At 39.2% G+C, this 144,179-nt stretch overlaps 4 protein-coding genes across 16 annotated transcripts; 3 read left to right on the top strand and 1 right to left on the bottom strand.

The window, feature by feature from the left end:
* The first annotated feature begins 1,877 nt into the window (after window positions 1–1,877).
* On the top strand, window positions 1,878–32,448 carry rapgef4a (Rap guanine nucleotide exchange factor 4a). Of its 9 annotated transcripts, none has more exons than XM_079464518.1 (30): window positions 1,878–2,022; window positions 2,100–2,188; window positions 3,039–3,185; window positions 16,918–16,990; window positions 18,226–18,527; window positions 19,122–19,172; window positions 19,248–19,354; window positions 21,851–21,972; window positions 22,192–22,363; window positions 22,617–22,701; window positions 23,488–23,548; window positions 23,729–23,805; window positions 24,240–24,386; window positions 25,116–25,213; window positions 25,307–25,392; window positions 26,066–26,144; window positions 26,510–26,660; window positions 26,766–26,854; window positions 26,936–26,966; window positions 27,046–27,124; window positions 27,530–27,676; window positions 27,955–28,052; window positions 28,128–28,253; window positions 28,393–28,571; window positions 29,719–29,809; window positions 29,912–29,962; window positions 30,148–30,235; window positions 30,773–30,837; window positions 30,909–30,963; window positions 31,437–32,448. In XM_079464518.1, exons 5-30 carry the CDS (start codon window positions 18,465–18,467, stop codon window positions 31,565–31,567), a joined length of 2,529 nt encoding a protein of 842 aa, XP_079320644.1. In that variant the 5' UTR covers window positions 1,878–2,022; window positions 2,100–2,188; window positions 3,039–3,185; window positions 16,918–16,990; window positions 18,226–18,464; the 3' UTR covers window positions 31,568–32,448. The 9 variants fall into 9 exon arrangements, with proteins under 9 accessions (XP_079320644.1, XP_079320641.1, XP_079320643.1 ...); XM_079464515.1 differs by having other exon boundaries at window positions 1,884–2,022; window positions 18,463–18,527; XM_079464517.1 differs by lacking the exon at window positions 19,122–19,172 and having other exon boundaries at window positions 1,884–2,022; window positions 18,463–18,527.
* Window positions 32,449–32,587: 139 nt separating this feature from the next.
* map3k20a (mitogen-activated protein kinase kinase kinase 20a) lies at window positions 32,588–53,932 on the top strand. The gene is made up of 20 exons (XM_079464759.1): window positions 32,588–32,743; window positions 34,339–34,529; window positions 37,196–37,283; window positions 39,294–39,395; window positions 40,411–40,476; window positions 40,890–40,918; window positions 41,015–41,152; window positions 41,296–41,382; window positions 41,465–41,539; window positions 43,122–43,228; window positions 44,477–44,612; window positions 46,267–46,311; window positions 46,417–46,444; window positions 47,135–47,268; window positions 48,440–48,502; window positions 48,606–48,701; window positions 51,516–51,632; window positions 51,824–51,898; window positions 52,548–52,698; window positions 52,799–53,932. The coding sequence occupies exons 2-20, from the start codon at window positions 34,371–34,373 to the stop codon at window positions 53,464–53,466; spliced, it is 2,364 nt and encodes a 787-aa protein (XP_079320885.1). The 5' UTR covers window positions 32,588–32,743; window positions 34,339–34,370; the 3' UTR covers window positions 53,467–53,932.
* Window positions 53,933–54,026: 94 nt separating this feature from the next.
* cdca7a (cell division cycle associated 7a) lies at window positions 54,027–57,502 on the top strand. The gene is made up of 10 exons (XM_079463626.1): window positions 54,027–54,389; window positions 54,881–55,012; window positions 55,128–55,253; window positions 55,325–55,534; window positions 55,630–55,707; window positions 55,786–55,971; window positions 56,055–56,189; window positions 56,300–56,449; window positions 56,586–56,722; window positions 56,884–57,502. Exons 1-10 carry the CDS (start codon window positions 54,183–54,185, stop codon window positions 56,912–56,914), a joined length of 1,392 nt encoding a protein of 463 aa, XP_079319752.1. The 5' UTR covers window positions 54,027–54,182; the 3' UTR covers window positions 56,915–57,502.
* A 37,532-nt stretch (window positions 57,503–95,034) lies between these two features.
* On the bottom strand, window positions 95,035–102,100 carry sp3a (sp3a transcription factor). 5 transcript variants are annotated; one of them, XM_079463584.1, is made up of 8 exons: window positions 101,976–102,100; window positions 101,616–101,689; window positions 101,371–101,478; window positions 99,353–100,327; window positions 98,861–99,065; window positions 98,349–98,538; window positions 97,768–97,964; window positions 95,035–97,647 (listed from the first exon to the last, which is right to left on the bottom strand). In XM_079463584.1, the coding sequence occupies exons 2-8, from the start codon at window positions 101,658–101,660 to the stop codon at window positions 97,328–97,330; spliced, it is 2,040 nt and encodes a 679-aa protein (XP_079319710.1). In that variant the 5' UTR covers window positions 101,661–101,689; window positions 101,976–102,100; the 3' UTR covers window positions 95,035–97,327. The 5 variants fall into 5 exon arrangements, with proteins under 5 accessions (XP_079319710.1, XP_079319713.1, XP_079319712.1 ...); XM_079463587.1 differs by having other exon boundaries at window positions 98,349–98,439; window positions 101,976–102,094; XM_079463586.1 differs by having other exon boundaries at window positions 98,349–98,439; window positions 101,616–102,098.
* Window positions 102,101–144,179: the final 42,079 nt, after the last annotated feature.

A 144,179-nucleotide genomic window follows, 5' to 3' on the forward strand; every position in this document is an offset into this window, starting at 1 on the left:
CTGGACACTGCTCATGATATATAGCCTAAAACCAAGAAATCTATAACATTACCAAGCAGTTAGCTAACTTTATATTCTTTTTATCTAACTTGGCAGAGATTTTGGTCTTAATGTGTTTACGACACACTCTAATGGGCTCTGACCTGCTCTTCCCTGCAATGAATGGCTCTGTCGATCAATATTTACACATCTAAAACAGATGGCCGTAGGTCTCTTTTAAAGAGTAAATGTCCCAGCACTGATTTCTCTCCGTTCCCTGCATCTTTATCTCCTTCTGTCACCTGACGTTGTTTTCACAGAGGCATGTTGACGCTCAACAGCAAATGTCCAGATGTCCCGAATCGAGCCGTATTTGATTTTCAGTGCTAAACTCAACAATATGTATTGATCACTGTTTGAAATTGAGTCATATAAGGTCATGAAAACTACTATAAAGACTAATAGTTGAGTGATTAGTTAAATGCAAAATATACATTTGACATATTGACATATACGTTACGTAGTAAGTCTTTAATCTCCACTTTAGGGTCATTTCATTTTGAGGTCAAACTGTTTGCACAGTAAATGGATTTTTGGTCTCTGTTAAACACACTTGCTCACATGATGTTATAGTTTGCACAGGTGTGTCTGACTTCTAGTGGGCATGTGTCACTGGATAAAGCAAGATGCATTTAAAACAAACATTTGAAATAGAGAAACAGAACCTACCTAAAAACAGTAAAGTATTCTTTGCTTAGCCTCTTCATAGCAAGAAAAAACTGTTTAACATGATGTGTGCTAACGCTCAATATGACGCTTAAACGATAATTGACATTCAAATAGAATACCAAAATACTTAAAAAGCAACACATACAAGTTTTGTGCCTCGGAAGGATGAACATCAGGCCCAGGCTAATTATGCCTCATCATTGTCGGGCTGTTTGTCTTTAGCCGTATCACTTTTGCTCAGTCACTCTCTGTGAAGTCTTGTGTTAGTGTAACTACTGCAACCCTGAGCAATCTTCCTTGTTTTCTGGTCTGCTGATAAAGTTTTTACATTACAGCTGGTTTGCCTGTTGTGGTACTAGTTTCTGGTATTGGACCCCTTGTATCTCCTTGCATGTCATAGAAGCTTTAAACATGATTATTTCGTTATATCTGTATTTAAAACCAGTTTAAGTTCATACAAACAAAACAATATAATATAATGTCAGAAAATTTTGAAGAGCTTGTGAAGCTGATAAAGCACAACAGTAAATCATCTACATATTTGATACCTAGCATTAAGAATCTTTCCCAGATATATAAGGAAAATGGGCCCTAACACTGACCCCTGAGGAATAGCAGTTAATGGAGCTTTTCTCTTGGGTTCATTTGTGGTGACTTAAACTTACCGTGCAGGACCACAGATTTGAGAACAACTGCTCTTAAGGGTGAATCTGAACTTCTGCTTTCTGTCCCTTATCAGATTCGCTTAATCGGACTATGTGTTATAATCCCACTATTTCAGCACAGTTGAATTGCCCAATAGGACATTTCCCACGCCTTACACATGACAGGGAGAGCAGTCAAGAATATATATAGAGGAAAGGAGGTCTGAGGTTTCATTGGGTTCGTCAGATAGGCATCCTCTGTGTTTGCGGGATATATGATTATAAAAATACATAGCACATTTAAGTCTAGCTTTTTCTGGTTTGGAATGTCCACTTTTCATCTTCCAATGTTTTTCTGAAATATTTAAACAAGTCCCATTCTCTATTTTTACCTATTAAATATCCTGTTTAACTTGAAAAGTAAACTAGACCAAACATAACGGTAAAGTAGAATCGTTTGTGAATTCCGCTTCATATTGACTCGACTGTTTTAATTCGTCTGTGTTTTGTATGTGTTGAATGTGAAGACCAGAGGAACGATCGGGGGAAGATGTGGACATTATTTTGGCCCGTCTGAAAAGCGTGAAGGCCTTTGAAAAGTTCCACCCTGCTCTATTTCAGCAGATTTGTCTGTGTGGCTACTACGAATGTCTGGAGAAAGGCATTACGCGTGAGTCTAACACAAATAGTGATACAACAAAAACATAAAGATAATATGATTTTATTTTACACTGCTTCTTCTGTTAGTGTACAGGCAGGGTGATATTGGCACCAACTGGTATGCTGTCCTGTCTGGGTCTCTGGACGTCAAAGTGTCTGAGACAGCAAACCATCAGGTACATTATTATACTAAATACTAGGGCTGTGCGATATAAAAAAAATGTGATAGCATGCTAAATCGGGCCACATCCAATATACAATACGATATTTTGTTTTCTATCTGCATCAACCTAAAACTTATACTAAAACTTATACAGACTATAGACCACTTCCCAAGATGTGAACACTGGTCCAGAAGAAGTTTCAGTTTTATTATTATTATTATTTTGAATCTCACATACTGTATATCTTTTAAACTTTAAGATATTCGTTTTGACATTTTGATACAGTTAGAAATGTTCTGTTAGTTGCACTTTGTCATTTTTTTCAACCGGTGTATCCTGTTAAAATCTGAAACAGGAAGTTCTATTGGAGCTGCTAGTTTACGTCATCCAAAGTGGTCTATAGTAACTTTTTGAATAAATTTGTTTTTGTTATTGCAATAATACAATTTCGATATATTACGCAGCTCTACTTCATGGCTAGTGTCTTACCACAGCATGGTCCAGCTCATTTGCACTTGTCCAGATGCATGCTGGTTGCGGTTTGAAGCAGAAATATGTATTTCCTCATGACTCCTGTCCATAACGAAACATGTATGAAACATCTCTATTGAGTGCAGATGCTTATTATAGAAAACTAGAACAAGATCTATAAATCTCTGAGGAGTGAAGAAGCAGTCCTCTCTCTCTTTCCCTGCATGTGTGTGTGTGTTGAGTGAAATTGCTTCGGTTATAAGAGGTCTAAAGTGGAAGTTCAGTGGTCTCTCTTCAGAAACATCTCAGATGGTTTGTTTCTACAAATGACCTCTACCCCTCCCCTCCTTTGTGTCTCATCACCTCTGAAATAGTTTTCCTTTTCCGTCAGGATGCTGTCACCATCTGTACGCTGGGCATCGGCACAGCTTTTGGGGAGTCCATACTGGACAACACTCCACGGCACGCTACCATTGTCACCCGAGAGTTCAGTGAACTACTGCGGATTGAGCAGAGGGACTTCAGGAGCCTGTGGGAGGTATGCACAAACACAAACTCCCACACTATCAGAACAAGAATTTGTGACACGATAATACTGTACATTTCTGCTGTGCTGAGTCAAGCATTCAATGTTTCACGCTATTGCATGAACTTTTAAAATAGTCATTCATTTCGGGGTGAACTATCCCTTTAAACCTTTTTATGATATTATTTTGGCATTTCCGTAGATTTGGAAGATTTGGTCTTTCCATATTATTTTGAGTTTCTCTGCTCCCTTGTCTTCTTTCTGAGTTTCTCCATATGTGGTCATTTACAACATCCTCTCTAAAGGAATATTTGAATATTTAATAACAGAATACTTCAATTTGAAAGTTGATCGGGTGACTGGCAACACTTCAATAGTGAGACAAAAAAAACGTCAGTCTGTGTTTACACGTGTATTTTAATATTATGTGTAATATATCATTTCCACAGGCAAAGTAGAACTATGAAAATATTGGAGATGGATTTTATCCGCTTTATCACATTTGTCCAGGAGGAGGCAGTGAGGTTCCATTCACGTATCTTAAATGTTGCTATTGGTGTTTTAGCACAGGGGTCTTCAACGTTTTTCGGGGCAAGGACCCCTTAGATGAGAGATGGATGAAGCAGGGACCCCCTTATACTATCATGTTAAGGAAAATTCATTTCTGTACCCAAGCTTTACATTTTTAACAAAAGGTTGCCTGTTGGTAAGCAGTAATTAGTGGACCCCTTACAGTTCCACTGCGGACCCCCGGTTGAAGACCCATGTTTTAGCATATCGCAGAGAATGACTGTTCTGATTTGGTGCTATTTTTAGTAATACTGAAATATAAATTCTCATAGTAATGTGCCATTATTATAGTTGTTCCTATTCCTATTGTTGGTAATTTTCAAGCCAATTTCATATGGTTCATACGTTATTGCTTTACTCTATACTCATGTTTCTTATGATATGTGCTTTATGAGGTCGTGCTTGAATGTGATGGTGAATAGAGCTGCACATATGTTAATACGTGCACAGTGTGAGTTTATTAGGCTTTTGTTGTGTCGTTTTGTTTTTTCCGGCCGTGGGCGCTAAGAAACACTGAGCATGATGGGAAACTTTTACTGGAGCAGGTCAAGCCATATCAATGTAGTCTGTGTGTGTGTGTGTGTGTGCGCGGGTGCGTGGGGAATCTGAGAGAGTCTGTGTACCAGCAGAAGTTCTCAGGTGTATCTGATATGACTGAGATGATGTCACTCTTATCTCATCATTAATGTTGTGTCTGGTTGTCTGTATTTATGCTCGTCTGCTAAAAATCTATTCGTGGCAGTTATATAACATATTTACATTTCAATAATATACATTGTGTTATGCAAGTTAATTTAAAGGTCCAGTAAATGAAATCTAGCGGCATCTAGGTTGTGTATTGCAACCAACGGCGGATGACACGGAACAAAGATTTCGTCACGTTCTCGCTTCTTTGCCGAAGGAGATAACGTTATACAAATTTTATAAAATTTTGCATATTAACTAATATTTTTTGTTATATAAACTCAAAAAGATGATAAGGCAGTCAGGTTACTTACTTTTTAAAGTTGAAACAACAAATCAATCTTTACATTGTACACCTCTGAAAACAAACAGTATCTAAATTATATTGCATTTTTGTCAACAGATCTGCCAAAAAATTACACATTGGACCTTAAAGAAAAATTCTTAACCAAGTTTATCAATAACTATTTAGTTTCAAACTATAGTAAATGAATGAACTGTTCACTGGCTGTCAGTCCGACTGAACTGTGCTGATGGGTTATGGGGATTTCACTGAATTTAGTTCATTAAACCACCGAGAAGATTTTTCCGTCATAAATTAATTTCTCATGAACATTTACACCCCCAGAGCCTTTACACAAGATAAATGCTTTTGTGTGGCTGTATATTGGGTCTGTAAAATTGTTTATATTCACATGTCCGCTGGGAGCGAGAGGTGTGTCTGTTTATGCACTTCTTGGATATTTGTAGTGTAATGTTGGTTCATTGGGTGGAATGCCCACAGAGCTGACTAACAGGAAAAGAGAGAGACACTGTGTGTTCAGGGGGTTTTGGGATGGGCAGGTTCCCATGAACATGGTCCCATCCCACCCACATCAGCTTACACACAACAATAACAACACGCACACACACATGAGATGTCAAATTATAAAAGTGTTACGGCTAGGATCAGAAACACTATAATTCATCTGCTGTTCTTGCTGTACTGTATGTTCTAAGAAAGAACTAAACAATTTATTAGCTAAATAGACATACGTCAAAGTATCAGGTTGACTATTGATTATTTAGATTATTTCTTTTGTGAACTGACTGCAATCAAATATTTTTGATGATATGCTGTTCCAAAAACAAAATTCATACATTAGTACCTCATTGCAGTATTGGTATTAAAGCCTTTTTAGAAACAACAACAACGTACAATATATTTGCCATGTTACAAAGCTTTTGTCTCTGATGGCAAGTATTTGAGTTAAAGATTCTGAAGAGAGGAAAATTGAGTCAAGTATTTGTTCATCACCCAGCATCAAATGTCCCAGCTGTTATATAAATCATGTAGCGCACGATGAAGAAGATAGAAGATAGAAGATAGACGTTACAGAACACAAAAAGTGACAACATCTAGGGAGGAATGTTTGCAGGACACTATCTCAGTCCGGTATCTCGAAACGGTTGTACAGACTACTGAAAAAACTGGCTGATACGAAATATCATCTAATTTATGCCGTTTATGTATAATTATCATTAATGAATCATATAATGATGGTATAAGTAACACAGTGTGTTCCTGTTCTGGCTGAACATTGGCGTTTGAGGGAAACTGGATGTGAGATAAAAGCGAGCTTTGGCAAAAACCAGCAGCACCTGTAACTCATTTCTATTTCAAAGCCTGCAGCCGTGTGCTGGATAATTGTGATGTTTGTTTGAAGCCGTGTGTCTCTGTGTCTTTACAGAAGGACAGCTGGCCTTTAATCTGACACATACACACAGAGCTCCTTGCTCTCAATGACACTCACTGAACAAACTCTACGTCTCATTGACGCTTCAGTATTTCTGTTTTATTTGGATGTGTTGCTTCTATATTTGTAGTTGACGAATTTATACTCTTTGAGCATGGGGGGTTCAGCTGCGGCTTTATAAGGATGTCAAAAAAACGAAATTGCCATGATTCTGTCCTTCTTGTCATGAGTCTTCTTGTTCTGTGGACAGTCGTGACAGTACCATGTCTTTTGTGCTTGTTGTGTTGTGTGTGGAGACACGTGGCCCTTGTTGTGACTTTGCGCCGCGTTATGAGTCTCTTAGCCCCGCCTTGATTCCCGTAATCTCGCCCTTAGTGTTTGATTCCTGTCATCTGCCCGACACCTCCCCTATATAATCATCCCTTCGTGACTTGCGGGTTCGTTGTTGTTCATCCCCAGTCCGTGTTTTGGATTACCAGTGAGATACTGTATACCTTGTTTCCAGTCTTGCCTTGACGTTATTTTGTGGACTTATTATTTTGTTACCTGGACATACGTTTGTTTTATGTTGTGTTTAAGTTGCTGTTTACTCCATCGAACTCAACAAACATGAACCTAGCTGCCAAGAGTCGGCTGACCATTAGTGGCGGTCGACCTGTGAGACGATCCAGACGTGCAAGGGTCCGTTTCCCCCTCCAGAGCGTTCAGGCCCTTGAAGAGTATGCCCGGGCTTCTGCGACGAGGAGGGGTCTCTGGGCTCCTCTTGAACGCCTTCTTCATCGCGGGTCTCAAGGACCCTCCCCCTCTGGTGAAGCGGGAGAGGTGGACCCGTGGGTCATTCCAGGGCCTGGTAGATGACTTCGGCCAGACCAGGAGGGAGGACTTCAGGGCCCCTTCGACCCTCCGTTCCCGAGGGCCGCGTTCTTTCTCTGACCGAAACATCAGGACCGGTCATCAGTCAGCGGGGGAAGCTCACCAGGCGGGTGTCCGTGGAGCATGTCGACCTCACACCTGCTTTTCCTGAGCCTGCAGTGCTTTCTACCACCACCATGGACGCAGGTGGGAACGCTACACCGGCGACCCACTCAAGGAGGAAGAAGCGGAGGAGGGGGTCGCTGACACCACGTCAGACATCCAGTCCGGTCCAGAGCCTCTTTTCCCTACCTTACGGTCTGCGAGTGGGTTCTCTGTCTGGAAATTCCGGACACTAAATGATCCTTGCGGGACACTTCAGCTGAATAACATTATTTTCAATGATAACGCTGATTTCCTTACGCTGCCCTCCTTTTTTTAGAAACATTGTAAACTCTAAAATGAAGAAAGGTAAACATCCATTTGCAACTGCCAATGTCATGTGTACATCATGATGTCAGGCTGAAAATAGTAAATTTACCAATTCATTCATCTTGTAATGGAATCACATAGAGTGGCTAGAGCTTGAGTACCTCCAAAAATTGCTGAGCAACTTCATGTTTCAATTGAAATTTTGAATTTTTACTTTTGAAATTGAATAGTTTTAATATACCAAATACTTTATATTACATGCATTAAAGTTCATACAATATATTAATTTATTAAATTAATTTGCATTTAATATATTTGCTGTATTGTGTTTTTTTTTTGTTGATATCTGAAAATCTATAGATGTAATACACATAAAATACAAATATTTGTTAGGGATGTAACAATATTATCAATTTCATGGTGTCGCAATAGCAAAACTGTCTCAATATTATCAATTTCATGGTGTCGCAATAGCAAAACTGTCTCCATATTATCAATTTCACGGTGTCGCAATAGCAAAACTGTCTCAATATTATCAATTTCATGGTGTCGCAATAGCAAAACTGTCTCAATATTATCAATTTCATGGTGTCGCAATAGCAAAACTGTCTCAATATTATCAATTTCACGGTGTCGCAATAGCAAAACTGTCTCAATATTATCGATATCATGGTGTCGCAATAGCAAAACTGTCTCAATATTATCAATTTCACGGTGTCGCAATAGCAAAACTGTCTCAATATTATCAACTTTACGGTGTCGCAATAGCAAAACTGTCTCAATATTATCAACTTTACGGTGTCGCAATAGCAAAACTGTCTCAATATTATCAACTTTACGGTGTCGCAATAGCAAAACTGTCTCAATATTATCAATTTCATGGTGTCGCAATAGCAAAACTGTCTCAATATTATCAATTTCATGGTGTCGCAATAGCAAAACTGTCTCAATATTATCATGGTCACATGACTGTATGAAATGATAGGTCTCCGGGCTATAACATAGAGAATGTTAAACAATAAAATGAATATAACCTCTGTCAAGGTCCAGCTGGTGCAGTTTTTTATTATATAAGAGGGAGTTTTTTGATCCCTCTCATACTATACCTATGATTAGAGGATAAAGAAAAGAGGACGGATACGACATGGTTAATTTGTTCAATAATCGTTTATTAAACACTTATGGCATTTTTTCCAAGTCTTCATTTGTCTTTTCAAATATAACAATAAATGAAGAGTTTGGTTCCAAAAGGAGATAACTCTGTTTCTACATTTTACTAACGCAATAAAACACAATAAAAACATGTTAACATGATTTTAAAAAACAACAATATTATCTCATTTTGTAACCAAACTCTTCAAATATAGTACCGCAAGGCAGTACACCGAGGTATTATGATGAGATTCTTACACTGTTAACTTACATCCCTAATATTTGTATCTAGTGGCTTATTTATATAAGATTCCCCTTAGACAGTGAAAACAAGATCTGATCTAAAGAATATGTTTATGAAAGTCCGTGTCTCATATATCATCAGTATATGCACTTGTGTCTTTTCCATTTGTGAATCAGTATGCACATTTTAAAAGAATACAAAAAATACGAAGAGAGAAGTCGTGGTAGACAAAAACATGTATTAATGTGAAACTGAACGTGCAGGTTCAAATTCTAAACGATTACCGAAGTTCTGTGAGACGAAAAGAAAAATGTTTGGACATTTTGTGTACTAAATGTGTGTTTGAGTGTGTGTGTGTATGTGCAGTCAGTAGTCATAGACCATGATAATTGGAGTACTCAAATCGCCTAGCAACCATTTCACTCTAAAAGGAAGGGGGGGTCAGCTACCCATTCAACACACACACACACACACACACACAGAGAGAGCGAGCAAGAGAGAGAGAGACAGACAGACAGTCTAGTCCTGACTGCTTCAGTGTCTTACACTAATGTGGAGGTCATCACTATAGGTAAGTGTCTGAACGCTCACTCTATCATCCGTTTTTCTTTTGACCTTTTCTCCGCACGATGCTGTTCTGGCTCTTTTTTAAGTGTGCTTCATTCTTCTGCTCTTTCTATCCCCTGTGAGATTCGTTGTCAGGATGCACGCACAACTTTTCGTGGGACTGTGTGTGTGTGCATTACTGATGTTCATTTCTGATATAATAGGTCTTCACTTAGATTCGAATGAAGTGAGAGAGAATACAGTGGACGCTGCTCGTGGCTTTGAGAGTTATGTAATCTGTGTGAATAATTCAGTGATGTAAAGTGCAGTGGTCACTTTTCTTTAAAGAGATACAGTTCTTTGTGTCATTTAAAGGGAATTCGTCTATCAATTTGTTTCACATAAAATGTAAAGAACTATTATGAGCTGTCTGGCAAGCCTCAAAATATGTTTTGTCACAAATGTGATTGTCACCATTTTTTGATAATAAATGTGATATATACTGCACTTTGATGATTGCAATAACTGATTTAGTTATAATGAATGAAGTTATGCATACTATTGTACATGGCATTACAGTGCAGACCTTTATTGCACATTGAAATATTCAATGAAATGTTGAACTCCTTTTTTTTCTTGTGTTTTTGGCCGTAATATATTTGTCCATACTATTTTAATGTCCACATTATGTAGCGGCACCATCAGACAGCATTTATGCTTTATTATAGAGGTTTACGCTCGATTGGTTTTGCGAACTCCAGGCAGATTTCTCCGGGCTGTTCAGGTTACACGGAATAATAATGATAACCAGATTCTCTCTCTCTCTAGTTTTGAAGTTGTGTCATCTCTGTTCATGAAAGCTCCCATCCCATTCACGGCAGGTATGTTTTTGCAGGCGTGGGCTACACGTATCACTTTGAATCTTGCTCGAACCAACAGCTTTATCTTGATCTCATCTGACACGACATAGCAGCTGCTGTGCAGTTTGGCTCCAGACTCACTTTCACGTTCGTTTTGAGTAACTACATCTTCTGTTGCGTCTTTCCCTCATTTCCTCAGAAGCTCCTTCAAAGTGAGCACCAGCCACTCTTTGAGGTGTCTGTGTGGTTTGATGTGGCTTTCATGTCCCGATAATTGAACACTGGCTAACTGGATCATCCGAATACATACTTTCAGATTCACAACCGGAATAATGATCTCTTGACTGTAGGGTTCATCCAGATCGTTGTGTAAATATTTTAATGATTCACGTGTTACTGTAGAGTCTAGATAATTGTAAGACGGTAAAAATATGTATTTTAAATATAAAGTAATTTATATCACATAAAAGTACATTTATAATTAATACTCATTTTATTTATTTGGCCTATTACAAGGTACCATGTTTTTCTCCATCTAATATCTTTATTGATTTACAGTTTAAAGAAGAAAGATCTAGACGTTATATTAGACAGCATCCTGTCATTTGGAAAACACATCTCAAATGTCACAAAAACAGCCTTTTCCACCTTAGAAATGTTGCTGATGTTCCACCTATGTGTTGCTGACGCAGAGAAGCTTATTCATGCATTTGTGACCTCAAGACTTGACTACTGTAATGCGCTACTTAGTGGTTGTGCTACATCATCAATAAACAAACTACAGTTAGTTCAGAACGCAGCTGCCAGAGATCTAACCAGGACCAGAAAATACCATGACATAACCCCAATGTTATCAACCCTTCACTGGATACACATTAAGTATCGTATTGACTTTAAAGTTCTTTTAATCACTTATAAAGCCTTAAAGGGTTTAGCCCCTACCTACCTAACAGAGCTTCTATCGAAACCCATCACGCTCTCTAAGATCTCAAAACTCAGGACTTTTGATAAAACCTGGAATAACTAAATCCACCAAAGGAGGTCGAGCTTTCTCATACGTAGCACCTAAACTCTGGAATATCCTTCACGACACTATTCGAGGATCAGACACACTCTGCCAATTTAAATCTATTAAAGACGCATCTTTTCAGCCAAGCATTCACTTGATGCAAATATACTAAATAAAGCACCGGGAGACTGCATTTATTACATTTTATTTACTAGAATAATTTTACTTGTTACATTAACACCACGTAGTGTGTTTAACCTTTTTTGTGTTTTTCGTTCTATTTTTCCCTGTAAAGCCGCTTTGGAACAATGCACATTGTGAAAAGTGCAATATAAATAAAATGGAATTGAATGTGTATTAATATTCAGACTTCACTGATGATGAAAACGTTCCTTTATCTTTCAAGTAAAAAACTCGAATAATCTCTAAGCAGGATGCGGTTGTCATGGCGATGGGACACTTTTATTGGTTCTGTATGCTGGTTTGGCATGTCTTTGGTCAGTTTAAAGACCTCCAGTTGACGCAAACATCTCCGCGATGACTTATTTCGGTGAAGAATGATTTCATTTCCTGTTAATATAGTCCATCTCTGTTTTAATTCAGATGTAATCTGTTATATCTCTGTAAAAGCGTGATGCTTGGAAAGTCCGTTTTAATGAATAGTTTCAAACATGCAATTTCATTATACTTTTATGTGATGAGTTAGTTGGAGTCTTTCTCAGCCGAAGAACATTGAACAGACCGACTCTATAAAATTACCTGACAGAGGTCATAGTGTCTGACAAAGAATCTCACGAGATGTCTTTAAAGTTTGTAGTTTATGCACCACATTTGACAGAATTAGGAATGACTAATCTCACCTTCTTTTGGTTGGTCATCTTCCCTAAAGTGACCCAATCGATTGTGCCAATGATACTGATGTGAAGATGTTCAAACAAACAGAGCAACGTTACGATAGCACCACAAATCCCAAACACTTTAGTGTCATGACATCTTTATCGATTTATCGGTGACTTTATCGATTTTTTAAGGAGTAGTAACCTTTCTGTCATCATGTACACACCCTCTTGTCATTTCAAACCTGCATGACTTGCTTTCTTCCGCGGAACAGAAGATATTTTGAAAAATGTTGGTAACAGAACAGCACAGCACCCCATTCACATCCCATCCATTGTATGGACACACTGCAGCTGAATGGGGGGTTAGCAACATTCTTCAAAATATCTTCTTTCGTGTTGAAAATCGTACAGGCTTGAAATGACAAGAGGATGATAAATGATGACAGAATTATCATTTTGAAGGTGAACTACTCCTTTAATAGATAATGATATTGAAACACATTCTCTCTCTCTCTTTCTTTGAACTCATTGAGTTGAAAACACTAATTCAATGATTCATATGTGAACAAACTCGACAGAAAATGTGCCGTATTACGTTTCTAATGGTTGTTTATTAAGATTGTTAAATTAATAATACGAAAAATCCTTTTTGTGATCTTTCAACAAGATTATTTTTGTTTCACTGGCTGTTCGGTTAAAATTATGGTTCTTCCAGAGCAGAATAATAAATATCCACACGTACTGTATACTGAAGCCAGTGAACTGATCCGTCTTTTCTAATCTGGTGATAATCTTCGCTGTTTTTGGTCTCCAGTAGCTTGTGTAATTTGTAGAGGAGGGTTATATAAGAGTTTTCTTGAGATATTCACACACCCTGAGCATGCATGCTTCATTACTCACTTCGGCTTGAATGAACATCTACTGTATCTCTAGTCTACACTGCACATGTGTGAAGATCTGTATGTGACTGCATTTGTCTCGTTATATTTTTAAGTAAATGTCCATTAGCAGATTCAAGATGTTTATATGAACCCCTGTCTCAATGTGCGTGTATCTTGTTGTGTATTTGTATATCAGTCTGACTAGGCGCCTCTATCATGTCTCCCCCCATCACAGCTCTCCACTACGGCTTCAGGGGGTTGTGGGTAATTTGTCATGTTGTGTTGCTCTTTGTGCACAATTTAGGCCATTAATGCCAATAATTATAAGGAATATAGATATATAAAATTTGGCCATTAGCACACATGCACAAATAAATGGAGAAAATGTACTGATGATCCAGACTGTTTTAAACACATTACTCCCAAATTTTGCATCACCATGGAAACCAATTGTAAGAGCAGATTGTCTGTGTTCAGCTAACAGACATCCACTTGTGAATTTTAGTCTTAATATTGTACTTGTATATTTCATCACCAGGTACGGTGATGAAAATGTAATAATTTAAGTGTTTATTGAATAATTGAGTCATGGATGTGTTGTGTTTGTAAGGATTTTTCGTTCCGTGTCACATCATCAGTCTGACTGCTCAAAGGTTTTCTACATTTCTTCTATGGTGGTTTCACTAGAGAAAAACGCATGACTCTTGAGTTTGACGTATCATGTCAGTCTAATAGTCACTAACAGTTATTCTTTATATTACTTTTGTTCCACGTTGTAATCAGTATATTCAACAATACACTCAAAACTATGGATGTTTCAACTGGTATTACTTCAAAATCCCCCAAAATCAAGCTTCATTTAGTTAGTCTATCATTTTAACGAAATGTTTTCTTGTCATTTTATCAAACAGCTTTTTCAAGTCTTATTTTAGTTTTGTAATAAATAAATGAATATGATGGCACAATTATATTTAAGCACTTTCGGGCGAAAGACTTTATGAGATTATGAGAATACCTTCAGTCAGGTAAACCCAAAATGTTTGACATCGTTTAATGCACACTTTGTGATCGTTGCATTACATAACAAAATATGACATGATTGTTTGTATTTAATGCACTGACAACATCAACTTATTTTTATCTGCACAGGATGTCTGTGAAATATGTTTACTCACTTTCTGGCATATCAATTCTTACCTATCGATAGACGCACTGACATATTAGGTTAGGTTGTTGTGATTTATGTGAGCATCATTCAGAGATAATGACCGCTTCTCTCCGAGAGAGACCCGTAGTCCCTACAGAGCAACATCTCACATCTGCACCAGAGAAAAACTGTGTTCACCGTCTCAAGTGTCCTGCTTAATGGATCTGTGTGACACTAGTCACTGAGCTTTACTTAATGGCACCAAAACATTCAGACAAATTGATTTAACCCTTTTCAAAGACTTAATGATTTTGAATCCAAATTCTGTAGCTTCTTGACTTTATAAGGAGCTTTAGATATTTCCCTGAGGAAAATGTTATTGCTCTTCTACAGCTCAGGAGATTTGAGCGAGTTCTCAGAGTTATTATAGTATTAGTTGATTAATATTTAAATGAGCTGAAATTTTGAGATTTGTAATGTTAATTTCAGATACATTATTAGCAATTGCGTTTTATGGTTTCGTCATTTTTAAGATTTTGTATTGGTTCATATTTTATGTTTCTATTTAATATTAATTATTTTTATTGGTAGGTTTGGTTATTATTATAATTTTAGAACTTATTTCAGTTTATTCCAAAAATCTTTATCTCATGTCTTCTTAAAATGTCTATCTCATATCTTCTTTGATAAGAAATCAAACAGAAACACATAAGATAAATGGTTAAATCTTTGCAGAGAATAGATCAGAAAATGAAGAATTCTGGATTGTAATAATCTGGATTTGGCTCAGTTTGATGAGAAGTGTTCATATTGAGACAAAATAATAATGACTTGGTTTGAACATTGAGATCTCATCTGAAACTCAATCGGAGACATTCGTGAGATTTCTTGGTCTTTCATCGGGAGAAATATCTGAGACGCAGGAGACCGTTTCTGTTGTCTCCATTGATGTCAAGGAGAGATATTTTAATATATGAATGATATCTCGTGTGATTTTTCTTTCTGACCGATTGGTGTGTGAGGCTGTCATATTGTTTTCTGTTCTGTATCAGGTTAGATGGGTCAGAGCAGAACTCAATTGTATTATTGAAAGTGGTCTTTAGGGAGGTACCAATCAGTTTAGGTCTGTTATGGACTCTTAAACAGATTACCTGACCTCCATGGACAAACAGGACTTTCTGCTTTTCCATTCAATGCTAAATGGACTCTAATCTCTCTGGTGTCTTGTGTTCAAAACAACTCAAAGTGCACAAGAGCTCTTCTCCATCAGTAACCCACATAAGTGCCTCAATAGCACTTCTGTCTGTTTGCCTGTCTGTCTACAGTATATTTGTATTTATTGTACTAATCTAAAATACTCTCTTTGCGTAAGTGTCGGCCCCTTGTAGGTGTTTAAAATGAAAGTAAACCTATATAAGATGTGCTGTTTGATCTGTAGTTCGGAAATATTGGTTTAATCCATCATAATCTTCTCTGATCCAGAGTCAGACCTGATTAAAGAGATTACAGACATTTCTCCATACGGCTTTCCTGAGCTGCATCTCAAAAGGTGGTTGCTAGGGTGCACTGAATGGTTGCTAGGTGGTGCTTGTTTTGGTCAAAAGAACTGACCCCACTCTCTCATATTCTGGTCTTCATCCCTCGATGATTGTTGCGTCTGTTTTATCATCTGACGGTGAAGTGATGCACATTTCTCTCAAGGTTTCATTCACACCTGTAACACAAATATTCAGCATGTAAGTTACGGGTTCCTTCACAATCAGATGATGGGCACCTGTAGTCACAGACTCTGTTATTATGTTAATATGATGTGTGTATGGTTTTGTCCGTCTAATAATGGAAAGGCACATGCTGTCACTTCTGTTACGGATCACTGGCTTTTACAAAACATTGAGTAGATGTGTGTGTGTTCACGTGTGCGTGCATCCATGAATCATATATGACCAACTCTTTGAACTGAGATGTCCTTAACGCATCACAAAACAAACATTTTAACCCATTTTACCTCCATATTGTGACATATTTCTAGAGAGCAGTCGTAGCACTCACTGTTAACCCGAATGTTCAAAGTAAGCTGCATTTTAAGTGTAGCGTGCAAATAGGGGGCGACAGGGACACATTTTTCTAGGCACGTTGGTGCCGGATCGAGATGGAAATTTTAAGGGAGAAAGAGACTCAGGTTTAGACCGAAAGAAAAAACCTTGTTGAATGATGAATGTTCATTTATCTTTGATATTTAGAAGAGTTTGTTGTATTTTTGACGTTTGGGGTTCAGAAGAGTGGTGCATATGCATATGAGGGTTGCCAGAGCAGTTGTGTGTGTTAATTCACTCTCTCTGAAGGCTGTTTGTTAATTGTTGATGCAGGTGAAATGTTTTGGATGTTACCTTACTAAATATTAAAAATGAAAATGAATTAACATGCATGAGCAAAAAACTCAAAACATGATAGTGCTGCCTATTTAAAATAGGGAACATCATAACTCAAAAGACTTGATTTTATCCATCAGGATCGAATTCTTGATTTCTTCTATCAGGATCGTAAAAAGTGCGTCTGGAGGAGAGGGACGTCAAAAAATAGGGCTTGATGATGTCAACTGCAAATAAAAGTGGTTTCAGAGGATTGATAAATGTAAAAAATGTGCTCTGACAGATCACACGTTGTAAAATGAGCAGCATGTATTTATGATTCTACCTCATGTTGACTTTATACTGATTAGAGATTATTATCAATGTGTTTCATTAGGCTGTTTATTTATATATATGATGGCTTTGGTGCCGTTTTTTTTTCAGAAGTATCGTCACTGTATGGCTGGTCTATTGGTCCCTCCCTATGGTGTTATGGACAGCTGCCCGAACGCTGATAGTAAGTAAAAACTCTGAATTCTGTCATCATTTACACAACCGCATGTCATTCTAAACCGTGTGAATTTCCTTTTTCTATGAAACAAGAAGAAAATATTTTAAATATAGACGTTTCAAAGAAAACGTTATTGCGCATGCACGCCATTGTGGCCCACACTTAACTTCCGATACACATCCGCGAGTCCTTGTTGATTATTTCTGATAACAAGCAAACGAAATAACAAGTAAATGACATTAACAAGCTAGAAGTTTGTCTAGCCAGTATTATTTTGGGTTAGTAGAAGAACCGTAACTTGGCTAAACTTAAATGCGACAAAGTTACACGACCCATTCAACAAATTGTTTATTTAATAAAATTATTATACAATCAATTTGTTCAATATGATTTATTATTAATATAAATAAAATGTAAATATACAATTAGCGACTAGCCTGACCAATCATCAAACACAGACCGGAAGTAACTTCGGGCCGTGCGTGTGAGGAGAGCTTCACATTTTCTCCGTCAACATATACTATATATATATATATATATATACTTTACCTAATAAAACAATTTCTTTAAATAGATTTTATAATTTATCAGTCTGTATAAATTAAAACGTTTGTTCCGTAATGTTGTTTCTGTAAAGCTTCTTAATTGGCTACAATGCAAAATGTGTAAAGCCAAAACTTGAATTGGATTTAAAAGTCCAAAGTGAACATTTAGTTAATATATGCAAATGAATGAAATGCAAATAAATGATATATAAACACTATGTGTTGTCTACCCGTTCCCATCGATCTGCGTATAAATACACGCTGTTGCAATATCGTGTAATACGTACCCCAAAGTTCCAATGTTTGCGCCACCTCAGTGGAGGGCGGCCATTTTGAAACGTACATGAAGAGGAAACACTGAAATAATTAAAATAATGCTGTCATATTTAGGGTTTAGGTTAGTGTGCAGATTAATAAAACATATTGCGAATAAATAGGTGTATTGTATGCTCGCAAAATGGAACTTTGGCGTACTTATATACGATATTGCTGCACCGCGAGTTATTTACACGCAATTGGTTCACGCAAAGAATCTCACTTTATTATTGCATTCCTTGGCAAACAGTGTTTAGAAATCTTTATTGATGTTTTCTCTTGGCAAAGGAGAAGATATAAAGAAACATCTTGTTTGCTGAAGCATTTAATGCGCCTGAAGCTGTTGCACTGTACAGAGGATGAAGTGTTGTTTTATTTAAGGTAAGACTGCAGGGCTGAGGTCTAAATGGTTTGTTGTTTCTGATGGAGAAAGCTTTTCATGTGTGGATGATGACCCGGCCTGGCCCCCTGTCGCCCCTCAGGACCCATTACTGAAGATTACACATTACACGCATCTCCATGAAATCTTTAACATTGATCATGCAGAGTATTTTGATTAAAAGATTAGTTTTCATTTCAGACAGCTTTTAAGAATATGATCTTTATGTGTTTTAACAGGAATGCCTGACAAGGAGAACCTGAGCAACAGCTCTCTTGGATCATCATTCAAACACTTAAAAACGGTTTGTGTTTATTCTTATCCTTTCTCCTATTTGCGTCAGTTGTGATTCTACATCCTTCCTTCCAACCATCTCCCCACCATAACCCATCTAAACATAAACTAGTGACTCTGCTGTCCTCTTCCCATTGTCCAGTTCTGTTCCAGTGACCTCACGGGTCATTTCCTGTTCACCACTGTCAACAACCTGTCAACCCTGTTTGTCATATTTACCATCTTTTTTTCACGCTTTGTGTAACGCTGTTGTGAGTGTTTGCGGGTTTGTGTAACAGCCGCAGAATCGGTCTTCCAGAATGTTCAGTTTGTTATGTTATAAACTTTGCTTACAAATGCTCCAAAGCTCAACAGACTTTAATGTGCTTATATTGATTTACATTGAGAGTCTGTTGTTGTTCTATTTGAAAAGGTAAACAGTTTTAATGTCTACGTTTTTCTCTATGTTTATCAATATTTATTATGTTGTTAACATTTTAAAAACGGATTAAAGACGGTATACGGTCTGTACGTTCTGTTGCCCCACGTGGATCTACTCCCATTCCTTCATTTTCTTTCCATTCCCTATTTCTTTTTTTGAACGTGTTTGTGTTTTGTTTTCCAGACCTCATTTATTCAAAATCCAACCAATCTTCCCCCCAAATCCATTACACAGGTATAACAGCCATCAGCCTGACAGCTAACTGGCTGATGGCGTGTATTGAGCGGTTTGTCTCTGTTTGTCTCTCAGGTGCCATCAGAAAAGATTCTGCGGGCAGGTAAAGTGTTAAGAAACACCATTCTGACCCGAGCGCCTCACATGATCAGAGACAGAAAATACCACCTGAAGTCATACAGGTAAGTGTCTAAAGACGTCTCAATGTTTACTTTAATGCCAATTTAACATTTGTGTAATTAGTTATATTTTTATATGACGTCATTTATGGTACTTTGTATAGTAAATATTGAATATTTTACTTAAAAACAGTAAATGCATGTAATGCATATAAATGTTTTTATATTGCTATTGTGCTGTATTTATACAGCCACGGAAACAATTAACGGGCCACTTCAACCAAAAATGGAAATTGTGTCATAATTTACTCACCCTCAGGTTGTTCTAAACCGGTATACATTTCTTTGTTCTGCTTAACACAAAGGAAGATATTTGGAAGAATTTTAATAACAAAACAGATCTCATCCCCTATTGACTCCCATAGTATTTACTTTCCCTACTGCGGCAGACAATGGGGGATGAGATCTTTTTGGTTACTGACATTCTTCCAAATATCTTCTTTTGTGATCATCAGAACAAAGAAATGTATATTATTTATTACATCAAGGTGGTCTTTCTGCTGGGCCTTAGGCCTGTCGCACCTCCCACGGTGCCTGTGGTGGACTGTGCACGGTAGGGGCGTCCTCTTCCCCGAGGCAGACCTAAGCCTGTCCGCATACCGCATGGTTTTGCTGCCGCATTTTCAGCTGGGGACCACCGCTCATTGTCGTTTCGCCCCTTAACCCAGAACGTCTCCTGGTGGCGGGGCAGTGAACAGGGACGTCTCTCTGACACCCCCAAAACCCAGTTAGATGTTACTCCCCAAGCCTTGTCTCATCGTTTAAGCCTTGCTTTCTCAGCTTCCACAGTGAGCTCTTTGGTGGATCGGCTCAGTGTAGTCCCAGGTTCTTGAGCAGGCATGATGTTGATCTGTTCAACCCATTGGTGGAGATTTTTTGGACTGGGGAGGGTGTCGTATGTTGCCCTTATGAGGAAACTGACCCTGTGGCAGTTTCCTGAACTAAACCCAGCTGATTGCTCGGCTCGCGACATGCTCCCAAGTTGTCACTACCCCTGCTGGCCCTGTGCCACAGACATCACTCTGAGCTCCTCATGCTCAATCCTGGTGACCACTGCAACCTCTCCTTCCTGCTTGGCTTGGACCATAGGATGGGTGGTCCGCTGCATCCGAGGCCTGCCCGCCCTGTTTGGACCATACCCACCACTTGTTGATGCTGTAGTCTTCCCATCACCTTCTGCACCTCCTCCTAAACTCTCCATTTCCTTCCAGCATCAACTCTGGCATTTGCATCAACCACTTTCCGTTCTGAGGACTTTCTTAATTCCATCACCAGCCTTACCTTCTCCTGCCTGTAGCCCAAGGTGATGGATTTTAGGGGTAGCTGAAGTGAGTTCAATCCATACAGGCCTGCAACTAAGAAGCACCGTGGTAGGCCATTTGCGTATGAAGGAGTTGACTTTTGCCTCCATCCGGCCTACTGCTGATAAGTTGACTCCGCACAGCTTCAGAGGCCACATCATTCTTGGATACAACGTGAAGGAATAACACCACACTTTGTACTGTCCAGGTACAATAGCAGGCTTGCGTCAATCATGGACAGACCTTCTGACAGCTACCGAAGGATGATTTTCCCCATATCCTTGTCTGAGAGGCCAGCTGTGTAAAGACTTCCCAGGCTTCGGATGGGCTGATCCACGATTCAGGGGATGTCTTCCCCACTGATGGTGAAGGTGACTCTCTCATTTCTCTCCCCCTTTCGCAATGAGAGGCTCTTTGACTTCTGCCGCTTGAACTTCATCCTGGCCCAGGTGATCAGCCCATCCAGCTTCTTAACTAGTATGGATGTGCATGGGGCTGTTAGTAGCAGGCAGGTGATGCCGTCCATATAGGGGCGGGAGCCTCTGACCTGCAGGCAGCCGGACCCCACCCACCATCTGCCTTGTCCCTATCAGGATGATGTCAAACGCTGCCACGAAGAGGCAGGTTTTGAACAATCTGAGAGTATTTTAATGATGACAGAATTTTCTCTTTCTTTTCACTTGAAGAGACCATTCCAAATGTTCAATAAACATAATATAATCACATACAAATCATTTTTAACTTTTACTAAATACATGTACAAATATGACTGTTGTGTTGCTTAAAAGGCAATATGACTTCAAATAAATCAGAGCATCAATTTTCATTTTCTTCAAAAAAATGCAAACAGAAACAATATTTTTATTTACAATTGGTAAGAAACATTTTTACATTGTAGTTCACCGAATGAAACAAAAATGATAATTTTACCTAAACACATACCCATAAATAGTACTTCCGCGGCTATAAAATATGTACATATAAGCAGTATATACTGTATATATATATATATGTACCCCACTGTATATATTAAGTATACAGTATACATTTTATTTATACATGTATATATATATATATACTTCTTACAGCCAATACTGTAGTTGTATTTTTTGTATTTGTATTTAGTTTTGACTGGTTTAGCGCTCGATGCGATGTGTTGTTTTACCTGTAACATGTTTTCTGCACGCGTGTGTGGCAGGCAGTGCTGCATGGGAACGGAGCTTGTTGATTGGCTGATGCAGTACACTTCCTGTGTGCACTCTCGTGTTCAGGCTGTAGGCATGTGGCAGGTGCTGCTGGAGGAGGGAGTTTTAATCCACGGTGAGAATGTGCCGTACATGTGTAACCACCCGTTATGACCTGTTGTGTAACCGTTCACCCAAAAAGCAAAAATCTGTCATCATTTATTTACACTCACCTGTATAACGTTTTTGAACACAAAAGAAGATATTTTGAAGACCACTTGTTTACCAAACAATTTCGGACCCCATTTTTTTTCATTTGATATTTTTTATTAGTTGACCTGTTTGTGTTCTTTAGTGGATCAGGAGCTGAGTTTCCAAGATAAATATATTTTCTATCGCTTCCTGGAGGACGCCCCTCTTCCCAACGAAGATGAAAAGAAAGAGAGTGACGACGAGCTGCAGGACACCCTCCTCCTCCTCTCTCAGATCGGACCTGATGCTCATCTGCGAATGATCCTGCAGAAACAGTACGTTCTTGCTTTAAAATTTCAGTCATTATACGTCTCCACGAGGGCTGAGAGTTATAAAGCGATCTGATCCAGATCTCTGTTTGGCTGCTTTCCTCTGAACCTTCCCACAATTCTCTCTGAGGGGCGATTAGGCTCTTTTATGCCCTGAAGGAGAGATGCCCTTTTGGAAGTTCTGCAAGTCTGACTTGCACCAGGCGGAACTTTTTAAAATGTCAGAATAAGAGTCATGACATCATTGTCTTCACCGCAGGCCTGGACAGAGGACATCAGATGACTTGGAGATCATTTATGAGGAGCTACTGCATATTAAGGCCTTATCACATCTCTCCACCACTGTGAGTCCACACACATCTGTATTGTTTTATTACTCCAGTGTGGAACATAAAAGATGTTTTTTAGAAAGTATGTTTTGCACTTTTTCATACAATAGTTGAAATTTCTCCTTAGAAAAAATCTTGGGAGGATGATTTTTCATGCATGAATAGCAAACTTGTATTTAATATGTGCATCATAATGTAAGACATTTTTGAAAAAGCTTTTTAGGTACACTTTTAACATGCGAACACGAAAATCACATTATTATTTTTTACCATCGACAGTACACACATTGATTCATTTTGGTATTATAACTTGTACGGAGAAATGAGAAGGTATTGGCATAAAACTGATCTTAAAACAACAGTTTAACACAAAATCATCGTCCGAAACTTCATAAGTGCACATTTGATGGTTTTTGTCTTTTATGACTAATAGTGTCCTCACCAACCGAGTTCTAGACGTAGTCACCCATCATCGCTTCATCCCACCGTCCCTGTGCTACAGAGCTTTCTAGACAATTGGAAAATAATATTTTTAAAATATGTGAATTATTCACGATATAAAATCAACATTTACCTGAGCTAAATATACACTAAAACATGGATGCTACAAGAAAATAAATACTACCACAATAATAAGCACCACAGAATTGTACAAGAACTATAAAAACAAATTATTGTTGTTTTATTTAAAAGCACTATGTTATCTCAAATATCTCAGTTATCTCATATAAAGGTGAAATACACTCAATTGTTGTGGTAATAATACAATGTAGATTCTGTTATTTTCTCTTTTCTCTTTAGGTGAAGAGGGAATTGGCCGGGGTTTTAATATTTGAGTCTCATGCGAAAGCAGGCACGGTGTGTAAGTTACAGACCTTTTCACCTCACAAATGAAACCCTACGAGACATGCTAAACGGATTTACACCGAGTTTCAATGTGATAATCCCAGAATATGTGGGTGATGTGCTGTACGTCTGATGTCTCTGTGGATTATAATCCGACTTGTTTTGTCTTCATCATTGATTTATTTTCTTCCTATAGTGTTTAATCAGGGGGAGGAAGGGACGTCTTGGTACATCATCCTGAAGGGCTCTGTTAATGTGGTCATCTATGGGAAGGTCAGACTTATTCTCCGATAATGCTTCACATTAAACACACCAGTTTAACTTTTGTTAATAATGTGACAATGCAAATCAGATAATCCCACTTTTATGAATCATGCAGTAACTGTGGCTTCCATTACACCACACAGACCTTTTCAGACAAAAGTCTTTTTTTTAGTAATAATTTATTTAAAGCAATACATTATTATTACGCTTTGAATTGTCCTAATAATATTACTTTTCATAATACCAAAATATGACACTTTTTGGGCACAGATTTTTCCTAATTTAGATTTTAGGACAGTTACACACTTGTCGATTTCGACATTTTTTCTGCCCCCTTAGGACAAGTGGTATTTATATGTTGCCAGTATGAATTGCGTTTATTCTTTTCAACACATTTGTAGATCCACACATCAATAAGATGGAGGTGTTGTGTGTCTTTGCAGGGTGTAGTATGCACACTTCATGAGGGAGATGACTTTGGCAAGCTGGCTCTGGTGAATGACGCACCTCGGGCCGCCTCCATTGTCCTGAGAGAAGACAACTGCCACTTCCTCAGGGTGGACAAAGAAGACTTCAACAGGATCCTCAGGGTCAGGGGTCATTATTCACAATGTGTGCATCAAGAATTTTTCTTCTGTAAACATCCTTCAAAGAACTTTATTATACAATTTGGTGTCGTTAATGTACAATCAGCATCATTTTCAATAATAATGATGGTGATTATCATTATCATCTTATTGTTTTCTTTTTTGGTATCTGCTTTTGTGTGTGTGTGTGTGTGTGTGTGTGTGTGTCTAATCCTCCACTATCACTGGCACATCCGCTGTTAACCGAACAGCGTTGGCACCCATTCACTTCTATTGTATGGACACAAAACCAATGCAAGCAAATGGGTGCCAGTTAACAACATTCTTCAAAATATCTTCTTTTGTAAAAAGAAAGTCATACAGGAATTAAATGACAAGAGGCTGAGAGTGTACTAAAATATGCTACTAATATACGTATATGAATGTTACAAGGAGTGTATTGTTAATTTTATTCATTTGAGTTGGGATAAAAAGACAAAGACCTCCTGTAGTATAAATAAGTGTGAGTCTCCATCTACTGGCGGTGATGCTAAAATACACCGATACATTACAATAATGAAAAATTGCAGAAAACACATTTCGCTTAAAAATATGAAATAAATACGCGCAGTACACAGACATATATTGTGTAAACCTTTGTTCTGGATGCGATTAATTGTTTGACAGCCCTAAATGTATTATTTATAATTAGCATTAGCCATACAATATATATATATATATGCTTGTGTTCAGGATGTGGAGGCAAACACGGTTCGTCTGAAGGAACATGAAGAGGATGTGTTAGTTCTGGAGAAGAGTAACAGCAGAGGTTCCAGTTCTTCTCCTCTCAAGTACATTTCTCTTCTTCTGTCAGTTTTAACATGTGCCAGTATATCAATCATTGGGAGATGTGAAAGTTTATCATCCCATCATCTCTTCTACAGGTACACTGTGATGTCAGGGACTCCGGAGAAGATTCTGGAACATCTTCTGGAGACAATGAAACTTGATTCTCAATTCACAGAATCAGGTTTAGAATCATGAATCTTTTTACCGACCTTCAAACCCTCAAAAAATTGTATTTAATAACTTTAAGATATCTTCTTTATTCACAACAAATAAATGTTTACAGGCTTGAAACCACTTTAGGGTGAGTAAATAATGAGAGATTTGCCTCTTTTTGTGTAAACTATTTCCTTAAGTCGTTCATAATCAGACTTATCAACACACATTTCAGCGTCATCTCACAAACTGCACGTATACCTGTGACTTTTTCCGTCAATATCTCCAGATTTAGATACAAAAATACACAGGGGCCGCAGAATTGTAAGAAAAATAACTCTATTGACCTTCAATAAACCCTATAATATAAATTCTCACAACAAGCAGTGTTGACAAAACAAAGTTCTTGCGTTTTCTTGCATCCCATACTGCCTACAGACGACACAACAAACGTGACTGCGCATGCGCACTTTTGTGACCCCACCATAACTTCCGGTGCACATTCACAAGCGCCTGTCGATTATTTCTGATAACATTCAAAAGAAACCGAGAAGAACCGTTACTTGGTTAAACTTCTCAAGTCAAGTCAGCTTTATTCATATAGAGCTGTACAAGAAAACTTTGACTATAAGAAAAACATATAAGGTTATGCAATTAAAACGTATTCATTAATCTGTCTTTCTCTCTCCGTCTCTCTCTAGATCCCGCTATGGATGACTTTTTACTTATGCACTGTGTCTTTGTCCCAAACAGTCATCTGTGTCCTCTCCTCATGGCCCAATATCCTTTAAAATGCATTCGCAGAGAGTTGTTCTTCATCTTTTCACCACGGCACGGCTATTTTTGCTTTCGGTCACATGTCTTGAGCCGTAAGGCGTAACATGTAACTATGACTGTGTCTTAAATCTCTTCCCTATACCGCTGGCTCCGTTACTTTCCTAAGATGAGTTCACTTGAGAGAGTGAATGCAGAGCAATGAGTGCACAAGGCGAAGATGTGGGAATTCATTCTGCGTGAGGTTGGGTACAGAGCAGCTAGATTTGTCGAGCGTATATCTGACGTGCGCTAGTTATTGCAGTGCACCATGGGATTGAATGAGTGCACTTGGCAAGTTTTGATTTCTAAAGTCCTTAGCACCGGTGCACCTATCACGCTCAGGCGTCTCAGGGCAGTGAACAGGAGAGGATGGATTACTCTCTCAATAACAAACGCAGAGTCATACATCTGGTGTTACAGTGGGCTGCTATTAACACAGACCACCTGCCAGAGGAGGACACCTCCTTTAACTTCCTCCAGGTCAGCACCTTCTCCTCACACACGCTTTTGGATTCAATTTCTTCAATTAAGATTATTTAGTCCAAACCAGAGTCCTGTGTAGATGGGTCTGTTCTGCTGTGACAGGATTTCTACGAGACGGTGTGTGAAGACTCCACACTCATTCCAGCTCTGAAGGATCATCTGCTTGGACTAGAGAAGATCGTGAAGCAAACGTGAGACCACAGTTTTTAAAACAAGACTACAGATACGTTTGACTTATTTCAACTCTATATTTTTATTGACTTTCTTTACAGTTCAGATGATGACAGAACCTCTCGGAAAAAGGTGAAAATTTCACACAAATCATATTGAACGTTACAGTGTTTGTATTCATTTTTGATGCACTAATTCCTGATGGTTTCAGCACAAAGTCCTGCTGCGTCAGTTCAGCACGGGGGACGACAGACTGCAGAAGCGTCAGCCAATCAGGAGCACCGATGAGAGTGAGTCAATACCTGCTGCCCAGTTTAACACCCATTGATTGAATAGCCGATATCATTTCTATTTTTTCACGAATCGTTCATTTACACACGTCACACAAAGGAAAGAAAAGTGCTATAGATGTTGCTTATACGGTTCCTTATGGGCCTATTCTGTTTCAGAACAAATTTAACAATATTATTAATGTATATAATTATAATTTGATATATATATAATTTCTTACCTTAAATTTATTCTGAAGTCAGTAATAACAAAAAAATTGTAAATTAGTATAATCACTAATTAAAGTATTTTGGTAATAATAATAACAAATTAATAAATGTAATAAAATGTATGATCTTTATTTTAATAATCAGCGGTTTCTGTTGTTTTAAATGTTTGTTGTTGTTTAAATATTATCATTGCAGTTCTCTTTAAGGTGTTCTGCAGTGATCACACCTACACCACCATACGAGTGCCTGTCGCCGCGTCTGTCAGAGAGGTCATCGCCGCGGTTACGGATAAATTGGGGTCAGGCGAGGAACTTCTGCTCATCCAGCTTAGCTCGGCCGGAGGTGAAAACACACACACACACACACACACCCCACACGTTTTGCACGTTTAAGCCACACTAATAATGCAAAGGATCACAAAAATTTGCATTTACAATAGTTAAACAAATTCAGAGATGTAGGAAACTTTCCATTTTCTCTCCACTTCAGCTCATATACGTATTTTATGTCTAGGAAAATAAATTTAGATAATAAAGAGTTCTCCTTATGGTCTTATGGTGTAGAACTGTTCGTACAATATGTCACGCTGAGTAATATCTGCGTGTGTTCGTGTTTCTCAGATAAAGAGGTTCTGAAGTCATCTGATGTGTCCATCTTCTCCTCACTGAGCATTAACGGTCGTCTGTTCGTCTGCACGAGAGATCATCTGGACTCTTTGGTTTGTGAGAGAGACTCTTAAAACACACATCAGCTGCTCGAGCAAACACTGAGTGTTCACATGTTTATGTTGTAGACTCCTCTGCCGGAGCAGGAGGGTCCGTCTGCAGGGTCCATGTCCACGTTTGAGCTCATGAGCTCTAAAGATCTGGCTCATCACATGACGCTGTATGACTGGGAACTTTTCAACTGTGTACATGAGGTACATGCACTCAGTCTGTTCAGTGTTTCTATTGCCTCTGCGGTGGTTATGATTATTTGGAAAGGATGAATCAATAATAATAAGGTACCAGTTTGTACCACTATAGGCACTGTACATCAATGCCTTGTTTTTCTTTCAGCATGAGTTGATCTATCACACGTTCGGGCGGCAGCATTTTAAGAAGACCACAGCGAATCTGGATCTGTTCCTGCGGAGGTTCAATGAGGTCCAGCTCTGGGTGGTCACAGAGGTTTGTTTGTGTCCCACACTTAGCAAACGTGTCCAGCTTCTCAAGAAGTTCATCAAGATCGCAGCACAGTGAGTCTTGGTTTCTGTCATACTGTAACGTGAATGCCTGTGATGTGGCAGCGTTAGAAGGAAACTGCTGAAAAATGAAAATTCTGCCATGATTACTCAACCTCAAGTCATTCGACAACACTAGGACATCCGTTCATTTTAGGAACACCCGATCGTTCTGAAGAGGTTCGGGAGATATTCGACTCCCGCCCATAGACATGTAACAGATATGCACTTTTGAAGTTTAATTCATGGCATAATTTCTATTTTATTCGTTGTGGTTTCCCTTTAATAGTATCATAAGTAACTCTTTCTAATTTATGACACAATGCTTTATCCGGTATATGCTTTTGTTATAAGGTAGGGGGCGCTGTTGCGCATCTTCTGAAAGAGTGCAGCATCTACAGATCCAAACACAAATACATATCTGTTTCGAATCTGATCTGGATTACAACTTACAATATTTTTGTTAATTTGTATTTGAAGTGTATGAAACCCACTTAAATTCATATTTAATTTAATATAAAAATAGACAAAAATATATGTTTTTAAGCAGAGGCTATGTTCTTTTTTGATATATTAAATGTTTGCATATTCATTTAATATAAATATTTAAAAAAAATGTATTCAGCAGCTGGTAGGGAAAGAGTTAATGGTGTTTAAAGTGTGGTGAAATATTATTATTTATATGTAAATGTGTGTTGCAGAGAATGTGGTTATCATTTAAGTTAAAGGAAGATTTAAAAGAAAAACAGGCCTATTACTTCTCTCGTGTTGTTTCAAAGTTGCACGATTGTGTTTCTTCTGTGTAACACAAAAGAAGTGTAGCAGAATGTTCATGTTTCTCTGTTTCTAAAAATGGAAGAAGCGAACAGCATTATGATGAAAAAATAAAACACGGTAAAACACTACAGTACACGTCAGTTTCATTAAAGATGACTGTACGACTACTGTATGAGATACAACAGAGCACATTCTGCTAAGCATTTTTCTTTTCATGAAGCAAGAATGTCATATGGGTTTGAAACACGACTTGCTAAGTGAGGAAATAATGACAGATATGTTGGGTGAACTCTTCTTTTAAGTAAGTGTAGTACACAATACTGGATTCTCAAGCGCTTTTTTAAATGCTGTGATAATCTAAGAAGTGTTTTTTATCTTTTGAAAGTTGCAAAGAGTTTAAGAACTTGAACTCATTCTTCGCCATTATCATGGGTCTGGCAAATCCAGCCGTCTGTCGACTAAATCAGACGTGGGAGGTAAGAGCACATTCGATGCACTGAACCTTGTACTGACACGAAACATGAATCCAAGAAAATCAGTCAAACCCAGCAATTGAAATTCAGTTTTCTCTTTTACAGAAACTGCCGAGCAAGTTTAAGAAGTTTTATGGAGAGTTTGAAAACATGATGGTAAAAATATTTGTTCAATGTTCAAACACTTTCTCATAATCGCTCCTCATATGCAGAAACTTGAGCATCCCAAACCAGCCTGATGTGACATCACCAGTTTCTTCATTCTAGTCCAGATAACCTATACAGTAACTGGGTTATGTTCTTCAGAACGATATCAGATATACTGTCTTCTCTCCTTTTAGGATCCTTCCAGAAATCACAGAGCGTATCGACTTACAATGGCCAAGCTAGAACCTCCCATCATCCCTTTCATGCCTTTGCTGATTAAAGGTGAGCTTTACACTACACTCGCGAACGCTCTTGAAATACTTGGGCTCACCTACTTATAAATAAAGAAATAATAATTCATTTCTGTGGCCAAGACTGACAGTGTTTAACAACTGTCCAGAGTAAAACTACAGTATAAACCTGGGGCGGATTCACAAAACATTCATAAGAAGAAAAAGATTTTTAACTGAGCCATATTTGTTCTTAAACTGTCATTTAAGAAAGAAGTTAGGGATGTTTTGTACTCCCGTAAAAATCCTTAAAGCTACAGTTTGGTTTATAAACCATAATTCATTTTATTCTTACGAAAAACAATAAAGATGTCCTTAAGAAAGTGTTTGAGAACTTAAGAAGGAACATTTTTATGAGCTTCCTACAGTATCATTTATCTTAAGATATTATATTTATATTTTGTCTTTAGTTTTGTCAATCCGGCCCCTGAATCCTTATCATTGACTATAATTGATGAGTAAATAATGTTCAAATGTTTATTTAAAAGAAAGCACATTTGAACATTAAGTTTGACATTTCTTCTTTCAGATATGACATTCACACACGACGGTAACAAAACATTCACTGACCGACTGGTCAACTTTGAGAAAATGGTGAGTTTTCCTGTTTTACCGTCTGTGAGATTGAAATAATACGTAAGACATGTTCAAATTGTGTTTTTCAGAGAATGATCGCGAACACGGTGAGAATCGTGAGATGCTGCAGAAGTCAGCCGTTCAGTAAGTCACTTAGAAACAGAGGTGGACAGAACTTAGTTTTATAATACTTTGTATTACAAATATGTAAAACACGTGTCCAAATGTATTTATGAAGTGTAGTGGAATAGACATTATGATGCTTGAAAAATACTTAAAGTGACAGTTCACCCAAAAAGTCTGTCATCATTTAATGACTCTCTTGTCATTTTAAACCCGTATGACTTCCGTCCTTCAGCAGAACACAAAAGAAGATATTGTGACGAAAGTTGGTAACCGAAAAGCATTCACTCCTATTGTATGGACAAAAAACCAATGGAAGTAAATGGCTGCCAGGTACCAACATTCTTCAAAATATCTTCTTTTGTGCCCAGAAGAAGAAGTGATTTTAATTTGGGGTGAACCATGACTTTACCTCTGAAATATACTGAACTCACTGAATGTGTATCACTCATTCACATAATCTCAATACATTTCTCTCCGTCCGGTCCGAATAGATCAAGAAGCACCTCAGGTAGCAGGTAAAAACCATCAGGACGTGTGGAGCTACGTGCGCCATATAAGTGTGATTGACAACCAGCGAACCCTATCACAGCTCTCCCACCGCCTTGAGCCGCGCCGGACCTGAGCCGCATCACTACGGAACTGCCATTTCAGTGCTGCTTTACCTCTGCCAGCGAATAAGCTATAGATGCATTTCAACATCCCTGCAGCATACTGTATGCACAGTAAAGTCAAACGTGCATTGAAAGTGTGGCTTTATTTCAGTGTACGGCTTCATTTCCTTCCGTATATGATGTTCTTCTTTCACCTTGCTTCCAGGGTAAAGATGCTCTCTCTTATTCCCCAGTAGCCTATTATTTCATAATCTTTTGTGATCCACGCGGTTCTTCGAATGTTAACAAGCTAGAGTCTGACATTTTTCATTCTAAAGAAGCACGTGAGCAGGACATGTTGATCTGAGTTTTGAAATGGTTTTATTTCTTATATTGAGTTGTGAATACGTTTGTTCTGGATGTACATTTTGGCAGGATATTTATATCATCTTTGGCATGAAGTTAATACATATCAAAATGAATTCAAAAGAGCACATTTCTTCGTGAACTTTATACCTCTGTGTTGTGTAAATAAACCTGTTTCAAGATGCATGTTCACCGAGTCCAAACCTATTTTAATTGAAAATGAATACGTTATAGTATAGGCCTACCATAGAACTACAATTCAACATTTGTTTAATGTGCCAGTGAATCTCTGCCATCATCATTGTTTTTTCCTTATATTGCTTTTTATCATTTTACATTCTGTGTCAGTCTGTTATTTTATTACCGAAATGATACATTGTAATTATTATAGGAGCTTTATAATTGTACGCATTATACTACAAACACATTTTTGTATATCTAACTAATGATATTGCATTGTTTTTCGAATACTAGAACCGAAATAACAACACTCCAACCCTAACAAAAAACCTTACTGAGTTTTACAAATAAAATGATTTATTTACTATACTTTTAACAGATTAAAACGAATGCTTACACATCGAGAGCGATGATGCACTTCGGCGCTTGTCCGCCTCGAGTCGCTGTTTCTCTGTGTTTCAGCAGCTGCGCGCGCTCGTTCTCTCTTTCTCTTTCTCTCTCTCTCTCTTTTCGACAGCTGTAATCAGGAAGTTGTGATTGAGTAACACGTGAATTCTGCGCTCACTGAATCTGAAGTTTGGTCTCACGATCACCGCAAGATCTTTTATAAGAACTCTACATATTCCCGACGACGAGACTGACAGAAGAGCGGAGGACAGCGGGTATGTTACACTGTAATAACGTTATAATAACACTTGATAGTGTTGCGCGGAGGTCCGATGTTGGGATCTGTTTGGACCTGTTCAGAGATCGGCTGGAATACACGTCAAGACTTTTCAAATATGAGCAGATGTATTTTTTTAACGAGACATCTTACACGTGCAGACTTGAAGGTTTCAGATCTGCAGACTGAAAATCTATGAAACAGAGGTCAAATTGTGAATACCTGTGTTTTTGATCAATCGTCATGTATGTGCATAATGTATCAACCTATAGTGAATCAACAGTTATGTAATCATGTATCATGTGCTCATACACTATATTGATACATTTCACTCATAACATAAGGTTACATTGTCTATGCAGTTGCATTTGAAGAGTTACATTTGCAAAAACACAGTTGTTGTATTTAACTAATATAATATGTATTAAAAATATGAATGCATTATAACAGAGAGAGCCCTTAGGGCAGCAAAAGAATAGATGGATGAAAAGAGCTCTCATAAATATAAGTGACGGGTTTATTTTCAAAAGCCGATACTCACATGAACCAAGCAGATGACATGATAACAGTTGGATTCAAAAGATGGACGCGCCGTCTGTGTTTGGTTGTAATATAACAACTTAATTTAGATTTCATTTATATTCATATTACAGAGTTATTGATTCTCTTTGGATGGGGCCGCAGAAACCGTCTTACAACGTGATAAACATAAACAGTAAACAAAATAGCATAATACGCAACGCAGCCTACTTTCTATAAACTGTTGCTCGACTGGGAGGCCGTAGGCCATGAGTTTCCAGTGAATGCAGTGAACGATTAAATGAAATAAAGCATGTTTTAAATCCATAAAATGTCAAATGTGATCACAGAAAACTTGCCTGTGAGACCACACTGCTAAGTTGTTGCTAGGGCATTAAAGTGTGGTTGCTAGGGTGTTCAGGATGGTTGCTATGGCCCTTCTCCAGTAGGTTGCTTAAGACTCTGATATTGTGGTTCCTGAAATGGCCAGGGTTAAGTATTTGAGATTCAGCTTCTGGGCTGAAATTTGATGAAGTTTAACACTGAGGGGTTGTTGCACATGTGTAGTAGGCTCATAGTGATGCTTGCCTTAACAAACACATACATTCTTTAGATGACTGCATTCGCATAAGGGCATTTAGTTTCTGGCACCCGTATATCTACAGGTGAAGTGTGTGTGGTTTCATGTGGTCTGGTGAGAGGTTTAAGTCATTTCCTGTACCACACAAAAACATTCTCCAGAAATATATCTGTTCAATATATACCGTCACATGCTTTTATTTCAGTATGATCAAAGCTGGCCAAAAGCAGCCTCATGTATTACTAATAATCGGTTTGAATAAACATACAGTATATGAATAAACTCCCAAAAAGAGCTTTGTGGGAGGGTTATAAATGGACAGAATATGTCATTAGCCTGATATATAAAACAATAAAAGCGTATGAACTGTCCTTACTGAAGTACCCTCGTGCATGTGTGTGTGTGTGTGTTCTGTAAGTGAGTGTCTCAAACTCATCTCATGAGCTCATCGGGACCTCATATCGCGTCTCTCCTCTTGTTTCTTCCTTCTCCAGGAGAGAAGAGTGTTTCAAAGGGCCATTATGCCATGGCATCTCTGGGTGCCTCCTTTGTGCAAATCAAATTCGATGACATCCTCTTCTACGAGAACTGCGGCGGAGGGAGTTTCGGGAGCGTGTATCGCGCCTGCTGGCTCTCGCAGGACAAAGAGGTGGCGGTGAAAAAGCTCCTGAAGATTGAGAAAGAGGTGAGTGGGAGTCATACACGGGCTTTAATTGTCAGTGTGATAATCATTTTAATTGCTTTTCTATGTGTGTCGGACCGCCGTGATTACACCCCCCGGCTCACTATCACTGTGTCTTTTGTGAACAGAAATGTATAGACTGTGTCTTTAAGAGAAAATTGTCACACAATTAAGTCATATTAGTTTCAGCTGAGTGCAGTGTTTGTCTTAGGGGTGAAGTGTATTTACTTTAAAGCACTGGATTCATTGTTGTCTTTGTTCTTCACATTTTAGTGTGTAATAGCTTTGGTAGCATCTGCGTGTGTACCGTTTGCTTTGGATTTACATGCTGTGTGGGTAAAAGTCCTTTGAAACGCTACCGTTGTTGTGGAAAGTTGTTCTTGTAGTTTCAAAGAATTGCTCAGACGAAGAGGGTCCAGGTGTCAAAAAGTGAACTTTATTTGCGCATGCCAAACAAAGTGAGATCTTCCCAAAGCATCTAAAATGACAGTGTTTTCAGGCCCATAGTTATAGTAGAATTTCTGACAGGGGGGCTTCTTTTGAACCAATCAAACACCTTACTGTTATCTTTTCATTACATGACATGACTTTCCACCAATAGATTTCCAGCAGTCAAGTGTGTTTTTACTTGTGGTTAGCCAATCGTCGATTCCTTTTTTTTAAGAACATAATGCCCATTGTATACATCTTAAAATGCAACTCATGCTTAAAATTGTATACATATGATGTCCCTGCGGCTATAAAGTAATAAACAGTCATTTAAAATATCCTGCCGAAGAAATGGATTTCCAACAGGACAAGACACCCAATATCTCATGTGCCCATATTTGGACACTTTTCCGGGGTCTTCCGATTAACTCTTATTAACGATGAACTCACTACTTGTGATAAGGCTTCCTTGCTGCATGCGATAAGTTAGATTTAATTAAATTTGTCCACAAAAGTGTGTGTGGTGTATGTGCAGGTGTTCAAGTTTTCAAAAAGTGTTGATCATGCGTTTTTAGACAACCCTGAATTTTTAAAATGCTGTGCTCTGCCGTGCTCTTAAACCATAAGTGTGAGTATATAATTAGTGAGAATAAAACAGTGTTGTGCTCTTAAATCATAAGTGTAAATATATATGTTTGATAAATGTAAATAAATGATACTTGATTATGGCTTAGTATATTGATCATAGCCCTTAAATCGTTGCATAATCAACTGCATAGTCTTAGTCATTCTTCTTTGGATAAATGTGGTTTCTGATTATATTACTAATACTCCCACATATTCTAATGTTCCTCTGAATACTTCTTAATACTAAAAACAGGTAGATTATTACTGTGGTATATAATACTGCACTTTGCATGTGAAAGCATCATCAAATCATCTCAAAACAACCCAGAAATTACACAATACCGTTTGAAAGATCGATGAACTTCTCAATTTCGTAAAATCACATCAAATCTACATTTACGTCATTTAGCGGGATGCAAAGGTTTGAGACCAAATATAAAGTTTTCGCTTAAACCTGAAATACGTCATGTTTCGGTTGAAAACAAACAAAAATCTATTATTGAGCATGAAGTACAAAATCTGTCTGAAAGCTGGGTAAGCCTAAATTAATCGTTTCCTAATTTGAGCCTCGAAGTCGGATTTTGTGGGAAAGATAAAGATTTGTGCAAACTTGTGGCTGTTATGGTTGTGGACAGAACCCAAGCGCAGGCAGACATGTGTCAAACAACAAGACTTTATTTCAAAACAAAGACCCTCGATGGGGAAAACATGAACACAAACAAGACTGAAAACTAAAACTTCCCACAAGGGGGACAAAACAAACAAGGTCTTAAGAATAACAAACTAAGTCCACAAACTTGAGTCCAGGGAACAGGAACACGGGTAATCCAGACAGACGAAGGGTAAATGTGCAAAGTGTGCAAAATGCAAAATGAACCGACAAGAGACAGAGGGAAACTGGGGCTTGATAAAGGGAAACACTAACAAGGACTGATGACACAGGGAGAGTGGCGGCAGGTGACATGGATGAAACACTAAGGGAAAGATGGATCAGGGCTGGAGACAAGACTAACACTAATGGACCGCTAACCGGGGAAACAAGGGGGCGGGACTAAAGGACGTGACACCGGAGAGAGAGCATGGCTTCTCAAACCAAAACAATGCTCTTTCTCCACACAAAACACATGGGACTGTCATGATCCTGCCACAAGACTCGAAAACCAAGACAAGGAGAGGCAGGATCATGACAGTGGCGTCCACGCCATCAGGAATGCACACATTGATGTACTAAAATTAACGCATTTAAGCTCCACTTTCTACCTTCATTTAAAGGAGAAGTTCACTTTAAAATGTTAACTTTTATGATTATTCACTCAATCACATGTCAAACAAGCCGTCCTTGTGTTTATTTCTTCTGTCAAAATCAAATTGAGGTTTATGAGGAAAGCTTTCCAGGGTTCTTCTCTATGTAATGGACGTCAACGGGGCGCTGTTTGTTAAGGTCCCAATTCCATCGCCGCTTCAAAAGGCTCTGCACCAGACGATGAATAAGAGGGTTGTCTAGCGAAACGATTAGTCATTTTCTAAGAAAACTAAAAAATGATATACTTTGACATTAACATAAATACACGGCTACTGCTTTTTATATGTGGTTTTGTCGTCTGTATTTCCAGGCAGAGATTTTGAGTGTTCTCAGTCATAGAAACATTATCCAGTTTTATGGAGCAATTCTGGAAGCACCAAACTATGGGATAGTTACAGGTCAGTGTCCAGCATGACTCTCTCTACACGTTAAAACATGTTTTAATAAATAAATTAACATTTATTCATAATCACCATTGATCTGATGATACCAGAATTTTTGCTGCCGGTTAGTAAGTTAGTTGATAATGTACAGTGCTTAACAAATGTATTAGACCACCTGTGTTTATAAACAGAAAACAGAATCTTAAGATTTTAAGGGTTTAAGATTTGATGGACATTTATAAGGCAAAACACGAACTTAAACAACGAAATAGTCTTTATTCACTTACATAGACCACTTTGCAAGATGTAAACACAGCAAAACAGCAGCACTTCCGGTTTTATTTTTAAACTTCTGAACACGTATGTTCAATGTTAAAAAACGAAAACAGGAAATTTTTTATTGGACCAGCGTTGTTTATGTCTTCCGAAGTGGTCTATATCAACCATAAAACGTCTTTTTGTAATCTTACATGGAAAATGAATGGATTATATTTTAGCGTTAAATATTGTGACATACCATTATGTTTTAAAACTGTCATAGGCTTTAAATCTTTTAGCTTTCATCTACATAATTTTTACAGTTACTTCTATTTAAGTTTAAATTAATTTAAATAATTTTGTGTCAATTTTATTGTTATATTGTTTTCCTATAGTAGTCATGTAACAATAAACAAGCGTCTAAATCCATCCAAAAGGTCAAATGTTGTTGTTTTCAGAACTAACGGCAGGCAAACTTGTGATTGTTTCATCCCGTATCACAGCAAGACTGTGTGATATCACATTATATCTGCAGGCTGATGTAATGTTGAATTTTCACACACGTTCTTCAGAAATCTGCGCACTTTGGTTTTGTCTGTTGTTTATATAAGCGCTGGATCTGCTGTGAATGACTCAGGGATTGTAAAAATGGATAACGTGTTTAAACTGTGTCTCTATTGATGAAAAGTAAATGTAATAAAGGCCAGGTAAAGGTGACAGATGTGTCGAGATGAGTTTTGTCATTTAGGATATTAATTTCCTCCGCGAGTGTAATTGAACCTTGAAACCCCACCTGATAATCTGACCATTACATGATGTGTGCTCATGCGAAACCCACAGTCGAATTTATGATTATTAACACACTTTTGTACAGTCCACCGTGAAGAGTCCACATGTCATTAGGGTCTTATATGACACGTCTTAAGATAAAATGACTCTTATTGGAATTGAATAACGCGTTCTGTATGAATGGCCCCTCTTGTCATTTCAAACCTTTTTTCTGCAGTACACAAATGGAGATATTTTGAAGAATGTAGGTAACCGAACAACAGCAGTACCCATTGACTTCTATTACGGACACAAAACCAATTGAAGTCAATGGGGACTGCTGTTGTTCGGTTACTAGCGTTCATCAAATGATCTTCTTTTGTGTTCTTTAGAAGAAAGAAAGCCATGCAGGTGAGAGTAAATTATGACAGAATATTCACTTTTGGTTGGACTATCACTTTAAAATACAACACTGATAAGGTCACATAACTAAGCTAGAACAGCGAGGTGTTCTAGATAACTCCTAGAATAACTAAATCCACCAAAGGGGCTCGAGCTTTCTCATACGTAGAGTCTGGAACAGCCTTCCCGACGCTATTCGGCACTTTTAGGCATCATTGGCTGATTCTTGAATTGCGTCACTTCCAGTTTGCTGGGAGTGCTTGGTTTGAGCGGGAGCTCTTTCAAACTTAATACATCGTTTGTTCTTGTTATATCTTAAAGATTTGTGTTTTAAATTATTATTCACCGAGGGTGAAACTTATCCTTAAGTATATCCCATACAAAAATCGTTGTTAAACACACCGCTAAACTATTTTATGATGCACATTATGAAAAGTGCTATATAAATCCAATTGAATTGAATTGAATAAATTTAAGGTGGGGAACAGAAAGGGAAAGACTTTCGCAAATAAAAGAATATAAATAAAAGTCTTTAAACAAGAAGTCAACATTTACCGTTCTTTATTTTGTTTGAATGTATAATGTGTTTTATTGTAGAGTATGCCAGTGGCGGATGTTTGTTCGACTATCTGTCTAGTTCTGAGAGTGAACATATCAGCATGAAACAGATTATGACCTGGGCCATGGACATCGCTAAAGGTTATACGCACACTCACACTCTCATATACTGTACACATACCTGAAAAAGACCAAAATCTTCAAATGAAACAAAACACAGAGAAGCACTACCAATACTTGCTGTCACTGTGTGGGGGAACCTGTGAGAAATGCAGAAAGGTATATGACAGGGAATGACAGGGAATGATAAAGTTGATTTACAGTGAGCAAACTCCATCCACAGGAATGACATCAGCAGCACATAATCACATAAAGTTCATTCACTTCAAAAGTGTGCTTTAGTCAACTCGCAGCTCAGATACTCAACATTGTTTTCCTGAGAAAACTAAGGACACGTGTATCGATTTTCTTCGAATCAGACTGCAGTGTCTCAGTTACTGCGCCGCAGGACGGGAAAACTAGATCTGCAACGGGCTGAAACTAGCAAAACCTTGCGCCACATTGCAGCGGTTGTACGATAGGGCCCATAGTATCGATTTGAATTCATTTGAACTAATTTAACTTATTTGTTGGTTTGCTAACTTGAAGGTCAAGCAACAGAATGCACTGGTTAAAGTCGTAAAGATCTGTAGTTAAGTAGTCGGTGTGAAAATGACGGGGCTGTCTGACTTGTACAACTGGCAGGTGCTTAAGAAAGCGAATAACATTATATCTGTTAGCTCTCATCCTCCATAAAGCATCTTCTTCTTCTGGATCTTTGTATAGAGTTTATATAGCCAAGACTAATCGATTCAAAATCTCAGTTGTACCTTGTGCTATACGCTTGATCAACGCAAATAGAAAAAGGTCGTTTTCTCATATGCGTTTTATATTTATTCTTTGTGAATTGACTGTGTGTATTTGGTGTGCGTTCACTCTATGCTGCAGAACAAATTGGGGACAATAAATGTGAAAAGACTAAGATACACAAGGTGTCTGTGAAGCTAAAATGAAGTTTGACCAAGAATATTCCTTTAAACACCATTCAACACGCATTTTCTTTTGATTCATCACAGGTGTGTGACTGCATGCTGCTTTGTCTTTGATCTTTTCATAGGAATGCATTATCTGCATGAGGAAGCTCCGGTCAAAGTCATTCACAGAGACCTCAAGTCCCGGAACGGTTCGTAACTTAATTCATCAATTTACTATGTTGTTTATTTTTTAGTCAGGGATGACAATTTCATGATTTCTCAAGCGCTTATGATGGGTTACTATCTGTGCGTGGAGTGCAAAAAATTTTTTTGTCATCCGCTGCTCATCATTTTAATATTTGGAAAGCTATTCATTGTCATATGGAATTGTGAACGCATTTGTGTCACACATGGATTTGGCTTCTTATTTATGGTTCATAATTGTGGAGGAGATATCTCTAATGTAATATGTTCCAAGACGTCCATATTCGGCATCTGTGCATGTCTATGGTACCAGTAATGATGCTTTTCGCACATCTAGTGTTTTTTTTAACTCGGCTCTCTAACAGGTGACCCAGCATGAATGCTTTATCAGCTTAAAACATCTTGTCTTTTTTCACAGTCGTCCTGACGATAGATAAAATACCCAAGGTACGCATCTCTCTATGTTCTCCGATTTCTCTTGAATTTGTTCAACGAAATGTTTGTAAAATCTTCCCGTCTGCTGATTATGTTGTTTTCCATCAGATTTGTGATTTTGGGGCGTCGAGATTTCATTCCCACACCACCCACATGTCTCTGGTGGGGACATTTCCTTGGATGGCACCTGAAGTCATCCAGAGCCTTCCTGTTTCTGAGACCTGTGACACATACTCGTATGGAGTGGTGAGCGATGATCGTTGTCTTGTCCATTGTGTGGCCTGTGGCTTTTGCAAGTCTCTTTAAATAGTCGTTTTTATAAATGTATACTTTCAGTCAATAAATTCACAGATCTGGTTGATGTTAAACTTGAAGTGGTGTTCTTTCAGGTCCTGTGGGAGATGCTGACACGTGAAATTCCCTTCAAAGGTCTGGAGGGGCTGCAGGTGGCGTGGCTGGTGGTTGAGAAGAACGAGGTGAAGCTTCTCATTGGCCATTAAACTCATTCATTACATCAGGAGTTTTATTTGTGTGATGTTAGACGTGTTTGTTTTGCAGAGGTTGACGATTCCCAGTAGCTGTCCTGCCAGTTTTGCCTGTCTGATGAGAAGCTGCTGGGCGACTGAACCAAAAGTAAGAAAGAAAGAAGAGAAATTCCCAATTCAAAACAATGGTCGTCCCTTGTCACCCTTGTATTTGTCGCACATCAGTGACTTAATATCTGCTCCTCCGCACTACCCTAAGTTTCCGCTGGTAGAAACTAAGGCAACACTCAAATGCGGAAGTGGCTATACAGCATCTGTTGTTCTGTTATTATGGATCACGATTACTCTTTGGCAAGTAAAGGAAACCCAAAAAAGCTTAAACGTAGTTTACTTTTTAAACGACGACGGTATGACTGTTTTAAAAGCGTAAAACTGTGTAGCATTATGCTACCAAATCAATCGATAAAGTCCAATATCATTCGCGGGCCAATGTAGCTTTACATTCCACGTTTCTTGCCAGCTAATGAATTACGACGACATAAAATACTATGAATTCATTACATCATCCGTGAACATGACGGGCGATCTCCATACGCCTCTGGATGGTGAAAACGTCCCATAATTCCACTCTCCTACATAACGTCATATAGCTTCGCCTTCTGTTGTCGTTTCCAAAGAGCACCATCTAGCGGTCCAAATGTACATATTGTGGCTTTCATAACTGATGATAGATGAGCAACACTTTTACAGCATCAGTCGTGTTATTATACTATGAGATCATGTGAATGCTGTAAAAGCACGAATAAGAGATGGGTCAGGACTGTAATAACCGTTTTATCAATGTCTCTCCTCCCTTGACATTTGTAATTCTCCCAGTCAAAGTTCATTTAGTCTGTTTAATGTCAGGGCTTGAGTTTCATTCCATCAAGTGGCACGTCTATTGAATAGGTTCCTGCTCATTCTAGTGCGCTTCATAAATTCATAAATGGCTTTGACATCCATCCGTCACTCACAGAGCATTTATTAGAGAGGGCTAACCAGAAATCCTGGCCAGCCAATCCTTACCCTCTTGACCACTACGTGATGCTATAACCGTATATTTTCTTGTTTTATTATAATTGTTCTACACACAATTTTAATTTCATTATCAAGATAATTTCATTATCATTGTCAGCTAGCATATAGCATGTCAACAGGAGTGTGTCAGAACAACTAACAGACATAAACAATTATTAAAAATACATTTATTTAGTTTAGTTCTCTAATAGTTTTATTTAAAGGGATAGTCCACCCAAAAATGAAAATTCTGTCATGAATTACTCGACTCAAGTAGTTCCAAACCTGTGGAAATTGGGGTGCCATTGACTACCGTAATATGAAACGATATTGTATCATTTTTTGTACCATTGAACACACAAGACCAACATTGAACCACTTTGACCAACATTTGAATTTTTCCTACTATGATAGTCAATAGGGCTGCCAAACAATTAATCGTTTAACAGCCTAGTGGCCAACGATGTCATGTCAGCTGCCAACATTCTTCCAAATACTTACTCCGTGTTCAACCAAACAAAGACATTTATACAGGTTTGGAACAACTTGGGGGTGAGCAAACGATGACATATTTTTCATTTTGGGGTGGAGTTTCCTTTTCAACACTGTACATAATATTGTAAATGTAAAACAATGCACAAGTTTCTGATGTTGATTGTGAACATGTGTTGAAGGACAGACCGCTGTTCAAACACATCCTGTCCACACTGGAGACCATGCGGAGCGACACACACTTACCTGAGGAGTGCAATACTTTCCTGCACAATAAAGCAGAGTGGAGGTACGTGTTGTGTGTGTTTTGTTTGGTTTTCCTTAAGTGACCCTTTAAGAACATTTAACAGTCCGTTGCTCTACGCATAGACAATGCAAATTGTTTGTAGCCTAGTGAATAGAAAATACACATACAAACAATAAGTCTCCATCATGATGTAACTCAAAGCCTCTTTCAATTGAACTTAAATTCAAGTGGAAATCTCAAAATATTTTGTGACAAGATAAACAAAATAAAACAAAGGTGTTGATAAGACGTCATTTCTTTTCTACGCACTCAATCCACACTCAGTGGCGCAGTATTGAGAATGTGTCCCTTCACACACATTGGGTGGTCCAGAAAGTTCTGACTGTTTGATGCTATATTAGGCCCGTCTGGAGGTGGGCCAGGAAACAGGAACAGACGCCTCCTTTCCCACCCGTCCCACAACTGAACACAGAAATACAGAGAGAAAGAACGAATGAAAGAAAACTCAAATGAAGACTGTGAAAACTGCGATTGAAAGAGACAAGCAGGGAAATCAATTTCATAGATAAATTGGCAACGGGGCGGGGCTAAACGAAAGGGAGTGCCAGATTAAGTGGGAGGTTCAAACGGAGCTCATGGATTCCATTTTACCGAACAACCATTTAGAAACGTGTTTGAAGGGAAGTTGAGTGAAGGAGGATGTTCAGCTCCCTCTGCTGGTTCAAGTGATACTTCACCCAAAAATGAAAATTCTGTCATTTCCTCTGTACTGAATCTTTATCAATGTCTTTGTTCTGATGAACACAGATTTTGCCCCCCATTGACTCCCATTGGGGGGAAAATACAATGGTGGTCAAAAGTGCAGCAGAACTGTTTGCTTTCCTACATTCTTCAAAATATCTTCTTTTGTGTTCAACAGAAAAAAAAATATTTAAGTAATTTCTCCTACTATGGGAGTCAATGGGGGGCAAAATGTGTCTGGTTACAAGCATTCTTCCAAATATCTTTCTCTGTGTTCATCAAATCATGACAGAATTTTCATTTTTGGGTGAAGCATCCCTTTCAGTCAGCTATCACAGAGTATCAGGTTTGACTGCTCTCTCTTGTAATAATAAAACACCACTAGCTGGTTCCGCACTAACTGGTACAAACCAGCTTTATTCAATTGTCAAAAATAGATCAAACGTAAAGCGAGACAAATCAGCCACTTTGAACCATTAAGTAGTTATTGAAATGCAAAAGTTTGTTTTGTTGAAGGAATTTTCTCTTTGAATATGTGTTTGTGTGCAGGTGTGAGATTGAGGCGACTCTGGAGCGTCTGAAGCGTTTGGAGAGAGACCTGAGCACCAAAGAACAAGAGCTGAAGGAGAGAGAGAGACGGCTGAAGATGTGGGAGAGAAAACTGATCGAGCAATCCAGAACACCAGTGAGTTTCTCTAAAGCCGTGACTGTACATGACTTTAGTGTCTTATTCAAAAATGATTCTTGTATTAGCGTAGGCTCACCCGTAACCTGCAGCTCACCTGTGCGTCCTCATTCTTTAAACTCTCATTTCTATCATTTATTTTGGTATATAAACGTCATTAATTGTCCTTTTTGGGTGTTGTTTTCTTTCTCTCTGGTCTCTTTGCGCTTCATCTTTCTCTCATTCCTCTCGGTCCTTTCTTCCTCCGGCGGCAGCATAAGATTTGGACGATACAGTTGTAAGAGTCCTTTTATGAGGAATTGAGTTTTGAGATCGCCGGCTCTGCTGATGGACAGATGATGGGGGGTTTGGAACCGCTGGCCGTGATGAAGGGTTTTGGTGAGATGTTTTCTCATCTGTTTTGGTCGGCATACACGTCGATGTGAGGGCAAAACAAAAGTCCTGCTTACCTAGAGAGGGCCGCAAGATCGCCATAACGACAGGCATGGCCGGATACGACTGGTCTGACGATAGTGGTTAGGAACACAATGTGGGACCGACAAAGAATGCAAAGAATGGCCTTTTCTCCGATTTTCTTTGCGGTGTAATTCCTCCAGTAACACGCGTTGTGTCCCAGCGCTCTTAATACGTACAGCAGTTTATAAAGTGTTTACAATACGTGCTTATTTAAAATGGTATTTTCTAGAAGGAGCTGTTTTTCTTTGCGAGAGAGACATGTAGAGTTTAAGTGAGTCGTGTGTTGTTCGCTGTCGAGGTTAGAGCAGTCACTTTCCTTGATTCTCTATAAAGGATGTATTAGGTGAGCGGGACTGACGCCCACCAGGTCCTTATGGATGTTATTTATGGCAAATGAAGTGGATGTATAGCCACATGCTGAGGAGAGCGAGAGAGAACAGTGTGTCAGCGTGGCAAGGACAGCGCGCACTTACCAACAACTGACATTTCACTGACATTAAGATTGGCCAATTTGAGCTGTGTGAACAGTGAGGAGCTCACGCCCGGCAAAAGAGAGAGAGAACGAGAAACAGAGCGAGATAAAGTATTTGAATATTTCTTCCAGTCGAACGGAAATGTACATCATGTTCATCTTTAGCTCTTCTATAGCACAATTTTTGAAATGTCTGTTCTGAGCCAAAAAATGTTATTGTATTTTTGTTGTGAGCTTTACTTATTTATCCTACACGTTTTGGGGAATTTGGTCAAATTAGCATGACTTACATTTAGAGTTCAAAACATGTTTAACAAGTTTAATATAAATGTATTTGATTTATTAGGAATTACAAATGTTACTACATTTATTAATGTTGACCCTGTTATTATCTGCCTTTATCAATAATGTAAAAGAGAAACAAAATAGCTGAAATAAATTGATATTCATTTTATTTTAAATACTTGAAACAGATTATTATTCATACAGGCTTGTGGAAAAGGTCCATTTTGGCCAAAAAGTTATGTGTCAGGGGAGAATTGGCCATCCCTGCTGAGTATAGTGTCTCACAAGGCTTTTTTCTGCATTCATACATCATTGGCATGCTTACTGGGAGACTGCTGACATTAGCATACATTGAATATGTACCACAGGTAAATTTGCTATCAACATGATGCCACTGGCTGGTATTTTCAAATGCATATGTTTCTATCTTCTGTCTGACAGCTTCTTCCAAACCTGGAAATCCACTCCTGGACAGAAGAACATGTGGTGGGTAATATTCTTTCAACAGAATTATATCTGTAAATGATATTATCTGCACATTTTCTCAGATGTTCAGATTTGTATATTAACTGTCATGTTTTGCATTCACAGCATTTCTGGATGCAGCAGATCTTTGAAGGTGTGATTTCATTGTCATGAAGTTGTCATCCACCGCAGTTGAGTGTATTTAATGCAGTGGTTCTCGAACGTTTTCGTGTAGGGTGCATCGCTTTGCGCCCCCCCCCAAATAAAGACTTCTTTAATCTTAACCTTAGAGTTTTTATTAAACAAAATACATATACAGTTATACAATGCTGTACCATCAATTATTTTGGTTGGTGGGCTTGTGTTTCCTAAAATGGGGTCCCCCTTGATCCATCTTGGGCCCCCCCCGTTTGAGAACCACTGATTTAATGAATCCAAAGGAAATTCCCGCAAATCAGGACAAAGACAAATATAATCCATGAATCCAGCTGCATGACATCAAAACACACTGTAGCATGGAACAACCACGTACATACAAACACGGAAACCTTACATTTGTTCTTTTAGTGAGTATTATTTTGGGAGGAAAACACCTGTAAAGACCCCTGTAGAGGCACATATCTGTATGTACAGAAATTGTTGGGTCATGTTGGATTAAGGGAGACTAAGCGACGGTGCGTTATAAACAAAATGCTTCAATAATCATGAAACAAGGTTGTGGAGTGTGAGTTAATGGAGAAGTTTAGAGGGATGGTTAGCTAAAAATATAACTAGCCCAGTATAAAAACAATAGAAGTAAATGGAAAGTTCCCATCAAGACAGACAGATGTGTGTGTTTGTGCAGGTGATAGAGAAATGCAGCAGTACGCCGATGTCTTCAAGCAGAACCACATCACAGGACAGAGGCTGCTGCTGCTATCTGAGAATGACATGAAAGACCTGGGGGTCATGTCCAAAGGACACATCATACACCTCAAGGTAACCGTGACACAAGTCAATCGAGGGAATAGAGTCTGTATTCTAGAGCATCATGCTGAGGTATCTGTCGGGACGTCACGAAGCATCGCAGTCGTAGATTATGAATCACTACAACACACGAATCGTGCCAGAATCTGTCTGATTCATTACAGCATGCCTCCCAAGTTTTTGACAACATTCCCACTCACAAAAACTCAGATTTTATTTTATTTTAGAGCCTGATATTAACTTGAAAAACTTTTATTCATTATAAAAATGGGCAAATAATAAGAGATATCTCAGTGTTTTTTTTTTGTATTTCAGTGCTCATTTTGTCTCAGTAATCTTGAGGCCCTTGGAAGTAAGCTCGGGCCCCCGGTTGAGAACCACTGTTCCAAATCCGTCCACATATTTGTGCATATCAAATTGAAATGCGATCTTATTTAGCCAGTTTGACCGGCAAATAAATCACATGAAATCAGATTTTGACAAATTCGTTTTATAAAGGCTCCATGAAATGTAGCGGCCCTCCACCACTTCCGCTCCCTTTTTTGACTGAGGACTAAGACGTCTGACATTCTACAGCACTGAATAGATTTGACTCGTGCTTAAACACCCAATTACCTTAAAATACACTAAATATCCTTATTGGATGTTATTCTAGAGAACAAGGAGAAAATAGATAACGTCTCGTCTCCAGCTTCATATGCCACTACTAAGGAAACCATTTGATTTGCGTCCGTTTTGGTTTCAAACAGTGAATTTTCCGAGATGTGAGATTAAGTTGATGGTTAAATGAAAACATAATTAAGAACTCCATTAAGTCCAAGTCCTGAACTATGAAAGAGAAAACACAGAGAAATAAAGCGTTCCTCCGGGAAACAAAGGGACCTGCCATGGCACACGTGAACCTGTGAGGTATTAGCGTGTGTGCTCAATCGAGAGCGTGATTTATTGAACGAATCACGCTGGATGTATATGACATATCCCTGAGCATGAATTATACGTTCATAAGTGATACACAATGGCATTAATTGTTGTTTTGCTGCTGAAGGTCCATTAACGGCTAATAATTACAGTACGTTAAATTCACACACAGCTGGCCATTGGCTGATTGTCACTGGCACTGCATAACCCCCGCGTAAATCCATCTTGTAATGTTTTAAACATCGTGTCAAATCTTTCTTTTCAGACCGAAATTGAGAAACTAACGCAAGACTACTTGAGCCTGTTCCACTTTCCTCCATTGATCAAGGTTTGATCTGTTTCACTTGTTACAATGATGTGCTACTAGGTTGCTCTTTGGTTTCATCCAGAATGCCACTTTACATCTGAATGATCCCTTTGTTCACTCTAAGGACGGTTCGGCCTTTGTGGAAGAGGAGGAAAGCAAGAAAACCGTAAACCTGGAGCTGGTGTTTGGATATCACTGGAAAGCCGGCACAGGACACACAGTAAATAACAGCACTGGCTCTTTTACTCTTGAGCATCCACAGAAGGGCTGTCATACAATAACGGCATTATCACAATATCAATGAAATTGTGAAAAAAGAAAAGCTATTAGTCTATAAATCATCTACAAATTTTCGCCTATAAATGCGACTGTAAATAGGTGTATAGGGAGACAGAAAGAGAAAGTTTGTAACCATTGTAGCTCTATAGGGAAAAATGTTTAACTATGTATAAGTGTCAACCAATTGTGTCATTGATATTATCTTGTGTGTAGTATAACCGCGATATCAATCATCATCACTAATAGTAATATCACCGTTATTGTTCATTCCTAGGATTCATTTGGAAATCCTTTTGTTGCTTGCCAACAAGAATCATAGTAGCACAATAACTGAATCAACAGTCGCGGTTGCTAAGGTGTTTTGACTGTTTTTGTCATTCTTCTGGGTGGTTGCTAGGGTTTTCTGAAGGATTGATATGCGCTTTCTCAGTGGGTTGTTGTTTTTTCCACTTGTTTATCGTTGTTCGTTGTTTGTTTAAAGGGATAGTTCACCCCAAAATGAAGATTCTGTCGTCATTTGCTCACCTCTTGGCAAACCCGTATGACTTTCTTTCTTCCGCAGAACACAAAATAAGAATGTTGGCAACCGAACCATGGCGGTACCTACTGACATGAATGGGTTTTCGTGTCCATACGTGAGAAATGAATTTTAAAGAACAACTTTCTTTAAAATATCTTCTTTTTTCTTCTGTGGAGGAAAGAATGTCATTCAGGTTTTGGGGGGAATAAGTGCCGACAACATTTTCATTTTTGGGGGAACTATCCCTTTAAAATTAAATCCCATTGAATTTGAACATTGAGGGGATTTAATGTAAGCTCTTAGATGTGTTTTTTTAAACGCTGTTATCAGTTGTGTTCTGCTCATCATTTTCTTCTTTCATTCTTTCTTTTGTTGGTAATGTGACGTCTTGTCATAACTGATGTTTTTTAATGTCACTCTTGAAGCGCTCCTCAGTTTAAAGTAAAGATGCCTGTTAAAGTCCCATCGCTAAACGCATTCTCGTAGCTTCTTGTTTTCATTCCTTTTCTTTAAGATAAATATTTTTATTTCATCTGGAGCGGCGCGTCGCATCCACCCCCACTTGCCGGCGAGCCTTTGTTCGGACCCCTGACACGGGAGAGCGACTGGCTGCGTTTGAATTTAATCAAAAATTTCGCCAGAAGTCATTTTCTTTTTAAAAGGCAAATGTTATTTAATCTTTCAGCTGTTCATTGTCCCATCATAAATAGTCCCATTTCAAGGCGTGTGGTGGGGCCGCTAATTGCCTCCTATTTCTCCTGACATGTGGTGGTTTGGTGGGGAAGACGCTCAGCGGGGAGAAGGAAACAGGAGTCTGAGAAAATGAGAGCTAATTATTTTCCCCTGCCTGGTGTCAGCCTCCGTGTCAGCCTTGTTTTTACAAACTGCAAGGTTTTTTGCACTAAATAAAACAAACCCGCTCTGCTCGTGGCTTTTTCCCTCGCTCGCTCTCTCGTTCTGGCGGTGTCGCAGTACCAGCTGCACTTCTCAAAGCCTAAATGAGGCCCTGCGATTGTGCTTCGCCCATCTGACAGCACCGAGTGTTTCGGTTAATGAGGATATCAGGGCTTAGTCGCCGGAGAGGTGCTGAATTATGCATGAGGTGTCATTAGACGCTTACCGTGCTGGCCGCCATTACCGCGCATTGTTTTCCTCTGCCGTTATTAGGGCAGGGCTAACGTTTGGCAAATGTTCGGCCAGCGTTCGGCCAAAGTTTTACGCTCGCGTAGACGTCCAAACACACACACACACACTGAATCTAGGATCACTCGAACCTCATGCCCTTGAGTTCTCTTGAGACGCCTTGTAAGTGTTCGCAGAATGAACCGCGTGCACCGTGTGGCCGCGTGCTGTAAACGGCTACCTTTGACCTCGGCGGCAGGCTGGCAGATTGGACAGATCATTACCGCTCTGCCCGGCATGCACGGTTCTAGCGTGCCCTCTCTGCGAGGGGCCTCATCTCCATTGCTAATGTGAATGGATGTTAAGGTCTGTGGCTCTTGTTATGCCTGGGAAACGAACACGCTCGGATCTCTGCACTCTGATCTCTCGTCGCTTTTTTGTTTTTTGACTTAGAAACACGTGTGTGTGTGTGTGGGCGCACGTCAATGAATGCTCCCTGTGTCGTTCAATGACTAATTCCCACACTTTCACCAGGATATGTTTGCTTTCACATGACACACCTCAGTGTCTCACAGCGATAGAACAGAGCAAAGATCAACGCTGTAAATAACGTAACAAATGCTATTATTGCTGATCATACGTAGGGTTAAAGATTGGAGCTCTTTGAACTTGCGCTACTGAGCCAATTTTGAGCAGTACCCCAACACGCCTTAGCAACTACCCAAAATGTCCTAGCAACACCCTAACAACTACACAGAACACCCTAGCAACAGCATCAGTAGCAACACACTAAAACAGTAAAACGCATTAGCATCTGCATTGCTGGGTATTGAACGTTTTGATTGATTGATTTATTGATCAATAGTTTGATCCTAAAATTGTTTGCTAAAAGACCATAAAATACAAATCAAATTGTATGATATAAATACCCATTGGTAACCTCTAGGGTGTGCTGTTGAGTAGTTTTACTCTCACACAACCATACGGGTCTATACTGTATGTAGATGTCTGTTCAAAGCGTGTATCATGCGTATGCTCACTTTAGTGACACTTTATCCTCATTCTGTCTGGTAATGTCTCGTGTATATCACTGTGTCTCTCTGACCGCTGCAGGACTGTAAATGGAAAATGTACATGGAGCGTGATGGTGATGAAGTGGCGATTGCTTATATCAAAGACGTGACCTTTAATGCCAACAGACCAGATGTAGAGGTATTAAAAATGACCAAGGTGAGAGATGCCATTCATCAGCGGAAATAATGCATCCATTATGTGTATATACTGTATATCCGGTCTGTTTTGAAGAATACAGGAGATATACAAGCATAGGTTTTTTCTATGGTTATATATCTGACACAATATATAAGATACATGATGCTTGTATGCCTCAGATCGACGAGCTTTACTGTTTTACTCTCCAGCCTCCGTTCGTGATGGATAAATGGATAGTTGGAATATCTGGAACACAAAGCGTTGAGTGCATAGTAAACTATGAGGTATGTATAGTAACAGATGACCGACTTTGATTTTGACATTGTAAATTCGCTAGATGCACAAGATGGCGCCGATGAGGTTTTGGGACGGCAGACTAATGTCCGGTCGTATAATACTGTATGTGAAAAGGAGGTTTTTTGGTCGACAAATATGGGTGTTTTTTAGATAAAAATAAGAATGTAATATATCAGCTCTTTACATTGCTGAGCACTTCGTTAAGCCAAAACAACTCGATAGTGTTATACTGGAAATCAGTCTGCCGACCCCGGTGTCGCAAAAGCTCATCTGCACCATCTTATGCAATTAGCCCATTTGTCGGAACGTTGGCCAACTGGTGAAGCTGATGCAAACTTGAAATTTAGCGGCATCTAGCGGCATCAACGGCTCACTCCACCGTTCGTCCCTCCCTTTCGAAGCACTACAGCGAATGACCTTGCAGTAAGAAGTCATCATGTTTTCGCTTCTTTGTTGAATGAGATAACGTATTTACGAAACGCGCTCTGTAGAGCAGTGGTAAAATGTGCCAAATAGAGTATTGGGGAAAAATATATTTTCTATCGTATTTAATAATCACGCAAAGAGTGACAGATGTGCTGCTAATATGGCATCAGTATGAGAGATGAATGCGTTCTCTTCATCTGTTTCTTCCAGAGTGAGGTGAGATCTCCTAAGTTCACGAGACATGTTCACACACTGCAGTGGAGTCCAGACAGCGGAAGGGACGTCATCAAACCTGTAGAGCTCCTCATCGATACAGCACCAAACATCAGAGAAGCGCACAACCGAAGCAGGTCCAACTCAGGTAAAACTACATCAACTGATTAACAGAGTGATGTATTAAAAGGAATTCTTTATTTAACTAAAAAACTAAACTTACTACTGTTTGCCACTCTACCCATCAGGTGTTGATGCCAGATGGGTTAACAGTCTGAGGATGAAGCAGATGAGAGAGCAGGCGGTCCAGAGCCCCACGAGCCGCCCTGAAAACATGAGCCTACCTCAGTTCCTATCTGTGCTGGGGAACCAATCTTCTTACGCCGCTGCCGTGAGGAGATCGCCCAATCGCAGCCCTCTCTCTCCGTGGCCAGACTCCCGGAGTTCTTCTCCGACCCTCTCTGTCAAACTCTCCACCATCCATCTGGGGTCAAAGGGCAGCAGCCCATCCAGCACAACATCTGAGAGCGCCTCAGATCGGGAGCGACCCGCTAGCGCTCGAGCCAAACACAGCTACAGCAGGAACACATACCAAGACCACACGCTAAAGATCACCGGAGGCGAAGGAGGTGCCAGGAGGTTTTCTGCGGGAGCTAATCACACGACTCAGAAAGGATTCAGAGGCTTCCAACATGGCGGGCGACCGCGAAACCACCAACGCCCAATACCTGGGATGTCACTTGTGACTGAAGTGGTGAAGAAGAAAGGGACTGAGGAGGGTGGGGCTAGTGATGGGGAATGGATCACAGTAGAAAGAAAGAAAACGAATAAACAGGACTATAAACATCAAGAAGTAAGGCCGGCCAGAGGTCGCCCGCGGAGAGGAGGGAGGGGAGGTGGGCGGGGCCGAAGTTGAGGGTTTGTCAGTAGGTTTGGGTCGTTGGGAGTTTTAATATGTGGTTGTTGGGATTAAAGTTGACAAAGACCTTTAGACTGGTCATAATCGAGGCACTTAACTCTGGTTGTTTTAACTGCCAGTTTACCATAATCATAACTTACATTGGCATGGCATATCAGTAGCTATATACCTTGATTTTCATCGCCATAAATAAAAGTTATTATTTTCTTATATTTGAATATTTTCTTCAAGGGCTTTTTAGTCATTTTTCTATTTTCACTAACAAATCATGAATTTTCTTTTGCATTTATCTTTTTTTAATAGGGTAATAGTGATGAAATACCTTTACCATTGTATGTCTCACTGCAAAAAAAGATATTTTATTATTTGAAATTATTTATTTTATAAAATGTATATTTATTGTTACATTGGATATGTTTCACGTCTATCTGTAATACATAAATAATAATAAAACGTTTGATGTAAAATAACCCATTTCCTGTTTCTTCAAAAGACCACAGAAAGATTTCGCGCGAAAGATGCTCTCTTTATTGAAATGAGATCTGAGATTTGGCGCCACAGCTAAAGATCCTGGAAGCGCAGTTGACGTCAAAAGAAATGACAGTGAAAGATTCATCATTATTAAAATATCTTCAGGCGTATAAACGAATGATATTTAAAGCATGATCTAACGAACGACACGCTTCCTGAATCTTAAACGTGTTTGTTTTGAGATGCTTGATGTGCTTTACACATCTTTCAGGACTCGACTGTGGCGGGGAAGTGAGCCACGCCTCTTCCTAAAATTACGCGCGAACTTCCACACTAAACTAAGCGGCGCGGGACAGAGAGACTCATTCACGATCAGGAGAGTTGGACGCTTTTATTTAAACATTTCTACATCGTTCAATCGTCGTATTTACTCCACGATGCGCGCAAAGGTAATATCGTGATAACACGTTGTGTTTTAGTGAATGAATGTCCACGCGGTGTGAGGGGCTTATTTTTAAAAGTGAAAAGGTTGCAAACGCCCAACTGCTGCTGTTCTGTGATGTTTTATTTCTGGGGTCGTGTATTGTTTATATTTCAGAGCATGTTTTTGTGTTGTTTTCAAAGTCACCGGTGGTTCAAAGGTTGTATATCCGATGTGGGGGGTAATTGAGTCCCCCAATGCATTGTAAAGTTTGCTCAATTGTTTGTCCGTTGAGAAAGCTGTTCAAATGTTTACATCACTTGCCTTAAAGCGTTTTATAATGTCCCTTAGGAGCGTTTGCACGCATGTCTGTATCTAGAATATAAATATTAACAAATTACTCACTTTTTCATAATGTCACTATTTTCAAGATTCACATTTTAAACTGATCTCCACCACAAGATTGGATCAGATTTTTGGATGATTTCTAAAGTGTCTGTGTTGTTCTGTGTTGTACAGAGGCAGCAGGCGTCCCCCCCCTCCACCAGAATGAATCTGCGCAGTTACAGGAGCACAGCTGCGGTTCCCATGGAAACCTCTTCCTCAGATGACAGCTGTGACAGTTTTGGTTCCGATGGTTTTGGGAGCTCAGTATGTCATCAACTTGATCATTTGTGCTGAAATAGACATCCCTCACTACCTCCTTAAAACCAAACTTTTACTTTGCAGCCGTTTGTATTTGACGTTTTGTCCTTTTATTTAATAGAAGAGACCAGTAAGACAAGTGAGAACCCCGGCTCAGTGCAATAAAGGGTTTGAGCTTCCTGTGGCAGAGGAGGAAGATGCCTACAACGGGTTTGAGAACGATCTGAATGAAGACATGACGGACATGGTGTGTGACCGCACTGACCATTTCATGAATGCACCAAGAGGCAAACCCTTCATGGCATCTTTTTGTTTCAGAACATGGAGTCTGACACCGAGACCTGTTCACCTCCCAGGAAAACTCGCCGATCGTTCACGCTTAAAGTAGCTATGAAGTTTCCGCCGAAACGGGCCAGTCCGACAAAGCCTGCGGCACCTGAACCCAAACCTAAAAGTGAGACCAGAGACCCCGAGGGTGATAACTTCTTGATGAAGAGAGCTCTGAACATTAAAGAAAACAAGGCCGTGGTGAGGCTACATGCATACATCACGTATTATTTTAGTTGTTGTTGTTTAGAAGTGAATCATTACTGTACCCATTTTAAATCTGTGTTTCTGTTTAGCTTGCTAAGCTCATGGCCGAGCTAGATAAAGTTCCCGGCCTCTTTCCTAAAAGATCATCTTTGTCTCAGGGCAGCACGGTGAGGCTTGAGGGCGTTTTTTTCCTTTCTATTCTGTGTTTATTTTTCAGATTGTAATGGTTTATTTTCTCGGCACAGCCTCGTGTTCCACGCCGCTCGATGCAGCCTGGTTCTGCTCGGAGGAATCCGGAGCGGACGTCTCGCCCTCACACGCGCTCGCGTTCTCTTGTAGATGGACCGCCCTCCCCTACTCCGGAGGATGAGCTCGATGACAAGTACAGCCTCGTCCGAAAGGACAGAAATGAAGATGATACTGAAGAAGAGGTGAGAAATTAGCATTTTAACATGAGTAGATCAATTTGTTGTATTTGGCTCTGTATTGATCATCTCTCGGTGTGTGTGTGCAGAGGGAACCACGTAGGCGCAGTTATAACAGCACTCTTACGATTCCTCATGTTGTGAGGCCTGTGGAGGACATCACTCAGGCTGAACTGGACAACATATGCGTCAATGTCAGAGAGAAGACTTACAACCGTGCCACTGTAAGTGTCCTTCAGATCCCTCGCATGTGTCAGACTAATCCAGATGTTTATCCAATAAAATGCCTTCTGTTTGATTATCACTGATGGACACATGCGTGTTTTTCCATCAGGGTTCCACCTGCCATCAGTGTCGACAGAAAACAACAGACACGAAGACAAACTGCCGTAACCCGGACTGTGTGGGTGTTCGCGGCCAGTTCTGCGGGCCTTGTCTCAAGAACCGCTATGGAGAAGAGGTCCACGATGCACTCCTGAACCCGGTTAGTTGTGTTCACCACTAATACACTTTGCGTAAGATGTTAAATCATAATTCTCACATCTCTTCATAAACCATAAGCTTGAACCTTATATTGCATATATGATTTGGTTTGTAACTGGGATGTTGTTTTTTCTCAGGAGTGGCTCTGCCCCCCATGCAGGGGTATCTGTAACTGCAGCTTCTGCCGGGCCAGAGAGGGGCGCTGTGCTACAGGTGTGCTCGTGTACCTGGCCAAGTACCACGGCTATGACAACGTCCATGCTTATCTGAAAAGGTCATTATTCTTCGTTGTATTGTTAGCTTTGTTCGACCTCGTATGTAGAAGTCATTTTAAGTTTAAGGCTCATGCATAAACTCAACGTCTCACAAAGCTGCCAATTGACTTTTTAGGCCTGATCCGTAAATTAAATCCTAACCTTTAACCTCTTTCCACAGTTTGAAGAAAGAATTGGAGGAGGCTGAATAAAACTGTGACCTGCTTTAGATGAATTCAAGTCGACTGTTCCTGACTTCAACCTTTTAGCATGATTTATAGCATCCTTAAATCTACTGCACATTTCAAGACTTGCGTAGGCCGTTGTCTACATGAAAGGCTTTTTCCATTTGCATTGTTTTAAATGTATAATGTTTTGTTTCTAAAGGGAGAGGTTTTATCTCTGTACTGTATTGATGGTTTTTAATTGTTGGCTGCAATACTTTAGCGTTAATGGAATCTGTAGATTCTTGCGTTTTGAGCTTTGGCGCTGTTTTAACTGCGTTGTTTACTGATGTAATACTCGAATAAACATTGTGACTTTTTTAAAGTTCTGTTTCTGTTGTTCTTGTGGCAAGTAAGGACAAAAAAATAATTCCTCAGTTTTATTGTTAAAGAAAGCAGGTAATACTTTTAACGTAACGCAAAGGTCATTATCAAAGTTGTCCTGGTTTCTTTTTGCTTTTAATTGTTTCTTGCTTTTTCATTGAATTGAGTAAAAGTCATACCTCCTTGATATTTGTAATTTAATGCACCAGGTGCATAAAAGTGCATTACTTAAACTGCATGCTCAAAACAACTAATGTATTTGTGTTTTGGCTGGTAATTTAAAGGGATAGTACACCCAAAAATGAAAATGCTCCCCCTCCGGTTGTCTGTCTTCTGCTAGTGAAGTGGTCGGCTCTTTTCAATAATCACGTGACTCGCCAGGTGTCTTAGCCTTCACCATCATTTGATTGTTGAAAACATCATAATACTTATACAGTATGAATATTTCACGTTGTCCACGAAACGAATCAACGGCAATCAACATTTCTATGGTACCCAAAGTGCTGCGAGAGCAGAGCTCCGTGTGCTTTCCAAACGTTGGTGTAAGACATTCGCCGATCGGTCTTCAGCATTTCAAGAAGTCAAACATATCAGTCACAAGACATATGCAGTATTTTGGTGGTATCTACATTGGGAACGTGCATTTTTTTGAAGTTTAATGGAATGGAGGCCTAGTTTAATCCCACAAGTTGTTTATAAGTAATATATGTAGTAAGAAATCATTTTTGGAGCCCTAGACGTATGCACGGTTTCGTTTGTTTCATTGTTTTTAGAGTTGGACATGTTATCTTGAAGGAAAATAACAATTGATCCCAGCTGGGACCATAAGTGAGACTGTGGTCTGTGGACATATATCAATTTAGGCTATTGAAGTCATTGAAATAAATATACTGTATATAATAGTAGTTTCTGCAATGGCTCTTTTGCAAAAATGTATCAACAAAAACTAGGAAAATGGCTCCTGAACCCTGTGCTAGAGGAACACAAAGAGAGATATTTGGAAGAAATGCTGAAACGATGGCAGAATTTTCATTTCATATCCCTTTAATAAACATGTTGTGTCAGAACATGCTCTTACATTTGCCTCACGACGGCCCCTTACAAAAGTGAATCCACCTCAACATCTATTTCAGGAGAAATTCAATCTAGCCGTGATTGATCATGCCCTTAGCTCTTGCCCCTCTGTGCCCCTGTGGGTTAGGAGGGCATATGGGGGGGGGGGGGGGGGGGTGGATTAGGGGGTCTATTACCCCGCAGAGGAGAGAGAAAGCGCTGTGATATACTGCAGACTGTTCGTATCTCTCATTAGAGAGCCAACACTAATGGTGTGGAAATAATTAGCAGACTCTAATGGGGAATGTTATACCTGTGAATCATTTTTCCCCGTTAAAGCTCATTCACTCATTCTCCTGTTTGTCTCTCGTCTCTTTAAGATCACCACAGACTCGACCATTTTTACACCGAGCACCTTGGCATTTTCAAACTACACGTGGATTCTGTTACATGTTTGCGGTCACGGCCGTTCAAAACCAAACTATTGTGAATAAAAGTAAATGTTATGGCGGGGACGAAGCTAAAAAAGATCTAGTTTGATGTTTATATCAAGTCAGCTTTATTTATATTGCGCTTTTTACAATTTTCATTGTTACAAAGCAGCTGTACAAGAAAACATATCGACTATAAGCAAAACACATATAAGGTTATGCAAGTCAAGAACAAAAAAGGATTAAACACAGATTCAGAACCACACAAAACACTCACAGACACGCACAGGGGCCATCACATAGAACAGCACACCCAAGATAAGGAGAGAGAAACACAGGTCAAATACACACTAAAGCTTAGCATCAAATAAACTCACTTATTTTCTGAATGTCATCATTTTTTATTATATATATATGTACTGCCCCATTCACCTAATTCTCATCTACGGTTGTTTTGTCTGCTGTCTTTGTCAACTGCCTTTATTGTTGTTTGTTTATAGTAAAGCGTCCTTGGGCGCTATATAAATGTATTATTATTATTATAAATTCCTATATGTGGTGTTAATTAAATAAAACTTTAAAATTCTAGCAGGCAAGACAGTAGCAAACGGTGGCGAGATACATCACATTTTTATGAGGCCCATGTGGCTCCTGTAGCTGTTTGTGTAATTGCATTATTTTATTTTCAAGGTCTTTACGTGTTACTTCTTGAATCCAACAACTCATGGGATCCATTTATTTTCCCACAAAATGTCAGTATTTTATACTTATTTGAGTCCATTTGGTCGGCTTTGGGAACTTAATATTTGAATGTTTTAAAACATTGCTGTAAAAAAACGAAATAAAGATGAAACATTTGCCGGATAACTTCACGTGTAGGACTCTCGTGACTTCGTCATCCATTTTTTTCATTTCCGAATGCGAATCTTTTCGAATCCGCGGGAAACAAACGCTTCAGAAGTATTTATTTGCATAATAAAGATGCACTCGAAAATACTGGTATTAAATACCAATGATCATCCACTTTAGGGTGATGAATATTTAGGGAAATAATTGTTTACGACGCTCGAGCGTCGAGCTGATCTGGTAATCAGGCGGCGAAATACAATATTTATTCATTAGAGCGAACTTAATGAGGCCTCGCGGCGCTAATTATGAAACGCAGCGTAGCGCTAAATGAGCGCGCGACAGACGTGCGTGCGTGCGTGCGTGCGTGCGGGCGCGTTACCTGTTTCCTGCGTGCGCTGCTTGGGTCAGCGTGCACGTGGCCCCGTAAACACTGCAGTGCTGCAGCGCTCGCGCTTGTGTGCGATGAAGAATATGAAGTGCTTATGTTCACATCTTTCAAAAGGCCATGTTTTATCTAGCAAATTAACATTTCCTACTATTTCTGCTGTAGATATAATTAAAGGGTCTATAGCTACAAACTGTGAATTATGTATATAAATACAGACAAACTCTTCCCAAAAATGCTAAACTACATTTCTCTCTGTAACATGTAGGCTTACATAAAGAGATCACGTGACAACATACATGAAATGTTTATTCTTAGAAATATCATGGTAGTGGCCTTTGCCTTTTTAAACTCCAGCTGTTTATTGATAAGGTCATAGTTCACCGGACGTGTGTCAGATGTTGGTGAGAGATTTATGAAGTCCAGCTCAAGAGCAGTTTGTGTCAGAGATGTTATCATCACGGAGAGACGACAGGCTGAAGCGGTGACTCCATCTCACAGGAAATTGCTAACTCACCCTAACAAAAGAATGCACAAGTGCACTCACAGTGCAGTCCTGAAAGCACACTAGATAAGACGACTATAAATAGGGAATATAAGAAGGGGGTTGGAAGGAGTTCTCGCACAAATGATTTTAACCATAACACACGAACCAGAATGTAAAACGAGGGGCCATCTCTATTAATAACATTTCTTTATTTTTTATTTAATTACAATAATATTTATTTATCTGCACTTTTTTAAAGCAGAAGGCTTAATAGCAATAACCTTCTCCATCCACAAATGAAATATGTTTCACGTCATTATCTTACTAATGTTGTGCCTTTTGAGCCATATATAGTGTTAAACCCTCAAAAGAAGGGATGTATATAAAGACATTTTCCCTCCAGATTTATGGGCTTTATTAATGATGAGTAAAGGGGTCATACCCACAGTCACTGCTCGGTTCTTTACCTGTGGAAGGGCAGTGCGATGCAGGATTTGTCCTGAAGGGGGAGCTCACATACAACACACCTTTTAACCTGCAGCATGAGCACCTGTCACAGAGAGAGCTGGACCCCCCATTTATTATAAGTAGTTTTGGAAAAGCTTCCTTAGTGTTGTTTTAAACAATAATACCATCGATCACAAACCGATCTTTGAGGAAATTATATTTAGGCTTTGACAACTTTTCGGTCAGAGACAGCTTTTATTCATTAGGATGGAAACACAACACCTCCACATGCACTCAGAACATTTGCAAAACCAAGTGATTGTTTCTATCCAAACAGTTTGTGCTTGTAGTGTAGTTTATGGATCATTTATTTCTTGAAGTTTACTTTTACTCAATCAATAACATTGATCTGTTTGACTTATTTTTTAGGATCATTTGACGTTTGTGGTTTAACTTTATGAGCTTTATATCTCAAAACATTTCCTTTAAATGACAAGGAATGAAGGGATTTCTATTATAATTCCAATCAGATTTGATCATAAAGTAAAAAACAGCCGTATTATCCACTGAACTGAGATCTATTTTGAGATGCAGCTCTTGTAAACTAGGACTATTGTGACATTCAACAGAGCTTTGCCAAGTCTCATAAGAGAGTAAACTGGAGAACTAATGTATGTGTGATACTGTAAATATACAAAACTCCAAGTTCTAATCTCCATGATGTTAATGAACAGCTGTGTTTGAGACGTTCGTGTCTTCAGCGTTTGGCAGTGTGGATTTGTGGGTAATAATACGCGAGAAAGGTGCTGCTGGTCATAATGTGTGCAGTAAGAGAGCGAGCGAGCGAGCGAGCGAGTGGAATGGACTAGTTTTATTGAGCTCATCCGTTATGAGTGCAGTAGAGAGAGAGTCTCTCAGCTGTGATGTGGAGGCACTCGTAAGCTTCATTAGTTTTTACCTCATTAATCTGCTCTCTCATAACCTGTAACACACAATTCACCCCACTTCACTACACTACACTACACTACGCTACACAGCCTGACAGAGAGAGCATCAGTCATATAAAAATATATTGTTTGATAAGGACAACAAGTCAACTTTTAATTCATCTAGTCACTGGATTGTTATGGGTGTTTAATAAGATATTGCTCACATGAAATCATTTTTAATGAATAAAACGTTTTTTTTTTATGAATAAAATCGCCAGTGTTAAAAAAGGTCAAATGATATATACACTGTGAGTGTTAATTTATTTGTTCATTCGTTCACTTAAGAAATGTATTTACTTATTTACCTTCCCAGAAAGACAGGCTTGTACTCATGGAAACAGGTTTCTGTTTTTAAGAGGAACCATTCTTTACAAAATACTCACATTACAATATAAAATAATTACTATATACATTTTAAATGTACATGTATGCACTTGGCAGACGCTTTTATCCACAGTGACTTGTACAGTGCATTTAATATCTTCATGTCTTTATCAGTATGTGTGTGCACTTGACTTTAGATTCAGATTCAGTAAACAGTGCTTGAGAGCTCATGTATATGGAGATCAGACATTCACTGATCCTAATGTTAATAAAAAAAGCCTAAATATTATTGTTATTGTAGTTATAGTATATTATAGTTATTTTTGTGTTCTTTTTCATTTTAAACCATTCTTGATTTTGATATTGTTAAGTCCCAGGAATTGTTCAGTAAGCAAATCTATAAGACCACATGTACATACTACAAACAATGTTTTACAAACAATAAAAAATAATTCGTTCAGACATTGTCAAATGTAAATAGTGTATCTTCATATTAAATGTGCTATGTTTGTTTATCCTGGGATGCTTGTCCTTTAAAACAGAGCTCTTGAAACAGGACTATCGGTTTAATACCAAACTATAGATATCAGTCTGTCATTCAAATGCTTGTAGTTTGTTGTCCACATTGCTGAGAATCATTCTGTTGTATAAGAACCACATCTGTTGTACACACACCTGCTTCCTCCTCCAAGACGTTTTGTCTCGATGTGACATGATGCGATGTTCACTGCATCCTCCGCTATACACCTGCGACACGTAACATCATAATGCTAACATGTGACATCACGAAGAATCTGTGTACTTAAATATCTCAAGATTTACAGGAATAAAAGTGTGTGCATTAAAAGACCTTACAGATGACTTGACATAGATGTGGAGGCAGTAACGTTAAAAACAAACATCATGTTCCCCGTTTGCTTGTTTTTTAAAGTGTGTCGACTTTTTAACCTCGTGATTCACGTGTGAATGTAATGATCTGCATTGTGTCTCTGTGCTGAAACCTTTAGGTAGGAACAATCATTACTTTGAAACAAGAAACAAGAACAATATGCACTTTGTGGTCATATCTTAAAACATAAAATGTACAACAGTTTAAAGGTGTTTTTATCATTTGAAAATAATGACCCAAGAAGGTTTTTAAAACACACATTATCCTTTAACTGTGTCTGTTATTCCGCGTGATGGGTCTGAACTCATCTGATTTCAGAACTGAATCTGGCTATGAAACGAGGCCACAGCGTGTTGTCTAAATGCCTGAACCGTATTCTCCCAAAATCCCCAAAGTAATGTATTGTTTAAAAACCCCTAATATATCCCAGAGCTAAAATAATTTAAATAATACATAAAAAATTGTCACAGGAAAAAAATGTAATTGCAAAATATGAAATTACACCCTGGAGCTTGATTCTTTAAGCAAACATGCTCTGGCTGGTTAGGTTCTGTCACAGAGGAGCAGACTGTTACACACATTAATTTCTCAGCTCTCAGAGGCAAGAAAACAATTAGGTGTCTGCAAATGCATTTCACCAGCAGCCACTTGACACAGTTTTGGACTCGTCGTGGGGCGACAGGCAGACGACAGAAGGGCAAAAGACAAAGTCATTACACACAGAAATCGAGGAACAAGCTCACGACTGTAAAACATTTCAATTAGGAGTGATACGAGATCGCTGGGTATAACAGTCTGAGACGGTGATTCTCACAGGTAAAATAATCACAGGTGTGTTTTAAACGTGGACAGCAGAAAACAACGCATTTGCGTACGGTGAAAATTACAGCGAACAATATGATCGTCCATTGTTGTCATAACGATAAAAATGACTTATAAATTAGTTTCAAGAAGGAATAAAAATGTCTCAGATCTCTTTGTTGTTGTTGACATCAAATACCGTACTGTTATTCAAATGCTTCATTGTTTTTCACAATGTTCAAGTCGGACAATCAGACAGATGCAGAAATGCTTGACATGTGACCGAGACATGCCCTTATTATGCTTTGAATGATTTGCCAGCCACCAAGAGAAGATATTTTACTTAAATATAGCTTTTTCAAAGAGATATCTTTTGTGTTTCATTTAATGCAGCCTCTCAGGTTTCTACTTAAATAAGTGAGACAATTGGAGTACGGAGGTGTGAAATAAATGTAGATCATGAAGGTAAGATACGAAGCGTTTGTGTCAATTTGATGAGAAATGTTTGAGATCATATGTGATCTTAAGTAGCAGGGCAATATCTGTGGCAGAAGTCAACAAAACATACACTGTAAAACCTTGCTGTAGTTTTGTAGCGCGTTTGCAAGTAACTTACTGTACATTTATTTTCTACATAATACCTTCCTATTAGTACTGTTTTCGATTTGAGTTCAACTTTACTTACATCAAAATGAACACACTTTGATTCAAAATGAACAAGTATAGACTGGTCTCATTACGGGTCTTAGCAACACTGCAAAAAAGAAGTTCTTCCTAAGCATTTTTGTTTAGTTTTCTAGTAAAGATATATTTTATACCTTCTTAAATCACGATATATATACATAAGATGTGTTTTTTTTTCTTGTTTTATGAAAGAAAATATAAGAACTAGTTAAGTTAATGTTTAAAACAAAATTGTAAATTAAATCTACAGTAAGTAACTTGCAAACTGGCAAAGTTTTACAATGTATGGGTCAAAATCATTCATTTTCAAAAATCGTTAGGATATTAAGTAAGGATCTAGAAGATTTCTTTCATGAAGATATTTTGTCAATTTCCTACCATAAACAAACCATTATTTGCACCATCAGAATCCAGATATCATCCGATCCTAACAAACCATACATCAAAGGAAAGCTTTATTTATTCAGCTTTCAGATGATGTATAAATCTCAATTTCAAAAAAAAATGTACCCCCAAGATTGACAAAATGGTGGTCCAGGGTCACATATTGAGATCTTCAATAACATTGACTTTTGTTGAGATCTCTTCTGAAACTCTTGCATTTGTGAGATTTTCTTTCATATAAAACCCAGCAGACTTAAGCAAATGTTTTCATTAGCTTGAAGTGGAGCAATTGTATTGTTTTTCCACACAGTGATTATTAATATTAGAGATACACCGACATATCGGCCAATAATCGGTATCGGTCGATGATCGGGGCCAATATATCCTGTCAATCAAAAGAGGACAGGAAAATACAATGAATTTGTGTTCTATAGAAAATGTTAAGAAACACCAGTCTGATGATCAATATTAATAGTCATTATACGAATCGTCATAATCTGCGGAGATCACTCTGAATAATCGGTTATCGGTATCGGTGGAAAAACGTTGTCTGTGCATCTCTAGTTAATATATTTCAATATTTGGTTTTAAAGACATTAGTTTTGTAGATGAAACACATCGAACGCTATGAGTGTATAAGGTTTTATTGTTGTCTTTGTAGCTGTCAGGTCAAACTGCGCGCGTGTGGCAGCAGGTCTTAGGTTACCACCTTCCTCACCTGAAGATCTCATTCAGCTCTCCGCACCCTTCAAAAGAAGGTAAGGTTAGTAGTGTTGTTGCATCTCAATGATCAAACAGAGCGATATCGTGTGTGTGTGTGGTGACAAGGGCAGTGAATAGAGATATTCTTTAATTGTGGCAGGCCTTACTGCCCCTGCCTGTCAATCACAGCGCTTTGAATTGCCCAAAATTTGTTCCGTTCCCTCAGTTAAATGATGTATCCAATTAAAAACGTTACAATTCATGATCTTCAGCGAAGGTTAAATGAAGGCGCTCTCTGCTGTCACCGAGGGTGATTAAACGCTGCCTACATTAGCCACAGTCGGCACAAAAAAATCACATTTGGGTCTAAAGCTCGAATCTTTATTCATTATCGAACTCGCTCACGGTATAAACGCGTCACACTTTTCTCCGTAATCACCAAGTTCAGGGATCTGCCCACTGTTGCTCACTAAAAAGGATTTCAGCTCTTAAATTGCAGTACTTTATGACACACACACGAGAAGAAGTGTGGACACCGGCATGAGCGTTCAAAGGTCTCTCTCAGGGAACGTAACGCAGGGTTTGTGTATAAGGTCTGTCTCAGATACACATAAGAAAGCTTTGAATTAGTCTGAAAGGATAAACACCAACATTTGATGAAGTGCTGTGGTAAACATTTGCAGGTTTCAGCTTTGGAATTAAAGTATTAAACAATAAATGAGTTCTTGTACATAAAGTGACCATATTTAGTTTCACGTGGTACCTGTAGTCCTTTCATAAATAAAGTTTGGCTTTGTGTTTAAACTAAACTTGGTCAAAATCCAAAACATAAAAGTTGGCTGATATTACCTGGACCAAACCAAATAACTATTCGAACTAAAAAGTAGTGAATGTTTAAAGACAACTACTATCAAATAAGAAAATAATGTATACAGTTACAGCCCAGAAGACACTTTGTGTTGTTCAGATGTTCGTTTATAGCGCAAGGATTTCATGCAGTTTTCAATTGCGTTTTATTCAAGTTTCACCTTATTGAAGTCTCTTAGGAGAAAAGACAGAAGGATCGACTCAATTTAGTTTCGGTTCATATTGAGATCTTGAGTAATATTGACTACAAATCTTAGATCAGTTTGAGACATTGTTGACATCACGTTTGAAACTCTAATCGAGACTTTTGTGAGTCTTTCCTCGTGAAATGTCTAAGATGCGGGAAACTTAAGGGATAGTTCACCCAAAAATGAAAATTCTGTCATTATTTACTCCCTCAAGTTGTTTCAAACCTGTATACGTTTCTTACTTCTTCTGAACACAAAAGAAGATATTTTGAAGAATGCGATAAAACCAAACAATTCTGGGGCACTATTGACTTTCATAGTATAGTATTTCTTCTACTGTGGTAGTGAATGGTGCCACCAAACTTTTTGTTTTTTAACATTCTTCAAAATTTGTTTCCCTGGGTTGAACAGAACAAAGACATCTATACAGGGTGAGTAAGTAATGACAGAAAAGTTTCCATTTGTCTCCGTTTAATCTCGTTGTCATCAAACAGTTGAGATATTAAAGAGAGCTGCGATTTGTCTTTCCTACGTGAGTTTTCAATCCATTCCTGATGCATAAAATCAAGGACTGGCCTTCATGTCATCGTGGTGAATATTCTGATGCGTTCAGAAATGTAACCGCGGTATTGTGTGATTAGGGATACTTTCTCAGAGAAGGCTCTATACACGTCTTTAAGATGCATTTAAAATCCATTATCACGCTCAGCATATTGATTAAACGTATTGTAGGCAAGAAATCTCAAGAACAGCCTTCTCCTCTCTCACCTTCTCCAGAAATAAAGGCATGATTAGCTTAATTTCAACAACCCACACAATCTCGAGACTCTGGCCCTCTAAAGACACGTGAATTACCTGTCAAAGACTCTGAGAGTTTCACAAAAGTACAAAACATTCAGTGGACTAGAAAATGACAAAAATGAGGCATAGCACGCTGTGACATGCATTAATTTTCTGCGGTAAGATAGATTGGCGAGGGGCTGTTTATGCGCACGTGTGTGGTGGGTAAGTTTTGTGGTGAAGGGTGATAAATGTGGCGGATGTCGGCAGGACAGCAGTGAATTATGACCTCACGATAAAACACAAATCAGCCGTTTCACAGCCCCCACACATACACATTCTCTTGCCTCTAAACTTTTCAATATTTGACTTTCCATGAATTTCCATTTGAGGACTATATTTTTGAGGCCCGTGCATCTGTTTTCATTTAAAATAACATTTTGTGATAATGATAAAATATTATAGCGATACAAATTCATCGTTTAATCACCCTCTAGTCATTTCAAACCTCAATGACTTTCTTTCTTCCTTCTAACAAACACAAAGATATTTTGAAGAATGTTGTTAACTGACCCCATTCACTTGCATTGGTTTTGTGTCCAAACAACAGAAGTGAATGGGGTCCAGTGCTGTACGTTTACTAACTTTCTGCAAATATCTTCTTTTGTGTTCTGCGGAAAAGGCTGAGTGACGTTTTTTTTGGGGGGGGGAAATGAAAGAAATCACTTCAAGAAAAAAGAAAAAAATGAAAGCTATTACTTTAGGTGAGGCATATTGGTTGACGGAATATTCAACGTAGAAATTAACAGGATGAATTAAATACAGAATATCCTTCACATATACTGTATACTCATATATTCTTCATCGCATAAGACGATTTTAATATCTCGATGACATCAGAGCAAATGGAGTTTTTCCAGAAATCTCATCTGTCTCAGATATTTCGCCTAGAAGAGAGACAGAAATCTCACTCCATTCAGAAGAGATTGTCAAGTCTGCAATAAAAAAGTCAATATTATTGAAGATCTCAATATGAACTCAAACATTTCTTATCAAATTGACCCAAATACAGATTATTCGTTTTACACCGCCATACATTTCTCTTTTGATTTCATTTCTCTTAAGCAACTTTAGGAGAAACATCTGAGAAGTCCATCAAATCTCATGAGCTCTCCAGGGACACATGACTGATGCCAAAATACAGTTAAAAGAAAGAATAAATCCGTTTCATGGAGAAGATGGATTTTGGGCAGAAGAAATGCACACATTCGAACCCCTACTTCTCCAAAAGAGTCTCCAACATGATGTGTTAAAGCCGCTTTTCACCACTTTACGGGCTGCCAAAGTGTGGCTCAAGGGTGCAACATTTATAAATAACATTTTGGATAACAGGAACGCGACTCTGATGGCAGAGCTAAACAGCGAGTGTTTACCCAGAGAGCATCACCCGGAGGAGCAGAGCTCAGCAGAAGCAGCAGTGGGTCTCATTTAAACAAGTCTGAGACGGCAAGCAAATAAATAAAGCCTAGAGCTCTCTCGCCCTTTAATGTATTCAATTAAAGCAGCAGTCCCTCTGGAGACACACACACACTGCTGCGGGGAATATCACAACCATTTGAATCCTCTGAATACACCGAATCTCAAAACGCTCATTGGAAATTCTCTCAACAGGTTTTATCCTAATTATCCCTCCCCGAAGGTCACACACAGAGGGAAAAGTATCACATTCAGACGCCTTCCATGAAACTTCTCCGCAAGTTGTAAGAAAGATGTTTACGAAGGCATTGCCCGAGGTCTCCTGGAGCTTTAATTCCTTTGGTGAGACGGAAGGCAGGTAAAGTGTATAATAGAACAGGTAGACTATACAATAGTTCCCGAGCATGGAGAGAAAAAACTTAATTATACAGCGCGATGTGACATCGCTTCAAATGTCACCGAACTACAACTTTGCTCAAGGATGATATGAAAGATAAATGACAAACGTATAAACTTCACCGCTACGTGTCTGGCCTCCCGATGTCACGGTCTCGCAAATGAAGGGAATGAAATAATACAAATCTTCCAGTGATAAGCGTCAGGTGAACTCAGACATGAGGCGGCTGGAGCAATTATGAGGAATATGTCGGTGACAGAATTAATCTGGTGTCCCTTTGTACTTCTGGCTAATTTTCCATGCAGCCCCATTGTGTTTCAAAACCCCACTGAATTTGTATCTATTAAAATGAATCTCTTATTACGGTGGCTACATGCCTCTCCTCTGCCCTCACTCTTTTTTTTCCATAACAAATCAACTTAATCAAGCTCATTAACTGTCATTATTAGACATTTATTGTTATCTTTCCGTGAGCTCTCTTGACAGGCGCTTCCCTCCCACACACGTCCCAGTAACACTGCTGGCACCGCTGGGTCCCGACACACTCACTCACGCACACATACACACGCATACACACGCACAAACACTCTCAATTCTTGTGTTCATTTTCTTCTACAGAAACACACACACACACGCACGCACGCACGCACACACACACACACACACACACACACACACACACACAGAACTACCTTGCAGTATAGCTGTATGATTAGTAGGATGTGTGATTCTGTACTGCAGGATGAATTTAAAATCAAATCCACAACACGGACATAATGTAGGTAAAATATACACTATTTCATTACTGGGGAGATCTGACTCCTCTGTTGTCTTTTAAACAAATATCAGCATTGTGTCAACATATACAGTATATATATATATATATATATATATATATATGTAGGCATATAGCTCATATAATTTGATGTCAGAAGAGTTTTTGAGTTCATTTTCAGATACACTGTAAAAAAATCAGTCACAGATTTTTCATGAATAATGTCAAAATATTTTTGGGTAATTTTACCAAATTGAGCTGATTTATTATCAGATTTTACACGTAGGTTTGGAATACGTAGGAAAAACGTCCAGTTACAGAAAGAGGGAAACATGTCATTTTACAGGAGAATTTTTTTATTTTATTGAATATTTACAGGATTTTCTTTTTGACGCCAGCTGGAATTGAGACTCTTGAGATTTATAGGCTCAGTGTCATTGAAACGAAGTCTTTTATTTTGTCACCCTTGTGTGGTTGGGAACCTTTATGACTTTTTTTAAATGAGGCCACTTTTTTACTATTTTAAAACCTATGAAAACTGAGGCTTTGTGTTGCACCAAAGTGATTCAGGTTTGGATAAGGAAATAACAAAATCGTCATGTTTGGGTGAACCATTATTTATTATTAATCATAATTTAAAGTCATAGTTTGCACGATTGGATAGAAATCTTTCTGATCTCTAGATTTGTTTAGATTAGTGAATTAAAGTAAATCAGACACACGTTTATGAAACCTTTACGGTATGTCTTGTTGGACAGATGACAGATTTCATCCTCAAACACACTTATTAGTCTTTTTATTCGACTCATTTCTACTGTTATTAGCTATTCATATGTATGATGACACCACCTAGGCTACATTTCACCAAACCAAGACCCTTGAGATACATGCCAGATAATCTGAATAGTAATTTTGAGTATTGGTGATGCTTTAATAAACATAAATAAAAGGTTATTATGATCTTTATTCTCTTGATGCATTTATCAGAAGTGAAATGACCCCATTCCACATGTTTCTCTTTCAGAAGAGATCTCATCAGAGCCTCAAAGATTTCCCAGGAACAGTTCTCATCAAATTATTTTCAGACTTTAAATGGGTTTAATGAAGCATTTTTAGATTTGGAGAAAAGCAGAGCCAATTCTAACTTCCTATTTCAATTATGACCATGTAACGTAAAATAACGAAGAGATTCGCTGTTCGCTATAAATTTTTCTCTCTCATTTGTTTGCCTTGCATTTAGCTTTAAAAACATAATCGCATTACAATCTGCACGGAAGCGTTATGCGGTAGATATTCTTAAAAAACCCTTACGGATTGAGGTTGATAAATATGCAAATGAGGCAGATATTTGTTCTCTGTTATAAGGCAGACGAATAAAAAATCAGAACGATAGAGAGTTTTCAACTAAAACGCACAACAACAGACACGTTTAACCCCAAAGCACGCACACACATAAATCCAGCATTAATCTGCACCTTACTCGCAACAGACAGACGCATTTACACATTTAGTCACGCTGGAAGTTTGTCTGAACCGTTTGTGCCGAATTCAAATGCCAAAGCAAATGCTGAGGACAAACATCATGTCACTCCAACATTGAAATGTTACAGACAAATATCATGTCATTCCAGAAGCATTTGAAGAAAACACTTAAATAAAAGGGTTCCCTTCGGGACGCACAGATACAGAAAACTTTATATTAGGGGCATGAAAACGGCGGTCCATTTCTTCCTCCGCGAGTCCGATATTTTCATTTCCAAATCAAATCCGAAGCATTCTGAAAGTCTCTCCGACGGCAAACTTTCCATAAACACAGCGTCTGATTATATCTCAGCAGTTCTCTCGCCTACAATCAGGTGAAAATATACCGGCGGGAAAAGTGACACCGAAATTGTAGGATTTTTGTCAAAAAGTCTATTTACAAATCAGTTCAATAGAGAGTGTGTACAAGAACACCAGCCATTTCCTTCGCAGCGAGACTCGCTACATTACACGAGCTCATTTTCATCTCCCCGTTTCAGACTTTAATCAGACTTTAACTACCGCGATATGAAAGTGTCTTAAACAAAGGCCTCCGCTCTCTACAATAACACTTAAAAAGGCCCTTTGTGTGGCTTTTTCCCCCGCCGAACAATAGCAAATTATATCGGGGTAAGAAATCTTTTATAATGAATCACACATTTGCTGATTGCAAATAATTGCGTTAGGCGTGCGATATTGGCGGGGTCGTGGAGGTGACTGTGCTTCCAGTAATGCGAGGATTTGATCTCTGGCCCTCGCTGATGAGGTCTATTCACGGCGCCGCTGACCTGCGCCCCCCCTCCGCACGCGTCCTCCCGCCACTTCACTGTGATGAGGAGAGTGTTGGTTAAAGTTTGGAGCGAGGTGCTATTAGAACGGAAGTCCCTCTCAACCCGTCACCCCACCTCCTCCGCCCCGGTGCTTCTCTACGATACCTGACGGGGAATTCTGACCTCCAGCCAAACCGACTGTGCTGTAGAGAACACGTGGCGCTTCATTATAAACTCATATACGCTTTGCTGTAGGTAACAAACGGGGCAAGGGTCGAACGCTGGTAATGCTGATAGGAAAAACTGCACATCACTCGACAAGGAAAGACTGACCTGTGAAGGGTTTCAATGCAATGCGATGCTCGAAATGTGTTTGACGTGAGTATCACAATTTCAAAGTGCAGACTTACGGAAGACGACGACAGAGAAACTGAATGAAGAATTTGGATGGAGGTGAAAGTGTGTAGACTGGAATATATAAGACGATGACATTTTTTGAAGGATGACCTGAATCTTCTGAAGACACCATTGATAAAGTTAATAAACGAGTTTCTATCTTTAAGTTTTTTTAATAAATAGCCACATTGGTTTATGATTTCATATGTGCCTGTAAGATGGCTTTTGTGAATGGCCTTTGCATTCTAGTGAACATTGAAGACACATTTTTTATTTAATTGTTTAATATTTGATATATTTTTATTCTGATTATTTTTCGATAACAAAATCCCTTCCAAATGTGGGTTAAACATTTCCAACATGTGGATACCAGTGTAAATACATACAGGTTTCTGATTCTATTGGCAATGGCATCAATGTTCAGTGATTCTTATGGCCAAAAAATGCAATAAAAATAAGATAAAACATCTGACTCAACCAGGTTCAACCTTGAAGCTGCTTTTCAATGTTATGACGTATTAACGACTGTCTGGTGTTATTTGACTTAATTAATTGATTAGTTTAAAGACCCTTGGCCAAATCTTGCAAAAATGTATCCAACCAATGAAGATATGAGAAGATATGTATGTAAAGAGAAATATCTCATTCTAAGGTAATAAAAACATAATTACGCTTCATTATGAAAGGTCTTTTAACACCTCTGAACACATAGTCATATATATTATAATGCATTTCTGTCAATAATCCTCAAAATAAATTATACACTGGACCTTTAAATTAGAGGTGTATTGTGGGATGTGTATTGTGGAAGATACAAGTGTGTGCGTAATTTTCCTCTTTCCAAAAATATTATCAACGAGTTATTGAACAGGTTAGTGAAATATAAACCTGTAGTGCTTCACAATCCACATTGTTTCAAAGCAGCTTCGTAGAAAAAATGTAAAATGAATATACAAGCAAGAACATTTGGAAAAATTGGAGACACACAAACAGGAGTCTAAAACACATTATAGCAGTGCCTACAGCTCCGCATCCCAAAGGGAAGAAAAATCAAACAATGACATTATATTCACGCACCTCTTGGATTCAGATTGTGGTGTAAAACAAAACAGCATTCATAAGCCCTGCGTCTTACACACAATAAGCCCGAGGCTCTCATTCTGATATCTGACTAACAAACGTGTGTGACGGAGCTCTGAAAAACTCTGAATGAACTAGCCCCTCGGTTTTTACGTGGCATTGTCTTCACGGTGCAAATGCCACAGAACATTAGACAGAATGGAGCTCGGTTTGTGTCACCGCTCCGTCTGACCCCGTCATTTGGCAGCCTTCTGATATGAAGTTTTAGGCTGGCAACGGATGAACATGGCTTATTTACAGCACAGCCAACATAATAAACACAAACAAACATAATCCAGTCATTGAGCACATTGTTCTGCGTTTGAAAGGAAATATCCGGGGAAATCCGCAAGGGGACAAAACAAAAATTTGAAATGAATTCTTCTTTAATTACTTCAGGGTGTCCTGAAATTCTCTCATGGAATATTGTCGAGGCATTTCAACAGAGGTGTGTGCTGTAAATGTTGTGGTGCAACCGCTGGATTTCTAAAAAAGCGCAATAACAACGAGGAAAAACACCTCAGGGACACAACACACACAACACTGGGACAGTATAGAACCTCCTCCATCACACATTGACACATGTTGGCACCAGAAGCGCTTTAGTGTACGAAAAACAGCATTTGTAACATAACTCAGAAAGTATTTGATCTGTTTACTAAGCGAGTGCTTTTTATTTTAATTTGCCTTATCAAAATACATGAGTCATTGCGAACAAAGCAAGCACATTCAATATTTAACTGTTGATCTAAAACGCGTTTTTTCAAAATAACATCTATATTTCAAGTGATAAAGCTTGCTTGCAAACTATGTGCAGCCTACTCGTCTGCCTTACAATATTAATAAAATGATTATTTATATCAAATTGTTAGTTACCATCTCAGGAATTGGTATTGGTTTCCAAACATTTGATATGTTTTGCTCTCATAAAATATAATCTTTCAAAAAGGTTTTTCTATTTGTTTCTTATGCTATAAAGACAATAAGAAACTATTTAAATGACAATAAAAAAAAATTCCTGGGTAAAGTCTTGGATGTATGGAGCGCTGCTTGTTTCTGAGTGCTGATATGATAGATGGAAACAGGACATTATGTGAGTGTTGGTGAGGCTGTAGATCGGCTGACAGCTCCAAGAGTAAACCACATGTTCCAGGATCTCAGCGGCACCTTTCGTCTGACAGTACAAATATTCTGCACAGACAATCCGCCAGACTGTGGCTAAAACGCAATTTCTTCTTGAGTTATGTCTTGTTTTTCTTTCAAGATTAACATATACACTCTCTCGGCCTCCTTCCTGATTTTTAACCTCAAGCAACCCATTTAACCAAAATCAGTTTGTCTATTTCCACTTTCAATAATTTCGATGTCTTCCGTGAGCCCCTAGCATCACCCGTACAAGCGCAACGAGTCCATCAGCCTGAACAATCCCTTCTAACGCCACCGTCTGAACGGCCGTTCCCCGTTTAAATGAGTGACAGCCGTGAGGGCGACAGCTCCAAAGCCAGGCGAAAACAACAGCGACCGTCACACACACAAAGATTCTTTCTGCCCACCGATTATCAGCTTGAAATGCAATTTTATGCATTATAAGCGCACAAACCGCCACCCCCTCTCCTCAAATCGCTTTCAGAGCAAAAAGGCCCCAGACACACGATTACCAGTCAACTAAACAATTGTCTCTCCACCCTGCCGGTCGTATTTCCCCGGCCCCTCCACGGGAGCCGTACAGCCGGGCCCCTGCCGGCGACAGAGGTGACGACGGGCGTCAGGAGCTCGGTCCGGGCCGGCGGGTGACGTTCTTTGATTTTTAACCATTAGAGAGTTTTCATAGAGCCGCAGTCAATTTATTTTATTTATTCTAATGAGCAGCATTAATGGTAACGGGGTTAGCGGCGCTCGGGCTCATCGGGCCGTTAATCACACGCCGCAGACACTCGCAAATCAACTTCTAACAGCAAGCACTGAATCAAGCTCAATGGAGCGTGCGCTCCTTCACAATTTATGATCTTTCAAATTGCATCTTTTCAACCATTAAATTGCAAGATACCATAAATTTTTATCTCCTCTCCTTTAGTCCCGGTATTCGTTCTGTCCCGTGAAAAGCAGAATGGTAGTAAATTCGGGGTAGTTAGAAAGAATTTAAGCTCTGTCTCTTGAAAGGAAATCGGAGCATGGGGCGAAGGCTGTTAATTTGCCATTGAGGACAAATACCGGGAGTGATCAAATTTAAGGTCTCAACGGGAAGCTGAATTTGGTAGGCAGCAGTCCTCTACAACCTTGAGTCCACTTCCTGTGGGTGATATTTCCTGTTGGACGTCGTCTGTCACATCTCACTGGCGTAGGGAAAGAACGGGTCTGGGTCAACAAAAGGGGCTGTTTCACTGGAGTGGGATGAAAAACTTAAGTGGGAGGGATTTTATAGGGCTTGAGATATGGAAAAGATCTCCGCTATCTGTCACTCTTTCAGACGTGTTCTACTCACTTGAATTTTTTATGAAATAACACCTTATTGCAACAGTCCACCACTTGTCACTTACGGGTCATTAGAGCATTGGTTCTCAAACTGGGGGCCCCAAGATAGATCCTGGGGGGGAGGGGGGGGGCACTGATAATGTGGCATATTATGAAGTAATAGAAATGTGTCATACATTTTATGCAATCAAACATCAGAAAAATAAGACCACCAACCAGAAGAATTGATGTTCCAGCCTTGCATAACGAAACAAGCACGTATTCATTTAACCCTACGCCTGAACCCAACTAAACAGCGTAATAACACGAAAGTTACAGCAAGCTCACATTACACAACTTTTGGCCAAATTCACTGTTTTTTGGGGAAATAAAAACACTGTACTTTTTAAATATTGCTTTAATTTCATTGGTCCAATTGGGATTTACGGTCCCTTTTTACACGTTAATATAATGAATAATTCATATATAATATATATTTAATGTGCATGATGTCTGATGTAAAATCTGAACCAGTTGAGAATCATTAGAGAATAAATAAGGACACGGTCTGTGATAAACTATTGTCACGTAAAAGTGAATCTGATGGAATGGCCATTTACCTCCCGAATGAAAAGCAAGCAGCCAAGAAGTTGCACAAACTCCCCCCTGCTCGCAGTCTAAAGGGTGTCATTCGAGAGGCCATTGAATGTAACCTGACGAAGGTGGAAAACAAGCTACTTACCCGCACCATACTGTTCTAAAGGGATTGGAATAATTGTTTCAGATTACATCTCCTGTGGCAGAGAGCAGTAAGGAACACACTTGTCAAACAATACGGTCAGATTAGCTGTTTCTGATTGGGTGCATGTGAAAGCGATCGTACTCATTACAAACCTAAGAAAAGAAACAAAAGATCGCTTTAAAGTGACTTAATTATCCACAAAAAGAACGGAGTGACAAAGCCAGGAGCGGAGCGCCGAGTGAAGGGTTAACCCTTTAGCTCCGGGAGAAACTCTTTAGCCACGGGAATCAAGTCACGGGACTGCAGGGCGCCAAGTACGAGCTACGCTGCTCGCAGCTGATTGGTGGAGGAGAGGTGGGCTATAATGTGAAAAAGCTGAAAGTGAGCAGTTAAAGAAAATTTCAAGAGACTTCCTGAAATCAAAGTTAAGATGCATTTTTATAGCCAGCAAGTGGCTGTCGTGGTGAGCGGGTCAGAGGTCACTAAGTAACTTCACAGGAAGTGTTTATGTCAAGTTTACTTTTAAAGCACTTTTTCAAATTTGCATTGTATCAGTGAAGCTGTTCAAGAAAACAAAGAAGAAAGACACATTTAAAAAATTGTTTGACTGTAGTCAGCTAAACCAAAGATCTTAACATTAACAAGATGCCGTTACAATTAATGGCGAGTAATGCAACGCTCAATATGGCCGCTCTATCGAAGAAAGTCCCGCCTTCCGGTAAAACGAGCCAATCGGCAATCAATAATTAATAAAGGGGCGGTGCTCACGTGAGGCGCTTGCCATCCTGTGCGCAGGCGCAGTTTCGACGTCGAAAATCTTTGATTTTAGTGCAATTTAAAATTAGCAAACTACAGTTACGATACAGTTCATGTTTAATTATTGATCAGAAATATACTGTTTAATTGTGATTTTTATAGCGATTTTAGAAATATCTGCCTTGTCCCAAGGAGATAGGACTGTGGACTATATGGAATAATATAGTGAATGAGATTTTTGACAGTGTTGAACAAATGTGTGTTTATACTTTCTTACAGTTTGAGGGCAAAACTGTTATTAGGTTTATCAGACAAAATTTAACCTACACAAAAAATAAAAGCAGTACATTGAGCTACATTTCAAGATACTAGCTTTTATAAAGAAGCCCTTAAATATCTGCATGAAAAACATTTTTATATACAAAACCATTAAACATATTGCAATGAAGTTTTCTTCTCAACTAAGTGGCCACACAATCTAAACCTCCAGCATTGTGAGCACAGATACGGTAGCTTCTATAGGCTTCTATGATTTAGGTGTAAGGTAATTGTCTTCACTAAAGTGCTCTTAGAGCAACTAATAAAGATCCAGCACACTCTCATTTTCAAGGTCCATCAAATGTCATACGTGTTACAATGGCTAAATTGCATTTCAGTCCGAGACAGCCGAGAACTATTTCAACATAAAATGCAAAGCAATCATATGATAGGGTGGATGGAAATGAATACCTGTGTGCGGACTTCATATTAACTTGTCAACTTTTCCCGGATGTCCAAAAATACAATACACAGAAGAGCCGGAGTAATGCAGGGGATATTATTACTGCAGGTAACAGAGGTAACCAGACGAAGGGTATGAAGAAAGAAATGGCGACTTAGTAAAACATGACCGTGACAAACATGAAATGGGGAATCACAAAAAAAAGTAGCAAAAAATCCTGCAAACACCATATATACAGTACTGACTAACTCGCCTTCCTATTCATTAAAATGACTTATTTTTCCTTATTACACGGCGTGTTGGAATGCTTGATTCAGATTGGCCAGTCGCGACATTTGCAGGTTCGTTATTCCCAGATAACAACCTCTCACAACAAATAACACACAGCAACACGGATGCAGAAAATCATTTTTACAGGTTTTTTGACAAATTAAATGTCTTTTAATAACATATAAGGCATAATATTTACAAATTATTATACCAAATTGCCTGTTCGTGACATTTCAATGTCATTTCTTACCTTACAACTGAAAGTATGTGGCTGGATTCTGCAAAAATGAGCTGATTAAATATTTCAAATTCACATTTCATGTCCAGTTATTTTCTCATGTGGCAAGTAGCCGTATAATAAGCGGGATAACTTACAAGCAACCGGCTGTTATTGCGAAATAAACCCCTTCAGAGACACTTCTGCGATAACAACCGGGTGCCTATCCCTTACATAAGGTTGAAGTGAAATTTTGTTGAAATGTAATCGTGCTAAAATAGTATTATTCCTAAATTGTTCCTTAATTGCCTAATAAAAGAAACAGAAGTACTTAAATATATCACCAATGTTTCGTTGAAAATGTTCAAGTTCGCTTTTATTACATGTGTAATTGCAGATATTATTTCCGGCACTAATCGTACAGAATGACCCGGGAGCATAAGGATCCATCTCTCCAGGGAGGACACTAAAACCGGCCTGGCATCACCCACACACAAACATTTAAATACGAGGCGATGTATTCATGATGCCTGTGTGTGTTTGTGGACAGACATATGGACGCTCGCAGTGTTTCCCTGCTGAGGGATGGTGGAATTTGCATGGGAAACTATAAGTGGCAAAACAAATAATAACGAAAGGCATAAAATCCTGCAAACACTGACTTGATCAAACAATTACAAACCATCTGGCTTGTTAAATCCAATCTGCTGGCCAAGTCCTCACACCGGCCCAATCTGCAGTTACTGACGCAAGACATCTCTGCATCTGGGGACCAACTTCACACAGGTGAGTGAGGATGGGCAGAGGTTGTGCCAAGATACACACAGCGTGAGAGAAAAAAAAACAATGCTCAATGATACCAGAGGGGAGAACAGCAAGAAAACAACTCTAATCTTGAAGATCTGTTTAGTTATGACTCAATAATGACCGTTTAACTAGGTGTAAATAATAATATTTAATACATCAGACCACAACACGCTGTGATGACTTAAGTCTGAAGTTCATATACTGATTGTCCAGCTCTCACACAATCAAACTAATCATACGACACACATGCATATTCACTACCTGTGAAATCAACAGAACACGCTGGACCTGTTTTCAGTCACCATTCAATCAAAACTGAATATGTTTAAATGGGACGTTGCAGTGTTTATTACAAATGACTTATCTTTTTCTTCCATCATCACAGAGTCAAGTACATTTTATTCGAATTCCAGAAGCTGTTTCACTAATACATGCATCACGGCACTAAAGATAACTATCGCAACTTCCCTTTTAGGCCAACTTGAAGATGAGAAGACATCGGCAACATAAAGAGTGAAATGTTACAGTACTGTATACTGTGCCGTAAATACAAAACATTGCATTCTGAAAAAATATTGCAATTTTAGTGCACAGTGTACAACAGAGCTTTGAACAGTAGCATGCTGGTCTGTAGACACATAGTACTGTTAGCATAAACAACAATAGAAAGTATTTCATTTTGTGTAAATATTTCGTAACGTTTGGCAGTTGAGACATTTATAGACGCTTATATTACCAAATTCTTTTGTCACACAGGAAGTTGAAATCACTTATGCCTTAAAATGAACCATGTTTTAACCCCAGTTTTATATGTGGTAAAACCTAATTTACTATGGTATTTGTAATTAAACTATAGTGAAAAAATCCCCAAAGGGTCTCAGAAAACAATATGCAGTGTACTATTTTTTAAGATGACGATTTTACAGTATTTTACTGTTTAATTTTACAGTCAAATTACAGAAACGTACTGCAAATTGACATGTCGGTGTGAAACAACATTTAAAACAACATATCAATTTGATTATACATAAATATTATTTTATGATTATGATACGGTCAAACTTTAGATTATATTTGTACTTTTATTTGCCTCAATAAATGACTGCGTATAGAGTATTGGGTTGGAGCGAAGTAGAATAACGTCTTAGGCATTTCATATGTGCTTTATATTTATTGATAAACAGCCAATAAGCAACTAGTTAACAGAGAGAATTAGGCCCTAACCTAAAGGGTTACCAATACTTCTCTGCTTATTCCTGTTCATTTGGTCAAGAGTCCTGTGAAACAGAATTTTAAAGGCCAGGGTATACTAGAATTTCTGCGTACGTATCTTTATCGCGACCAGTTCGACACATGCTCAGTACCTCACCGAGTGGGCCGATTCAAAGATTTTTACAATTTTACACATGCGCTGTTGTATGGGGTGTGCGGACGACCCCGCGGACCCTCCTAAAGAAAAAGATTACGTCATGCGGGCGGCACAAAGACCTGGGCGGCCAGATTATACTTTGGGCTTAACACTGAATATGGAAGGTCAGTTTAACCACATTGCATTGGTCAATTGCTGGTCATCACAGTGCTCCATGCAGTGGCGGACTGGCCGTCTGGAGCACCGGGAGTTTTATCAGTGGCTGCTGCTCAATGTGGGCTGGCCCATTGTAAGGATTTAAAGAAATAATAATATTTTCTTTTGCTCACTTATTAAAGTTGTGATTTCTGTGCCCTAGCCACAGCGGTAACAGTGCTCGTCAATGTCAAAAGCCAATCAAACAGGGTTTAGAAAACTAGCCAATCGAACTGAAGAAGACTGAAATTCGGTAGGTGGGCGCTAAAAGAAACCAACGCTGCATCTGAAATGGCCTACTTCCATACTATGTATTAGGCGAAAATGAGTATGAGTTATGTCCGAGACCCAAGTATGCAAAAAGTAGTAGGCGAGAAATACCCGGATGGTCAACTACTTCTGCTGAGATTTGTGAGTGTGGATCTGATGGACACGTCTCTACCCCATGATGCCACAGGAGCTGAGCAACGGTCAAATATAGAAAGTAAATCAAATAAACATAATGGAAATCTTTAAGGCGGACGTCCGTTTTAATGTAAAATAAATGAATTTCTCGTGAATCAATTATGTTTTTATCAACACTCATGTATAGGTTGATGTTAATACGTCATAGGTCAAAGGTACTTATTTCCATTCAGTACGTACTGTCACAGTATGCGATTTCGGACGTATCACAAGTGTGAATTCAGTTTGATGACTGTGAAGTAGTGAGATTTGGGAAGTCAAACATAACAAAGCCAAATGTTTAACAATCAAAATGAGAAACGGGACAATTTAAGACTTACTAACATCTTACATAAGATGTTTAACGTGCATTCGACTTAACATGCCTAGAAACATAACCGATCGCATGTCGTTTATAGCAGCGGTTCTTGATCTTGGTCCTCGCGACCCCCCGCTCTGCATATTTAGTATGTTTCTCATATCCGTTCAGAGGTTTGTTCAATGTGACCGTATAAATCACTGGATATTCTGCCGTGATTCCAGTTGGAAATGAGCACAAGATTTAAAAGGCATTAAAGTGCACAAGAAGTATGTACATCTCATGATTACGGCTAAAGAACACTTGATATTTCTGTAATAAGTTTGGTCTGTGTGCGTGAAGGTGCTGCAGGCAGTCGTGTAGCGCAAATCTCCTCAAACTTCATCTGATTTCCTGTGTGGATAGAGAAGAGAGCAGTGAACACTGTCTAGGGATCATATCAGTCAATACACAGTTCGTTCATGAAGTGCTCTTCTTATGAGCTGGTGATTTACAGTAAATATGCAGAGCCGGGTGTCACAGGGACCAGGCTTAAGAATCGCTGGTTTTATACCATTCAAGCCATAAAATAAGCCTGTTTAAGTTATATAGTGCACTTAATTAACATTGAAGAATTCAATAGAATTAAACAGAACTATTATAACATGCAATGAAATTACTATTTTTGGTCAAATTACTATTTAATGTACAGTTTTATAATGCTTATTGAGGCTACTAAGTTATTAAGCCCAAAGCGTGAATGTTTCTCTCCTCTCTTATCGGCTTATAATTCTAAATGCTCACTTTTGTTTAGACTTGTATGTTGATTTTGGACTTTCTATTTGATGTAATAAAACAAGAGTTTTTAGCAAAGTCTAGTCACACCTTTTTGGCAGCATTTATGGAAAAACATTACCCTACATTACACTGACATGTTCAGGCATGCTTTTGTGTAATTCTGATGTCTGTTTGTTGCTTAGACCGCACTGGCCTTCACTGTTTAATGTTTGTTGTTTTACTGGCTTTGCGATGTGTCTTTAAACGGTCCATTTGTTTCTAAATCGTGGTGTCATAGAATGATTTGTGCATCGATAAGCTGGTGTATTATGTTGAGAGCCGGGTGTTGTGGGCTGCTCCTGGTGAAGAAGTCCAGGGCCACTTTTTAGTCCCAATCTGCCCCTGTATACGGAAAATGATAACAGCATCCTGTGCATCATATAACCTACATACAGCAAAACATAAAAAAATTGTAGGTACGCCACCCAAACAATCCAGTGTCCTGAACTCATCTTCAAACATGAGTACAAAAGGAAAAAAGAAAAGAGGCATAAAAATACGCCAGCCAAAGATTGACACCTTCAGAGAGATGATGGCAAAATGACACATGAAATGCATACGGAGATTGTGTGGATATTTATATATTCATAAAAAGCCAGAGGGAGATAAAGAGAGAGGAACGAGGAGAGCTAGATTGCAGCAGACACATTTTAAGTGTTAAACCAACAGTGATCTGAATAGCAAGCGTGTGTGTGTGTGTGTGTGTGTGTGTGTGTGTGTGAGGTGCAGCTGTGGCGTTGTAATAGGTGGCGTAATTGTATGATGACAGCGTGTCTGTCTGTTCTGTGTTCTCCTGGGTATTGTGATCATCTTTGACAGGTGATGCTGCTCCACTGGGAAACAGTTTTATCTCAGAGCACCACTTATTTCTTCATATAAACACACACAGGCTCTGTCACCAACCGAGCAACGCATCCTCAAATACACACAGTGAAGTGTGCGATAATATTTTATGTTTGTGACAAACTTTTGTGCAGTGACCACCGACTCTCCAAACAATTTAAACGTTGCATGCTGGGTTTATTGATACTTACACGATGCTTGTTACGCAATACTTGAAAGAAAAAATATATGAAGAGTGATAACTAATAATCATGTTTTTTTGATTGTGCATTCCAATTAATATCAATCAAACTGGAGTTGGTTTCTTTTTATTTAAGCCATAATAACAAAAAATCTAATTTTGGAACCAAATTCGTTTTTTGTTACATAAACATCCATTCGTAGTATGATAAGTAATACAAACTGCAACACTCTTTCCAAGGTATATGCAGTACAGTTATAGAAGAATTCAAGGTTAAAAAAATTAAAAGGTTTTAGACATTTTTGGGTAACACTAGTTTCCAGAGCCCTTGTTACACGAAACATATATTTACTATAGAATCTACTTGCATGGTTACACGTAACTATCCCTAAACCACACCCTAACCATATAATATATATGTAGTTGATTATTATTATTATTAGTACTTCAATATATGAAAATGAAGTGTCACCAATTTGGTTTTAGAAAATTGAAATGAGAATTGTATAATCTCACGAATTTAACAACACTAAGGAAAAACAAAATAGTTATCATACATGTAGAGTTTGGTTCCAAAATGAGATAATTCACTCATAAAAATTCAAAAATCATGTTTTTTATTATGTTATGTTTGTTTTTGTTATAATGGCTTGAGTCAACTGCAGTTTGATTGATATTAAGTGGAATTCACAAAACATTTTGGAACCAAACTCTTCATATAGATGTGAATATATAAAAAAGAAAAGTACATGAACATACATGTGAATACATGAACATGAATATGAAAGATTATTATTTAACATTGTGATTTATTTCCTTGATATGGTGGTTATGACCGTCCTCTAGACAAATATGATTCCTCAAAACTTCAGCAGAGATTCTTGCATAACCTATTTTCTAAGAAAAGGCCGTATAGCAACACATACAGTTACTATCTAACAGAAACCCTACTGAGGTACATTACAATTCTTACCATTTACTATATTAGAAATTAAACCTGTTTGCATTTATTGTACTTTTCACGTTTGACGTTTAGTCGCAGTCAGGCTTCATCAAATTCATCTGTCACGTGCACATAAGCAAACGACACCACGGAGAAGCGCATAAACCTTATTCTACCTCTCTCTGTTTGAAGGTGAAAGCCCATAATGCACTTTTTCTCACTCCTGTGCTGTCTTTATATAAACGACAGTCGTAAAACACGCTGTGCGCCTGAATACCTGCAGCACAACATCCAATCCCGTATCTGCGTATTACCACAGAAAGACTTCAAATGCTTTCTACGCTCACGCAACGGGGCACAATGCAACAAAACGAGAGAGACCCAAATCTGATCGGATCTATTGAGAAGCGTCTAAGGTGCTAATACATATTTATGGGGACGGTAGGATTTGCAAGTGAATACAAAGGTGTGTGGATTAGAGGAGGAGGCTGGGATGCTAGTGTCCTGCTGTGGGTGTGTGCTATCTGATCTCTCTCTGGGAGAGACACACACTACGGTCTTATCTTTACCTACACTCTCAGAGTTTACAATTTCTCGCTTCACTGGAGCTTGAGCAGGGCTTGTTAGAGCAACAAAAAGAGAGAGAGAGCCAGAGGGCTATGGCGAGCACAAAGCGGCACTCATCTCTCTGGACGGAGCATTTCCACTCCTGATAACGGCAAGCTTGTGTGGCAGCAAAATGCTGACGGATCTCATGGCGCTAAACTGACCCACCGGCTAATGATACGAGGTCAGTGATACCCGGAGAAAACTATCCGTTTGCATTCTTATTCATCCTGATGGAAGTTCTGGTCTGGATACAGGTGTTTTTTTGAGCCAATCACCTGAAATGTAATTGTCATGTGATTCGTGACAACTCTGACTGCCTGTGCCTGATAGGACATTAACTAAAATACAACAACAATTAATATTTCAGAATATCAGAATACTAAGACAAAGACAGATGGTAGAACAGATGCAGATGCTAGAAAGATGCTCTTTAGAAACAGTAGTTATCGGAGTTAACGTCAACACCTTTAATAACAACAAAGAGACATCAACTAATCATAAAAAAGACGTACACTTAAAAGGACAAGTACAGAAAGTACAGAAACCAAACACTTTTTCATTCCAGAAGTCTAAGGATATGATTAGGCAACAATGTACTAAAAATATTTTACTTCGCGTTTGTTCGTCTGTTCAACAAGGTCCTAAAATACTGCATTATGGATGCCAAACCAGTAGTTGGCGATGTGACTTGGCAAAAACCACCATGTCTGTGTACATACACAATGTTCAACATACAAACAATCAAAATGGCAAATTCATTGAGGAATTTTGCCTGGACTAACAATCAAGTAAGTTTATTCCTACAAGTGATCCTGGTCTATAAAGTGGCTGAATGTCAGGAAAATGTGGAGTAGTCCACCATTGTATTTTTGGTTTTTAAAGGAACACTTTAGAACTTTTCCTCACGACTCCCCATGTGGTTGAGAAGCGCAATTGTCTGTTACCAGGGTTGTAAATGATGTCCCCGTATAAGCTCTCCAGAGGACAGCGCAATACAAGTGAATTTATTTAGCTGTTGAAACCGGCGAATGCAGAAACATTGTTTAGAAACCATCTTCAGCAGGCAGGCGATGGGCGGGATGTGTATAGCTTACAGAGTTTGGTTGTAGTTGTCCAGTTAAGAGTTGTTCTACCACTTGAATCAGTGAATAAGAGACATTATTTTAAGGTAAAAAACTACAAAGTGTTGCTTTAAGTACTTGCTTTAATGTAAAAGCCAGTTTGAACAGGCCAGGTCAAAGGACACACTGCCGCCAAATCAGCAAAATGTTGACAACTAATGGTTTGATGATAGTGTTACAGGGGGACACAATATTTCTAATCAGATCTCGGCTATTAGACAACAAGATGGGTCTCTTTGCGTTGAACGTCTGTAGAAGGTTCGGCGGAGATTCGCACGTTCGTGAGGTAGGCAGGAAATGTAGGAGGCTGTCTGAGATTGAAACATTCACCCACTGTGAGTAAATAGTGACTGGGCCAATTTCATCAGACACAGAAATGCTCCCGGTGACAGCGCCCACATTGTCCCCCCTACCAACTGCACGCAGCGAAAACTGAAAATAGAATTTTCTTGCCGCAGTAATTATCTGCATTGTTGGCGAGTATAAAGAGAATAAAGGGCATGAATGTGTCCCGGTCAATCGGATTCTGTCAGTTCAAGCTGAATTGGGTACACACATGCGCGGCGCTTGCCAGATCGTAATAACGAAGCTGTTTGCATGGAACGATTTCCCCTACGCAGCTCATCAGCGACAGTGAGAGTCTGTCAGCGCGTTCACAGACTGACACGGCTTCCGCATCTGTGGCTGTTATTAGCGCGTCTCTTAAGACAAGCTCAATTATCTGACACTGCCCGTAATTTTCACCCCCCTCTCCGGCACAATGTAAAGTTCCTCTGCTTTATTTCTCAAGCTGTTCATTTAGAGGAGAAAAACAAGGAGAGAGACGAGGGTGGGAGGAGGAGAAGACTTGACGAGATAAACTGAGGGAGGGAAAAAAACAAGATGAGTCAAAAACTAATTTGATGCTTACTTTACAAGAATAAAGAATTTGGGAGGACGCTTCATCAAGTATATGTGGAGGATATCTGAACGATAACTTGATGGATGGGTATCAAATAAAACAATGGCTTTGCCGTTTATTTAATGTTGGTGTTGATTATGGATAAGGAGCCATTGTGAACATCCATTTTTCTGCGCATAACCTTACGGCAGTCCTGTTATCTCACAAAACTGCACTCCTGTGTTTTATTTCTGTGACACACAACTTCTCTTACACACTCGTGTTTAGTTGACTGAAAGCTTAATGTTGAAAAAGTCCAGTGGCATGATATGCATCAACTGCCCATAGCAGGAATGATTGAGGGGTAAACAATATGCAAGAATCTTAACAACTTGAATGAAGGATTTGTAAAACTTCAAAGCAAAACATTTACTTTCTATCGACTCTGTGCAACGTCCCAACCCAGCCTGACAGGTTCACCTCACACCAAAGCGACACCTGCTAATGCTCGGCTTCCAGTTGCTGTGGGAACCGCCGCAAAGCGGTAATGATGGCAGGTCTAACGCTGTATAAGAGCAGTAACGCGTGTAAGAGAGGGCAATCATCTTGAACCCACTTCTCCCTCGGGTACACGCTAATGTGCTAAGGAACGTGTGCTAATGCGCTACAGCCTGTCTGCTGAGCAGCAAGCGACTGTCAACACTGAAATCTCGCCCATTTAGAGACCGGCCTAATGCGAGAGATAAGCCCACAACAGCGGGAGGGAGTAGACCGAACATCTTGGAGAAAATAGATTCGATCTTGGGGGTTGCGCGCGGACGAGACGAGGGAATTGTGTGCGAGACGGGCTTTCAGAAGAAAAGTGTTCCTTCATGTAAAACACCCTTTCTTCCATCCACTTACTCTCTGGCATTTTCAGCAGTCTGGAGCGGGCACGGACCGTCGTCGGGGTCAGTCCCTTAAAGAGGCCTATTCAGTAATCACAGGTGCTCTTCAGACTCACGTCTCAAAAGAAAGAGGTGTTTTTTAAGTTTCCACATCTTTCTTTTGGTTGCGTGAAACGCAACGACCTTGGGAGTCAAATGAATCTGTATGTGTCTGTCATTCGCAGACAGACCCGAGCGACGTGTTCCCTGAGCACAAATGGGATGGAGATTGTTCTGGCCCATGGGGCAGCTCTGAAGAAGCTGATGGTGTCGCACGAGCGCCGAGGAGGCCGCTGTGCAGCGTTTTCTCCTGCTGGATGGACGACTGTAATCAAAACGAGAAAGTCTTCTGTCCAGATTACAGTCTTCAATCAGTCAGCCAGGGAAATGATATGTACATCGTCCTCCGTATGAATGGTACTGCCTCACGGACATTACCCGTGTCAACGTTGCCAAAGACGTGACGGGAGATCTGGAGAGCTTTCGGCCACCTGCCATTCTAAAGGCAAGGGGTTAGTTTTCATTTCTTTCAATGGGTTCTCCCGGCAACTGTCGCCATGGGGACCTTGTCCCGACCTCCTTCGATTCAGAGGTTGACACCGTTTAATGTACATTTCCACAAAACTGAGACGATTTCCGCTCTTCTTCTTGTTGGCAGAAATTCTCGCTGTCTTTGAGTGAATAGTTTCTGAGGCACTCGCAATTTCACTTTGAGGGGGAAGTGAAAAAATTTAGCTTTCAGAGGGACTGTAAATGCAATATGGAAAATAACTACATACATATATGAGCTGCACATGTTTGGCAAAAAACTGATTTTGGTCAACTGTTTGCTTTTGCAAATTATGTTTTACCAAAAAAGGTGACGTTTACTTTGTCTGAAGAAGATGTGAGAAATGTCTGCCTATGCAAAACTGTGCTATGCGGTGTTGCCAGGGTGTTCCGAGTGGTTGCCAGATACTTGCAAAACAACCACCCAAAGTCTCTTTAATAAGGTTTAAGATGTTTAGGGTTGTTGCTATTTTTTTCATCTTGGCACGGTGAAAACCCTTTCGATCACTCCGAAAATAGCACCCTTACCTCTCAGGTAATAGTTTTGTTTTGTCAATAGTCAAGTAAAAGGTTTGTTCACGTCCCTAACCCTAAATAAGAAAGGAATAGCGATGCTTGCCAAACACCACTAAAGCAGTAAAACAAAGTATTCCGGAATCGAACAAACCGAAATGTGCTCTTTAAAACGATGTCTGCATCAAAGTATCGCTTAAACAACTCTTAAGCAAACAATGATGACAAAGAATAAACTATTTAAATGTTCCTCCCTGGTAGAGTAGAGAGATACAAAACCTGTAATTTCCTCTGAAACAAGAAAGCACCTAATTAGACCCTGTGAATAGAACACACCTCTTGGCCTGAGCAAAACATATCACGCAATTGCAGCCCAGGGTGCTTTCGTTCTTCCCCCCTCCCTCTTTTTCGAATTGCGGATCGCTCAATCTTGTGTCCACCCGAACACCGCAGTTTAATGCAGATTACAAATAATGGCAGGAATCTTTCAGGCAGAGACAATACAGAGCAAAGCATTCTGGGACTGCGGGAGCATCGTTTGCATAATACCCACCTTGTCTCAACCTCCACAGGTAGCCTACCACATTGAGACCAACCCTTACACATACAACACTTGCATCACAGAGTTTCTATGAGTTATTCTTTCTCTCTCGCACACCCTTGAGCCTAGCTGGCACTATGGGGTGAGGTCACTCAATTGTCTCTGCTTTGAAGAAAAGGGGGAGAAATCATTGACCTACAGCAAAATTGGCCATATTCAGCCTGTGGGAATATCAGGTTATTGAGTTGGTCCATGCTGAGTCTACTAGCCCGCTGAAAGCGATCGGCTTCAGCGTACGCCAGTTCTGCGGTTGATCAAGGACACGCATGTGCGATGAATGCAGAGAACTCTCTCTAAAGACACTTAGAGGAGAAACAAACTCTCAAACAAAAAAAGCCTGAATCAATCAGTGAGGGATCATGACGCTATCTTTAAGCAAACATAGTACTAGGATATATCGGCCCTAATCATGTTTTTTAAACTATCGGACAATAGCCGATTATTGGCAGATATATCGGTGCATCTTTCCTTTTAAAATATGTGATGATGCATATGTGCAAATTGTGATGATTGAGATACCTTCTTGAAGGGATTGCAAATATAGCCCCCTAATACGAAGACCTTCCTTCGAAGATTTTGGCTTTGGGATGTCTGATAGGCTTTTGATTGTTGGTGGCAACTATATCTTGAACTGTGATGTGACACTAGGCTGCAGACACAGAAAAATAAAAGTATAGCATAGTAGATGGTGAAACGATGACTGTTGCCGTAACCAAAGATTCATTGAATTATGAGCCACAGTTATTATAAATGGAGGTGCTGTTTAACTATACTTCGCTTTATTTATTCATTTATATCGGATCACGTAACAAGGCCGTGTTTTAAATATAAGATTGCGATGTTCAGATATGGCAGGGATTCTCACGTCAGACATGTGAATCTACATTAGGCCTCCATATCAACACATTTACTGAGCTGAGAGACACCATGGGTAAAAATGTGTGTGAATAGCACAAAGTGGCTGAATGAACACAGAGCACATGGCACATGAATACAGCTCTCAGAACGCTTCTTAAGACCCTCCTCGCAAAGTTGTTGCTCTTTCAGTCTCATTGAATAGTGGCCATTTTAGGAAATTACCGTCTCATATTTAACCACCTCAAAAGCGCCAGAAGAGAGAGCAAAAGCGAGGGAGGGAGGCAGTTAGAGTAAATGGAAGAGACCAAGATGAAACCTCTGGCTTTTTGAAATGTGCTATATCCCATAGTAAATATAATAAAACAAACCATTTCTGCAAACTGTTCTCATTATGGTCCCGTTTCTCTCACAGCCCTTTCTTTCAGGAATATCAAATTGTGTCACAAATGCGGCTGAAAATGCCTTTGTGTTATTGGTCTGTGTGCTTTCTCCTGGCCTACCAGATCTTTATGGTTTTCTTATTTGTGTATTTTGCACATGAATTGAAAAAAAGCAGAGCTCAGGTCCAATTACTCTAATTCTAAGTGTTGGACAAAGAGCCATTTGGCACATCAAACCACAAACAGCCCGCAGATGAAAGAGAAAACTTGAAATGACACACACCGTCACGCATCACATGCTAAATTGCAACCACTCCAATGCTTTTACTTTTAAACATACTCGGTTTTACTTTTTGACCATTTCATCGGTTTAGACCAACAAGTGGGTCAGGCTTTGTTTGGTACAAGCACAATATTCTAACAGCATTATTTACATTGTACACATCCGTAAACAGTAAGGTACTAATATTATATACGCTCTGATATGCATCAGGGGAGAATTTAGCTGGCTTTTGATTTGTTCTGAAAACATGGATCAGAATGGTTCTATACACTTTAATAATCCAACTTAATCATGCTCATCTAACAAAGGTAACTACGTTACTTCAACAAATATTTTTTGTAGGAGGAGACAATATACTATTCTGTGTGTACTGAACAAAATTCGTCCACAGCGTGTTGCTTACAAAGATTATTTTGCTGACTGGATTTAGATACTCAAGTTTTTGTCTAAAACTTACCAAATTATGTAAACTCAAAAAACAGAAAGGTTCCCAAGCAAGCACTGTGGCATATTTTGTGAGGTTTTGAATCAAATCTTTAAAAAAAGATTCCTGTTTTAGTATTTGCTAACGTCATTCCTGCAGTTGTCCTTGAAAAAGCTTAGTTGCCGGTTGTATCGAGTTGTTTTTTGATGAATGATGTTTTATGATTGTCACCATGAGTAATGTTTGTGTTTCTGGTGTTGAGGTCTAAGTGCATGAGCCTATACTTCCATCTCTGAAAGTGGATTCAACACAGACTGCTTGAGCAGTTACTAAACCACTGTTATAGTCGGTCTTCACTAAACTTATTTTGGAGTATGTTTATCAAAAAATAATATAAGAAAACTTCATATTTTGGGTTGGGTGGATTTAAATCCATAGTTGGGTGAACTCGCAAAGTTTCAAGTTGGTTCAACTGATTTTCCGTTTTTTATTACAAAGACAATATCAGTTTATATCAATGAACTACTTATTCAAAAGTTGAGTAAACAAGAAAAGGCAAGAAAATATTGAACTTTTTTGACTGATTCGTTCCATCATCCATCCATGTCTTTTATGATGCTATAATTGGCTGTATTTTAAGCTTTTACCCATTAAAAAAACAGATTCTCAACATATATGAAATAATAATTCATTTTGTTTGATTTGCTAATTTGTTTTTATTCAATCAAAATGTAGATTGCTTCTTTTTAAGTAGGCCTATAACTTCAGAGTTCATAATTTCTCATGACACAATCATGCACAAATGCATGTTTCTTGGCTAGCCTTGAGGACATTTTTGAGAGTCATAACTCATTTTCTGGGCAGTGAATTCTCATGTCATCCTATTTGTAGGGGTCTGATTTACACACGTTTTATCAACTTTGAACATCTCAGGGTTTTTTTTTATTCAAAAGTGAATATGTTCAAACCACATATATGTTCTTGGCTATGCATACGCACAATTTAGGATTTTACACCATGATCTCTGCAATTGTATCTCTCCAAGTAACCCACACTTGGCATTTAAAAAAATTACCATATTCCTTTTCTTGTGATAATCTTTTACTTTTGAAGGCTACAAGACCTCCTTTCGTTTCTTAAATTAATCAATAAAAAAGTTAAACAATAGTGGAATGCTGCTTTGTAAAGCAATAATGTCAACAAAATAAAGTTTAGGAAAACTCAAGAAGCGATTGTTGTAAAGTATGTCGATCGTATGTGCGGTTAATGTTTAAGGTTATTAAACCGAAGTTCTAACCTAATTCTGCCATTTTCATTTGAAAAGCTCTCTGGCCTGCCTGAGAGTTTTGGCTTCGGAAACAGTTGACAAAACTTTAAACACGAACTGTCACAACATAACGGATCAATGACAGATAGTTTGATCCACGCAACCGAAGCCACGGACACGCGACAGCTGTTATCTGAGCGCTCCGGCAGAAAGTCCTCCATCCACACCAGAGCGATTTCACTTATCGGTGCTGTAGTGTGGACACACGGCGGGAATCGCATCGATCCGCTGCTTTTACAGGAATATATCACTTCCCGGCCTTTTTTCTTTCCATCAGAAGGAGCGGAGATCAGAAAGAAGTCATCCAGACAAAAGTCACCCATCAGTGTAAACCGCTCGAGCACAAAGGTGAGTGGCCACGTGTGCGTCTCCGCCGTGTGGAGGGCCGACGGGGAATTCTGGGTAAGCGGCGGTAATGGCTCGACTCATTTGGCGGAAAGGTGAGGATCTGATGATTCATGGACCCCGCGCGCACCTCTCTCCACCTGACTTAAGACGCGCTATTACAATATTCAGATTAGCGCGCGCTGGAAATTAATTGGACTAATTAACATACAAGTAAATGATGATACCGTTAACACATTTCATTAACTCAAACTGTCATTTCATGTTCGCCGTGCTCTCCGTATTGCATTACAATGAATCGAATTCATTAAATTATGCAAATGAAAGGTGGCAAGAAACGGACGGCTCCGTATGAGCGCTAATAGAGTCTGTTTTGGCCGGATTTCTGGAGCACATCGACTCAAATTCACCAGCATGTGCTTTTCACATTGATTCGGCGAAAAGAGATTTCAGTGGACACGCTTTTCATGATGACAAAAATACAAGAGATGTTCATCCAAACCAAAGATCATGAGTTAAAAACATCGTGCAGTGATAAACACAGCAGTTCATAAACATCATAATAGTGCATACTATATTAATTGAGACATGGGATGTTTTTGTATTTACAACATATATTTGTCCCTTTTTATGACCTAAAGTAGGCCTACGATGCATTTAAGTACTTAAACAACCGGACTTAAGAAATGCACACTTTTCTATAATATACATTTTAACCACAACCGCGTTGTCACGCAATTCAATTTCCACACAGTTTGATTTAGCATTCAGAGAAAAGAAAAACACTCTCTGATCATAAAATGTGGCGTAGTTGTAAACCTCCTCAAAGAGGAAATTGCTGTAAGTATATTTCCAAATTGAAAATGAAAAAAAAGGGAATGACTTTCACACTCGAGCAGGTCCAAGAATAAACATGTTTCCAAATGCAATTTAAAAGCGAAAAACAGTAGGTGGATGCTCTCTCTTTAATAAATATTTCAACACCGACTCTGTCAGAAAGGAATCCAAATTCATTTAGAGTCACAGGAACTGGTCAGCGGGATTGTCCACTGGCCCTGCCGCTGCTGCAGTGACATCTGCTGGACTTTACACACGCAGGTCAGGTGACCAACTAAAGTACACACTTCTACAGTACACTTGTTTTATTATACGGTCAAAATAAGACACCTGACAACCCGAGGATTGTTTAGTCCTTTTAGTGTGAAATAAACAGCTGCCCTCAAAAGTGGGCATTGTACAATAGCATGAAGCTTTCTTGGAGAAAAGACCAAATAATAATTATAAAAGTGACATAAGATGCTATTTATAGTGAATAAAATCAAATTAGACATCACAAACTAGGAAAACGTAGTAAAAATGCAATCCGGATCATTGTGACAGAAGACCATGCCTTTTATAATCAGAAAACCAAATAGTGTTTCAGTTGGTGTCGTTTGCCTGCTGGGTCTTGTCAATCAAACCATATGAAATGAGATATAGTTTACGAACTTGTTGGCTATGGGAGGTATAAAAACGTATTACTAAAATTGGCAACAGTACTCAATCATAATTAGCTGAAGGAAAAAAATAACAGATAAGAGGAGAATAAATTGTACAGTACCAAATGAAAGCCAAACTTTTACATGAACAGAGAGCAATGAGTGCCTCTCTCAGACAACCTGCAGTAGTACAAAACCTGCAATCTCTTCACAAAATATTCGATGATCAAACTCATAGTACAAGAATAATTCTCCTTTGAGGATGACGATGTTAAGGCGTCAGAGCCTCAACATGGCTACGGTAAGCAGACAGAGTTAAAAAACAAACAAAAAAAAAAACACATCACCACGAACAGACTTCCTACATCATCACAGTTAGGAAGTGATGTGACTTCTCAAAACACGAGGCCCCTCAACTGTTCAGATACTGTCCCACAATGCATTTGGTTGATTTACAGTCTGCCAGTATTTTCCACAGCTCAGGTAGAATTATGCCAGAGCTGCTCTTTTGGTCCTGAAACACAAGTCTGCACATTAACATAAAAGAACAGTTTCTCCACTCTCGCATGGTATCAAAGGGTGTGAATAAAGATGAATTTGGCAAGCTACAAACCAATTCATTTCATATAAACAATTCTTGACTCATACAGTTTTTAAAAAAGTGAAGCCAAAGGTAGTTTGTCCTTAGAAAAGCAGTTGTATACACAAAAAAACCCAGATTACACTGTATATAAATATCATTTTTTGCTGAAAAAGACTTAATTTGCAACAAATGCATCCTAAAGATCTGATCGACCGGTTTGAGAATAACGATACATAAAATGTTTTTAATTACATGATTGTTTATGTTCCCCATTTATTGGGCCTGGGATACCCTACACAAAATAAAACTAGATCAAATAAGACCCCATTCTCAGGAGACATTATAAAGACACAGCTGGACTTTTTCACAACTCCCAACAGCACAATGCTAAACTTCAGAGTCAATCCTTCCTGTCTTATATTTATCCACATTTGAAAACGTACACCACTAATGTCACTTATGACCTAGAGTTAAACTACATTTAAGTTCACCTCAAAAAGAAAACATTCATCACGTATTCACCCTCATATTGTCTCAGACCTGTATGCTGTCGATTTGATCAAGGACACACAAAACATAGGATCAACAAGGACCTTATCCACACATGACAATGCAAAGTCCACGTATCTGTCAAGCTCCAGTCTAAAATTTGACACAAATGCTTTCCACTGATAATCTATGTTTGGAGCAACATTTACACCAATGACGTGTAATATTTCATGAATAGATGCAAACCGGGACTGGGAACATGTTCAGCCTGTCCCTCACACACAGTTACTTCAAGCACCATTTTTCAGAATACTTTTTGTCTTCGTGTTATTCTTGTTATTGTTGGAAGGTGCGATAAAGATGTTTGCATTTATAAAAATGCATACAGGTTTGGTGCAACATGAGGGTTTGTAATTAATGACATTTTTTTCTGTGAACTTGAACATTAGCCACCAGTTACCCACCGCTCCTGCATTCTTTATACAACATGATTAAACCCCATACCAACAAGTACATACTGAAAAAGGTGCTTAAAACACCCCTGAAGAACTTTAGCTTTGTACACGACAGCTTATAATACAAGATAAGGCATTTCAGTGTTGTATGTGAAAAGAAATAATGCTTCCCCATAAAAAGATGACCAAAACCCCCAATAACTCTATATTTGTAAAATATATATATGTGTGTATATATGCATTCACGTAAATGTACATATTTACGTAAAGAAGGGTAAATATGTAAAGGTATAAAAGCAAAGTATATGCGTGAGTGATGTATGAAGTCTGAGGCCGTAGCAGAGGATGTGACATCTTACAGGAAGAGACGGAACCTTAGCAGTCCGACAGTACGTTCAAGTTGCATCCCAAAGCAGCGGTTCCTCCTGTGAACATCTTCCCATCTCTGCGCCACATCCGGCGATGTGATCACTCGGCCATGTCCCCGGCGGACACGGAGACTAACTGCAGAGGAATCTCCGCTGTACCCAGCTGCTCCTGTGAGCCTGAGGTGTTGACCGTAGCATTGACGGTGGCCAGGCCCTGCATGGTGCCCGGCTGGATGTTGGTGAGGATGAGCGTGGTACCCCCCGCCGTGATGATGCTCTCGGAGGACACGGTCCCGCCCACGCTGCCCACCACAGTTCCGCCCCCTACCTTCTTATTCTGGTGCGTCTTTATGTGCTTGGCCAGGTGATCGCTGCGCATGAATCTCTTCGAACACTCCGAACAAACAAACTTCTTCTCTCCTATCACAGAGGGCACACCACAAAAAACGTAAGTAGATGCAAGTAGGCTCTGTAAAAGTGCTGAAGACAGAAAAGCACGAACTACTGTGTGTGTGTGTGTGAGAGAGAGGTTGATAGTACCGGTGTGCGTTCTCCTGTGTCGCTGTAATTCATCGCTGCGTGTGAACCTTTTCCCACAAAACATCCAGGTGCAGACAAAGGGTCTTTCCCCCGAGTGCCAGCGCAGGTGAGCTCGCAAGTGAGACGTCTTTCCATACACCTTTCCACAACCGACTATATGACACACATGCTGCTTCTTCTTGCCCATGTTAGACCCCCTGCAACACATTAGAAAATGTAGTCAGAACAAAAGTATATTAAACACATCTAACGATAAACAATTAAACAACCAAGAAAACTGAGGCTGATAAACAGGCTAAAACCGTAATGTCCAGTGGAACTTTATTTATTTAGTAGAAACTGTAAAACAGACTACTCATAATAATGTACAGGAGCCTCTTTAATGCGTTCAATCTCAATTGTTTTTGGTAGCGTCCCCTTTAACAGTTTTGCAGCCGCCTAAAATTGTCCAACTCGCCCATGTTTCATCACACGTGAATGCATGAGTGAGCAAGATCCAAAAACCAGATGTCTTACTGCTTTAGCCCGGTGAAAGAAACGGCATAATGTCAAAATGCAAACTGTGTAAAAAAACATCTCACCTCCCACCTCCCTCTTTGCAGTTGGGGCAGGTGCAGGCGACCCTGCGCAGCCGTTTGCCCTCCTGGCTCAAGCCCTCCATCTCCTCCTCCACTAAACGAACACGAAGGTGAGAGAGGTCATTGGCATTCAGCGTAGAGCTACTGTCCAGAGGCCACTCCTCCGAATCAGGCTCCTCCTTAATTTGAATATCTATAGAGTATAGTATGATCAGAGTTACACTAACAAAACTGAACTCTTACTGCTGGACTTCAAGAACATCATCTCCCGATCGTTTTACAGGTGCCCTTTCTTTAGAGGGACCACATACATACACACATTTGGCTATTCTTGATCATATACCTCTGTCATGACTGACCTCATCAGAGCACTGAATAGAAAATGACGTCTATCAAAGTTACTTAGCTCTTGGCTTTCACGTCGCAATCAAGACCAAAATCTTAATTTCATATCTTTAAATCATATATTTCTTATTTCTAAAGGAGAAGCATTTCTCAGTCATCTGCAGGCGTACCTCCGGTGCTGTCAGTGTCCTCAGACTGCTGGAACTGTCCCACTGAATTCAAAGTCACCGACTGCAGGTTAGGAATCTGTCCTGACGTCAGGCTGACCTGTGTACCGCCCTGACCCAGAGAGAGCGTCTGCACTGGGGCCAGAGTGATTTGCTGAGTTTGAGCCGTCTGGAGCTGAAGGTTCTGAAGATTCTGAACTCCTTGGACCTGCGGGTATAAAATGGGAACGAAGTTGTTTGGGTAACAGTGGGACAGTGCAGTTTAACTACTAAAAATCTGTTAATGGCTTAACAGCATAGGGACAAAACTAAATGGGGTATGCTAATTGGTGTAACTTGTTCAGCGAGTAAGTCATATCTGTTACGAATGAATTAAAAACAACCAAGTGTCATGTGTCAATGAATCAGGTGTTCTTGCTATGTCTGGTCTTTTAGCATTTCAATTTAGTGTTCCTTCCACATTCGAGGAAGAATGTAAATGGTTCTTAATCATACCTGGAAGGTCTGCCACTGTATCTGTCCTGACGGCGTGACCGTTTGGGCCTGGATGAGGAAGGTACCGGGGTTGATGAGCTGAATGTTTTGCAGGGTTTGTTGGGATTGAGCGGACACCTGACCGTCACCGCTCTGCAAGTGCATCTGCTGCAGCTGGACCACTTGCTGTCCTGCCGACACCTGCACCGCACCCTGACTGAGGTAGCCCGTTCCGTCGCCCTGTTCTCCCGCCGTCGGCTGCGTCAGCACACCCGTGCCATCTATAGTGCTGGCCTGCTGCTGCGAGGATGCAGAAGACGTGGTAGGCACGAACATGTCATTAGAGTTGAGCGTCTGCTGATGGCGTCCCGCTTTTTCAGAGCCCTCCGAATTCTCGATGCCCTGATTGGTCATGATCAGTTGTCCATCGGCTGTGACGCTGGTGGCTATCGCCTGGGCCCCCGAGAGTCCAAGAGAGTCCAGATCGACGCTGTTTATGGGCACAAAGGTAATGTTCCCAGGCAAACCCAGAGGCACGTTCGTGACCATCTGACCTTGACTGTTGAAGGCAGAACTTCCCAGAGAAACCTGTGGGATCTGGTGCACTTGGCCGGACTGGGTCATGAGGTTCTGACTGTTGCTAAGAACGTCCCCAGCTCCCGTGACACTGATGGTCTGAGTCCCGTCGGGTAGGATTTGGATCTGCCCCGAGGCGTCCTGCGCCACAGAGGCAGAGAAACCCAGCTGTCCGTCGGCTGTCTGCACCTGAGGGATCACTTGGTACTGGATGTTAGGCACTGTGCCGGTGGACGCGTCTGTCCCTGATGTTAGTAAGATGGACTGGTTCTGGAGACCCTGCAGGCTCTGGAGAGGAAGAACGTACTGCCCGTTGGACGTGACGATACCCGTGCCGGGGAGATGCAAGACACCGGAATCGTCCTTTACTGCCTCCCACCTGTCAGACGACCCTGTTAACTGCATGGTGATGTCTGCGTTCTACGGGGGGAAAACAGGCGTGTTCACAGAGGACGAACAAGGATGGAAACAAGGAGCTTCTAGGTTAAAAAGATGTCAATGTTATCTTATAAACCCAGTTACGTAGTTGCCCTCAATCAACACTTGTTGTGTAATAACATTTTTGAAAATGTGAAGTGTATAACTTCGTTTGTATTCATTTTATGTTATTGTATCTATAGCTAAAATTGTTTGTGGTTTTATTCCTACTTATTTATAAAACACGTTGGAAAAAAAATGCACCTGGTAGTTCACTAAAGCCTACCGTAATATTACATCATTACATGGTCCCATGTGTTCAGGGAATAATCTAGGTTCAATGCAACTTCAGCATCTGTTCTGTTGATTTCCATATGAAATAATTATTAAAGACTTCATCTCACAGAATGTATTTAGCAATGATTCAATATTCCAACCATGACAGTGTAAAACTAGAAAAGCTGGTAACATACTTGTAAGTCGCTTTGGATAAAAGCGTCTGCCAAATAAATAAATGTAAATGACATACACTTTGCTTGAAGACTACGAAAGTACACAACCTATTGTTAACATGCAACAAACTAAACCCACAGGAATGATGTCCCACAAAAGTTACTCCACCTCAAAGCTATCAAAGCTGGTACTGCTACTGAATTTTTACTTTTTAAAGATTGCGAATACCCCTTATAACTGCTTAATGTAAATGTGATTTTAATTCTTCTTTACATAAATGAGTTCATATAATTAGTGGTAAATTCACAGTGACTTTACTTCATAGTGAATTTCTGCCAAGAATATAAGCACACGTTACCATTTCACATGAAAATGAATGCAGACTGGGGCAATTGTCCATAACAATCTGCAATCTGAGTGTGCCACAACGGCAAGGAAGTCATACAGGACTGAAACAAAATGGGGCTGGATAATGACAAACGTTTTTAAGTGATCTTTCTCGTTTACTTGGACCGAACCCGGAACGGTTCTTGAGTTTGAGGAATAACTTACGCATTTAAGTAAAAGTGTTATACGAGTAGTTGGTGACTTACCACTCCTGCAGCACTATTAGAGTTCGCCCCGTTCTCTCCCCCGGGGGCGGGCGAACCGAGGCCGGTGCAGGTGGCGGCAAGCAGGGCGAGAGGCGAGGGCTGGCCGTCCTGATGAGGGGCGGGTTTAACAATGTAAAGGGGTGGCCACACAGGAAGTACCAGTGTTTTTAAACCGAACAAACTCAAAACTACAAGAAAGCACATGCATTAGAGAATAAGACCGAAGAGGGTTTGATTGGGCTGACCTGCTCCACGCCGCTGCAGTCCTGAGCGCTACTGCTGTCCGCCATCACTCCCGCTTTCACTGGCCCTTAAAGCGCTAATACACACAGAACAACAAACAAGCCGTTAGACTCCGTCCTCCGTGCACGGTTGCCGTGCAAACAGCCTCGCGTATGCCAACGGGAACGTGCAGTTGCTTTATTTCTAATTCGAGCTATTTATCCGCGGATCTTGACCTCGCATATTTACCCGCCAGCTAGCTTTAGCTTAGCCTAGCTTAGCATACACAGAGTCTGCACAAAGATTCAAAGCAGCCATTCCCGCGCTCCTAAAACATCTGCGTACCGGTCATTAATTGATTTTTTTAAAACGCTGATATTTACGTTGTATTACACTCCGAGCATGGTTATTTTAATCGGTGCCTGCGTTCGCTTTAGTCCGGTTTGTTTTTTTCCTAGTTTGATTGACGGCGGGGCTTCCACTTCGCCACCGCGTCACCGACAGGAAGTCCCGCCCTTCAGCCATGCTCTGATTGGTGCTCGCGTTTCAGAGCGCGCCTGTTAATTGGCCGTGTGTGACGTCTGTCATTTTAACCGGATTATTTCCTGTCCCTCGCCGATCCTGTCCGTAACTGAAGTTTTGGCCGTTGGAGGCGTGAACGCGCTTTCCTTCTGCACGCACAACTATTGAACTATTTGTTTTGCTTTTTTTAAAATGTTTATTTAAACCGTATACCCGTATTTTTATAATACCGAAAATGTTTAATTTGTTAGACGTGTTTTTTTCTTTACATATATTGCAAGAATATTTAATAGGTCACTTTGGGCTCTTGTTTTTTTTTCAGGCAAGCAGGAAACAGAGAAGGGGGGGGGGCTGCAGGGGAAACCGGCGACATATCATTTCTCTTTGCCTTACAATTTTATAATCATCTATTAAGAGATTTGTGGTTAAAAGTAAGAGCCACTTCAGCTCTGTCAAGGTTTGCTCAAATGATTAATGATATGCAATTATTTAAGTGGAATGCAGAAGAATCTGTTTGGAGGATGTGGCGGAGATATCATTGGAATAACACTGGTCTGTGTTGTTTGTGTGTTTGTTTGTTTAATATTTCTTAAACACAAATACAATAGTCTTCCTAGTTATTCCAAAGATGTAAGGGCAAAATAACAAGTGGCATAATGAAATGATGTCCCTTCAATGAAGTGAAGTACATTCCAGCATTTACAGAATATGATAGAAATATATTAATTTTATAAAGTCATTTTTGTCACACTTATTTTCTTATTATACTGCATGTACTGTATGTGGTGTGCATGCCTATTTATATCATTTTTATGGTTTAATTATCATTCCATATTGTAAAAACTACAGTCATGAAAACATAACACTTGTAGCAAACGGTTAAAATGTCTCAGTGTAATTGTTTTCTAAATAAAGAAACCATTGTAAACGTGTGAGAAGGGGTTTTGGGGGGCCTCGTGGGATTGATATGTTGGTCAAGCACTGTTAAATGCAAGGCTCTTTAGAAATATTGAAGCGATAGTTCTCCCAACAATAAAGATTATGTCTTCATTAACATTCGGTTCAAACCTGTATGACAAGAATGTTGTTTACTTGAACCCATTCACTTGCATTGGTTTTGCATCCGTACAATAGAGGAGAACAGGTGCCAGTGTTGTTCAGTTACCAACTTTCTATAAAATATATTTAGTAAATGATGACAGAATTTTCTTTATTGTCTTAGAGTGCTAAATATAAAATAATATAAAAAAAAAATATTGGGCCTTTAGTGACGGATCGTGTGATAAAGAACATCCAGGAATCACTTTGTCATGGTGTAAAAAAAGAAAAACAAAAGCATACTAACTTTGACAACTGACGTACCTATGCCTCTCTGATTCATAATGCGCCAAGGGATTTCAACAGCACAGAATGAGGAAATTAACTGAGTAAATTAGACTGTCTGGGGGGCAAATTCGGCAGATTGTTTTGTTATTCACCAGAGAGTTTGAGAGGAAAAAAAAAACTTATTGGAAGTTGTTTCAATAAGCTCCCACCAAGATCCTATAGAAAGAAAAATCACTTTGCATCGTCCTAGATGTCTAGGAGACAAAAGTCTCAGAACTTTGTCTGTAGCACTGGCGTTGCTTTTATAAACGCAGAGAGATTAGTAAGATTGCATTGAGATAACAGCCCAGAAACATTCTGCACTCTCAGCTGCGTTCCCGATCTAAGACTCGCTGTTCTCTGCATCGTTGCCACAGTGTCAGCTCCTCCCTGAGAGTGACCAGAGAGAAGCGTTTTCCTTCAACCTTCAATTCAAACTTGGGCCATTACAGCCAGACTACAAAAGCACTTTCCTTGCACTCAGGGGCTCGCATCAGTGAGTGGGGGATATTTCCAATCACTCCGCTGTCAATCTGAGTGTCAGGTAAACACAGGCTGGCAGACAGAGCCTTTAGAAAGGCCCACATCTGTGGCTCTCGCTCTTCTGCCGTACCCCGCGCTGCCTTATCCACAATCTACCTCACAAAGACTCCCACACTCAAATGGAAAGGCAAAACGCAGCTGTTGTACAATGCCGCACGTATCTAATCTCATATCTTTAGATTGAGGTACTACACAATAAGTTAATTGCTTTGAGATTTTGTCTTGTGCGTGAAAGGATGTGTTTTCGGGCGAGGTGACAAATTGGCTTGCAAACCAAAGAACAGTCTAGTGGGGAGATCGTTGAACAAGAACTTTCAACATGTATGGGGTTGTATTGGTGTCGTTCATTGATCTGGCCCCAGGGTGGGATGTGCACAAGTTACAGTGGTACTTCAGGACACAGATATTGCATCAAGTGGAGAATCACTTCACAAGTGTATTTGCACCAAATGTATGAGTAAGTTAAAATGTGTGTATTGGATGTCAACAACATAAAAGTGACACGGCCATATCATTTGCTATGTGATTCTCTGCATATTTTTGGGACATGACCTACAAGTTGAGAGCCAGTGCTGTAAAAACTAATTCAAGCGATAGAAGTACACTTCAAAGATAGAAGTACAGTCTTCAAGAAAAATTATTTATGCATAGCGTGTACAAATTTGACTCAAAATCGGGGGTTGAGAAACTAGTCGAAAGTTAGTTAAACGCATCTCAAAACTGAGGCTACAAGGTGTTTCAAAAGCATAAAATATAAATCCTGTTATTCATGACCTTTCGGAAATCTGCATGTCTCGTTCGCAGAGAAAAAATTCTGTAATTTGCGGGCGTTTTGTAAAGCACAGAGGTGAGACAAGCTCTCCGTCTACTGGGGTGAAAATAGCCGGGCCTGCTTACAGCGTGAATATGAGTTGTTTCTGAAATTGTCGTATTAACATATTGGAGAAGCCGCTTGCTGGGGCCGATCTGCAGTGCAAGGGACCGCATGGAGAGAGTCCGCCCGGCTGGAGGCTCCCGGTGGCCTGGGTAAATGGAACCTCAATGGGGAAGCTTCAAAATGGCACCACAGGAAAGTCTGTGGCCGGAATATCAAATGTTTCTCAATGACACATGAGGGAAGGGACCTCCATTCGGACACTGACAGAGATTCATACTGCGCTACCAGCTTGGGCTTATGTTTAAAGAAAATACCAGCGACAATTAGGGTAAAATTTTGCTTTTTGCTTCTAAATGGTCAGTTGTAGCTTGTGATCAGAAGGTTGCTGGTTCTAATCTCAGTACCAGCAGGTCATGACTGAAGTGCCCCTGAGCAAGGCACCTTACCCCTGATTGCTCTGCAGTAATGTGTCACGGTAAAAAACTACTTGTAAGTCGCTTTGGATAAAAGCGTCTGCCAAATGAATAAATGTAAATGTAAACGTCTAGCCATGCAAGAAAAAACGCAGCTACCAAAGTAGTTACGACGAAGGAAAGATTCAGATGAATTACCCTGCATTCATAATGCTCTGACACCAGTGAACTGAGATGCTGCTTTCATCTGATGCATGTCTGCAAGTCTGATTGCTAGTCTGCTTCATAGTCTTCTTGTGTGTTTTTTCTTGGCTAATTTCTAGCTGATGAGTAGTACTGGCTTTTCTCCATATATATATATATATATATATATATATATATATATAGAAGTGTGAATTACAGGATCTATGCATTTGTAAGCCAGAAGTTCTTTTCCGCTTTTGATTCAGGACAAAATATGTATGTTATAATAGAGGATATAAACATGAATGTACTTTCAATTAAACATTTTGAATTTTTTAAATGTATTTATTAGGCCAAGCGAACCACTCCATGCGACAGATTGAATGGACCTACCTTAATATTTACAATAAAGGCGGTTGAAAGCTTATTTCTTTTCTTAGTTTGACTATATGCAGAATTTAATAGTTGCATTGCTTTCCATTCCTTATCAAAACCCATAATACCTACATGATATAGGTGAACTTGAATCCTATTTTGCAACTTATTTCACTTTTGCACTGTGCCGTATGCATGGGTGACAGGTGTTTGAAAAGAAATCGGCGGAAATCTCAGAGGTCTTTGAAGTCCGTATTTTCTATGGAATAACTAGCATTGATGAGTTTTTATAATGCCAATAAAAAACATTTTGTTTTCCTTTAACTTTATTGGATAATCTTTATTCTGATGCATTGTTTTTGCTGAATTGTCATGTAAATTTATGTGTTTGTTTCTCTCCATCTCACGACATCTCCATCTCGTTTGTATTTTTGGCTTATTGCTGTTCTGGTATGATTTTTAACAGCAGGATTTATTCTTTTATGAGTGCAGTTCTTTCGTCTCACTGTCATGGTTGGTGTGGTGCCATTGTGGTTTTTGCCTCCGGGCGGAGTGGCACCATCTGACGGATGACTATGACAACATTTGTAGCACAGGCACCAAAAACCAACCACTAATCAGACTTTGATATCTTTAATCCGTTCATTTTTCAAATCTGTTAGGACTAAATCAAAATGAAAGCCGTCCAGAATGAAGAGCACAACCATAATCTCTCTGATGTGTATTTAATTCACTAAAGTTGCAAATGGCTTCCCTCGTTGCCATTAAATTGCGGACATCTCTGAGCAATGACGTGTTGACACTCAAGATGAGTTTTTTGATGTTTTGTATTATGAAGTGCATCTGCGTTGTTCTAAATAACTTTATTATTGTTCCAGAAATGTTAATGTCCCTGTATGCAAAACAAAACACTGTAGCCAAACCGCAGAAAACAACTTTCCATCCTAACTCATTTAGCTTTGACAAACTGGCCTCAATAATGGCTTACAGCTTTGACTAACATAAGCGCAACTTTGCCGTGGGAGTTGGAGAAACCCGACATCTACATACAGTCATGGCCAAAATTGTTGGCACCCCTGAAATATGTTCAGAAAATCAAGTTTTTCTCACAGAAAGGTATTGCATTAACATATGTTTTGCTATACACACATTTATTACCTTTGTGTGTATTAGAACAAAATGAAAACAAGGAGGGAAAAAAGCAAATTTGACATAATGTACCACAAAACTCCAAAAATGACCTGGACAAAATTATTAGCACCCTAAACTTAATATTTGGTTGCACACACTTTGGGAATAATAACTTAAATCAATCGCTTCCTATAACAATCAATAAACTTCTTACACCTCTCACCCGGAATTTTGGACCACTCTTCCTTTGCAAACTGCTCCAGGTCTCTCATATTGGAAGGGCGCCTTTTCCCAACAGCAATTTTAAGATCTCTCCACAGGTGTGCAATGGGATTTAGATCTGGACTCATTGCTGGCCACTTCAGAACTATCCAGCGCTTTGTTGCCATCCATTTCTGTGTGCTGCTTTTTGAAGTATGTTTGGGGTCATTGTCCTGCTGGAAGACCCACGATCTCGGACGCAAACCCAGCTTTCTGACACTGGGCCCTACATTGCGACCCAAAATCCTTTGGTAATCCTCAGATTTCACTATGCCTTGCACACAGTCCAGGCACCCAGTGCCAGAGGCAGCAAAACAACCCCAAAACATCATTGAACCTCCACCATATTTGACTGTAGGTACTGTGTTCTTTTCTTTGTAGACGTCATTCCGTTTTTCGGTAAACAGTAGAATGATGTGCTTTACCAAAAAGCTCTATTTTGGTCTCATCTGTCCACAAGACGTTTTCCCAGAAGGATTTTGGCTTACTCAAGTACATTTTGGCAAACTGTAGTCTTGCTATTTATGTCTCCGTGTCAGCAGTGGTGTCCTCCTGGGTCTCCTGCCACAGCGTTTAATTTCATTTAAATGTTGACGGATAGTTCGCGCTGACACTGATGTACCCTGAGCCTGCAGGACAGCTTGAATTTCTTTGGAACTTGTTTGGCGCTGCTTATCCACCATCCGGACTATCCTGCGTTGCAACCTTTTATCAATTTTTCTCTTCTGTCCTCGTACAGGGAGATTAGCTACGGTGTCATGGGTTGCAAACTTCTTGATAATGTTGCGCACAGTGGACAAAGGAACATCTAGATCACTGGAAATGGACTTGTAACCTTGAGACTGTTGATATTTTTCCACAATTATGGTTCTCAAGTCCTCGGACAGTTCTCTTCTCCTTCTGTTGTCCATGCTTAGTGTGGCACACACAGACACACAATGCAAAGAATAAGTCAACTTCTCTTCTTTTATTTCTGTGATTTTTATATTGCCCACACCTGTTACTTGCCCCAGGTGAGTTTAACGGAGCATCCCATGCATGAAACAATCTTATTTATCCACAATTTTGAAAGGGTGTCAACAATTTGGCCAGGTCATTTTTGGAGTTTTGTGGTACATTATGTCAAATTTGCTTTTTTCCCTCCTTTTTTTGGTTTTGTTCCAATACACACAAAGGGTATAAACATGTGTATAGCAAAACATGTGTTAATGCAATAGTTTTTTGTGAGAAATACTTGATTTTCTGGAAGAATTTCAGGGGTGCCAACAATTTTGACTGTATCTTTCTGTGAACTTCTTAACGGGTGAAACCTCAGTGGTTCCTGAAAGAAAATACTGCAGAGATCCCAAAAAGTGAAAATGTTTTAGATTTTTCTATGCATTTCTGCATTGCTTGCATTAAGTTGACTCATTTTCAAGCCAATAAGAACTGAGAAAGCACAATGTTGCAGAACTGTAGGCAAATTCTTGAAATAAGCAAAGATTTAAAAATGAAAAGCTCGATCATAATCTGTACTTCTCTTTCCCATCAATACAGTAAATAGTTGGAATCACAAAGAGAATTGTGTGTGTGATTTCATGGGGTGGAAATCAGAGACAGAAATCAGTATGCATGCTTTCTCAGAGTTTCCCGTTGAGCAAGCCAAAATATCCCGCTCCATGACCTACAATCAAAACATGTAAAGTACTACAATTTAAAATATTCTATCATCTCTCTCTTTTTATCATACACATCTTCTACTCAATCTCCCCTTGAAGTACAGAGAGAGTAATACAGGAACGGTTTTGTTTTCCCATATCTGAGAGTGCAATTTTAGGCAGGAACACTATACTACACTACATCAGTACAGACTTTGTCCCGTAAATACGAGAAAAGATGTCAATTTATGCAGTCTTTCTGCAGACTGAGAGTTCGAGGAAAATGCTCTGCGGAACCTATCATGTGTGTGTGTGTTTTTCCAGCTCCTGCAGAGAATGCGATCAAACCCTCATTGCCATTCCATCACACAAACCGGAGGTGTGGGTAAGATGCGCCAGTTCTTTCCTGCGTTGTTCTCCAGGCAAGGAGAAATGAGACAGGAAATAAGGTAAACTAATTTCATTTCTTATATTTTAAGACACATAAAATGTGACATCATCGAAAAAGTTGTTCAGTAGAACGACTCACTTTAACCTTCTGCACATGCAAGTCATGGAGCTTGATCTTTTTGAAGCAATGTGAAATATGCTGTAGTGAGGTAGGCAAGACGAGAGCCGGGAATCGATGTCTCGTCTCACGGAGGAGATTGGGAGCATAAGAGCCCAAGCGACCGGACCGTCAGTGAGAGAGGACCAGGCCTGGACTTTATGTTATGGTTTGTGTGTGTCGCCGGCAGTCGCCCGTGAAGTGGCTGCCGGCTGTCTATTTACGTTTGAATTTATTAATTAAAAGTCTGTTTTATGTTCTCCTTCCTTCCCTTTTATTGAACTTGTTACATATACATTTTGACACATTGTAAAGCAGGGATCAGAATATTATGAAGACGTTTGGGTGGAAACATTTCACTTGAAAACACCTTCCAACAAGAAAATGTTAGTTATTTCTCTTAGATATAACTAAGGTTGAATGGAGAGTTAATGGAGACTTGCTTAAGTGTCTCAAATACATCTCCTGAGAAAATGTCTCCATTAGAGTTTCAGAAGAGATCTTAACCGAGCTCAGATTTCTCAAATCTGCAATGAAAAGTCAATATTATTGTAGATCGCAATATGAACTCAAACATTTGTCATCAAATTTAGACGAATCCAGATTGTTTTCTCTCTACAATCTACATTCATTTGACACCCTTTGTATCTTTAGTTTCTCTTTTCATTTAGCCTAAGCAGTTTTAGGGAGAAACATAAGATATGTTTCGTAAGATAAGAGCCTATAAGATATATATTATACTTCAATAAACAGAATAAAATCTCCAGTACTTGATAATTGACTACGTAAACTCTTGATATTCACATCACAGTTATACACAAAATATAACACTCATGTTTAAATATTTGTAATGAGTGACAGAAAGGATAGAGGCTTCTCGCCATTGGCTCATCTTACACCCAGAAACACTCCTGAATTTCACCCAAATTCTGTATGTCGTGATGAGCATGGTAAATGATTCTTGAATAAGTTAATCGATTATTTGATGTAAATAACAGCAACAGTGTTTATTCCCCCCCACACTCGAGCAAGAGAAAACAGAAAGGTTAATCCGTGTCTCATTTCAGTCGTGCAGCTCTTCCCGCATGAGATAATCAGGATGCCACACTTTGGTCAAATCCAAATCCCTCCACAGATACAATTATACCCGTCTCCCGGCCTGCCAGTCGCTCTGTCAGCCCACTCTTTTAATTCTGTAATCAGAGACGAGCAGCCCCCATATCGCTGTCTCCACACAGCAGCCAGTCAATACAGACATCCCCAAACACACCTCGGCTGATTCCCTCAAATGTTTTATTGAGTGTGGACATCTGGGCTACTGTAAAACACGCATTATCTGAGCTGGGAGGAGAGCAGCACCCTGCTTTGTCCCCGCTGTCAGCCGTGGCAGTGTCGCCGCCTTTGATGGAGATTAATGAAGTATCAGGAGAGTAATACTCTTCTTCGAGCACTCTTACAATCTGGAGGAGAGGAACATCCCCGTCTTAAATAGCAAAGCTGTCAGCGTCGAGAGGACCTTTCGCTCCCGCACCGGGGCGTTGGGGGCTCTCCGAGCGAACGGACACGGATAATGCAGTGCCGGGCCACCATTTGGCAGGTAGCTATCAAAAATTCTAGACTAATTCTCACCACGTGCCGTTCTTTCAGGTGGGCGAAATGATGCGGGCCGGCCTATGTGAGGTGAATTCGTAGGACTACCTTTGAGATATTTCATTTAATATAATGACAGGTATGAAAAGCGGGATTTGTCAACACGTTAAAACAAGTCCGAAGGTTTCCACGGCGCCGCGAACACGCGCGCTCTCGTGGAAACGTCCATCATGCGTTATTCATAACGCTTCTGAATTCCCAGCGGGCGACCGTACCTCTTCCTCTGTCGATTTCCATTCAGACGTACAGCTAAAATGGAAATAACTCTCTTTCATTTGAGAGCATTCACCCTTCCCGAGGAAACAAAATGACTACCATCAGCTCCTCGTATACGTCGGGCCCGTTTGTTCCCTGTCCGGCCGAACTCAAAATAATTGACTTGAAGTGCAAATACCATCGAGTTTATGCATTCTGCTTCTGAACGGCGCACAATTAATTAGAAGAATCAATGTTCCTTTTAAAGACTCAGGAGACCATTTAATCCGAGCTCAATGCCGGCAGACTGGCTGGATGGAGGGGGACACAGAAAAAATCAATGGCTATTTGTGAATCGTGAGTACGTATTAAAGGCGGCCTCGTCTCACTGCTTCATTTGCACTTGAAAGCAGCCATCTGGAGCTGCAGGCTTGGCTTAAGCAGATATGATTACTAATAATGTGATATAGCCGTACGCTGGCCTATTCAGACACCCTATTCCCACTGCTGAAATAAAAAAGCACTGGTTTCTGCCTTGGGAGAAGTCAGACGCATGCATATACGTACAAACAGCATTTCGCTGGAGTGGAGGGATAAAGAGACGCACCGAGGGGTCTCGGGAGGCCCAGCAAACTCTCAGAACTTTCCGCATGATGTGTGTGTCTGTTTGGCAGACTAATTTGTCTGGCAACCCTTTATCCTCATATAACTCAGAAAGAAAGAGTATATGTTGTAGAGATTAGATTAGCTTTATGCTGAAACAATGGATAGTTATGGTACGTAACGGTACATATGCGGAAGTGAATTTCTGTGAACATGTTTAGTTTGATTTTCACAATCTGTTTACTAGGTGGTAAAGTAACCTAGAGCAAGATTGCTTTAGGGAGGTGTAAATGGGATAAATTGGATGAATAGAGACAAATGGAGAATATTTAGAGATTACAACTATGACAACAACCTGTATGTGTCACATCCCTCAGGCTACTGCTCTTAAGGGTTAAAGGGCTCTCTTTATTTAACTCAAGCTCCTTCAGGCTACTGGTTAATCTAATCCATCACAAATATCACTTAACATCTTCCAGTTTACACAGTCATTGAATGTTTTCACACTTTAAACTAATTTCCTTATCAGTTTAAGTAACCCAACTATTTGGAGAATTAAGACACACTTTCTGTAAAAGATAAGACACCAAACACAAGCACACTTTTCTAAACATTTCACAAACGTTTAAGATCTTAGTCAACATTACATCAATGCTCTCTTTGTAAAGCATTTATACAGGTGTTTATTAATGAGTAATAACTTATTTACAAATGCATTAAAAATCATTCCATTGACCTCAGAGGAATTTGAAACTATTTTACTGGCTTTTCCGTATGAATGTATGTACAATTGCTTGAAAAAGTTAATACTGACCTGAAAGTTAATACACCCCTTACCCTAAAGTCATTGGCGCGAAAGCAAATCATTCTAAAATGTGTGAATGAGATCGTACACATTCATACGAATTAGCCAAAATTACCCACGTCGTAAAATAGTTCTGATTTTGCTGTGAGATTGTGATGGCAGTTAAATAAAAAGGGTGACTGATAAAATACCAAACATGTTATAAGCGCTTGATAAATGTATTCATTCTTATTTATTTGACTCAAATTCAGATTCATGAGTATCATGATGTTAATTGCAAAACAGGCTGTTATAGTGAGACTGAGTCCATGTAGTCATACCTATCTAGCAATGGTGCATTGTTATTACTCCTTAATGACACCTTTATAAATGCTTTACAAAGGAAACCGTAATGTACAGTTTCACCAGTTTTAAATATTAAGTTGACCGTCTAAAATAAAGACAAAAAGAATTTTGAGAATTTCTCGTTGTCAAACGTTGGTGTTCATGTTATTGATGAACTAGACACTTGTGAACTTGTGTGAAAATGTATTCACATCTTTTTCACCAATAAAAGTAAATAAACGTTTTTCAACAAATAAATAAAAAGTTTGTTCTGATAACGGGTTTAGTGTCATTTGTGAGCAGATGCCACTTACTTTGACATTTTGCGATCTGGGCAATTCCAGCGTTATGGATGTGACATTTTCAGTCAAAACTTGAAATATAAGAGACATTCTACATAACTATTTATTTGTATTCAAACCATCTGTTTATATTGTCCTAAACCCCTGATGATCAGACATCAGAAAAACATCCGTCTAAGCACGAGTTTCTTTACAAACCAGAAACACTAATACCCAACAAATGGAGAAGGGATTGCTCTTTGTAGACCATAAAAAAGCTAATTTACGAGGAATATGGAGTGATAATTCACTTATCTGACGGAAAACGATAGTTTAAAAACACAGAAAATGCTTTAAAAACGTTTAGAGACTGCACATGCGTATTTTAACCACCAAATGTTGACATTAGTATGGTGAAAACTTTTGGTAAAAACGTTTCATATTTTTTCATCCTAAGGTTGACATTTGCATGAATTTGCCCATCTAACGCTATATGTACGTGATAATAAGGCGTGACTTAAATATTCCAATACCTTAAGGGTTTGGAGTAAACAATGAGCCGTATAATTTATCTCAGGTTAAATCTCTGCAGTTTAGTAGAGGCCTTTGTGTCGGGGTTTGTTCTCACACCTGGTTCAGTTCTTTAAATTAAAACCTCTTCAGTGTGAACAGGTGTTGTAGGTACCTGCAGGCCTTGTGTGCCCTTAAGGACAGCATTAAACAGCCGCTCATTGTCACACGACAATGCAAATCCATGGGTATTAGGAGAATTTCCACGAGGGCATTCTGTTTTCATCTGTGGTATGGAGCTGTCAGTTTTTATCACAACTGAAATGGTATATTGACCCATCAGCATCCAGGACTGGCAGTCCCTTCGTTTAAAAGAAAAAAACGTATTATTATTATTCATCCCTTTTGCTGATTACAAACACAAAAATAACTGTTTCAAATAATTCCCCCGTATCCGGTGACGTGCTTTGCTTTTCCCAGCCCTTGGCATTTCCTGCAAACACCGAGATGTGTCACAATGGCATTACTTCATTCACCAGATAAATCCAATGACACACATTAAAACAATCACACGAGACCCTCACATCTGCTTTTAAATGCACGACACGGCTTCACTTTAAGACGTAAACCTTTCAAAAAAGTCAAGCCCGATTACTTTATAAACATACGTAAAGATTTAGAATGAGGAGTGGTGTTAGATTTACAGCCTGAGTCAAGCGTTTAACACCCGTGAGCTGCGTGAGTCAGACACAGAGACACCATGTGAAACTCTTTTATCTCTATGCTTTTGTCATTACAAATCCACCATAAAATTCACTTACATATGGCCGATCTGTCAGCGTGTAAAAGCACGCCGGCTCTGTTAAAAAGGTCACAACACGTTGGCGGTCACAAAAAAAGATATGCAACCCTTATCCGCGCTCCCTTCATCCGTGTAACAGTCCTTATGTTAAGAATTTCACACTTTATTTAACGTGCCTGTTGGTATCAGTGTCAGCGCGGCGCAGCCGGTAAAGAGGATCTGGCAACGTGTAGCGTGTAGATGTTCTCCTGATAAAAAGAAGCCCGGAGAGCTCTGTGAAATGACTGCGCTGTATGTAGAGTGGATTTCAGACTGGATTTGGACGTTTTGTCAGCCGACTGCAGTAATTTCTCCCTCTGTGTAAAAGTGTGTGCAGTGTGCCGACGTCTGGAGCTCTCTGATCACCGGAGGCCTCCCTCATCTGGACTCTGACATTCTTCCCTCTGCCAACCTCTTTATAATGACCAAGTTTGATCACATCAGATGGAACAAAGCCGCCAGCGAGTCCTTGTGGATTACTCCGGAATACCTGCGGTGAACTTCCTCGCTTTAACACACGGATGGGAGAAAATGAACCGAGATTTTACGAAGATATGGATGTGTGTGTGTGGCTCCAGGTACAGGTCTTGTAAGTGATTTCTCTGTGAGTGTTAAACACAGAGTTCACACTTTGATAAGACATCTGTCCTGTTATCAGCACACAACCGCCTTCAGTCTACCACACACACACACACACACACACACATCTATTATTGATTCACATCCATCTAACACTGCAGACACATCAGAGCTGAGATGAGAAGATCCCCGGTAAATATTGATGACACTGGCTTTTAGAGTTTTCTTAAAAAGAAAACTCTGCTTTTACTTAATACATTTTAGGTGTTTCAGCCAGGTCCACGTGAGCTTTTGCTTTTAGATTGAATGCATCTTTTGTTCCGACACTTTAATCGTTTGCAATTTTACGTGTCTAATACATGCATGGGCAACTTATAACACACCAAAGACACAGAAAAACACGTATTCGTGCCATAAGACCCCTTTAAGACATTTTATCTTGTTCTCTGAAAAAATCTCAAAATTAGGTTTAAATCAAGTTTAACGCTTAACCATTTAATGCATGGATTATGATAACCTCGGGTTTTTCCTCTTTTCTCTTATGTATTTTCCACTTGAGTGGACATCTGAAGAGATGACAGTGTATAGGCTGATCCATCAAAGTTCACGCATATGCAAGAAATGGCTTTTTGATTGCTGTGACCTCTGTGTGTGAAAGTGGCAAAACAAGAAAACATATGACAACCGGGTAAGAAAAATGGTCTTGTTTCCCTTTACAATGTTGCATATTATTTGAATTTTTTTTGCATCTTATCATCTATAAGACTAAAATCTCCAATTCTCCTACTTGGAAAATCATACCACAGTTCTACTTAACAAGCGGCACAATTTATGATACTATCCAAGTCCAGTGCGCACACATGTTTGTAGGGTTCAATTCTCCAATTCTAAGTATTAAATTAGCATTTTTCATCCATAACTAATATAAATAAAACATCTATTGATGTTTAAGCTGGCAAATTAAGCTTAGTTGTTATTGTACAGTTATGTGACACATTTATCCATGCATTCAACCTATCCGTTTATTATCTGTGTATACCCTAGGAATCTGCGCCGTGACCTTTACATTATGAACACAATACTCCACCAAATGAGCTGGAGAAGGAACAGATGGATCAGTTCATTATTCCTCAGATCAGTGTTTGGATTAGGGTTCAGTATAAAGATCTAAAAAGACCCCAAAGTCACCGTGTTTTGATGCACATATTGATGCGCTTTATAAAACCCCACACTTAAACAACTAAAGAAATGATCGCTGCTATTCGATTCGGAGGCCAAAATGACAAAACACATCCGTCTCAATAAATTCAAGTTTTGTAAATCAGACCTCCTAATAAAAATCAATTTATATGCATAGGCGAGGGAACGATGCTCGGGCGGATGAATGAAACAAATGACGTTCTCACAAAGCATCAATTTGACTGGAGTCTGTCGGTGAGCAGGTCCGCTCTGCAGAACTGTTGAACGCTTTTAATTGCGTGTGTAATAAGATCGGGGTCAACATATTTCATGCCAGGAAAATGATGTGTATTTAATGGCTCTCATACATTACCCTCCCTGTGTAACATCACTGACAGAGTGCCTGTAAGTTTAGCCGTCATTAATCAACATCAGGGTTTGTCTTGTTAGAGGGGAACAGATGAGCCCGCAACGTTCTCGCTGTGGATCTTGATGCCGAGAGCGGGCTGATAGATAACATTCACCTCAATGCTGCCTAATAAAGCATGTTACAGGGCTTAGCGGCGTTACAGAGTGCAGTTTTTACAGCGTAAGATGTATTGGGTTAATATAGCTACTCACTGGTGCTTACCTGACTAAGTACCTTTCATTCAGCGGCAAGGCCTCTCTTAATCAGTTATGCGCCGGGTCCTGTTTCACCTAATGAGCGCATGTTCTTGTTGGTGTTGTTCATTTTTAAGTGAACGTGAAAGACCGTGCACGACACAGTTTACTTCCGTAGTGTAACACACGGTGGGGTCCAGACGTCAGAGACTAATCTGCCTTTCAAAATCTAGTGTTAACCTGAAAATTAAGGACATTTTGGGATTTCGAAAAAAATTCATTTGAGCCATATAAGACGTATGAGGCGTCTTGTCCAAAAATGAAATTTTGTCATTTAAAACATATCACTCGTTCGTCTCAGTGGTTATGTCTATACAATGGAAGTCAATGTGGTTCAAACACCAGTGTTCTTCAAAATATCTTCTTTTGCGTTCGGCAAGAAAGCAAAACATGGGTTTGGAATGGCACGAGGGTGAGTAAATAATCAACAAACTTTCATTTTTGTCTGAACAACTCGTTTAAACCAAGTTTGAGAAAATGTGTGATATTGGCTTAATTCCATTGTACAGAACTTTTGACATTTTTAAATCATGTCGGGACAGCTTGAATAATCAGGTTTCACCGAACAATGTCTTGAGTATTGTATAAATATCCATTTTTTGTTTTCCATAGTCAGGTAAGGAAATTGTCACGTCCATAACGCTCCATGTTCCTCATAAATGAGCACATTTATTTTACAGTCTATGAAAAGCCATCCCGTCTCCATTTGTTGGGTATTATTGCTTCTGTTTTTTTAATTCACAGAAACCCTACAACGTATGTTGTCTTTCAGAAACTGAGTCCTTTTTTGTCACATCCACAACGCTTGAATTATTCTCTCATTCAAAACACAAAACCTGTGCATAGACTGATATTTTTTCATGTCTCAACTATCATTGGGGTTAATAAAATATAAACATAATATGCAGTGTGTGTGTATATATACTGTATATATATAAAGAGTTTTTTTAATTGTTAAAAACATTTTTATCGTGCATTCCAATTAATATCTATCAAACTGCAGTTGGTTTGTATTGATTTAAGCTATAATAACAAATAAATACAGCTAACACAATAAAACATGATAAAAAAAATGATCTCTTTTTTATATACATAAATATATATAAGGTATGTTTGTATATATATGTATATTCTATAATGATATTGTATTTTCTCTATTTTGTGATGTCAGAGGGGCAAGATACTGTAGTATACATTTTAATGAAAGTTTACAATGAAAGACACTTTTGCACAGAAGAAATGACGACTGATGAATAAACTCATGATTTTCCATAATAAGCACCATTATTCTAAATAATATAATTACTGAAAACATCATTTATCATCCTTTTTGTAACGTTTATAACCTGTTCCTAACCTCCGCCCCACTGCAACATCAAAAGATGTCAAGAGTTCAACAAGTCGCCGACATCATTACAAACTCCTTTATTCTATTGAGAAACGTTCACTGGAACAAATGCAAAGCCAAATATCTGTATTGATGCAAATCCTTCTCATGTTTTCAGATTTGAACGGCTCTCAGAGGTCTGAGTGGATCCATGACGGGGGGTGAGGAGTAACAGACCCCTCCTGCAGACCCACACGCGGCCACGTGAAAGCCACATCAATTTCAGCACAGACAAGCGCCGTCACACAGATTAGGCAGCCACAATGCCACGGGGTCTTATCTCCACCCACAGGAGGAGGGCAGCCTGATCTGCGCAGGATGGAAACATTCTCACCGCGTAATGGACAAAATCAATTGTTGCCCTCCGCAATCAATGCGGCCCCCTCGCTCTCTGCTTCCAGAATCCTGGTGTAATTGAAGTTCTCCGTCGTCTGGGATGGTGGCTTGACCTGGGTGGAGGCCGGCGATATCCGACCAGGGGCCTGTGGTTTGGAACGGCAGGAGCAGGTAGAGAAAATGCGACTCACCTGGATGCTTCTCATATAAACACACCTGGTTAAACAAAACAGAGAGGTGCATAAATCAAATTTTCCCCAAAAAGTCCAAAAACCCTTTATTTTAATTTTTTTGAGATTATACAATTTAAAAAAATCCATAACTGTCTCAAAAATGTGCTTATTTGTTACATTTGACATATTTAAGGAAAGAAATATAATCATATGTGATGGACAGGTTGATATTTCTTCAAGTATAAGCACTTTTATTATTATTATTATTAATAACCTTTATTAATGTAAGCATTTATAATTTGTCTTCATTTGTTTTTGCTACATTTTCAATGTCAATAATAAAAATATAATTGTTAAATTTCTTGAATTTTGGTATTCCACAAACAAAGAGTAAAAAAATCAGTGTATAATGGATCATGAGCATGCACATTGAAAAAGTAGCAATACAAATATCATAAATGTGACTATAAATGTTCTTTAAATGCCGTATAGGTTTTGTTATGTCTTTATAAATACATTTATAAAACAGTAATAAGTAGCTATAAATAATTTTAAATGGGGTATAATTCATAATAAGCATGGGCTTCATAGAAAGTGTTACCAAAACTTTTTTCCAGATATTTATACAATTATTTTATGGTGCAGTTGAATGTTATAAATCTACAGGGTCAAAAGGGCATTTGGTTGAAGAAACAAGTATTTAGTCCCATCCTTCTGCAAAGACAGACTGCATTACCTCATCCAGAGACACTGATTAAATATATTAAAATAAGAGCAGGATTTCTGTGTTATTGCACTGTGAGAGAGTTTGATTAATTAGCATATTTGCTTTCTCATTTGGAGGCATTGAGAATTCCTCCTAAACATCATTTTCCACGCGCCCAAAAATCCGCTGTCACAATGTCTTTTCTCCGCTGAGAATTTCACAGTGCGAGAACAATGAAGCCGAAATGTCTAAGTTATAATTATACCTAAGATGACAGATGACAGTTAAAAACTTAATTTAGAATAAAAATCTCCTTTGACGGAGTGGCGTGTGTGCTGGAGAGAGTGAGTGAGTGAGAGAGGGAGAGAGAGAGGGATCTCTCCTTTAGAATGGTAATTACTCTGCCATTTATTATTCGATCAGCTCACGCAATTAAACGGGTGTGTGGAGGACACAGCTGATAATAAAGTGAAGGGAAAGAGAATGCTAATTAACCTCAGGGATGGCTGCTCCTCACGACTGCTGCCAGCCTCGTTAGCTTCTCTCTGTACCTCCTGGTGGTGCCGTGACCCGGTCGGTCGGGTCCGAACTTCCACCCGGGCATCTCCGCTGCACTTGGTTACGACGGTCTGTAAACGTGATGCAGTTTATTGATGTCACTGACGGACAAGGGTATTTATTATTCAGAAGCTGTTGTATATTCATGATCGCAGCCACGCCCGTTCATCGCTCTGTTTCGGAATGGTGGGCTTTCAAGGTCACAGCGCACACTTGTATCGCAATTTGAACTTTTTAAAGTTTTATGGGTTCCTGTGCTAAACTGTACGGAAAATGACTGAAACATAGTTCATATACTTAAATAATATGAAAAGTGTTACGTGCAGATACTGTATCACCACACGGTGTTGGGGTGCTCAGTCTGAGCTTCTTATACTTGTAACTGTTGTTCAATGTGGCTATTTTTACGAAACTGTGCAAATTAAAAAGTTGTTGGTAGAAAGCTGCTTTCTGGCCTAAGTAAAGAAAAGCCTCCTACTTAAGTTTCTACGATGTTCCAGTCTATATGATGTTGCAGGTCCGGTCCCAGGCTGGATAAACTGGGAGGCAATCATGAATTCTGGTTGGGCAGATATATAATCATATTACATGCATTCTATTTCAGCTTCTGATATTGAGTTGAGCAGTACTTAATAGGTAATACAAATAAGAAGAATTACATTTTTTTGTTATTTTAATTGTCATCTGAATGTTTTTGGAGGGGATCCCCAAAAATCTGGGGGGGACATGTCCCTCCAACCCCCCTAGACCCGGCCCTGAGATGTTTTTACTTATTTTACGTCCGGTCATTTGATGACGTAAAGTATCGCTCATGGCCATAGCAATGGAACAGTTAAGCAAAGTTATGTACTGAAAAGCAACATGTACGGTTAAGTATGAGCAATGACAATAGTGATGTTAAGACTGAAGAAGTAAATCCGTGCACGGCATAATGGGAAACAGTCATTCTCAGTGGAAGTGCTAAAAGAATGTACAGTCAAGACCCTCTGTGTCAATCACATACGTAATAATATTCTTTCACACATTTCTCTTCTTTTAACACACATTGGGACAAAGCGTATGCACCTTTTGAAAATGGTCAGAAGTAAATGTGGAATTATAAGATTACATCCATATGCTTTCAAAAGACATTCTGAATTGATTTTAAAGAAAGAAATCTCTGGTGGCCACACATTGATTCTGACATCATTTTGGACTAATTTCGCACACATGTCCCTTCACTATGAACCACAATGTCATAAAGCAGTCAAAGAGCGAAATGTAAATATATCACTGTGATATTTGTAAAATAGTTGTGGCCAAACTTTTCGTCTGAATACATTCGTTTGCAAGTAGGCTTAATGTTTCTCTTTGCATTCAGTCATACGCCGGCGTGGTGGTTTCCATCCGTGCACTTCACAGTGTCACAAATGTATTAAACAATATGTTAAAATGCAGCCGTGTGCTGTGCCATGAGGTTTAAAGAAGTCTCGTCCAGGCGGATGGCACATCTTTCTAAGAACATGCAATCAGTACATGTCTAAAGTAATTCTACAGCAGGCCTCATCTGCTGTTTTTTATACATCACACCTCCACCAAAGGCACTTGAGCCGGAGCCGAGAGTCAAAGCCATCATTCTGAGCTAGTGGCCTCTTCTGATGGAGAGAAATTTACATTTAGTTGAAAACTTCGCACTCGAGAGAGGCGAGGAAAGGAAGAAAAATCCAATCTGCGGTAATAGTAGCTGTAGTTTGGTTTGGCGGCACATTATTTGCATTCCTCAGGTACGGAGCTCTCCTCCGGCGACGCAGTAACGATTCACAAATCACTGTCGCCGCGCCAGTCAAGGGCTGCGCTCCGCTCAATAGACCATTGTACCTGCGAGTGTAATTGGTGAAGGCTTGACAGAGCCGCGAGTCGTAACAAAGATCTCTCGCTTTAGGGCTGAGGGATGATTTTCATAATGTTAGCGCTAAATGAGCGCGGAGGTCTCGGGGTCCTGGCACTGAGTGACACTGGACCGGTGTCACGCACACGCGTACAAAGACAAGAGCAAAACATGCGCGTTCTCGCCGTCAGCCCGCACACGCGCCGCTGTCAATTAGAGATTCTGATACGATGTCAACACCGCTTTCAACACCAATTTGAACAACTTTATGACACGGGAAAGGCAGAAGTCTCCCCAATTATTTGTCTCTCGCGCAAACATCTTGACAAATGAAGACGACACATCAAACGCGTTTCACGGTAGTGATTTTAAAGATTTGTTATTTGAAGAGGAGCCTGGTTACATTATAGAAATAATTGCTTTTGAATAAGTCATACATTGAGAACTGACGTCAATAAAACAAACAATTTCGTGAAACAATGAAAAAACAAGAAATCCATTCCATACGTTATTACGGTTACACTTATATTTGAGAATGTTATTATATTAGATAACAAAAAAGAAAGATTATACGGTTTAAAATGATAAAATAACTGATGTCAGGCCTGTGCAATATATCGAAATGATTGAAGTATCGCAAATACCGCAATAACGGTATCATTTAAACATTTTCATAAAAGTTACGTGTAGAAAACTTTGGATGATGTAAACAAGGCTGATATAACGCTGGAACTTCCTGATTCAGGTCTTTTAGACAACACATTGGTTGAACGAAATACAAATAACAGAACCTTTTTTACCGGATAAAACGTTTTAATTGTGATACGGAAAAACGGACTAACCAGTGTTTTGCGAAGTGGTCTAAATAGTCAAAGTTGTCGGTTGATGCAGATAACAGAGAGACCGTGTCTGATGTGTGGAAGATGATCAATAATGTAAAAGAAATAATCTGAAATATGTACGTTGGTTGTATCATGTATTCATATATATTTTACATTGCTGTATCGCATATCATATATCGCATTATTTGGCATGCTATAGCATATGGCATTTTTCGTCAATGTCGCACAGCCCTAGATGATATAGATGAGAAAGTTGTACAAATGCTTTCTATGCCCGTGCATGTGATCATAAGGGGAACTGACATCATTCATCCACTAAAAATCACAAGCTTTAAGATCATTTGTTGGAAGAGGTTTTTGTTATTAAATACCCAGAAATGGCAATGCCTCAACTGCATGATATTTAGCTCAGTGTGACCGATTCACTGGCTCCCACAATCAAAAGCAAACAGGTGTAAATCAAAGCGAGTGGGGTCACACGTGGTGCGGGTCAGAGTTTGAGAGTCTTGAATGTGTGTTCAGGGCGTCTGGTCTCAACGCTCTCATCCTGCACCGCCGAAGATCATTTCTCAGCTGCGCTAATAGAAAGATTCAGCACTTTCTCCCTCCGCTTCCACTCTTTCTCTCTGAATAAATGATGCCTGAAATTTTTATTCTTTTTATAATGGAATTTCAATGGCCTTCGTTGCAAATCTAGTGGAAATTTTTGCATATGAAGAGAGAAAAATTAAATGTTAACCACGTTTTAATGTGATTAAAGCTGACAGAGACATTATTTCAGCTAATCACTCAGTGCTGACAAGCTCTATCGGGCCGTTCCGCCGCTGGAGGTTTCCATCACGCGTTGCTTTACCGTCGAGCATGCATGCGCTTTTAGTCAAATTGTTTGACATTACCTGAAACCATAAACATATCAATGTCATAAATCAATTAACCATGACCTACATTCATGTGCAATGTATGTTTCATATTGCTCGTCTGAACCCATGTTCTCAGTACAGATGAGTTAATGTGAACAGGTCCTTTATAACGTTTCTGTTGATATAATATCAATCCGGTTTATCACCGTCTGTGTTCACATCGCCTAGAGTATAACAACATTAGTGGAGTCATACAGGATGAAAGATCCACATTTACGACCTAAAGAGTCTGTGTTTCTGTTTTCATATGCCAGAGATGGCCCTGGGCTTAAGCTTTGATCTCTTTAAATGTTTTAGATGGACAGAAGAGAAGAAAATGAGGTGAGGAGATCAGGGGAGGTTCATACTGTAGTAGTGTTAGTAAAAGATAAAGAGAGAGAGAGCGAGAGAGAGAGAGAGAGAGAGAGAGAGAGAGAGAGAGAGAGAGAGAGGTAAAAGTGCTTCATATAGACAGAGCAGGCCAGAAGGCCCATACTGTCTAGGGGGTTGATGAGGAAGGAAAACCCAAGCGCAGGACAGTGTGTGCAAAAACTCAAAACTTTAATGAACAAAAAAAAACCACGATGGGGAGTAAAACAAGTATGGCACGAATTCAAAACAGAACAAAAAACTTCCCACTTGGGGCAAAACACAGGAGAACAGGAAGCTTAAACTTAGACGAGACAAGGACTACAAGGCATCAAGACAAGACTTTCACAGGCAAGGTATTAATCCAGAGCAGGACACACACATGGTATGTCGGAAGCAAACACAGCAACTAAAACAAATAAGCCCAGGTCAGAAAATACAAGGTCATTATATAGGGGAAACTAACAAAGGATAATTAACACAAGGCAGGTCTGGGGAATGAAACACAAATGGAAAGCTAACGAAGAAACGAGAGGGGAGACGAAAAAGACGAGACCGGAGAGGAAGCACATCATGTCGTGACAGACAATAATGTGTTTCTCTCCACACCAAACACGTGGCTCTTTCATGATTCTGCCACTAGACTAGAAAATCAAAACAAAAGGAGGCAGAACCATGACAGAACCCCCCCTTTAATGAATGCCCCCTGGCGTTCACCAAGGGAGCCGACTGATGAGACAAGATATGTTGGTTAACGTTGATAAAGTACTAATTGTCTGAGATTTTCATATCCACGTAGATAGTGCTAACGATGCATTAGCAGTGCCATTTAAAAAACTACAACACTCTTTTGGAGTAACACAAGCATCAATGGACTCATCAATTTAATCAATTTTAATAGAGAGAAAATCTAAAACATACGAGACAAAATAGTAAAAACTCAACCTCCAAGTCTGTCCTATGAATTAGTAGCAACCATTGTCCCAAAAAACGGCTTCAGTGTTTTTCACCTATAAATCAGGAAGATTTAATTAAACTTATTGCAACATGTAAACCTACAACTTGCGTATTAGACCCCATACCAACTAAATTATTAAAATAGTTACTACCCGTTGCTATTGAGCCCATTTATAACATTAGCAACTCTAATTTAGGCCATGGCCCAGGATCCTGTAAAAAGTAGTGCCCACTCAGTTATACTCAAAATAATGACATGTAAATTTCAGTCAGGCTTTAGACCGCATCATTGTAGCATTCACTTAAGGCAAAATATGCTAAATAAACCACCGGGAGACTGCATTTATTAGATAGTATTTACTAGAATAATTTAATTTGTTCTATAAACACCATTATGCTGTCTACCTTTTTTGTGTTTTTCGGTTTTTCTTATTTTCCCCTGTAAAGCTGCTTTGGAACAATGCACATTGTGAAAAGCGCTATATGAATAAAATTGAATTGAATTGAAACTGACAGTAATCCTATGGACCGTAAACCATTATACTGACAATATCAATTTCTACTCCATCATTTCCTTTCCTGTCCATACAACATCAGCATAAATAACCAGTATAAAATAAAATAATTAAATTAGCCAGTTAATTTAGAACTAAATTAATTATGAAATTTGAACATAAATGTACACAAAAATGTCAAAAGAAACCGAATCAAACATTCCTATGCAATTAATCTGTAATGACATTCTTGATGCCACATTCAGGTGTGCTCCAGGCAAGTACACGTGTCCTCCATCTTGGAACGGAACTGATGTCAGTTTGCAGGATTAACCCAACACTGTGCAGCCATTTAAATAAAAAAATGGGATAACCTTTCGTTGTTGTCATGTGTTAGTGTTTGCACAACAATAAATATGTTTTCATAATCATACACAGTCAGCTTGCTCTTGAACGTAAACAAACCAATATGGCGGACGATTTACGTATAACGGCCCATTATATCTCTGATGACCACCCACAACACTGTAGCATCAACATAGCAACACCCTAGCAACCACCCAGAAATCAGAATTAATTGTCTATTTTAAAATCAAATGATGTCAGAAAAAGATCTCTCTCTCTCTCTCTTGCTCACTCGTTCACTAGTTCTCACTGTACGTCTGTGTATACACCGCAAGCATGCTATGTGATGCAATAAAACTGGATAACAGCCATTATAATCAGCATTCTGTCTACAGTACAAGCATCCATAAAACATCTCACGTAACTGCTGAGATCTTGAAATCAGTGACATAAAAATGTACCAGGTAACATTGAGCTCTCAAAACAAGCGATGCATCATCATCATCATCATCATACGAGAGCGAATCACTTACAGTCTGTGCCAAAAGTGATCTGTATACACAGAAAAAAATCAAACAAACCCTTCAAGAGCGTGTACATCTTAAAAAAATACTGTACTCAGAGATGCCATGACTTCCAAAGGAAGAGAGAGAGAGAGAGAGAGAGAAGGAGATACGGGGGATGTGGGGGGGGTCTCAGATCATCAAGATGTGACAATTGTGACAGGAGCCTAGAAAGTGTAGCTGCTCCCAACGTCACGTGCATTTCTCCGTCTCCGGCTCGGCCCGCAGCTGACAGCTTAATGTGAGCCACATGCAATATTTATTCCCATCCACTGTCAGACTGTCTAGCTGTCCACAGGAGTACAAAGAATGTCACTTATTAGAATAAAAGCAGGGGAACCGGCGGTAATCAAGGACATATGTACATCAGCCACAGCCTGGTCCTCACGAGAGCTCTCACCTCATCTCTCTCTCCTCTCTGTCTCTGGTAACTAGCTCTCAGGAGCCCTTTGCGGCCGTACTAAATTCATTTATTTATCTCATTAGTGCCGGCGGGCCGCAGGGACGCTCGCTGTGACATGTGCGTTTTGTTATAATGCTTATCGCAGAACTAATAAACAACAACCGACGTAACGGCGCTGGGCGACGCATGCTATCATTAGCCTTAATGAAAACACCTGCAGTTTGGGAGAAATCCTACCATCCTGAGCCAAGACACCGGAGGTGAGACGCTCGGTGAATGTTACAAAAGTCTGTCTCACATTGTTAAGTGATAAAAAGGGACGAAAGAGATTTGAGTTTTTAACTGGATTTAAATCAGCACCCAGATTGTATATCGGACATTGTGGTGATCAAACGCCAAATCCAAATCGTCTTACAGAGGCAGATGAAAATGTCAATTTTTGAAATGTGAAATGTGAAATGATTAATGCGACAGGATGAGCGGGAAAATTTACAATGTATGTAACCGTTTTCTAAACGTCTTTTGAATCTCTCGGCAGAAAATTATTCACAGCATGAAACCCATCGGCAACTATACCTGTTTATGCTTCAAGCAAGATAACCTGCACTTAATGGAACGTATCTCCTTTGATTAGTTTAATTGATGCCTTTTGAAGATAAAATCTTGTCGTTTACAGTAACATTTCTGTGTTGCCATTTGCACGTGGCACTGTTTTTCATGCTCTTTGCAACCCCATAAAGAAAGAATTGCAGATGGATTTGGGTCAAAACACATCGGTTTATAGACTTTTGCTGTGTTTCGAAGATGACTTGAAAATGATTTCAATGGGTACACTTTGCCAAAAAAGCAAACCGACCCAAGTTGACCCTTTCCATGTCCTTAAAAAAGATCTAACACACTTCTGTCCATCAGAGCTTATTCCAGTGTGTGAAACATTTACCACATTTAAAATAACAATAATAATAATTCTGCACCTCGACTTAATATTCTTATAGTTCATTAACTTATTATTACACTTTTGTCACAAAATCCAACCTGTCATGAATTTGACCTACTCCCCCTTAAGTTTAGTTACCAAACCTAAATTATTATGTCTTTGTTTGGATGGATTTAACTATTTAACCCCAAAACGTGGTCCCTTTGAGTTAGGACTACAAGAATAAGTCAATTAAACCAACTGACACCGATCAATGTGTGTGTTTAAACTTAAGTTTGAGTAGTTAAACATAATCTCTTTGTTGATCAGCCATTAGTTGTCTTAAATATTGTGTTAGTGTAATACAAGCTTGTTATATTAGAAAAATATTAAGTTTATATTAATATTAATATACATGGTGTATTGTATTAAATTGTATATTAAAAGTTATTAACCTATATAATAGCTTAATACTGTTTGGATTAATATTCTATTGTAATAAGCATTAATAACACATTAATAATGCAGTATTATTAACTTTGTAACACATCAGAATCAGGCAACATAGGGCATTTGTGTTAATTTCATCCCTCAACACAGACACCTGTGAGTCTATAAAATGCCTTTACTTAAAGGACAGCCGTGCACACAAACACACACACACCTGGTTTATTATCTCCGTGGGGACAGTCCATGTACGTAATGACTTTTTTACTGTACAAACTGTATTTTTTATCCCCTACCCCACAGATCATAGAACACCTTTTGCATTTTTTGTTTTTTAAAATAATGTTCTGTATTTATACTTTTTGGACCTCAATTTTGGTCCCCACGGTGACACGAGTCCCCATGATTTGGTGTGCATACACGATTAAGTCCCCACCGGAATATAAAAAAAGCCAAACACAAGCACGCACACACTCAGTACTTTATTAATTCCATCTGCTTCTGTTTAAACTCAGTGTCGGTCTTCTCATTACTTGAGCTCCAGCCACAAACTTGACGTTCAGCAGGGACCCGCGGTTCCTCATGGGAAAGAGGCTTTTCCCCCTTCAGGATAACACTGTTTCCCGGAGGAGACAGACTCACGGGGTGTCGACGCTCAGACGTCTTGCCAACATCTTTTTCATGAAGCTGAAAGTGACTGACGTGACAGGAAACAACAGTTCCTGAAAGCGTGGATGGAGCCAGTGGTTCTCGACTCTATAAAGTCTCTTACTCTGGTTGGATGGGCACGTTCACACTAGAGGATGATGGCTTTCCTTTGACAGGAGTTTTATGTTCACTGCCATTAAAATACGTCCTGTTGTGTCTCTGTAAACACACAGACAGAGACGCTGTGAAAAGTTTATTAAGTCATTCGACTGAAACGTTACTACTGTACTTGGTTTTGATTGTACAGAAACTATTTATTATTTCCAGTACAATGTTAATGTGATTTTTATAACATAGAAACATAAAAAAAATTTATGAACTGAAAAAGAAGTTGATTTTTGTATGACCTTTTTCTACAAAAGAAAAAGAAAAGTAAGGTTCTGTGGATGTTTTTAATGAAGCAAAATAGACTGACAAAGAACCATTTAGGAACCTATTTTTAAAAGATGTATTTTAGCCAAAGCTACAATAACAAACATAGTTTGAGGGACAGATCAGGAGAAAAAGATATAGACGTTTACAAAATTCCAATGTTTATTGATCTACAGTATAGCCTATTTGTAAAAAAACATACATATGCCTTTATTGTTGCACTTATAAAAATGTATCATTGTATTTACATTAGAAAGTATTAACTGAACCATTTATTAACCTTCCTTTTAAAAAACATCCTGTTTTTGTGAGGATGTTTTTTGTCCAATACAAAAACATTTATATGATGTTGATTTTATTTATACAAAGCAAGATTACCCATAAATGACATTATTGAAGAATCAGACATTATGAACAAAGAAAAACTTCTAACCTCTTTATTCTCTTAAGCATAACGTTTGTTTTGTTATCTTTGTGGGGACGTGCTTGGACATCATATATTTGGTCTGTACATGCACTACGACACACACACACACACGCACGCACACACACACATTTTATGAAAAGCATCTTGCTTCAGAGCTGCTAAGAGTCATGAGTGCTGTGGCCTTCTGTTCAGCTGATTCTTTTAAAGGTCAACACACCTCAAGAGACACTAATTCACCTGCGAGTACATTAAAAAACAGCTGCGCTCTTACTGCATTTACACACTAAAACATGCACCAGACTGTAAACTTCCATTAAATAAGCCACAAACAGGTGTAAAGAAACTATGTTCAGCTACTTAAAGGTTAAATATTACAAACATGTACTTTAATTGAGAGAGACAATTAGTTGAGCCAGAGAGAGAGAGAGAGAGAGAGAGAGAGAGAGAGAGAGAGAGAGAGAGCTTAACTACTGATGCAAACATACACCCTCAGTAAGAAAAGGTACAGAAGCTGTCAGGCGGTACACTTTTTAAAAGTACATCATTGAATCTAGAGAGAACGTATTAGTTTCCAAAAGGCACATCAATTCTTTAAATATAAATCTTGAAAGAACAAAATGTATAACTATTAAATAAAATGTTACATTTGAATGACTTTTTATTAACTAAATACCGCTCCATGGCTATGCTGTGGTTTAATAGGTATAAATGGTACCTTGGATTACATGAAAATTGTGATAATTTGTACCTTTGTACCATAGTACTATACTGTTACTATCCACTTCATCAGGGGTTCGCGACCCCCCCCCCCCCGGGGGTCAAAAGGCCACGAGGGAAAGGTTGCAAGAGGATTCCCAGAAACTTAAAGAAATATTAGTTACGTTAAAAATAAAACATGCAAATAAAAAGCCATCAGCCTTTCAGATTTCCTTCCCCTCGATCGTGACCCATGATGCGTAATGACATCCGCATTAGGTTAGGTGCAGTAAGTATTATTTTGAGTAAATAGTAAGTCTCTACTTATTAAGTAAGTAAGTATTAAAAATAAGTAAAGGATATTTTTATTTGTCAAAATGAAACGTCGGTTAATATGGACCAAAGACAAGGCAGGGAGGTCAGCGGTGGAGGGCGGAGTCAGAAAGACCATCAACGTCAGGTACGAAAAGAGACTGACTTTGAGTAAAGAGGTCATCCATCAGCAGTCGAATTCATTTGATGAAATCTGACCATCTGAAGTCAAAGTTAATGGTTTATACAAGTAAGTAAGTAAACTAATGAATAAATTACTATAAAACAATATTATGTTAGACTGTGTTCGTTTGTGTTGTCGTTGTGCACTTATTGGGATAGACCTTATAAGTGCATGTGCGCAGTACCATACTTTATTGGTAAATATACCCCCTCCGAGGATAGCGGGGGTCTCGAGACACTGTTATTTTGGGGGTCGTGTGCTGAAAAGTTTGGGAACCACTGCAGCACACTGAAGAACCGTGCCATCACCACATCTTTTGGTGAGGGACAGAGAGAGACATGTCACGCCAGTGTTAGGAGTACATCATCTCTCATAAACTCTCCATCACAGAATACGTCTCACTCATAAACATGACGAATACGACCCTCATCATTTTTTATGAGTGGAGATGTGTGCGCAGCAGCAGGGCTGGAGGCTAGAAGAGAAGAGAGAGAGAGAGAAACATCACTCGTCCTGCACAGCTTTGATCTTTTTACCGTAATTACATTCACATCCAAACCAGCTTCAGACTTCAAACATACACATGAGCACACATTCTCACACACACAAAAACACTGTACGCAGACGCAAAAACATACAGACTCCGTTGGAGATATTGAACTGTAAAACGTTTCATCATGTCACTATAATAAACGTGGTGATATAGGTTATATTAAATGGTTTGTTATATTTGGTGGGCTAAATAAATCTGACTAACAATAAAGGTATATTTTAAATCAACGACATCGGAGATAATAATTTATCATTAAAACAATAAACAAGTAAATCTAATATAGCTTAAAAATAATATTAACTCTTAAACACCCAACTGTCTCATAGTTGATATATGTGTACATATATTTTAAACACTGTTCAGATTTAAAAACAAAGTCAACAACAATGTAATGCTTTTTTATAGTAGTACAGTTTTTACAGTTAACCTAAACACAAACACCACAGACACGCAATCTACATACAGTAATCATTACAGTAGTTTCATTTCACAGGGTTAGTTCAATTCAATTCTCAAGTTTTGTAAGAACACAAGGTTTATGATCGGCTAAGTCTGTAACTTCAATAAGCCTGAAAACAATAAGACTATTGTGTCTGAAGAAGTGGAGTTAACATGCACAAAATAAACAGATTTCTTTCAAAAATCAACTCAAAATCAAAATCAAAAAAAGTTTTCTCAAGTGCAGTTCGATAGTTCGAGAAAACGGTCAGAAGCTGGATTTTCTCTTATGTCAGCAGAACCCGCATGTGCAACAACAGTTTTTCATCTGTTCATTTCTACATCAACTGCATGATTCGAGAGCGGACTTTTATGTGGCTTTACTGTTACTTCTGTTTGGGACATGCGCACATAAACAAAACTGAGAGAAAACCGGTAAAGGCGTTTACATGCAGTGCGAAATCTGCAAATAATGGGCAATCAACTACCTCTGCCGAGGGGGTTTTGCTTACGCCGTTTATGTGCTTTCCCCGATAAAAGAAAAAGATTTGAAGCGTTTACATGACCTTACTTGTTATCAGCTTCTTAAGCCTAGTCGGAGTAAGAGTCTGCATCTAAACACACTCACTGATACAGTTTGATTTCGATTTTTTATAATACAGTGTAGTTTCTTCACAGATTTCTATTGACTAGTACAATATGAATAGAGAAAGTGCCAATGTAAAAGGCTTTGGGCGTTTTTTGGAACGGAAACAAAGGGAACGGATGATTGATGGAGAATATGATCTGGTTGATGTATCTGTATTCATGCACACACACCTCACCATAACACAGCCATGTAACCCCGACCATCATACATAACTCTAACTAAATATTTTGTGTGTTTGTAATCAACATTTATCAAATCGACCTTTAATAAGAAAATCTTGTCTGCTATCACTCGATTTCTTTCGTTTTGCAAGATTCACCATATTTTTTGTCATCACCAAGACTACAGAGAAATATACTATTTCGGATACTTTTTTAATTGTGCATTGTGTGCCGCTGACTATTTTTAAACGATTCTAAACACTTTAAACGGTATTCTTCGTTATTGTCATTATTCACATTTGACATTTTAATGTTAAACTTCATGAGCAAAGTCTCCAAATATTTTCCCCTTTTCAATCAAATGTTGTGCACAATTTTAACTATTTTCAGTTATACACTGTAAAACTTTGCTGTAGTTTTGCAGCAGGTTTGCCAGTAACTTACTGTAGATTTAATTTACAATTTAGTTTGAAACATAAGCTTACCTAGTTCATATCTTCTTTCAATAAACAAGACTAATATCTTAAGTCACCTTTCTTGTTTCATAAAAATCTGAAAGTTATGAAATTCAATACCAAAAGAAGAAGAGAAAAATGCTTAGTTAGAAAGTCATTTTTGCAGGTGCTAATGCAAGTCTCTTCTTGCTCATTTTTAATCTCACAAGTCAAAGTGTTTTAATTTAGTTCAAAGTAACGTTAAAGTAACTCAGATTGAAAACAGTACTTATAGGAAAGTAGTATTAAGTTGTAATTCAATCTACAGTAAGTTACTGGCAAACCTGATGCACAACTACGGCAAGGTTTAAAGTTTATCCACTGTGTCAAGAAAGAGATTTTAAAATTGCAGCTGAAATCAACACAATAAACATTCAAGTTAAAGTGCATTGCATTGTGGGATACAGTTTCGCATACAGTATACTCTGTCGTGTGGTATCTGTATTTTAACTGGGTTGATAATAGCCAAAGTCATAGGTCAAGACAAAGGGAACACAAATACTGGTGAATATCTTGAATTCACTGTTTTGGATAATAGCGTCTGTCAAATGCATGTAAACTGCACTTTATCCACATACAGAAAATGTACCTGTTTTACGTGTTATACATATCGCATACAATGAAATTTATGTTTGTGGCCCTGAACGTACACTTTTAAGAAAAACAGTGTCTGTGAGAAGCGGCATGGGTGTCGGAGGAATTCGCGTCTGACGAAGTCATTTCGAGAATGTTCCAAACACAGATTTGTGAAACACAAACATCTTTGACAAAACCGCTTTACAGGTCGTTCGTGCTTTAGAAAAGAAACAGAAAATAAAAAAGACTCTCTCTCTCTCTATAGAAATGCATTTTGTCTTGCTGTTAGCTCAGAACAGTCCTTCACCGTGTCATCATCTCAACCGCTCCGAGGAGACTCAGGGACTTCTGGCGACGGCCAAATGGCAGCGTGGCGTCTGAGAGGCAGACTGCAGCCATTAGAAGACAGAGGGTGGTGTTTATTGTCCAATTAGAGGCAGGCAGATCTACCTGTAATCACCTGCTACAGGTGTGAGCCTCCTTTGGTGCTCCGGCCATGGGAAGCCAGTCATCAGCTGTCAGAGAAGGCATCTTTGATCTCCACATTGTTCAAGAGCAAAAAATGCCCCGAGCTTCTCCGGCTTCAGACTTTATCTTTCCGCTAGAAACGCTCAGAGAGATTTATTGCACTTTGTACATTGTGAAACGCACACGCAGAGGTACGGACGGGCCACGTGAAGGCGTTTCCCGTTGATGACGAATGATCCGGGAGTCAAGAGTCATGTGATTTGTTTCCAGCGCAGCGTGTCGTTTGACAGTCGAGGGAGTTGCGCAAAAAGCATTTGATCGCTCATAAGTGTAAGTGAATTATTTCCTTTAGTTTCACGACGCTGGTGTCAGATTGAGAAACAAATATGACAATATAATTTAGTGGACTGGGCCGGGCTGACAGAAGAGATAACAAGCATTCGGTGTACAACATATAAACTGTCTCGTCCTCAACTCATGTGAAATTTGATTTATATAGCACTTTTTGAAACTTACATGAAACATGTGAACTATAAGCAATACATTACATTTACAAGGAAAGTATTAAGAGCTAAGTGAATAAATACACTCCCATTCACACGCACATGCACACAAAAAGACCTCTGTGGGTATATTCTCTGTGTACTCATTGCGTGTTTGTTTGTGTAAACTGGCGGACGCTGTAAAATGAAGACGCTGTGCTGGAATGTCATTCTGCATTAGGTCATCTTTAAAGGAAGTGAAGTTTATTGCCCCTTATTGGACACAGATGAGCCAATCAGAGACATACAGCTATAAATTAGTTCATATTCTGGGAATTTACTAGTTTAATATAGTAAATCCTTAAGTGGACTACAGTATTTACAGTTTCTCGATTCACTATAGTAGTATACTGTAGTAAACATTAAGAAAGTGTAGTCATCACTATAATAATATACTACAGTACACTACTGTTTAGTAGCATGTCCTATGGTAGATACTATACTACAGTATTGTCATGTATGCGTTGAACAGTACTTTCCGCTCAGTCTTGCATGAATGTTGGGGTGTAAAGCAAGTGACTATGCTTTAAATGGAATTTATCATTCTTTTAGGCTACTGTATACTTTACGGTATGGTTTGACATATTGTTTTTACGTATTTAAATCTAAAAGTTTCATTTGGGATTTATTTATAGTAACGTTTGGTTCTTTTTTTTAAATATCTGACAGATCTGTCAAATCTCGAAGTTTAAATGTGTGATTATATGTTATTGATAAATGTTATAAAAATGTTACAAAACATAAAAGAAACATTGTAAAAATGTTGTTCTTTTCAAAGCATTAGGAAACACGTTTTCATATTTTATTGGGAATGTTAGCAAAATGTTCGTCGAAAAGGTTTTGTTAGCTGCCGTTGAACTTATGTTTGTCTCCGACACTGAAAACAGAAGGTCATTTCATTCCAAACGCATCTGATTATTTATAAGATGTGCAATGTAAAACTGCTTCGTTGATCCAATTTGTTTGAGAATCTTTTCCTTTCTGTCTGGAGTGATGCATTGTGGGTAATGTTGGCTCTGGTATGATAACTATTCCGACATTACTTTTTGGTGTCTCACATGTTTTTGCTTAAGGCAACGTTTTGTTTTACCAAACAGATACTAAATAATGTTGTTTCCATTTGTATACTGACAGTTTCATATCAGCTTTCACATTTTGCAAGTTGCGTTTAATGTGGTCTGAAAACTCTGGTGTCTCTTAGTGAGAAATAATTGTAGTACGGTCAACTATTACAAACTTAGTGCAGCACTTTCACAACACACATGATACTTGGCATTAAAAACATCTAGAGACCAGTGTCTCACCCACAAAAATCTTGATTTTACAAAACAAAATGCCTCGCTGATGCTCTTTATCAGTCATAACATGTGTTGGGAGGTATTTTCCCAACACTTACAAGTTACAGTGTCTACAGACGGGCATTGAATGCAGACACAACCAAAGACAAACATGAAAAATAAGATCATGCTCAAACAACATCATTTCCTATGATTCATTGGCGTATTCCATATGATTTAAATTACTCTGCTGGCATCCAGTCCTTTAGTATTTGTTTTTGAGACTTTTAAAGTTTTCAGTCTTTGATATTGTATGGAAATTAGACATTTTAATGGGAAATGAAAACCATGTGAGCTCACAGCTGTGATGAGTAGAGTTTGAAGGGTGGGGCTGAGTTTAGGGGTGGGGTTATTGGGGTGGGGGTGGGTTTGACTGGTTTGGTGCCACTCGTGGATGGGGACACTTAACAGAGTCGCTCTATATGGAGTATATGGAAAGGCATGCAGTAAAATGCTGTGTGTACTTAAACCGTAGAGGGAGGAGGACACCTCCTCTTACTAAATAAACACTCTCACTGCACCTGATCTGAGAACAGTGATGCTCTCAGTGTAATTACATGTGCCAGACGCTGCAGAATTGGTCTGGATTCCTACTTAATAAAAATAAATACTTACCATTGAATATATATAGTAAATATTAGACCCGTAAATATTTCATAGAGTTATTTCCAGCGCTTTATATAATACTGATAGTTTAGCGAATTAATAACAAAAGAGTGGTCTTCAAAGTTTTGCCACATAAAAAAGACAACACTTTAACATATGATTCTATTTATTAATATTAGTCAATACATTCAAAATTGTCCGCATTTCACCCAACCCTAAAAACATCCCAAAATTGTTTTTTAAGTATAACAAATAAAACTTTATTGTTATGTGTTACCATATAACTTTTTTTTCATAAAAACAAAAAAAATATATTTTAACATGGCACTAAAATAAAGCACCACAGGGATGGCGTGTTTTTGTATGGAAAACCTGTAAGCGAGTCAATAAACAACAGATTTTTTCAAAGGGTTTTCGGTTAAATGCCTAAAATTGTCTGTGCATATTCGACGATATAAAACATGATTTACAAAGATTTACTGTGTCTTAAAGGCGCCGGCTGCTAACAAGTTGCTAAATGCGACTACATACATTGTCGGGGACGTTACACGTCATCACACATAAAAACTAATGCAAAGGGCACAAACCTCTAAAAACATTGATCTTGATTCATTCGCCGAATAGTTACTCAAGTTATCAGGGAACATGTTTTGAATAAAGTTTAAAAGTGTTTTCGGTTGCTTGGCGATGGCGACGTTGATATCGAGCGACAGTTCTGTTGCCAGGGCTGCGTTCAGCCCCGAAAAAAACTGTTTTTGGAGTTCCAGCCACACATCTTTGCGATGCTGCTTGCGATTGATTGTTGGAATGATGGTTTTGGGAAACACTTAAATCGTCAAACTATGCTGGAATGACACAACTTGCGACCATAGTTGGCTAAGGATGCTTTTGGGAAACACACACACTGGGCCTACAAAAATACGTCTTCCCTGTGGTACTCTTTACCATCGGTAAAAACATCTATAAAATAGTGCAACTTAGACATTATGCTAAACTTTGTTTTTTGTGTTCTACAGAAAAAATGAAGACAAGCTGAATTGGCAAGACACACAGTAAACGATGCCAATTTTTTAGTGTACTGTACCTTTATTGATTAATTAAACATATTACTAATAATTACTATTTAACATTAAGCATGTATGCTAATGCGTTAATCTGTGTCTGATATTAGTTTCCAAATCAAGTGCCAAAACTTTTCTCCTTGGGTTTTTGAAGGCCACGTGAAGACATGAAGCTCATCCGACGCCCAGCAGGGAGCGTCTCTCAAGCTTTCAGATCAATATCAACTGACATTGATGTCATTCGTTTCTCTAAACTAATACATTAACATCCCACCAGACCCAGCATGCACATTAGGAGCTGATTTGCATAGCAGAAGCTTTGCTGTGAACAGTGAGATTTTGACTTTAAACGCAGATGAAACGGCCGACCTGACGCAGGGAATTAATAATTTTGAGTGGAACATCAAAGGCTCACGTCCTCTCTGCTCCGGTGGGGACAGCAGCGGCCGCGTCTTCCTTCTGCACGTTACGTCCTGTTTGGGATTAGAGACCAATGAAGAAGAAACCATTAGAGAAGATGAAACAGAGTTTCAGAACAGCGGGATGCTGGGTAATTATTTCCTAAATGCACGGCATCCTGATGTTGCGCTGAACAATGTGGCTCCCTTGCAGTGCGCGGTGAACAGGTATGACTGAGATGGCATGCACGTCTCTCTCACACACACACACACGCACTCCAACCAAACCAAAACACACACACTTCTTTAAAATGAAAAGCAGATGTTTGACCGCAGAAGCACAGTCCTGTACAAACAACACAAACGCTTGTTAATTCTCATGAGATGTTTACTTTTCAGACTACCGAACTATTAACCTGAAGGATTACATTGTTGAGGTTTGGGTTGTTTTGTGACGGGGTAGAAAGAGTAAAGATGAGGTAAAACTGAAAGGAAAGATTGTGTAAGGTCATGAAACTGTAAATGTTTAGTACGGTCTTGGCTGTAGCTGGTGTGAACGGAAGAAAATACATTTTTATAACAACAGACAGTTTGGACTCTAATGTATTTGTAAAAATACAAGGTGGTGATTTAGTATAAATTCAAAGGATGTTAATCGTATAAATACGATTAATAAGAAAATATGCAAGCATGAAAGTTCACCTCTAAACATAAATGAGATTGTACTGATTCATACAAATTAGCCACCTCATAAAATAGTTACAAATTGTTATGAGATTATTTGTTGAAATAGCTAAAATGGTTATTAAATATTAACACATACTTTATATTATTGCCTTTATTTTTACCTACATACTGTTCCATACTATTTTGCGTTTTTATTTAAATGTTTTTGCCTGACAGGATATGAAATGAGCAAAACCCCTTATATATATATATGAACCAATTGACCCAATCCAAGTAACAAAGTATCATAGAGAATTAGAAATTTCAGAATTTTACTGTTATTTTGTTTTACAGATGTTTCATGTCTATTATATAAAACCTGTAATTTAATGGAGTTTTACTGTCTTTGAAATACGGTAACAAAAAGAGACTGAAAATGTAAAAAAATCAATTTTACGTGCCAATACAGGTATTTTATGGGATTTTTCTGGTGCCCTAGATGGCAGAAAGTTACCGTTTTAAAGGGATTTTTTTACAGTTTATTTTTTAAATACGGTAAAAATACAACAACATATGCAATTTTACATGACAAAACTATTATTGGCGACCCAGCTGCAGTAAAATTACTTTTTTTAACTGGATTTCTTTCCATTGTGGTCCAGTAAGCAGCCACCCAGAACACCTTAGCAACTGCGTGGCAACATCTTTGTAACCACCGCATCCCACTGACACTGATCCAAGCACCACTGATTTAATCACATTTCCATTAAGCCGATATTTGAACGCCCTTTGCTAGTTAAATGACCACACTAGCCCGGTCTTGGCTTATTTCCTTGATAAAGATGTAGCACATGTTATAATACTGCTCTACAGAAGCGAGCAGAAGACATTCACTCTGTTCCTGTCAACTTAACCTCCCCTTTATAAAAACATAGAAAAAACCCAGACCCCCTCCTCCAGGCTTCACCCATCCCCACACTTCACAATCCCTCGCTCGCTCCATTTGAAAGGAGGAGAGGATAGAGAGACTGCCACTGCTTCAATTACACAAAGACTCGGTGACCCCCAACCGGTTACATTCACTCTTCCTGTGGTTCTCTCTGCAGGAATTCTAAAGACCTTTTAGCCATGCGGACCGAACACGGGCCACCCTTTCCCCCTCTCTCTCTCTCTCTCTCTCTCTCTCTCTCTCTTGTTCAGATTAATCATGTGTGAAATGGAGGCTGCAAACTGTCGATGTCACAGGTTGAGCTGGTGGCAGGTCGGGGCCCATCAGCTGGTGGAGCGCTCGGTTAGGCAGGTGTTAATAAAGACCCACAGGTCTGCCGGGGTCAAACACGCATGCAGGCGTGCACAAACATACGAACCCACAGATGCAATCCCGTGGCTCTCGTGCACACGCATGCAGACAGACAGCGGCAGAAAATGCAAACGGTAATCAAAGAAGATGTTTTGTCTCGGAGGGGCTGGAGTGACCCACCCTGATCCCGCAATAATTTGACTGTGAATGCAGAGGTGATGTATTGTTCTGTAATTGGAGCTCGTCAAATTAGGCCTGAATGCTGTTTTATCACATCTAATTCAGTCATTACTGCATCTGATCACGGCTCACCGGAGATAATATTCCTCAACCTCACTTCATCTCAAACAAATTTAACTGCCACTTGGATATCCATGATGGATATAAATATCACGTGAAGGGTGAAGGCCAAACAAACCTTGAAGTTCATAATGAAATCTGGCAAACGATGGAAGATCTACCTATAAGAAAGAAAATATCTCTATTATTATCCTTGCAAAATTCTTCCGGAGACCCAGAAATGTCACAAATGTCTGAAAGTCAAAGGCAAGCGTATTCTCCAATGGTCTCACAAATGTCTTGAATTAAGCTCCGGTTTGAAACAAAAATCAATATTATTAAATATATCAGTATGAAATCAAACATCTTACCCTACGATCTACATTCATTTTACATCTTCATACTCTTCGTGTGTTTTAACAATTACAGTCGCGTTTGTTTCTATTTTCGATTTAAAGTTCAATGAAATGCGATAACATTTTCCTCTGAGTAGTATAGTTTTGATATGGTCAGGGTCCCATCTGAAACTCCAGACTTTATTTATCCTCTTTTGGAAATACGTTATCTGTTTTGGAGAGACAATTGAACCGGAAAAAAACCCCATGGATCCTCTGTAAGAAAGTCACTCTTAACTCATTTAAACTGAGAGTTTAATGAGGTCATTGAAACCTCATTACCATCAGACTTTAAGTGAAACCAGTGCAAACCAAATAGTCAGAGAGAAAAACAGAAAGCGAGAGACAGTTTACAGACTAGATGACACAATCTGGAGGAAACAGTTTGAAAGATGTTGTTCTTCGCTCCTCTCTGACTCCCCCGAGACGGCGGCGGCGGCGCTTCTCTGAATGTGTCAAATCTCTCTTTAAGAAATTAATTACCGCTCCTCCTCTTTTCCTCTGCAGAGCTTTTGATAGGGCCTTTTTCTGCGCTATCTAAAGAGGCTCTTCCATAGATTTCACTTGGCACCAAGTGCACACAACATTCGGCAAGAAGTAATGTAGATCATTTTTATTCATTGCCTCAAATTGTCTGCAATTATGTGCGTCAGTGGCCACCTGCTTGTTCTGAATGGCAGCGGGTCTGGCGGAGAGTGTGTGCGTGTGCGAGTGTGTGAGACGGGATTACACTAACAAGAAGCGTACAAGGCCTCCAGTTGCAGGTGAAATGGCCCTTCTTGTTAGGATAATGAGTGGTCAGAGGCTGAAACGGGCTGCTTGAAAAGCAGGATTATCAGCCCCCGGCCCCCCAAAACACACACGTGCGCGCACGCAACAAAACCCTGAACAAACCGGGGTCACGACAGACGCCGGCCTCGACACGGCTGGCACACGACAGAACACAAGCTGGTGGCTTTCCAAGCGCTGAAAAAAATCACACACAGACACGGACACATAAATCACTGCTGGAACAGATCCAGGCTTATCGAATTCATTTCATTACCTTGGAAAGAGAGTAAAAAGATAGATACATAGACAGACAGACTTGGGGATCGTGGGTGACCCGCGGCACACGGCCCTTTCCCAGAATGCAAGTGCCCCGCATGTAAGCAGTGCTCTGAATGTGAGTTTTACTCCAGATGAAAAGCTGCTGGTGGAGAGACTTTCATTAGCGTGGAGCGCTGACCCGGGTTCAGCTGCTGTGTTAGTATCTCTCTGCTAATGATTTCTACAGCGCAAAACCCTCTGACCTGCCAACATTCTCAATTTCCACAGAAAAAGAGGAGAAATGGGCCACCGAGCGGAGGGGGAGGGCAGCCACGGATGAGAGGGGGAAGAAAAAATACAAGAAAAAATACATATATTTTTCAGATTGGAACGGCATGAGAGAGCGGTGATTTGAGGCATGCTGGGAGGGTGGTGCATGCTGGGGCATTGACTGCTTGTATGTAGTTGCAGTGTGACGCACAAGCCGATCGCTGCGGTGTGTGTGTGTGTGGCTGATTTGTCCAATAAAACCTCTAGACCTTCAGACTTATAGATTACATCCTTCACTTCCATGAAACACATACCTGCAAACAAACACTCACAACTGTACGATTACCGCTCTGTCAAATTTAGATTCCTGTCTGTGTAAGAGCCAACACACCCACACACACACACACTATTAAGATGCTTGAGTTTGTCAGTGCACAAACACACATACTCGTATGTACTTGATCACATCACCTGTACAAGATAAAAGAATGGAGAACGAAGAATAGAAGAGCTTCAAATTATTTCATTGACGTGGGTTTAGTTGATATGAAAACGTTTCAAAACCATTTTCCTCTGCTTAAGACGTTTATCTGAACTTTGAGGGTACGTTAATTATTTCTTGCCTCAGAAAAAATAGTCTAACTTCTAAGCATACTACCAAAAATCATCAACCGAAAAACAAACAATAAAACTGAAACAAAAACACATCAACAAAGTTAAACAAATGCGCAAACAAACGCAACAATGAAACAACAAAAAAACAAAGCAAAACATAAACAAAACCAAAGAAACATGCAAATATGTTTAAAAAAAGATGAACTCAAACTACTGCACCTGACGCCCTATCTCATAACGCGGTACACACAGGGCAAATGATGGCGCTGTTTGTCGGTTGCATACAGTATTCATTCATGTGAAAGAGAAGGCAGTGTAGTGGGTGTAGGGTCCTCCGATCATAATCAGGGTGTATTGTGGTGGGTCGTCCTGGTCGTGATTAGATAATGAATCTCTTAGACACTTAAGGTCTGATTCAGTACAACCATCAGTATATGCCAGGGCTGCTAGTCCGCAGACAGACAAAAAGCTAAATTGTGATTGGTGTGGGATGAGAACCAATCACTGTCGGTGATACATGCCTTCTCAAAGCTAATGACTCGCATGTTTGACCACTCATAGCGCTCGAAGGGGGTCACGTGACCTGTGATAAAGTTTTAGCGATTTCACGGAAAGCCCTGAAGCTGTGTACAGCCCTAAACAGAGGAGTCATCATTACAAATACCATACACAACACACACGCACACCGAGAGAGAGAGAAAGAGAGAGAGCTACGTGCTAGTTGCTACGTGTATGTATTTAAAAAGAAAAGAGGACTGCCTGAATTCATTAACCCCGTCATTCATAAATCACAGGTGACTATTTCCGAATTGTTGAACGGGGGGCGTGAGTGGCTATGATCGGCATTTTGAGAATGGCCTGAAGGCATTTGAACTGGCACCTCTTTGGAGCCGTCTGATGACAGCAATACGTCATGACAATTATCCATACTATTCATCTTAAATGTCACATACAATGTCAAACAAGTTTAAGCTGGAAAATATTGATGATTCACTTACCTAAACAATGATACACAACTGCTGTGGTTTGTTAGTAAAGTTCTGATCGATTTCTCACCACACAGCAATTTTAAAAGAACTTCACCTTCAACATTATTCTTTAAAAGACCTTTGGTATCACTTTACAATAAGGTGTTATTAGTTAACATTAGTAAATGCATTAGCTAACAATGAACAATTTGATTTTTCAGAATGTATTAAACTTTGTCAATGTAAGTTCTTGTCAATACAGTTATTCATGTTAGTTCGTGGTGCATTGGTTCACAGTGGCAACATTTGATTTTAATAGTATTAGCATATATTAGTA

Source organism: Barbatula barbatula, assembly GCF_947034865.1.
Source record: "Barbatula barbatula genome assembly, chromosome: 9".
Taxonomy (NCBI): Eukaryota; Metazoa; Chordata; class Actinopteri; order Cypriniformes; family Nemacheilidae; genus Barbatula; species Barbatula barbatula.

Coding starts and splice junctions, on each gene's coding strand:
- cdca7a (XM_079463626.1), top strand. CDS start 54,183: ATGCTTGATGTGCTTTACACATCTTTCAGGACTCGACTGTGGCGGGGA. Junction 55,708..55,785: donor CTTTGTCTCAGGGCAGCACG/GTGAGGCTTGAG, acceptor TTCTCGGCACAG/CCTCGTGTTCCACGCCGCTC. Junction 56,450..56,585: donor ACGATGCACTCCTGAACCCG/GTTAGTTGTGTT, acceptor GTTTTTTCTCAG/GAGTGGCTCTGCCCCCCATG.
- map3k20a (XM_079464759.1), top strand. CDS start 34,371: ATGGCATCTCTGGGTGCCTCCTTTGTGCAAATCAAATTCGATGACATC. Junction 37,284..39,293: donor AAACTATGGGATAGTTACAG/GTCAGTGTCCAG, acceptor GTTTTATTGTAG/AGTATGCCAGTGGCGGATGT. Junction 40,919..41,014: donor CGATAGATAAAATACCCAAG/GTACGCATCTCT, acceptor GTTTTCCATCAG/ATTTGTGATTTTGGGGCGTC.
- rapgef4a (XM_079464522.1), top strand. CDS start 16,933: ATGGCTGGTCTATTGGTCCCTCCCTATGGTGTTATGGACAGCTGCCCG. Junction 22,364..22,616: donor CGAATGATCCTGCAGAAACA/GTACGTTCTTGC, acceptor TCTTCACCGCAG/GCCTGGACAGAGGACATCAG. Junction 28,053..28,127: donor GAGATCATCTGGACTCTTTG/GTTTGTGAGAGA, acceptor TTTATGTTGTAG/ACTCCTCTGCCGGAGCAGGA.
- sp3a (XM_079463583.1), bottom strand. CDS start 101,574: ATGTGCTTTCTTGTAGTTTTGAGTTTGTTCGGTTTAAAAACACTGGTA. Junction 97,965..98,348: donor TGCAAAGAGGGAGGTGGGAG/GTGAGATGTTTT, acceptor AATGTGTTGCAG/GGGGTCTAACATGGGCAAGA. Junction 97,648..97,767: donor ACACAGGAGAACGCACACCG/GTACTATCAACC, acceptor CCTCTGTGATAG/GAGAGAAGAAGTTTGTTTGT.